General features: G+C 47.3%; 68 pseudogenes; all 68 read left to right on the top strand.

Moving 5' to 3' along the window:
• Positions 1–23,551: 23,551 nt before the first annotated feature.
• Positions 23,552–23,775, top strand: LOC138668237 (U2 spliceosomal RNA; annotated as a pseudogene).
• Positions 23,776–35,835: 12,060 nt separating this feature from the next.
• On the top strand, positions 35,836–36,067 carry LOC138668265 (U2 spliceosomal RNA; annotated as a pseudogene).
• Positions 36,068–37,254: 1,187 nt separating this feature from the next.
• LOC138668258 (U2 spliceosomal RNA) lies at positions 37,255–37,477 on the top strand (annotated as a pseudogene).
• A 1,187-nt stretch (positions 37,478–38,664) lies between these two features.
• LOC138668257 (U2 spliceosomal RNA) lies at positions 38,665–38,887 on the top strand (annotated as a pseudogene).
• Positions 38,888–40,074: 1,187 nt separating this feature from the next.
• Positions 40,075–40,297, top strand: LOC138668256 (U2 spliceosomal RNA; annotated as a pseudogene).
• Positions 40,298–41,527: 1,230 nt separating this feature from the next.
• Positions 41,528–41,707, top strand: LOC138668273 (U2 spliceosomal RNA; annotated as a pseudogene).
• A 1,187-nt stretch (positions 41,708–42,894) lies between these two features.
• Positions 42,895–43,117, top strand: LOC138668255 (U2 spliceosomal RNA; annotated as a pseudogene).
• A 1,187-nt stretch (positions 43,118–44,304) lies between these two features.
• LOC138668254 (U2 spliceosomal RNA) lies at positions 44,305–44,527 on the top strand (annotated as a pseudogene).
• Positions 44,528–45,714: 1,187 nt separating this feature from the next.
• LOC138668253 (U2 spliceosomal RNA) lies at positions 45,715–45,937 on the top strand (annotated as a pseudogene).
• A 1,187-nt stretch (positions 45,938–47,124) lies between these two features.
• LOC138668251 (U2 spliceosomal RNA) lies at positions 47,125–47,347 on the top strand (annotated as a pseudogene).
• A 1,227-nt stretch (positions 47,348–48,574) lies between these two features.
• Positions 48,575–48,754, top strand: LOC138668274 (U2 spliceosomal RNA; annotated as a pseudogene).
• Positions 48,755–49,941: 1,187 nt separating this feature from the next.
• LOC138668250 (U2 spliceosomal RNA) lies at positions 49,942–50,164 on the top strand (annotated as a pseudogene).
• Positions 50,165–51,351: 1,187 nt separating this feature from the next.
• LOC138668249 (U2 spliceosomal RNA) lies at positions 51,352–51,574 on the top strand (annotated as a pseudogene).
• Positions 51,575–52,761: 1,187 nt separating this feature from the next.
• On the top strand, positions 52,762–52,981 carry LOC138668262 (U2 spliceosomal RNA; annotated as a pseudogene).
• A 1,187-nt stretch (positions 52,982–54,168) lies between these two features.
• On the top strand, positions 54,169–54,391 carry LOC138668248 (U2 spliceosomal RNA; annotated as a pseudogene).
• A 1,187-nt stretch (positions 54,392–55,578) lies between these two features.
• On the top strand, positions 55,579–55,798 carry LOC138668246 (U2 spliceosomal RNA; annotated as a pseudogene).
• A 1,187-nt stretch (positions 55,799–56,985) lies between these two features.
• Positions 56,986–57,205, top strand: LOC138668245 (U2 spliceosomal RNA; annotated as a pseudogene).
• Positions 57,206–58,392: 1,187 nt separating this feature from the next.
• Positions 58,393–58,615, top strand: LOC138668247 (U2 spliceosomal RNA; annotated as a pseudogene).
• A 1,187-nt stretch (positions 58,616–59,802) lies between these two features.
• On the top strand, positions 59,803–60,028 carry LOC138668266 (U2 spliceosomal RNA; annotated as a pseudogene).
• A 1,187-nt stretch (positions 60,029–61,215) lies between these two features.
• LOC138668244 (U2 spliceosomal RNA) lies at positions 61,216–61,435 on the top strand (annotated as a pseudogene).
• A 1,187-nt stretch (positions 61,436–62,622) lies between these two features.
• On the top strand, positions 62,623–62,845 carry LOC138668270 (U2 spliceosomal RNA; annotated as a pseudogene).
• Positions 62,846–64,032: 1,187 nt separating this feature from the next.
• Positions 64,033–64,251, top strand: LOC138668213 (U2 spliceosomal RNA; annotated as a pseudogene).
• A 1,187-nt stretch (positions 64,252–65,438) lies between these two features.
• Positions 65,439–65,660, top strand: LOC138668263 (U2 spliceosomal RNA; annotated as a pseudogene).
• Positions 65,661–66,851: 1,191 nt separating this feature from the next.
• On the top strand, positions 66,852–67,074 carry LOC138668239 (U2 spliceosomal RNA; annotated as a pseudogene).
• A 1,187-nt stretch (positions 67,075–68,261) lies between these two features.
• Positions 68,262–68,481, top strand: LOC138668243 (U2 spliceosomal RNA; annotated as a pseudogene).
• A 1,187-nt stretch (positions 68,482–69,668) lies between these two features.
• LOC138668267 (U2 spliceosomal RNA) lies at positions 69,669–69,888 on the top strand (annotated as a pseudogene).
• Positions 69,889–71,075: 1,187 nt separating this feature from the next.
• Positions 71,076–71,294, top strand: LOC138668212 (U2 spliceosomal RNA; annotated as a pseudogene).
• Positions 71,295–72,481: 1,187 nt separating this feature from the next.
• Positions 72,482–72,703, top strand: LOC138668227 (U2 spliceosomal RNA; annotated as a pseudogene).
• Positions 72,704–73,894: 1,191 nt separating this feature from the next.
• Positions 73,895–74,117, top strand: LOC138668236 (U2 spliceosomal RNA; annotated as a pseudogene).
• Positions 74,118–75,304: 1,187 nt separating this feature from the next.
• On the top strand, positions 75,305–75,524 carry LOC138668242 (U2 spliceosomal RNA; annotated as a pseudogene).
• A 1,187-nt stretch (positions 75,525–76,711) lies between these two features.
• Positions 76,712–76,934, top strand: LOC138668269 (U2 spliceosomal RNA; annotated as a pseudogene).
• Positions 76,935–78,121: 1,187 nt separating this feature from the next.
• Positions 78,122–78,340, top strand: LOC138668211 (U2 spliceosomal RNA; annotated as a pseudogene).
• A 1,187-nt stretch (positions 78,341–79,527) lies between these two features.
• LOC138668204 (U2 spliceosomal RNA) lies at positions 79,528–79,743 on the top strand (annotated as a pseudogene).
• Positions 79,744–80,934: 1,191 nt separating this feature from the next.
• Positions 80,935–81,157, top strand: LOC138668235 (U2 spliceosomal RNA; annotated as a pseudogene).
• A 1,187-nt stretch (positions 81,158–82,344) lies between these two features.
• Positions 82,345–82,564, top strand: LOC138668241 (U2 spliceosomal RNA; annotated as a pseudogene).
• Positions 82,565–83,751: 1,187 nt separating this feature from the next.
• LOC138668268 (U2 spliceosomal RNA) lies at positions 83,752–83,974 on the top strand (annotated as a pseudogene).
• A 1,187-nt stretch (positions 83,975–85,161) lies between these two features.
• On the top strand, positions 85,162–85,380 carry LOC138668210 (U2 spliceosomal RNA; annotated as a pseudogene).
• A 1,191-nt stretch (positions 85,381–86,571) lies between these two features.
• Positions 86,572–86,794, top strand: LOC138668234 (U2 spliceosomal RNA; annotated as a pseudogene).
• Positions 86,795–87,981: 1,187 nt separating this feature from the next.
• Positions 87,982–88,203, top strand: LOC138668226 (U2 spliceosomal RNA; annotated as a pseudogene).
• Positions 88,204–89,394: 1,191 nt separating this feature from the next.
• On the top strand, positions 89,395–89,616 carry LOC138668225 (U2 spliceosomal RNA; annotated as a pseudogene).
• A 1,187-nt stretch (positions 89,617–90,803) lies between these two features.
• LOC138668224 (U2 spliceosomal RNA) lies at positions 90,804–91,025 on the top strand (annotated as a pseudogene).
• Positions 91,026–92,212: 1,187 nt separating this feature from the next.
• LOC138668228 (U2 spliceosomal RNA) lies at positions 92,213–92,437 on the top strand (annotated as a pseudogene).
• Positions 92,438–93,624: 1,187 nt separating this feature from the next.
• LOC138668229 (U2 spliceosomal RNA) lies at positions 93,625–93,849 on the top strand (annotated as a pseudogene).
• A 1,187-nt stretch (positions 93,850–95,036) lies between these two features.
• On the top strand, positions 95,037–95,258 carry LOC138668217 (U2 spliceosomal RNA; annotated as a pseudogene).
• A 1,187-nt stretch (positions 95,259–96,445) lies between these two features.
• Positions 96,446–96,667, top strand: LOC138668216 (U2 spliceosomal RNA; annotated as a pseudogene).
• Positions 96,668–97,854: 1,187 nt separating this feature from the next.
• On the top strand, positions 97,855–98,076 carry LOC138668215 (U2 spliceosomal RNA; annotated as a pseudogene).
• A 1,187-nt stretch (positions 98,077–99,263) lies between these two features.
• LOC138668214 (U2 spliceosomal RNA) lies at positions 99,264–99,485 on the top strand (annotated as a pseudogene).
• A 1,187-nt stretch (positions 99,486–100,672) lies between these two features.
• On the top strand, positions 100,673–100,891 carry LOC138668207 (U2 spliceosomal RNA; annotated as a pseudogene).
• Positions 100,892–102,078: 1,187 nt separating this feature from the next.
• Positions 102,079–102,294, top strand: LOC138668199 (U2 spliceosomal RNA; annotated as a pseudogene).
• Positions 102,295–103,481: 1,187 nt separating this feature from the next.
• Positions 103,482–103,697, top strand: LOC138668198 (U2 spliceosomal RNA; annotated as a pseudogene).
• Positions 103,698–104,884: 1,187 nt separating this feature from the next.
• LOC138668233 (U2 spliceosomal RNA) lies at positions 104,885–105,109 on the top strand (annotated as a pseudogene).
• Positions 105,110–106,296: 1,187 nt separating this feature from the next.
• Positions 106,297–106,518, top strand: LOC138668220 (U2 spliceosomal RNA; annotated as a pseudogene).
• Positions 106,519–107,705: 1,187 nt separating this feature from the next.
• LOC138668197 (U2 spliceosomal RNA) lies at positions 107,706–107,921 on the top strand (annotated as a pseudogene).
• A 1,187-nt stretch (positions 107,922–109,108) lies between these two features.
• Positions 109,109–109,330, top strand: LOC138668219 (U2 spliceosomal RNA; annotated as a pseudogene).
• A 1,187-nt stretch (positions 109,331–110,517) lies between these two features.
• On the top strand, positions 110,518–110,733 carry LOC138668196 (U2 spliceosomal RNA; annotated as a pseudogene).
• A 1,187-nt stretch (positions 110,734–111,920) lies between these two features.
• Positions 111,921–112,145, top strand: LOC138668232 (U2 spliceosomal RNA; annotated as a pseudogene).
• Positions 112,146–113,332: 1,187 nt separating this feature from the next.
• On the top strand, positions 113,333–113,554 carry LOC138668218 (U2 spliceosomal RNA; annotated as a pseudogene).
• A 1,187-nt stretch (positions 113,555–114,741) lies between these two features.
• Positions 114,742–114,960, top strand: LOC138668205 (U2 spliceosomal RNA; annotated as a pseudogene).
• A 1,187-nt stretch (positions 114,961–116,147) lies between these two features.
• LOC138668206 (U2 spliceosomal RNA) lies at positions 116,148–116,366 on the top strand (annotated as a pseudogene).
• A 1,270-nt stretch (positions 116,367–117,636) lies between these two features.
• Positions 117,637–117,862, top strand: LOC138668203 (U2 spliceosomal RNA; annotated as a pseudogene).
• A 1,270-nt stretch (positions 117,863–119,132) lies between these two features.
• Positions 119,133–119,358, top strand: LOC138668202 (U2 spliceosomal RNA; annotated as a pseudogene).
• Positions 119,359–120,628: 1,270 nt separating this feature from the next.
• LOC138668201 (U2 spliceosomal RNA) lies at positions 120,629–120,854 on the top strand (annotated as a pseudogene).
• A 1,186-nt stretch (positions 120,855–122,040) lies between these two features.
• On the top strand, positions 122,041–122,265 carry LOC138668230 (U2 spliceosomal RNA; annotated as a pseudogene).
• Positions 122,266–123,535: 1,270 nt separating this feature from the next.
• Positions 123,536–123,761, top strand: LOC138668200 (U2 spliceosomal RNA; annotated as a pseudogene).
• A 1,181-nt stretch (positions 123,762–124,942) lies between these two features.
• LOC138668223 (U2 spliceosomal RNA) lies at positions 124,943–125,164 on the top strand (annotated as a pseudogene).
• Positions 125,165–126,345: 1,181 nt separating this feature from the next.
• On the top strand, positions 126,346–126,565 carry LOC138668261 (U2 spliceosomal RNA; annotated as a pseudogene).
• Positions 126,566–127,753: 1,188 nt separating this feature from the next.
• LOC138668231 (U2 spliceosomal RNA) lies at positions 127,754–127,973 on the top strand (annotated as a pseudogene).
• An 8,105-nt stretch (positions 127,974–136,078) lies between these two features.
• On the top strand, positions 136,079–136,297 carry LOC138668209 (U2 spliceosomal RNA; annotated as a pseudogene).
• The last annotated feature ends 2,879 nt before the right edge of the window (positions 136,298–139,176 follow it).

Below are 139,176 nucleotides of genomic sequence, written 5' to 3'. Positions count from 1 at the left end.
GAGTCCAAGGAGAGGTTTCACATGTACCCATTCAGATGGAGACGTTTATTCTCAGAGAGGTAGGTCAAGCGTAGGGCCTCGTATAAGAGAGATGCCTTATCGTGGCTACGAGGTACACATAAAATTGGCCATTTTTATGCGCTAAAAGCTCTCATTTTTCATATTTTCAGTGCAGTAATGCAGTTCAAATTTTGTGTTTTCAAGTTTGCATGTTTTTGGCGCTGCAGTGTGCTGCCCTATTTACTTAAATATATACGAGTTGGCGACTCTGGGTTCAGCACCTGTTCACACTGTGTCTATGTTTGGATGTGCAGATCAGGTTTTTTGAAATGTATTCTCTAGCCTTCTGATCGTGCACTCCCCGCCTCCTAGCTTCAGGTGTTTTAATTATAATAGGTCCAATACCCCTCCACAGTGAGAGAGAATTTGAGTCCAAGGAGAGGTTTCACATGTACCCATTCAGATGGAGACGTTTATTCTCAGAGAGGTAGGTCAAGCGTAGGGCCTCGTATAAGAGAGATGCCTTATCGTGGCTACGAGGTACACATAAAATTGGCCATTTTTATGCGCTAAAAGCTCTCATTTTTCATATTTTCAGTGCAGTAATGCAGTTCAAATTTTGTGTTTTCAAGTTTGCATGTTTTTGGCGCTGCAGTGTGCTGCCCTATTTACTTAAATATATACGAGTTGGCGACTCTGGGTTCAGCACCTGTTCACACTGTGTCTATGTTTGGATGTGCAGATCAGGTTTTTTGAAATGTATTCTCTAGCCTTCTGATCGTGCACTCCCCGCCTCCTAGCTTCAGGTGTTTTAATTATAATAGGTCCAATACCCCTCCACAGTGAGAGAGAATTTGAGTCCAAGGAGAGGTTTCACATGTACCCATTCAGATGGAGACGTTTATTCTCAGAGAGGTAGGTCAAGCGTAGGGCCTCGTATAAGAGAGATGCCTTATCGTGGCTACGAGGTACACATAAAATTGGCCATTTTTATGCGCTAAAAGCTCTCATTTTTCATATTTTCAGTGCAGTAATGCAGTTCAAATTTTGTGTTTTCAAGTTTGCATGTTTTTGGCGCTGCAGTGTGCTGCCCTATTTACTTAACCCTAAATTTAGCCCTAACCCTAAACCTAAATTTAGCCCCAATCCTAACCATAAATTTAGCCCCAACCCTAACCCTAACCCTAATTTTAGCCCCAACTCCTCTAGCTGCCGGCCGGCAGATCATGGCGGGCGCACTGCGCATGCGCAAGCCATTTTACCACATGAAGAAGCCGGCGGGCAGGAGGGGACGCAGGAGGTTCCAGGGACACCGGTAAGTATAACAGGGTCCCCAGAGGACAGAGAAATAGGGGGTATTTCTCTGTCCTCTGATGTGCGATCACATCAGAGGACAGAGAATAACACACCGCCTTTTTTTGCGGTCGCCGGTAAACAGTTAATTATCGGTGATCGCAAAACAGGGGTCGGTAAAAAACGACCCCGATCATGTTCTTTGGGGTCTCAGGTACCCCTGGCAGCCGAGACCCCAAAGATCTTCCGGGTACCGGCCGGCGGGCGCACTGCGCATGCACCCGCCATTTTTTGTCCGGAACAAGATGGCAGCGCCCATCGGGAGCCACGAGGAGCACCGGGGGAGACAGGTGAGTATTGGGGGGCGATCGAGGACCCAATTTCTCTGTCCTCTGATGTGCGATCACATCGGAGGACAGAGAAATTAAATGGGAAATCGCTGTGGGTTTTTTTTGCGACCGCCGGTTAACGGTTAATTACCGGCGATCGCAACCCGGGGGTCGGGAAAAAACACTCAAATCATGTTCTCTGGGGTCTCGGCTACCCCCGGTAACCAAGACCCCAGAGAAAATCCGACTCTGGGGGCGCTATTCACTTTTTCCACAGCGCCGTTAATTAACGGCGCTGTGGTGTAAGTACCCTTAACTGCCGCCGTTAAAAGGCGTATCGGCGGTCGTTAAGGGGTTAAAGGCCTCTAGAAGATCTTCTCTTCCCTTTTGGGGATACAGGATTGTTAAATAGACATGAGTTAAGTTTATTTGTAAAAATTGTGAAAATTATGCAATTTTCAAACTTTGTTTTCATGCCTTTAATTCAGTCATGTCACACAAGTTGATAGATAACATTTCCCACATGTCTACTTTACTTGTTTACTTGACGATAGAAAAGTTAATAGTTCACTAGCATTTTCTCATTTTTACAACAAAATTTAGAAAACCATTTTTTCTAAAGACTAGGGTTGAGCGAAACTGATCGGACAAATTCAAAAATCGCCGACTTTCGGCAAAGTCGGGTTTCATGAAACCCAACCCGATCCTAGTGTGGGATCGGCCATGAGGTCGGCGATCTTCGCGCCAAAGTTGCATTTTGTATGATGTTTTCAGCGCCATTTTTCAGCCAATGAAGGAGGACGCAGAGTGTGGGCAGCGTGATGACATAGGTCTCGGTCCCCACCATCTTAGAGAAGGGCATGACAGTGATTGGCTTGCTTTCTGCGGCATCACAAGGGCTATAAAGGGGCGTGCACGCCGACCACCGTCTTACTTCTGCCGATTGTAGCATAGGGAGAGGTTGCCGCCGCTTCATCAGAAGAAGAGATATAGTTAGGGAGGGAAGATTAATCCCCGAAACTACTTGTGCTGTAGCGATTTCCATTGTCCAACACCACGATTTGTTTGAAGGGACAGTGGAGGCTATATTTTTGTGCATCAGCTCTGTAGCTTATTAGGCTGCCTTATAAGGCTCCCTGATAGCTTCATTGCTGTTTGCACGCCGCTGTGCAAACCAACTGCTTTTTTAAAAGCAAAAATCCTGTTGCTCCTTTCTGCACAGTTCTCTTGTTTATTTGTCCACACTTTTGTGTGCAGCAATCCTTTTTATTGCTGCCATACTTGTCCTGAGATCATTGTAGGGAGATTGAAATTGTACTACAGTCCTTGTATTTTTTTCATATATCTTCCAGCCACTTTCTGCCACTTACATTGTGTTGTTTTATGCACAGGGCCTGAGGTTTGGTTTAGTCTCCAAAAAAAAAAGTGAGATTCAAACGATCACAAAGTGGATATATTTCAGTCCTGTTAGTTTGTGGTATATCAGCCAGCCACTTTCAGCCACTTACAATGTTGTTTTTTGCAAAGGGCCTGATTTTTTGTTCAGTCTCCCAAAAAAAGGGAGATTTCACATCTCAACACGTTTATATACACCTTCTACCTTGTTTTATAGTACCATATAACGGTTGTTATTTTGGTTAGATTTTCCAAAAAATTAGGAAGTCAGGTGGAAGAGGCAGTGGGCGGTGGTTGCGAGCTGGTACTGATGGTGGTGGTGGTGCGTCTGGTGGTAGTGGCAAAAGCACAATAGCACCTAAGGCTGGAGGTGCTGAGCCAGCGTCATCATCTGGCTACACAAGGCCTCGAAGGCTCCCTTATTTGGGAGTAGGAAAACGGCTTTTAAAGCCGGAGCAGCAGGAAAAAGTTTTGGCTTTCCTTGCTGACTCAGCCTCTAGCTCTTTCGCCTCCTCTTCAGAAAGTTCCATAAAAGCAGCAAGTCATCAGTGGATGCTCTCGGTCAGGAACAAGACGTTTCCTTGTGTCCTTCACCCAAACCAAAAGTGAAGGATGCGTCAGGCGACACTACAGGTTACTCCATGGAGCTCTTTACACATACCGTGCCTCGGTTAGAACGGGAAATTGTTAACTGCCCATTACAAGATGAATCGGACATGGAGTGTACAGATGCACAGCCACAGCTAGATTATAATGCTGTTCCATTGACTCAGATCACTACATTGCCCTCGCAGTGTACTGAGCCAGAATCTGACCCTGATGAGACTATGGTGCCCCGTTACGAACGCTATAGCACCTTACACGGTGACAAAGAGGAAGGTGCACATGACATAGAAGAGGAGGTGATAGATGAGCCAGTTGTTGACCCCGATTGGCAGCCATTGGGGGAACAGGGTGCCGCCGGCAGTAGCTCTGAAGCAGAGGAGGAGCCACCGCAGGCATCAACATCGCAACAGCTTTCATCTGGCAGGCCCGTATCTGGCCAAAAACGTGTGTCAAAACCAAAAACAGTTGTAGGACAGCATGGCCATCCAGTTAAAGTAGCTCAGTGTGCAATGCCTGAAAAGGTATTCGATAGTAGGAAGAGTGCAGTCTGGCAATTTTTTACCCAAGATCCGAATGATCAGTCAAAAGTTATCTGTAAGAAATGCTCAAAGACCTTTAGCAGAGGGAAGAATCTTCAAAATTTAAATACAACGTGCATGCTTAGACATTTAACCAGCATGCACTTGCAAGCCTGGACTAACTACCAAACATCCCGTACCGTTGGTGCACCTGCTCAGAATGAAGGTAGTCAGCAACGCCACATTGCTTCCCTCACTGTAAGCCCACCGGTTAGGACACCACCAGCAGCAAATGTGGAGGTATCCGCACAAGGCCAAAGCAGTCAGGGAATCACAAGATTATTGGTAGGAAACACTGTATGTAGGCCAACTTCGAGAATACCATCACCAACCCTCTCTGTCCGCCATGTCCACCACCACCGCTAGTTCCACCATATGCACCTCTCCAGTCCAGCTCACCCTACAAGAGACTCTCGTTAGGAAAAGAAAGTACTCATCCTCTCATCCGCATACACAGGATTTGAACACCCACGTTGCTATACTAATCTCGTTAGAGATGATGCCCTACCGGTTGGTTGAAAACGAAGCTTTCAAAGCCCTGATGGCCTACGCAGTACCACTCTATGACCTACCCAGTCGACACTTCTTTGCGAGAAAAGCCATCCCAGCCCTCCACCAGCATGTCAAAGACCGCATTGTCCATTCACTGAGGCAATCAGTCAGTAGAAAGGTGCACCTCACAACAGATGCATGGACCTGTAGGCATGGCCAGGGATGTTACGTGTCCATCATGGAACACTGGGTTAATGTGGTGGATGCAGGGTCCACAGGGGACAGCCATAGTGGGACAGTTCTGCCTAGCCCACGGTCTAGGAAACAGTTGGCTGTAGGCGTTCGCCACCCCTCCTCCCCCTCCTCCTTCTCCAGAAGCGAAAGCTCATCCACAGAGCGCAGTCGCCCGACCACTCAATCCGCAGCTGCCAGTGTTGCACACGAGGTGTCCCATTATCGAATAGCTAGTGGTAAGCGTCAGCAGGCTGTGTTAGAAATGAAGTGTTTGGGCGACAACAGACACACCGCGGAAGTACTGGCCGAGTACTTGCAGCAAAAAACTCAGTCATGGCTGGGCAGTGTACATCTTGAGGCAGGCAAGGTAGTCGGTGATAGCGGAAGGAATTTTATAGCTGCCATAGCCCTTTCAGAACTTAAACACATACCTTGCCTGGCTCATACCTTGAACCTGGTGGTGCAGTGCTTCCTCAAAAATTATCCGGAGTTACCAGCCCTGCTCCTGAAGGTGCGAAGACTTTGCTAGCACATCCGCCGGTCGCCCGTACACTCCAGCCATATGCAGAACCATCAGCGATCTTTGAAGCTTCCCCAGCACCGCCCAATAATCGACGTTGCAACAAGGTGGAACTCCACACTGCACATGCTTCAGAGGCTGTGCGAACAGAGGCATGCTGTTATGTATTTGTGGGAGGATACACATACACGGGCAGGCAGTTGGATGGCAGGCATGGAGTTGTCAGGTGTGCAGTGGTCAAAGCTACAAGATCTGTGTCAAGTCCTTCAGTGTTTTGAGGAATGCACACGGCTGGTAACTGCAGACGACGCCATCATAAGCATGAGCATCCCACTAATGCGTCTGCTGATGCAAAGTTTGACACACATTAAGGAACAGGCGTCTGCAGCCGAGGAGGAGGGAAGCCTTGATGACAGTCAGCCATTGTCTGCTCAGGGAACTCTCCTGGATGAGGTGGTGGATGACGAAGAGGAGGAGGAGGAGGATGATGGGGCGGAATATTTATGGGAGGAGGATGCTCCACAGGAGGCAATAGAAACTGGTAGCGTTGCAAGGTCAGGTACAGGGTTTTTGCAGGACACAAGTGATGTTGATTTGCAAGAAAGTGCTCCTCAACCCAGCACAAGCAGTGAATTGACACCTGGAACATTGGCCCACATGACTGAGTATGCCTTGCGTATCCTAAAAAGGGACCCCCGCATTATCAAAATGATGACCGATGACGATTACTGGTTGGCCTGCCTCCTGGATCCACGATATAAAGGAAAATTACAAAATATCATGCCACATGAGAACCTTGAGCAAATATTGGCTACCAAACAAGCAACTCTTGTAGACCGTTTGGTTCAGGCATTCCCAGCACACAGCGGCGGTGATGGTTCTCACATGAGCCGTAGGGGGCAACATGGCAGAGGTGATAGAGGTGCACAAATCCGAAGTGGCGTTGGACAGAGGGGTTTTATGACCAGGTTGTGGAGTGATTTCGCAATGACCGCTGACACGACAGGTACTGCTGCATCGATTCAAAGTGACAGGAGACAGCATTTGTCCAGTATGGTTACAAACTACTTTTCCTCCCTTATCGATGTTCTCCCTCACAGGTCATTCCCCTTTGATTACTGGGCATCTAAAATAGACACCTGGCCTGAATTGGCAGAATAAGCATTACAGGAGCTCGCTTGCCCTGCTTCTAGTGTGCTCTCAGAAAGAGTCTTCAGTGCTGCTGGTGTTATTTAGAGAGTTAGGGAGCACCACAACTGGGCGACTACCATAGTTATGATGAACATATAAAGGGGTGCAGCTCAATGCATAGCAAAAACATCATGGAAAAACAACAAGAGAAAGAAAGCTATGCAAATAGGGCGCACGCCCAAAAAAATACAAACTGAATAGCAAAAAATACAAAAATAATTTATTAAAGAAAGAGACAAATGCACAAAAATAAAAACATATAAAATACAACAACCACACTACTGGTCCCAAGATATTGATATATAAACAGCCCAAATATAAATGATATTAAACGACAACAATAAAGACATGCCACAATTGGATTGTTATACCATAGAAGTATATGCATGAATATATATACATACCTTTCCCAAAACAATATATGGGAAAGGCCTATAATATGGGATAATAAGAACCCCCTGATACTTATATAGGTAAAATATGACTCAATATTTCAAATAGCCACAATATAACAATATCTATACAAATATAAACATATATGAGCATAAAGAGTCTGGGCGTCCCCAGACAACCTTGCAATAAATAAAGTGCCCTAATATAGAGAAAGAGACTAATACCATCAATGGGGCCCCAATAAGCGCATAAGAGGATAATATAAAAAAAAAAAAAAAAAAATGAGATATTAGCTAAGTAAAGAGATGCGACAAGCAAAGCAGCCAGGTGGGGAAATAAACCCACTCAGGTATAGAGAAGGCGTCCATAAAGATGGAAGTATGTGGCACAATGATGTAAAAAGATACAGGGGTTAAAGATAAATACCCAAAGTAGGTCATCCAGTATGTGGCATGGGTCGTCGGCAGTCAGTAGTCAAAGGTGGCAAAGGGCGAACCCGTGATACAGAGAGTGTGGGGGGAGCCCCACGCGTATCGCTGCTAAACGTATCTTTTTACATCATTGTGCCACATACTTCCATCTTTATGGACGCCTTCTCTATACCTGAGTGGGTTTATTTCCCCACCTGGCTGCTTTGCTTGTCGCATCTCTTTACTTAGCTAATATCTCATTTTTTTATTTTTTTTTATATTATCCTCTTATGCGCTTATTGGGGCCCCATTGATGGTATTAGTCTCTTTCTCTATATTAGGGCACTTTATTTATTGCAAGGTTGTCTGGGGACGCCCAGACTCTTTATGCTCATATATGTTTATATTTGTATAGATATTGTTATATTGTGGCTATTTGAAATATTGAGTCATATTTTACCTATATAAGTATCAGGGGGTTCTTATTTTCCCATATTATAGGCCTTTCCCATATATTGTTTTGGGAAAGGTATGTATATATATTCATGCATATACTTCTATGGTATAACAATCCAATTGTGGCATGTCTTTATTGTTGTCGTTTAATATCATTTATATTTGGGCTGTTTATATATGAATATCTTGGGACCAGTAGTGTGGTTGTTGTATTTTATATGTTTTTATTTTTGTGCATTTGTCTCTTTCTTTAATAAATTATTTTTGTATTTTTTGCTATTCAGTTTGTATTTTTTTGGGCGTGCGCCCTATTTGCATAGCTTTCTTTCTCTTGTTGTTTTTCCATGCTGCTGGTGTTATGACCTGGTTGTAAGGACAATAATGGACCTAGTGGGTAAGAGCACACGGAATGACCAAATAGTTACTAATAATATAGGACGAGCTCTGAGACGTGGGAACTCTGCTGACCGCAATCCCTAATCCTATCACACACACTAGAAATAGCCGTGGATTGCTCCTAACGCTCCCTATGCAACTCGACACAGCCTAAGAAACTAGCTAGCCCTAGAGATAGAAAAATAAAGCCTACATTGCCTCAGAGAAATTCCCCAAAGGAAAAGGCAGCCCCCCACATATAATGACTGTGAGTAAAGATGAAAATTACAAACACAGAGATGAAATAGATTTAGCACAGTCAGGCCCGACTTACTGAACAGACAGAGGATAGGAAAGGTAACTTTGCGGTCAGCACAAAAACCTACAAAAAGACCACGCAGAGGGCGCAAAAAGACCCTCCGCACCGACTCACGGTGCGGAGGTGCTCCCTCTGCGTCCCAGAGCTTCCAGCAAGCAAGACAAAAATCAAAATAGCAAGCTGGACAGAAAAATAGCAAACCAGAGAAAAACAAGCAGAAACTTAGCTTCAGCTGGGAAGACAGGACACAAGAACGATCCAGGAGAGAGCTAGACCAATACTGGAATATTGACAGGTGGCATGGAGCAATGATCTAAGTGGAGTTAAATAGAGCAGCCAGCTAACGAATTAACCTCGTCACCTGTAGAAGGAAACTCAGAAGCCGCAGCTCCACTCACAACCACCAGAGGAAGCCCATGGACAGAACCAGCCGAAGTACCATTCATGACCACAGGAGGGAGCTTGACAACAGAATTCACAACATGCTGGTTTAATACTGACGAAAAAAGGACACGTCTGGCTACCCAGAATGTTGATGATCTAACCTTCATTAAAATGAACCAATCATGGATTTCAAATTATTTTGCCCACCTTCTCCTGCTGACACGTAGCTTAATCAACATCCCCCATAACACATGGGAAATATAGAGGCAACAACCAAAAAAATAAATAGACCGTATAAAATATAATAATTTATTGAATATACATTAAAAAATAAACAAAGGGAAAATCACACAAACATCCGAGGGTAGTACAAAAAACACACATAGGTAACAGTGCACACATGTAATAATAAACACCCAGCTAACCTGATCTTAATATAAACACAATGCAAAGAATAGAAACTGCTCCATGCCAGAATTATATAAAGTGACAATGCATATGTGCAAACAGCAAGGTAATGTCTGCATCAATGTCACACCTTCACATAGATACTGCTCAATGTCAGGATCCTAATGATAAAGTGGCCATGCATGTGCAAAATAGATCCTACCAGTAAAGTGGCAATGCATGTGCAGATTAATCCTACCAGTAAAGTGGCAATGCATGTGCAAATTAATCCTCCTAGTAAAGTGTCAATGCATGTGCAAACTGAGCCTATGTAACCATAAGAATAAGGTAACTGATACACTGTAACGTAACTTACATGTGGCGTTAAACCTCGTATGTACTCCCTCGGGCACCCCGACAGCGCCGTTTCGCCTTAAAAATGTCTTGCTTTTGGCCTCCTCTTACTGACTTCTCCAATTCCGCCATTTGCAGCTGCTTAATGTCCACCATAGGCCATTTTTATACCTCCCTAAATGGGCTGACTCCCCCCACAGGGCCGTGGTCACCACCTGGCGCAAGCACCCGTACGAGTAACGTTTGCCTGGACAGGTAGGTGCGCCCACTCTTGGGCGACGGCACTGGCACAGGGTCCCTCATAGTACAATGAAGTGTCTCTGACGGTGGTGGTGCACAACCAACGTCAGACACACCGTTGTAATATGAGGGGCCCTGTGCCAGTACGGCCCCCCACGAGAGAGTGTTCCCCCCCCAGCTCGAACAGTGCTCTACCACTTGCAATACTTACCTCTCCCTGCTCCACCACTGTGTAGTCTATGCTGTTAAATCCTTCAATGGCACTGCCAATACAAATTTGTTGAAATGATAGATGATAGTAAAAATATACAGGGGCCCTGGCCTCCATTTAGACCAGTTAATACTTTGCGCCTACTACCACTGTCTGCTATTCAGCAGAGGAGCCCACCCCAGTACCTAGCTATGCCGCCTGTTTAGTCCTGTTACCAATTTTGAACTGCATTTAGCCTACTTTATTATTTGGGCCTACTAACTGTGTCTGCGCCACTAATTACAGTTGTCCTCCACTGAACAAAGCTATGCCGCCTGTTTAATCCTGTTACCAATTTATTTTGAACTGCATTTAGCCTACTTTTTTAGTTGGGCCTACTAATTGTGTCTGCGCCATTCATTACAGTTGTCCTCCACTGAACAAAGCAATGCTGCCTGTTTAGTTCTGTTACCAATTTTGAACTGCATTTAGCCTACTTTTGTATTTGGGCCTACTAACTGTATCTGCGCCACTCATTACAGTTGTCCTCCACTGAACAAAGCAATGCCGCCTGTTTAGTCCTGTTACCAATTTTGAACTGCATTTAGCCTACTTTATTATTTGGGCTCACTAACTCTGTCTGCGCCACTAATTACAGTTGTCCTCCACTGAACAAAGCTATGCCGCCTGTTTAATCCTGTTACCAATTTTGAACTGCATTTAGCCTACTTTTTTAGTTGGGCCTACTAATTGTGCCTGCGCCACTCATTACAGTTGTCCTCCACTGAACAAAGCAATGCCGCCTGTTTAGTCCTGTTACCAATTTTGAACTGCATTTAGACTACTTTTGTATTTGGGCCTACTAACTGTATCTGCGCCACTCATTACAGTTGTCCTCCACTGAACAAAGCTAGCCCGCTATTTAGTTCTGTTACCAATTTTGAACTGCATTTAGCCTACTTTATTATTTGGGCCTATATCTGTGTATCCTCCTCATCCTGCCCATTGGCCAGCCACTGCTACATGAGTCTGCTGGTACATTGACCCAGACCACTACATTCCCCTTGCACTCTACACAGCCAGAATCTGACCTTGCTGAAAGTCAGGTTCCCCTTCCCGCATACTATACCACGTTACATGGGGACAAAGAGGAAGGTGCAGATGAAAGTGCAGGTTCCTGAGGTGGGGGGGGCATACTCGTTGGCGACGTCACTGGCACAGGGCCCCTCATAGTATGCAAAAGTGTCTCTGGCAGTGGGAGGCGCCACCCGCCGTCAAACACACCGCCGTACTATGAGGGGCCCTGTGCCAGTGCCAAGTGCCAACGAGTGGGTCCCCCCTGCTTGCTCAGAATCACAGCACTTGCAAAGTTGAAATACTTACCTCTCCCTGCTCCACCGCCATGAGGTATTCCGCGTTTCTTAGGCCCATGAAAATCTTGAGCCAGCCCTACCCCCCCACAACTTTAGCCAAATGACCCCCTGTTTTCAATGCCTAACTATTATTATAAAGTAAATTAAGATTGACAAGCTTAACAAAAAAGAATTTTTGTTTTTGGCATTAAAATGGACACTGTAGGTGTTTTCCTGTCCTCTACTCACTGCCGACTTTGATTCCCCATTGACTTGCATAGGTTTTCGTGTTTCGGTCAGTCCCCGACTTTTCGCAATAATCAGACGATTTCACCCGACCCGACTTTTGACAAAGTCAGGTTTCGCGAAACCCTACTCGTTCCTAAAAAAGTAAGTCGCTCAACTCTACTAAAGACCACATCACATTTGAAGTGACTTTGACAGACCATGCCCAAAAGTGACACCTTTCTAAAAATTGCACCCCTCAAGGTGCTCCAAACCACATTCAAGAAGTTGATTAACCCTTCAGGTGCTTCACTGAAATTAATAGAATGTGGAAGGAAAAAATAAACATTTAACTTTTTTTTCACACAGTTTCCTTTTAGACTAAAATTTTCTTACTTTCACAAGGGTAATAGGAAAAAATGGACCATGCAATTTTTTTTGTGCAATTTTTCATGATTACACAGATACCCAAAATGTGGTGGAAAACTGTTTGGGCACACGGCAGGGCTAGAAAGGGAAGGAGTGCCATTTGACTTTTTGAATGTAAAATTTGCTGGTATAATTAGGGAACGCAATGTCGCGTTTGGATAGCCCCTGATGTGTCTAAACATTGGAAACCTCCCACAAGTGACACCATTTTGGAAACTAAAGCTCTCAGGGAATTTTTTCCCTTCTCCTATGATGGCACCACCTGAGAGTGGGTATCCGCCCTCCAGGACAAGAAACCTACTGAATAAAAAGGCGGTACCTCTACTCCGCATAATTTTGGTTTCCTGTCCTCATGAGAACCTGTAGAATGAAGCAGCACACTTACTCGGAAGGGTTTCCGGGAACGCAGGATGCCATCTGCGGGCGAGGTAACGCTGACCAGGATGTTGGTGCAGCGCTGTGCAGATGGAGACCTCTTGTGCAAATGTCTTCTAGCCAACACGGGTCCCGGGTCTGTGTGCGCTGGGTATGGCAGGAGCGCCCCAGCTATGTGCGCCGGGACACACTTCTGGGTCTGTGCACAGCCGAGGATGCTGGAGGAAGCCGGCGTGACCTAGAGCTGAGTGCGCCGAAAAGCGAGGCCGCCCAGGTCTGTGCATGCGCAGGACGCAGTGGGACATCCGACACGTCCCAGTGAAGTAGCGAGTCAGCAATGTCAGCGGCCATCCGGGCCTGCGCATGCGCAGGGTTAGGGGAAAGCCTGCGCACAGCGCACCAGATTTGAAACCTCAGGAGATGGAGGCAGGGCCACCCAATATTTAAAAGGAAGCGCCCAGGAAGATGGTGGCATTTCCTGCAGCATCCGGATCATGGATGAGCTACCTAGTGCCACCATCTTCTTCGCTGCAGTCGACACAAGAGCCTTTTCAGTGCCACCAGCAGCATCGGCAAGGGCGCAATGTCAGTTAAAAGCAGCAGGACCAGCCTGAAGAGCAAGACGGGTCACGAGCCCACTGCCAGGGGGAGACGTTCTTCAGAACCAGCTCAGCCTCCGTCTCAGGTACCGTAGATTTATCAGCTGAATTGTGAGTCATCTATGTGAAAGTGCAGTGTACTAAAACAGGCCCCCCTTTTTCTGTGTATTCCTTCACTAGGGAAGGTCCCTGAAGCGTAGTTCCAAGCAGAATGGGGAGTGCGCCCTGTGCAAAGGGGATCTACCCAACATTATAATAAGAGGCTCTGCCCTGGGTGTATACAGCAGACAATCTCAGAGGAAACCCACAGGTTTGCTATGGACTTAAAACCATCATTAGATCACAGGTGCAGGAGTCTTTAAAACACCTGATGGGGCAAAGAGAAGAGGGGAAGCCAGAACCACTGTCGTCAGTCTGTTTTGTTTTCAATGTTTTATTTATTTATAAGAATCAAAAGATAATTAAAATATTATAAAACTAATGAGATGATTCAGCTGAAATTATGACAGATCTTATCAACTTAGCATCATATAAAAACATAAGCAAGAAGCCGCTACATCACCCATAATATGAAATATGCTCAGTCATTTGCAACAATAATACTTAAACGAATGCTTATTGGTGCTATCTAAATTTCAAAGATTGGAACCATGTATCAATAATTTAAAATTTTAACATCTCCAAAATAACTAGAAACAATGGAAAGGAAAAAAACAAAAAAAAAATAGAACTGGAGAATCAGGGTTCAATACAAGAAGTGGGAGAAGGGGGATTGATTATAGGGTGGTGGGGAACTAGGTCTGTTAGAAGTTCAAATATACAGTTAAGTCCATATATATTTGGACAGAGACAAAATTTTTCTAATTTTGGTTATAGACATTACCACAATGAATTTTAAACAAAACAATTCAGATGCAGTTGAAGTTCAGACTTTCAGCTTTCATTTGAAGGTATCCACATTAAAATTGGATGAAGCGATTAGGAGTTTCATCTCCTTAACATGTGCCACCCTGTTTTTAAAGGGACCAAAAGTAATTGGATAATTGACTCCAGGGCTATTTCATGGACAGGTGTGGGTAATTCCTTCATTATATCATTCTCAATTAAGCAGATTAAAGGCCTGGAGTTGATTTGAGGTGTGGTGCTTGCATTTGGAAGGTTTTGCTGTGAAGTAAACATGCGGTCAAAGGAGCTCTCCATGCAGGTGAAACAAGCCATCCATAAGCTGCGAAAACAGAAAAAAGCCATCCGAGAAATTGCTACAATATTAGGAGTGGCAAAATCTACAGTTTGGTTCATCCTGAGAAAGAAAGAAAGCACTGGTCAACTCATCAATGCAAAAAGACCTGGCGCCCACGGAAGACAACAGTGGTGGATGATCGCAGAATAATCTCCATGGTGAAGAGAAACCCCTTCACAACAGCCAACCAAGTGACGAACACTCTCCAGGAGGTAGGCGTATCAATATCCAAATCTACCATAAAGAGAAGACTGCATAAAAAGTAAACACAGAGGGTTCACTGCATGGTGCAAGCCACTCATAAGCATCAAGAATAAAAAGGCTAGACTGGACTTTGCTTAAAAACATCTAAAAAAGCCAGCACAGTTCTGGAAGAACATTCTTTGGACAGATGAAACCAAGATCAACCTCTACCAGAATGATGGAAAGTGAAAAGTATGGCGAAGGCGTGGTACAGCTCATGATCCAAAGCATACCACATCATCTGTAAAACCCGGCGGAGGCAGTGTGATGGCTTGGGCATGCATGGCTGCCAGTGGCACTGGGCCACTAGAATTTATTGATGATGTGACACAGGACAGAAGCAGCTGAATTAATTCTCAGGTATTCAGAGCCATACTGTGTGCTCAGATCCAGCCAAATGCAGCCAAACTGATTGGTCGTCGTTTCATACTACAGATGGACAATGACCCAAAACATAAAGCCAAAGCAACCCAGGAGTTTATTAAAGCAAAGAAGTGGAATTTTCTTGAATGGCCAAGTCAGTCACCTGATCTCAACCCAAATGAGCATGCATTTCACTTGTTAAAGACTAAACTTCAGACAGAAAGGCCCACAAACAAACAGCAACTGAAAACCACCGCAGTGAAGGCCTGGCAGAGCATCAAAAAGGAGGAAACACAGCATCTGGTGATGTCCATGAGTTCAAGACTTCATGCAGTCATTGCCAAAAAAGAGTTTTCAACCAAGTACTAGAAATGAACATTTTATTTAAAATGATTTAATCTGTCCAATTACTTTTGGTCCCTTTAAAAACAGGGTGGCAAATGTTAAGGAGCTGAAACTCCTAAACCCTTCATCCAATTTTAATGTGGATACCCTCAAATGAAAGCTGAAAGTCTGAACATCAACTGCATCTGAATTGTTTTGTTTAAAATTCATTGTGGTAATGTCTATAACCAAAATTAGAAAAATGTTGTCTCTGTCCAAATATATATGGACTTAACTGTATCTCATATCTATAAGTGAGGACTTGAGTAGATACTGTCGTCAGAGTCTGAAGGATTGATGAAGTTCAGGGGTGAGAGTTCGGACCCTGTGGAATCATTCTCCTCTTCCTCCTCTGATGAGGACACTGGGGGTAGGCTCTGCTTCCCAGCGGAGGATACTGACAGGCTGGTTAGGGCTATAAGGTCCATTATGGGTGTATCTGATCCCAAGTCAACTAAGACAGTTCAGGACATTGTTTGGGGGTTTGGGTCCAAGGAAGAGGTGTTCCTTTCCTATAAATTAAAACATCCAGATGCTCATTAATAAGGAGTGGAAAAGGCTGGAAAGGAAAGGGCTGCTACCATCTTCTTTGAAAAGGAGATATCATTTTGATGATGAAGAGGCAGGCATATGGGAGAAGACCCCCAAAAATTGACAACGTAGTTGCTAAATCAGTTTTTTTAAAAAAAATCTACGTTGCCCTTTGAAGACCTAGGGACTCTAAGGCATCCTTTGGCCAAGAACAGTTAGCGGCAAGATCAGCAAACCTCTCTAATGCTGTCCGTAGAGCCCTATGGCTCAAAAGCTGGCCAAGTCTGGGCTATGCTCTATCCCTTGCAAACATTTTTGGTCAAGTTCTGGACGATATTCTCGATAAGGCAGCAGACAAGAAGAAAGGTTTCCCTAGTGTCCCTTTCACATTGTAAAAGTTCCTTTCATAGGAGAAAGTATAGCAGAAGTAGACCCTCCAAGGAACAGGGCACTTGGAGGGATAAGAAACCGAAGAGCAAGGGTTTCATGTTTGGGGGTTCCTCGTCGAGGGAGCTGAAAATCCTCTAAGTGGTGGTTGGTCCCAGGTAGGAAAAAGACTGTCCCACTTCCAAACTGCCTGGGAGAAAATCTCAACCTATGCCTGGGTGCTCATGGCCCATCCGGATGTGTAAGAATTCAAGAGAACTCATAAGATTATCACCAGATGGTATACCACTCCAATCTTGTCTCACCTTTAGTGCCCGAACTCTCCCTCAACCTGTTGGAGATGCTCTAGAGAAACTGGAACATTCTTGCACATGTGGTGGTCTTGTGACAAGATCCAATCGTTCTGCAAAGATGTGTTGAAAATTATAATTAAAAATTGCAAGCTCTCAAGCCCTCCTACTCCAACACTTATTTTCTTAAGTTGGTCAGGTAATAACTCGCATTCAAGACACAAATCTCTCTTCTTTTTTTTAATAGCTGCAGCCAAACTACTTATCTCCTCACACTGGCTTGCCCAGAGTTGCCCGAATCTAATAGACTAGACACATGGAGTCGACCAGATTTAACACATAGAGGAAAGGCCATTCACACGTTTTTCACAAGAGAAGTTCATGACAACCTGGGCCCCGTGGAAATCTTTCAGAGACGGCGCTGATTATCCAGCTTTACTAAGACGACAGAGTATCCCATAAATCACTTTATAGACTACATTGATGGTCATAGATATAGACTCACTGATAGATTCCATGTATAGATCATTACAACCCGCCGCTTCCTTATTTCCTCGTGGAAAGAACCCCCTCCTTTTTTCCTCCCCCCTCTCCCATTTTTTTCGTCTGTATTTCGTACTGTTAAAGGTGGTCAGCTGACCAATTACTGTTACAGCATTCTATCAACAATAGTTATGCAAAGACTTGTGGTTATTGGTAGAATACCATATCTTTGTTAGATAATTACGATTCATTATTGGTTTTTGATATTTGATGTACCTCTATAACAAATGTTACCAAATTTCTAAAGAATGTCTGCTCAACGCTCTTTAACTTCTTCTACACCACCATCTGTTATTTCTTTGTTCTCAGTATGTGTAAAATCAATAAAAAGATGTTTAAAACAAAATAATGCCTGGTGCTCAGTATAGTAAAATCAGGGCTGAGACTAGAGTTCACATCCATCCCAAGGCACAGGATCTCATCCCCCAGATCCTGGAAGGAACAGGACCTGGAAGCAGAAGTGTTGCTCCTACTTCAAAAGAGGGTGCTGGTGGAGGTGCCCGTTCAGCAGCAGGGGCAGGGTCGGACTGGCCCACCGGGATACCGGTGAAATGCCCGGTGGGCCCCGACCCAGGGAGGAGGAGAAGGAGGAGGTAGAAGAGAAAAAAAAAAAAAGACGCGGGCTCTTTAAATCTTCGGGCGGCGCCGACCGCTGCCACGACCAGGGACCCCCCCCCCCCTTGGTGCCAGCGCTGGCATCGGGCCCCCCTTCTAATACTCACCTCTCCTGGTTCCTGCTGCAGCTGCAGCGTCTTCAGCGCCCTCCGACTCTGCGACGTCTCAGGGCAGAGGGTGCGATGACGTCATCACTGCGCGCTCAGCCTCTCTGTCCCGAGCGTTGCAGAGTCGGAGAGACGCTGAGTGCACAGGACCTGCGCTGGGAATGGGAGAGGTGAGGATTTTTTTTCTTTGTCTGGCTGGGACCCATAATAAATTATGAAGCAGCGGGGGGGGGGGGGGGGGGGGGGCATGATGCTGTGTGGGGGCATAATATTGTGTGGAGGAGCTGGGGGGGGGAAATACTGTGTGGGGGCATAATACTGTGTGGAGGAGCTGGGGGGGATACTGTGCTGGGGCATAATACTGTGTGGAGGAGCTAGGGGGGAAAATACTGTGCGGGGCATAATACTGTGCAGGAGGGCAATAATACTGTGCAGGGGTGGGCATAATACTGTGCGGGGGGCATAATACTGTGTGGAGGAGCTTGGGGGGGAAATACTGTGCGGGGAGGCATAATACTGTGCGGGGGGGCATAATACTGTGTGGAAGAGCGGGGGTCCCATAATACTGTGTGGAGGAGCTGGGGGGCATAATACTGTGTGGAGAAGCACGGGGCCCACAATTCTGTATGTAGGAGCAGGGGGCCCATGATGTGCTGTATGGAGAAGCATTACATGAGGCCCATAATACTATATGGAGGACTATGAGGTGCCCATAATACTGTATGGAGGAGCATTATATGGGGCCAATAATACTTTATGGAGGAGGATATGGGGCCAACAATACTGTATGGAGGAGCATTATATGGGGCCAATAATACTTTATGGAGGACTATGTGGTTGCCCATAATACTGTATGGAGCACTATGTGTTAACCATAACACTGTATGGCGGACTATGAGGTGCCCATAATACTATATGGAGGACTATGTGGTTACCCATAATACTTTATGGAGGACTATGAGGTGCCCGTAATACTGTATGGAAGACTATGTGGTTGACCATAATACTGTATGGAGGACTATGAGGTGCCCATAATAGTGTATGGAGGACTATGTGGTTGACTATAATACTGTATGGAGGACTATGAGGTGCCCGTAATACTGTATGGCGCACTGTGTGGTGCCTATATTTTGCACTATATCTGTATTTTTTTATCTGTGCATCAGTAATCGTGGCATGTGTTAAAGGGGCCCATGAAAACCTGGAGCCGACCCTGGCGACAACGCACATCAAGATGAATACCGGCTGCTACTGTGACAGGGCGCTCTGCTCTGTGACAGGCCATGTGTTGAAGTCACATGGCAGTCTTGTTAAATGACTCCTGCAGCCTTTGATAGGCCGGCGGCCTTTCACTGTTACTATGTGACGTCAGCGCGCGGCCTGTCACAGAGCAGAGCACCCTGTCACAGCTGCAGTCGGCAGCCATTGTAATGACCATGCTGAATATGAAGCCAAGAGGATGCTGGGGAGCGCAAGAAGGTGAGAAGAATCCCCCCCCGTAGTTGGGCAAGGTAGTGGCCATAGGGACGGACATAGGGGCCCAGGGAGGGTACATTAAATAAAGGTGCCCAGGATGAGGACATTATTACTGGAAGGGGCCCAGGATAGGGACCTTATTAAGGTGGACATTGGGGTCCAAGATGGAGACATTAAATAAAGGGACCAATGATCTGGCACCTTATTAAATAAATGGGTGACATAATTACTGTATTGAGATAAGGATGAGGAACATACATTATTGGTTTATGGTGGCAAATGGGGACATAATTGCTGTAGGGGCCAATCATGGGACATTATTTCTGCTGTAATTTACTTTTGATCTTACTGTCTTCCATGGGGAGAACAAAAGGGTCCTGCTACTGAGCAGGGTGGCACTATGTCTTTTTTTTCTTCATCTGACATAGTATAGAAGTCGAGGAAAATAGTGGGGAATGCGCTCTGGAAGCGATCCGCTATAGCTAACTGTGTTATTTTTTTGCAGAGACGAGTTTTTGCTGGAAGAATTAATGGCGGTCTGCACTGGATGAAGAAAAAAGACCTCAACTACAGATGTCACCGATGAGTCAGTGTGTTGCTTGTACACTTACACTATATACTGTGTACAGAACTCCTTTGTATAATGTCACTGGAGATCACTGTATTATGTGTACACTGACACTATATACAGAGCTCCTGTGTGTAATGTCACTGGTGGTCACTGTATTACATGTACACTGACACTATATACAGAGCTCCTGTGTATAATGTTACTGGTGATCACTGTATTACCTGTACACTGACACTATATACAGAGGTACTGTGTACATTGTCACTGGTGGTAATAAGTGTTGTTAGTATTGTGGTTTGTATTCATAATATTGTAGTATTCGGGTACTATGTGTTGGTAATTTGTGGTCTGGTCACGGCGTGGCAGTATTTCTCCTTGTATGTGGTATCATGTGGTCCCTATATGCTGGTAATATTTATTTTTATTAATTTTTAGTCATTTATATAGCGCTATTAATTTCACAGCGCTTTACAGACATTATTGCGACTGTCCCCGATGGGGCTCACAATCTAGATTCCCTAGCAGTATGTCTTTGTAAATGAGGGAGGAAACCAGAGTACCCAGAGCAAACCCACGCAAACACGGGGAGAACATACAAACTCATTGCAGATGTTTTCCTTGGTGGGATTTGAACCCAGGACCCCAGCGCTGCAAGGCTGCAGTGCTAACCTCTGAACCGTGCTGCCCTAATATGTCATATTATACGGTCACTGTGTGGTGGTAATATGTTATCTGTTCATGGTGTGGCGGTATTTGTCCCTTGTATGTAGTATTATTCGGTCACAATGTGGTCTGGTCATGGTGTGGTGGTATTTCTTCCTGTGTGTGGTAATATTGGTCTTGGTATAGTGGATTGTGTTGTGTATGGTGGTCATTTGTTCTCTCTGATATTAATTAGGAGAAGATTCTTTATTTCCATTAGAGTTTTAATGCTTTGTACACAGCGGCGGAGATGCACTTACAGGGGGTTTCCTGTGGAAAAAAGTAATCACCTCTCCACAGGATAAGTGATAACGTATTGATTGGTGGGGGTCTGACTGCTTGGACCCATTCAGCAAAATGTGGAACTTTTTATCCCCATTAGACTGGAGTGGCATGTCTGACTAGATCACTGATCCATTCATTCCCTCAGTAGCTGCACTTGTTTTTTTCTGGAAGCCCCAAAGAGAATGAATGGAGCTGCGGTCAGACATCCCACCTGCCGCTGCATTTTAAAATAGTGATAAAAGTGTCCTGTCAGGGATAAAACTTCCCCATTCTTCCGATCGGTGCAGTTTCTAATGGTCAGACCTAAGCGATCACCTATCCTGTGAAGCCCATGGATCAGTGATAACTTGTTTTAACCAAGAACCCCATTAATGTAAACTACCGTAATTATACATCCCAGTTATTGGGGCACACGGTAGATGTGCAGCAGCCGCCGGTGTTTTACAGCCGATGCTCCACTATGACAGATATTTGCATATAGCTGTAGAGTGGGCCCCTAGAGTCCATTTCCCTGGTAGGCCCCAGACACCCCAGTCTGACCCTGAGCAGGGGAGGGGATTTTATTCTCCCCTGTTTCTGATGGGGAATCCCGACCAGTCGCTCAGGATTATCAGTCTGAAAGGCCTCAAAAAGTTCCTGGTCTACAGACCATACAAAATGGAGTCGATAAAGACAGCAATAAATATCTTGCTCCGGGGCTGTTATGAGAGTCTTGGATATAAAGGATGCATATCGCCATGTCCACATTCACCAGGAAGACCAGCAATTCCTAAGGGTAGCGGTATATGTAAGCAGCTCAGACATTTCCAGTACAGGGCGCTGCCCTTTGGTCTGTACATGGCCCCGAGAATCTTCATCAAGATTGTTCTAGAGGTAACGGCGCATTTACAGGAAAAGAACGTGTTTAGTGCCATATCTGGACGAATTTTTAGTGATCAGCACAACAGAACACGAATGCAGTTCTCAACTAAATCGCATCCGAGACACTATGTCCAAACTCTGTTGGATGATAAATATCAAAGTCAAGGCTGCAGCCCCTGAAGGTTCAATCCTTCATGGGGCTTATATTGGACTCAGACAAGCAGGTCTGTCTGATACCAGAGGGAAAGACAGACAGATTGTAGGCCTAGTGTCATCAACTTTGACCAACCCGATCATGTCACTGAGAAAAGCCATGTCCCTTCTAGGATCAATGACATCATGTATTCCAGCGGTGTAATGGAGGCCCAGTGTCATTCCAAGGCCTTTCAGCAGGATGTCCTAGAGGGGAAAGGAAGCTTGCTGGACATCTAGAAGGGGGGGGGGGGTGGATTATGCTCTCCCAGGAAGCAGTAGAGTCCATGGCCTGGTGGCTAGATCCAGGGAACCTATCGTGGGGCGTTCCATAGTCTCTCAAAATATTGAATGTGATAGTGATGAACAAAAGCGCAGAAAGATGGGGCATGCATCTCAAGGGCCATATATTTCTGGGAATTTGGTCAGAAGCAAGTGGTTCCTTAAACTACAGGGAACTGCTAGAAGTATAGAATGTGGTCATAGAGTTCCTTCCCCATTTGTAAGGGAGCCATGTTCGAATAATGTCTGACAATCAAACTTCTGTAGCCCTTATCAATCACCAGGGGGGCACAAGATCCCAGTCCATAATGCGGCTAGCCTGGGAAATTCTCCAAGTTATGGAGGAAAATGAGCTGCAAATATCAGCCCTACACATAAAGCGGAAAGAGAACAAGAAAGCAGATTTCCTCTGCCAGACGACCTTAAAACTGGAAAAATGGGAACTGGATCCATCTATCTTTCAGCAGATTGTGGGTCTTTGGGGGCAGCTAGAGATTGTTTTTCAGTAGGCAAATAAAACTAAGATCTTCTGTTCCCTGAACTCAAGAGGCCAAAGAGATCATGGTTCTCTTGGATGAGGACGATGTCCTTGGCAGATCCCCGGATTCTCCCGGATATTTCAGGTCTTCTCACGCAGGGCCCAGTGTCACATCCTCAGAGCGCAGGTCTACATTTGAGAGCCTGGATTTTGAGAGGGCACTGCTAACACACAGAGGGTTCACTTTGGCCTTGATGGCTACTCTGATGCAGAGGAAGAAGCCTAGAACAACTAGAATTTATGGCAGGATATGTGCTAAGTTTTTGGCTTTCTCAGGGCAGTCTGTTGGGGGTACGATCCCAATCAGTGTTATTTTAGAGTTTCTTCAGAGGGGTGGGGAGACTGTGGCAGTCCTCTTCAGTCTGCTGCTGGAACAGCGGCGGGCAGCATGGTGATAGGTAGGCAGCAGGGTCTATACCCGGCCGGCAGGCATCAGGAGAGCTAAGGGAAGACAGCTGCTCGTGCTCGCTTGTTTGTTTTTTGAATTTCCCTCTGGCACACCTCCTCCTGGCACTCGGTAGTAGTGCACATAAGAACAGAGAGGGGGGAGGGTTACAATAGGTGGGGTTATGCAGATTAAAAACGAGGGGCTCCCAGCTTGAACAAACAGCAGATCTGTAATTGTGAAGGCGTTTGCTTTGCTAAAATGTCCTCCTCAGGGCAATCTTTGGCTCCATCTCCCCAAAGGGTATCAGTGCTAGGCCTTGGTGCGGCACAAGTCACAAACGATTCCTGGTTAATGCTTCTCGGCCTTTTGGCTAGAACCAAGTGTCAGGGCTTGGTGTGGTGGTGAAAGTGCAAAACCATTTCTGGTTAACGCTGCTCGGCCCTTTTGGCTGAAATCGTCGTCGTCGTCGTCGCCGCTCAAGGTCAAGTGCAGTATCTGTTCTGATCAGTTTAATATTGGATACGTCTCCTATTTGGGGACCATACATTAAATGCATTTTTAGAACAGGGAGATGGGAAAACAGCTTGCTCTGTCCACTCCACGCATTGAGCCGTTATTGCGGTCTCTCCGGGAGGGAACGGTGCACTCCTTCTCTGATCCGGCTTCCAAATACTGATTGAATTGAAATCAGTGCACGTTGTGTTTTAACCCATTCTGTGAATTCTTTTCAGGGTCAAAGTTGCACATTTCAGATGCCAAATGCATTTTGCTTGAATTAATGTGACCAATTGCAACATTTTGCGTGCATTGCATTGTTTGCCCCTATGCAAGTCAAGCCTTGTATTGCGTTCAATATGAAATCTATCAATCAATCAGTCAGTCTCTCTTTACTGGTTGCAACCGGCGTGTGAAGATGTGGACACGTATTTGGCCTTTGTTACATTGTTGCAAATAGACCATCTACAAAGTGAGGCCCCTTCCTTGCTATCAGTACTTAATGCTTTAATTGAAGTAACCCATGAGTAGTTCTGCCATACAGACCACGTTTGTGACAGCATGATTTCTATTGTAAAACATTGTCTCCCTCTTGTGGACCGCTGACTTTTAAATTTGGTGTCTTTGCATTTAAAGAAAGGACCAATTGTGCCTGTGCTGATCTTGAATACGCTGCCTATCTCCACCTGGGTGAGTATTCTCATGCTTTCTAGCAACCAGGTGCGCTGCCTGCATTAGATAGAATCTGGGCGCGGAACCCTCGCGTGTCACAATGGGCCCTTGGCCATGGTCTGGAACCCTCACGTGTCACAATGGGCTGGAGGTAAAGAAGCTGCGGAGACACCATCACGTGTTTCTCGACGCAAGCAGTGAATAGCCAGGCCTTTCCCCGGGAAGGAACAACCACGGGAAGGACAGCATCCTATGAAGGAAAGCCACCTATGCCAAGCATGGTATCCATCCACAGACAGCTGTTTCGGGGTGTTTGCCCCTCATCAGTGTGGAGTAGGAATCTGGCTATTAGGAGCAGTGCCTAGTAAAAAGGCTATAAAGGCACAGATGATTGGCCTCGGGGAGACCAAAACATCCAACACTGCGGAGACACCATCACGTGTTTCTCAACGCAGTGATTCCAGAACACTGCCCCCATCCCTTATGGGAAATATGCAGATGCAGGTAAAGAAGCTGCGGAGACACCATCACGTGTTTCTCGACGCAAGCAGTGAATAGCCAGGCCTTTCCCCGGGAAGGAACAACCACGGGAAGGGCAGCATCCTATGAAGGAAAGCCACCTATGCCAAGCATGGTATCCATCCACAGACAGCTGTTTCTTTTTTTTTTTTTTTTTTTTTCCCTCAGATGGGAAAATCCACGGTCCAGAAATCCAAGACCAAAGAAAAATCCCAAACAGCTGCGTCAAATCCAAAACACAAAAGCTGTTCCCATCATCATCGGAAAATTTCAGTTTAACACAACATCAGAAAAAACAAATCAAGACATATTTACAAGGTATCTCCACTTCTTCACCTTCCAAATCCCTTCGGCATCCACCTCCCCCCTTCTTCTTTTATCCCATAGAAAACACACATACATCTTCCCCAAAATCACTTTTAGACTATTCTTTACTACAATTTCCTTTCTCTTAAAAACATACACATTCCTCACATCCCATAATACTTCCTTTATACATGCAACTATTAACCACAACACTCTCTCCTTCACTCCATCACACATTCCCAAGCCAAACATGAACAACTCGAATGATAACAAGCTCACACCACACAATTCTTTACACAACGGTCCCATTCTTCCAATCACCTCCCTAGCATAATGACAATTCCAAAACACATGTATTACACTTTCCCTTCCACCACACCCACCTCTCGGACACATATCACTTCTCCCCAACCCACGATTCTTCTGAAATTCTCTAACTGGTAACACTCCATGGAAAGACTGCCACACAATCTCACTCTGCCTATTCGTCATACCGTCCAACCGCACTTTCTTCCATACTTTTTCTATATCATTCCCTCTAACCATGTTTATTCCACACTCTGTCTCTCTACATTCAATCATCCTATACACAGCCTTCTTATTACTCAACAACCTAACATCCACATCACACAACTCATACTTCACCAAAAATTTATAAACCCACACATACCATCTAGGCACGTCAAAAGCAACCGGATACCTCAGGTCCCTCTCTCGCCACTTCAAACGAAATAAATACGCCCCAAACAAAAACCTACACAGACAAGAAAACTTGCCATCCATCCTAATCATCCTCAACACAAAAACCACAATATTTACACCAAAAAACACCTCAAGGTTTGGAAAACCCAACCCACCTTTTTTTAAACGTTTCACCAAAACCTCCCTCCTAGCCCTCTCCATTCTAGAATTCCACAAAAACACAAACAGAATCCTATTTAACCCTCTCATACACATATACCCCGGCGGAAAGACCACTGCAATATGTAAGAAAATAGGCAAAATCACACTTTTAATAACTAAGATTTTTCCAAAAAACGAAAGACTTCTCATCTTCCAAAAACATAACTTCCGCTCAACCTTTCCTTTTGCATCATCCCAACTTTCTTTCCCATCCAAACTCTCTGAAAATTTCACCCCCAAAACCTTAATAGACCCAGTCACCTCATTCACTCCTACATCCTTACTTAAAACCCCTCCCCCAAAAACCTTACACTCACTCTTCTCCCAATTCACCTTAAATGCTGACGCACCACAAAAAATAGACGCTAATAACTTCACCCGCCTCACAGAATACTCTGAATCACACAACACACACACGTCATCCATATAAGCACTAACCTTCCATTCCCTCCCTCCACCTCCTGGCACTTGTACTCCTCTAATCACTTTATCTTTCCTCAACATACAAAGCAACGGTTCAATCGCACAAATAAAAACCACAGGAGACAAAGGACAACCTTGTCGCACACCTGAAAAAACATTCACTCTTCTACCCACAGAACCATTCATCAAAACACAACTATAAATGTCTTTATATAAGCTCCTCACCCTCCAAACAAAATCAGGCGGAAACCCCATTCTCAATAATACCCGGAACAAAAAACTATGTGATAACCGATCATACGCCTTTTCAAAGTCCAAACTCAAAACAAATACACTCTTCTTCCGACTCATACAGTCCCACAAACAATCTCTCAACATACACACACACTCATGTATACGTCTCCCAGGCACCGCACAACACTGTTCATCCCCAATCACACTCTCTATCACATCACGCATCCTATTCGCCATTACTTTCGCATAGATCTTATAATCGCAATTCAACAACGTTATCGGTCTCCAATTTTTTAAACTCTTCAAATCTCCTTTTTTAGGTATTAACACAACCATCCCTGCACGCATACTCTCAGCCACCTCCATACTAGACCACATATACTTACACATATCCACAAAATCCTTACCAATCACATGCCACATCACCCTATAAAACTCTATAGGAAGTCCATCCTCTCCTGGAGTCTTATTTAACGCCATGCTATTCATTACCTTCCATACCTCATCACCTGTCACCTCACCCATCACTCTCTCTCTCTCCATCTCACTCAATTTATTTTCTAATACACTTAGTACATCCTCCTCCAAAGCCTCATCCCTCCACTTCACTGCATACAGCTCCTCATAAAACTTAGCCACATGTTCACACATATCCTCCCCACTTACCTCTCTTCCATCCTCTGCATTCAAAACACCCATACTCTGCTTTTTCCCAAAAACCTTTTTAAAGAAAAACCTCGAACACCTTTCATCTTGCTCCATTCTATCAATTTTTGCCCTAAAAATAATACTCTTCCCTTTCTCTTCCAAAAACTCTTTAATTTCTTTTTTAACCTTTTTTATCCCCTCCTCCACCTCCATTCCTCCTTCCCTCAATTTATACAATAAACATAAACGGGCATTCAACTTAACAAACTTTTCCCTCTTAATTGCCGCAAATTCATACCCCACACTTTTAAAAAACTTTTTTGTCTGCCTCTTAACCCAATCCCACCACTCACAAACATTCCCAAAACTTTCCTTACTTTTACACCACTGTTCATACTTTCTCACATACTCCTTCCTCACAGCTTCATTTTCCAACAATTTCACATTTAATTTCCACAAACCCTTTCCAAACACACCACTAACATTAATATCTAACTCGCATAACACACAAACATGGTCCGAAAAAACGACCCTATCCTGCTTATATCCAACAGGAATAATATTTTTAGAAATAAAACAATAATCCAACCTGGACTGTGCTCTTCCACTATCAGAAAAAAAGGTATCTAACAAAGGGTTAACCTTACACACACGCTGCATATCACTCAAATCAAAGTCAGTAACTAACTCCAGCAAAACTTTTCCAGACACATCCACATTCACTCCCCCCACATCACAATTCATATCACCCACAATCACCACAGGCACTCTTCCTGGAACAAAAAGCTTCACTTTTTCAAATAATAACTTACGCTCATTTTTTTCTACTGGCGCATAAATATTGATAACACAAAACTTAGCATTTTTATATTCAAAATTTGCTAAGATACACCTCCCCACCTCCACCACCAAATAATTATTCAAAACCACCTCCTGCCCCTTAACTAAAATACCCACACCATCATTTCTATTATTTGCACTACCAGACCACACAGACGCACCATAAGACCACTCATCCCCTTTCACACCATCCACAATCCCACATTCTTGCAAACAAAAAATAGATGCACTCTGCATAGCTAAAAAATCCAAAATTGCTGCTCTCCTCCTCGCTTTCTTAAAAACTCTCACATTTTGAGAAACTATAGAAAAACCCATACTATAAAAACAAAAAAACAATGCAAAAATTACCACAAAACTACACACATTACACAAAAAGCCCTTGACAAAGGTCAAGACTCACAGAAAGGAGAGAAAAAAAAAACAACAGATCCACTGAGCTTTCATTTTACCCAGTATCACCATTGTCCTCCTCTGCCATTCGGACTGAACAGCAAGTCTCTGAACCACTAGCCCCTTCGTGCTCACTCCATTTTTTTTTAGCTGGACCAATTTTCCTCTTAGGCATACTACTGCATGCCTCATCACTTTCCCCATCCTCCTCCCTCTGACACTTATTCGCACCCCTGTCCTGATCTGAAGAAAGCCCTCTAATATTCTGAGGATCTGAGGGGTGCACAGGGCTCTCAGCTTCAGAAATACGCACGTCTTCCTCCGTTGCATCCATTGCTTCCTCAAGAGAAAACATTTCAGGCACAGTAGAGTCATCATCTTCTTCCTCATCTTCTTCCTGATCTTCTTCCTTCTTCTTAAACCCCTTCTCTACTTTTTTTGCCGCCAACCAAAACTCCTTATCTTCCTTCTGTGCATCACTCATAGTACCAAGAAGAGGTGCGAAACCGGCTAAATAAGATTAAAATAGATAAATCTCCGGGTCCGGATGGCATACACCCACGAGTACTAAGAGAACTAAGTAATGTAATAGATAAACCATTATTTCTTATTTTTAGTGACTCTATAGCGACAGGGTCTGTTCCGCAGGACTGGCGCATAGCAAATGTGGTGCCAATATTCAAAAAGGGCTCTAAAAGTGAACCTGGAAATTATAGGCCAGTAAGTCTAACCTCTATTGTTGGTAAAATATTTGAAGGGTTTCTGAGGGATGTTATTCTGGATTATCTCAATGAGAATAACTGTTTAACTCCATATCAGCATGGGTTTATGAGAAATCGCTCCTGTCAAACCAATCTAATCATTTTTTATGAAGAGGTAAGCTATAGGCTGGACCACGGTGAGTCATTGGACGTGGTATATCTCGATTTTTCCAAAGCGTTTGATACCGTGCCGCACAAGAGGTTGGTACACAAAATGAGAATGCTTGGTCTGGGGGAAAATGTGTGTAAATGGGTTAGTAACTGGCTTAGTGATAGAAAGCAGAGGGTGGTTATAAATGGTATAGTCTCTAACTGGGTCACTGTGACCAGTGGGGTACCGCAGGGGTCGGTATTGGGACCTGTTCTCTTCAACATATTCATTAATGATCTGGTAGAAGGTTTACACAGTAAAATATCGATATTTGCAGATGATACAAAACTATGTAAAGCAGTTAATACAAGAGAAGATAGTATTCTGCTACAGATGGATCTGGATAAGTTGGAAACTTGGGCTGAAAGGTGGCAGATGAGGTTTAACAATGATAAATGTAAGGTTATACACATGGGAAGAGGGAATCAATATCACCATTACACACTGAACGGGAAACCACTGGGTAAATCTGACAGGGAGAAGGACTTGGGGATCCTAGTTAATGATAAACTTACCTGGAGCAGCCAGTGCCAGGCAGCAGCTGCCAAGGCAAACAGGATCATGGGGTGCATTAAAAGAGGTCTGGATACACATGATGAGAGCATTATACTGCCTCTGTACAAATCCCTAGTTAGACCGCACATGGAGTACTGTGTCCAGTTTTGGGCACCGGTGCTCAGGAAGGATATAATGGAACTAGAGAGAGTACAAAGGAGGGCAACAAAATTAATAAAGGGGATGGGAGAACTACAATACCCAGATAGATTAGCGAAATTAGGATTATTTAGTCTAGAAAAAAGACGACTGAGGGGCGATCTAATAACCATGTATAAGTATATAAGGGGACAATACAAATATCTCGCTGAGGATCTGTTTATACCAAGGAAGGTGACGGGCACAAGGGGGCATTCTTTGCGTCTGGAGGAGAGAAGGTTTTTCCACCAACATAGAAGAGGATTCTTTACTGTTAGGGCAGTGAGAATCTGGAATTGCTTGCCTGAGGAGGTGGTGATGGCGAACTCAGTCGAGGGGTTCAAGAGAGGCCTGGATGTCTTCCTGGAGCAGAACAATATTGTATCATACAATTATTAGGTTCTGTAGAAGGACGTAGATCTGGGTATTTATTATGATAGAATATAGGCTGAACTGGATGGACAAATGTCTTTTTTCGGCCTTACTAACTATGTTACTATGTTACTATGTTACCACGGGGTGTTAGCACAATGTCATCTGGAGTCACAGAGCGTCTTTCCCTCTCCCTCTCCCTCCTTTCCTCTCTCTCCATTCTTTCAGTTTCCTTCCTGATAGTCGCCAACCTCCTCCTTCTCTCCTCCTCCTCTCTCCATTCACTCTCTGAGCGTCTAGGCGCCCTCCACGGACAATCCTTATACATGTGGTCACTACTACCACACACGTCACAGGTCTTAGCCATCGGGCAATCACCAGCCATATGCCCCTCCTTCTTGCAGTTTCGGCAACACTGCCCCTTCTGGCAGTCTGCCTGGACATGTCCAAAAGAGAAACATCTCCTGCAAAACAGAGGCTGCCCAGGGTACGTGAGGAAACCCCTATGCCCTGCCACAGAGAAGTTCGCCGGAGGGTGTCTGAACCCACCCACACTGCCAGGATCTCTTCTGAACTTTACACGATATTTATATCGACAATTGAAGATTCCTAAACAGTTCACTTGCTTCTCTCCCTTTGAAACAAAGTCACAATACTGTGAGAGGAAGCTCTCCAACAATGCAGGTTCAGTAAAGGGGTTATAGACAGTGATAGTCACCTGCCTTTCCTGAAGACCAAACAGTGGTTCACATTTCACTCCCTTCAAACAGGGATCTCCGGCATGATTCCGAAACCACTCATAGACATTCAGGCAATAATGCTCCGACATAAAAGTAACATCGTAGTTACCTTGATTAGGGAACTCATTGATGCTATAGATGTTCTCCCGCTTTCCTCCAGCCTTTTCCTCAATAAGGTCACGTACAATAAAGACCACGCTGCTCCTTGCCCGGATAGATGGCTCCAACGTCACTCGGATGGTGTTCTTCACATAACTCATCTTCAAAGCTGTCGGTACAAACGACCACAGAAAAAAACAGAATTCTCTGCAAAAGGGTCTGGATTGCTCCAGAAAACCTCACTCCAGACAGCTGTTTCGGGGTGTTTGCCCCTCATCAGTGTGGAGTAGGAATCTGGCTATTAGGAGCAGTGCCTAGTAAAAAGGCTACAAAGGCACAGATGATTGGCCTCGGGGAGACCAAAACATCCAACACTGCGGAGACACCATCACGTGTTTCTCAACGCAGTGATTCCAGAACACTGCCCCCATCCCTTATGGGAAATATGCAGATGCAGGTAAAGAAGCTGCGGAGACACCATCACGTGTTTCTCGACGCAAGCAGTGAATAGCCAGGCCTTTCCCCGGGAAGGAACAACCACGGAAAGGGCAGCATCCTATGAAGGAAAGCCACCTATGCCAAGCATGGTATCCATCCACAGACAGCTGTTTCGGGGTGTTTGCCCCTCATCAGTGTGGAGTAGGAATCTGGCTATTAGGAGCAGTGCCTAGTAAAAAGGCTATAAAGGCACAGATGATTGGCCTCGGGGAGACCAAAACATCCAACACTGCGGAGACACCATCACGTGTTTCTCAACGCAGTGATTCCAGAACACTGCCCCCATCCCTTATGGGAAATATGCAGATGCAGGTAAAGAAGCTGCGAAGACACCATCACGTGTTTCTCGACGCAAGCAGTGAATAGCCAGGCCTTTCCCCGGGAAGGAACAACCACGGGAAGGGCAGCATCCTATGAAGGAAAGCCACCTATGCCAAGCATGGTATCCATCCACAGACAGCTGTTTCGGGGTGTTTGCCCCTCATCAGTGTGGAGTAGGAATCTGGCTATTAGGAGCAGTGCCTAGTAAAAAGGCTATAAAGGCACAGATGATTGGCCTCGGGGAGACCAAAACATCCAACACTGCGGAGACACCATCACGTGTTTCTCAACGCAGTGATTCCAGAACACTGCCCCCATCCCTTATGGGAAATATGCAGATGCAGGTAAAGAAGCTGCGGAGACACCATCACGTGTTTCTCGACGCAAGCAGTGAATAGCCAGGCCTTTCCCCGGGAAGGAACAACCACGGGAAGGGCAGCATCCTATGAAGGAAAGCCACCTATGCCAAGCATGGTATCCATCCACAGACAGCTGTTTCGGGGTGTTTGCCCCTCATCAGTGTGGAGTAGGAATCTGGCTATTAGGAGCAGTGCCTAGTAAAAAGGCTATAAAGGCACAGATGATTGGCCTCGGGGAGACCAAAACATCCAACACTGCGGAGACACCATCACGTGTTTCTCAGCGCAGTGATTCCAGAACACTGCCCCCATCCCTTATGGGAAATATGCAGATGCAGGTAAAGAAGCTGCTCCTAATAGCCAGATTCCTACTCCACACTGATGAGGGGCAAACACCCCGAAACAGCTGTCTGTGGATGGATACCATGCTTGGCATAGGTGGCTTTCCTTCATAGGATGCTGCCCTTCCCGTGGTTGTTCCTTCCCGGGGAAAGGCCTGGCTATTCACTGCTTGCGTCGAGAAACACGTGATGGTGTCTCCGCAGCTTCTTTACCTGCATCTGCATATTTCCCATAAGGGATGGGGGCAGTGTTCTGGAATCACTGCGTTGAGAAACATGTGATGGTGTCTCCGCAGTATTGGATGTTTTGGTCTCCCCGAGGCCAATCATCTGTGCCTTTATAGCCTTTTTACTAGGCACTGCTCCTAATAGCCAGATTCCTACTCCACACTAATGAGGGGCAAACACCCCGAAACAGCTGTCTGTGGATGGATACCATGCTTGGCATAGGTGGCTTTCCTTCATAGGATGCTGCCCTTCCCGTGGTTGTTCCTTCCCGGGGAAAGGCCTGGCTATTCACTGCTTGCGTCGAGAAACACGTGATGGTGTCTCCGCAGCTTCTTTACCTGCATCTGCATATTTCCCATAAGGGATGGGGGCAGTGTTCTGGAATCACTGCGTTGAGAAACACGTGATGGTGTCTCCACAGTGTTGGATGTTTTGGTCTCCCCGAGGCCAATCATCTGTGCCTTTATAGCCTTTTTACTAGGCACTGCTCCTAATAGCCAGATTCCTACTCCACACTGATGAGGGGCAAACACCCCGAAACAGCTGTCTGTGGATGGATACCATGCTTGGCATAGGTGGCTTTCCTTCATAGGATGCTGCCCTTCCCGTGGTTGTTCCTTCCCGGGGAAAGGCCTGGCTATTCACTGCTTGCGTCGAGAAACACGTGATGGTGTCTCCGCAGCTTCTTTACCTGCATCTGCATATTTCCCATAAGGGATGGGGGCAGTGTTCTGGAATCACTGCGTTGAGAAACACGTGATGGTGTCTCCGCAGTGTTGGATGTTTTCGTCTCCCCGAGGCCAATCATCTGTACCTTTATAGCCTTTTTACTAGGCACTGCTCCTAATAGCCAGATTCCTACTCCACACTGATGAGGGGCAAACACCCCGAAACAGCTGTCTGTGGATGGATACCATGCTTGGCATAGGTGGCTTTCCTTCATAGGATGCTGCCCTTCCCGTGGTTGTTCCTTCCCGGGGAAAGGCCTGGCTATTCACTGCTTGCGTCGAGAAACACGTGATGGTGTCTCCGCAGCTTCTTTACCTGCATCTGCATATTTCCCATAAGGGATGGGGGCAGTGTTTTGGAATCACTGCGTTGAGAAACACGTGATGGTGTCTCCGCAGTGTTGGATGTTTTGGTCTCCCCGAGGCCAATCATCTGTGCCTTTATAGCCTTTTTACTAGGCACTGCTCCTAATAGCCAGATTCCTACTCCACACTGATGAGGGGCAAACACCCCGAAACAGCTGTCTGTGGATGGATACCATGCTTGGCATAGGTGGCTTTCCTTCATAGGATGCTGCCCTTCCCGTGGTTGTTCCTTCCCGGGGAAAGGCCTGGCTATTCACTGCTTGCGTCGAGAAACACGTGATGGTGTCTCCGCAGCTTCTTTACCTGCATCTGCATATTTCCCATAAGGGATGGGGGCAGTGTTCTGGAATCACTGCGTTGAGAAACACGTGATGGTGTCTCCGCAGTGTTGGATGTTTTGGTCTCCCCGAGGCCAATCATCTGTGCCTTTATAGCCTTTTTACTAGGTACTGCTCCTAATAGCCAGATTCCTACTCCACACTGATGAGGGGCAAACACCCCGAAACAGCTGTCTGTGGATGGATACCATGCTTGGCATAGGTGGCTTTCCTTCATAGGATGCTGCCCTTCCCGTGGTTGTTCCTTCCCGGGGAAAGGCCTGGCTATTCACTGCTTGCGTCGAGAAACACGTGATGGTGTCTCCGCAGCTTCTTTACCTGCATCTGCATATTTCCCATAAGCGATGGGGGCAGTGTTCTGGAATCACTGCGTTGAGAAACACGTGATGGTGTCTCCGCAGTGTTGGCTGTTTTGGTCTCCCCGAGGCCAATCATCTGTGCCTTTATAGCCTTTTTACTAGGCACTGCTCCTAATAGCCAGATTCCTACTCCACACTGATGAGGGGCAAACACCCCGAAACAGCTGTCTGTGGATGGATACCATGCTTGGCATAGGTGGCTTTCCTTCATAGGATGCTGCCCTTCCCGTGGTTGTTCCTTCTAGGGGAAAGGCCTGGCTATTCACTGCTTGCGTCGAGAAACACGTGATGGTGTCTCCGCAGCTTCTTTACCTGCATCTGCATATTTCCCATAAGGGATGGGGGCAGTGTTCTGGAATCACTGCGTTGAGAAACACGTGATGGTGTCTCCACAATGGGCTGGAACCCTCACGTGTCACAATGGGCCCTTGGCCTATAAAAAGCAGTGCGGTGGCAGTCCTCTTCAGTCTGCTGCTGGAACAGCGGCGGGCAGCATGGTGATAGGTAGGCAGCAGGGTCTATACCCGGCCGGCCGGCAGGCATCAGGAGAGCTAAGGGATGACAGCTGCTGCTTGTTTGTTTTTTGAATTTCCCTCTCCCACACCTCCTCCTGGCACTCCGTAGTAGTGCACATGGGAACAAAGAGAGGGGAGGGTTACAATAGGTGGGGTTATGCAGATTAAAAACGAGGGGCTCCCAGCTTGAACAAACAGCAGATCTGTAATTGTGAAGGCGTTTGCTTTGCTAAAATGTCCTCCTCAGGGCAATCTTTGGCTCCATCTCCCCAAAGGGTATCAGTGTTGGACCTTGGTGCGGCACAAGTCACAAACGATTTCTTGTTAATGCTTCTCGGCCTTTTGGCTAGAACCAAGTGTCAGTGTCAGGGCTTGGTGTGGTGGTGAAAGTGCAAAACCATATCTGGTTAACGCTGCTCGGCCCTTTGGCTGAAATCGTCGTCGTCGTCGTCGTCGTCGCCGCCGCTCAAGGTCAAGTGCAGTATCTGTTCTGATCAGTTTAATATTGGATACGTCTCCTATTTGGGGACCATACATTAAATGCATTTTTAGAACAGGGAGATGGGAAAACAGCTTGCTCTGTCCACTCCACGCATTGAGCCGTTATTGCGGTCTCTCCGGGAGGGAAGGGTGCACTCATTCTCGGATCCGGCTTCCAAATACTGATTGAATTGAAATCAGTGCACGTTGTGTTTTAACCCATTCTGTGAATTCTTTTCAGGGTCAAAGTTGCACATTTCAGATGCCAAATGCATTTTGCTTGAATTAATGTGACCAATTGCAACATTTTGCGTGCATTGCATTGTTTGCCCCTATGCAAGTCAAGCCTTGTATTGCGTTCAATATGAAATCTATCAATCAATGAGTCAGTCTCTCTTTACTGGTTGCAACCGGCGTGTGAAGATGTGGACACGTATTTGGCCTTTGTTACATTGTTGCAAATAGACCATCTACAAAGTGAGGCCCCTTCCTTGCTATCAGTACTTAATGCTTTAATTGAAGTAACCCATGAGTAGTTCTGCCATACAGACCACGTTTGTGACAGCATGATTTCTATTGTAAAACATTGTCTCCCTCTTGTGGACCGCTGACTTTTAAATTTGGTGTCTTTGCATTTAAAGAAAGGACCAATTGTGCCTGTGCTGATCTTGAATACGCTGCCTATCTCCACCTGGGTGAGTATTCTCATGCTTTCTAGCAACCAGGTGCGCTGCCTGCATTAGATAGAATCTGGGCGCGGAACCCTCGCGTGTCACAATGGGCCCTTGGCCATGGTCTGGAACCCTCACGTGTCACAATGGGCTGGAACCCTCACGTGTCACAATGGGCCCTTGGCCTATAAAAAGCAGTGCGGTGGCAGTCCTCTTCAGTCTGCTGCTGGAACAGCGGCGGGCAGCATGGTGATAGGTAGGCAGCAGGGTCTATACCCGGCCGGCCGGCAGGCATCAGGAGAGCTAAGGGATGACAGCTGCTCGCTTGTTTGTTTTTTGAATTTCCCTCTCCCACACCTCCTCCTGGCACTCCGTAGTAGTGCACATGGGAACAAAGAGAGGGGAGGGTTACAATAGGTGGGGTTATGCAGATTAAAAACGAGGGGCTCCCAGCTTGAACAAACAGCAGATCTGTAGTTGTGAAGGCGTTTGCTTTGCTAAAATGTCCTCCTCAGGGCAATCTTTGGCTCCATCTCCCCAAAGGGTATCAGTGTTGGACCTTGGTGCGGCACAAGTCACAAACGATTTCTTGTTAATGCTTCTCGGCCTTTTGGCTAGAACCAAGTGTCAGTGTCAGGGCTTGGTGTGGTGGTGAAAGTGCAAAACCATATCTGGTTAACGCTGCTCGGCCCTTTGGCTGAAATCGTCGTCGTCGTCGCCGCCGCTCAAGGTCAAGTGCAGTATCTGTTCTGATCAGTTTAATATTGGATACATCTCCTATTTGGGGACCATACATTAAATGCATTTTTAGAACAGGGAGATGGGAAAACAGCTTGCTCTGTCCACTCCACGCATTGAGCCGTTATTGCGGTCTCTCCGGGAGGGAACGGTGCACTCCTTCTCGGATCCGGCTTCCAAATACTGATTGAATTGAAATCAGTGCACGTTGTGTTTTAACCCATTCTGTGAATTCTTTTCAGGGTCAAAGTTGCACATTTCAGATGCCAAATGCATTTTGCTTGAATTAATGTGACCAATTGCAACATTTTGCGTGCATTGCATTGTTTGCCCCTATGCAAGTCAAGCCTTGTATTGCGTTCAATATGAAATCTATCAATCAATGAGTCAGTCTCTCTTTACTGGTTGCAACCGGCGTGTGAAGATGTGGACACGTATTTGGCCTTTGTTACATTGTTGCAAATAGACCATCTACAAAGTGAGGCCCCTTCCTTGCTATCAGTACTTAATGCTTTAATTGAAGTAACCCATGAGTAGTTCTGCCATACAGGCCACGTTTGTGACAGCATGATTTCTATTGTAAAACATTGTCTCCCTCTTGTGGACCGCTGACTTTTAAATTTGGTGTCTTTGCATTTAAAGAAAGGACCAATTGTGCCTGTGCTGATCTTGAATACGCTGCCTATCTCCACCTGGGTGAGTATTCTCATGCTTTCTAGCAACCAGGTGCGCTGCCTGCATTAGATAGAATCTGGGCGCGGAACCCTCGCGTGTCACAATGGGCCCTTGGCCATGGTCTGGAACCCTCACGTGTCACAATGGGCTGGAACCCTCACGTGTCACAATGGGCCCTTGGCCTATAAAAAGCAGTGCGGTGGCAGTCCTCTTCAGTCTGCTGCTGGAACAGCGGCGGGCAGCATGGTGATAGGTAGGCAGCAGGGTCTATACCCGGCCGGCCGGCAGGCATCAGGAGAGCTAAGGGATGACAGCTGCTCGCTTGTTTGTTTTTTGAATTTCCCTCTCCCACACCTCCTCCTGGCACTCCGTAGTAGTGCACATGGGAACAAAGAGAGGGGAGGGTTACAATAGGTGGGGTTATGCAGATTAAAAACGAGGGGCTCCCAGCTTGAACAAACAGCAGATCTGTAGTTGTGAAGGCGTTTGCTTTGCTAAAATGTCCTCCTCAGGGCAATCTTTGGCTCCATCTCCCCAAAGGGTATCAGTGTTGGACCTTGGTGCGGCACAAGTCACAAACGATTTCTTGTTAATGCTTCTCGGCCTTTTGGCTAGAACCAAGTGTCAGTGTCAGGGCTTGGTGTGGTGGTGAAAGTGCAAAACCATATCTGGTTAACGCTGCTCGGCCCTTTGGCTGAAATCGTCGTCGTCGTCGCCGCCGCTCAAGGTCAAGTGCAGTATCTGTTCTGATCAGTTTAATATTGGATACATCTCCTATTTGGGGACCATACATTAAATGCATTTTTAGAACAGGGAGATGGGAAAACAGCTTGCTCTGTCCACTCCACGCATTGAGCCGTTATTGCGGTCTCTCCGGGAGGGAACGGTGCACTCCTTCTCGGATCCGGCTTCCAAATACTGATTGAATTGAAATCAGTGCACGTTGTGTTTTAACCCATTCTGTGAATTCTTTTCAGGGTCAAAGTTGCACATTTCAGATGCCAAATGCATTTTGCTTGAATTAATGTGACCAATTGCAACATTTTGCGTGCATTGCATTGTTTGCCCCTATGCAAGTCAAGCCTTGTATTGCGTTCAATATGAAATCTATCAATCAATCAGTCAGTCTCTCTTTACTGGTTGCAACCGGCGTGTGAAGATGTGGACACGTATTTGGCCTTTGTTACATTGTTGCAAATAGACCATCTACAAAGTGAGGCCCCTTCCTTGCTATCAGTACTTAATGCTTTAATTGAAGTAACCCATGAGTAGTTCTGCCATACAGACCACGTTTGTGACAGCATGATTTCTATTGTAAAACATTGTCTCCCTCTTGTGGACCGCTGACTTTTAAATTTGGTGTCTTTGCATTTAAAGAAAGGACCAATTGTGCCTGTGCTGATCTTGAATACACTGCCTATCTCCACCTGGGTGAGTATTCTCATGCTTTCTAGCAACCAGGTGCGCTGCCTGCATTAGATAGAATCTGGGCGCGGAACCCTCGCGTGTCACAATGGGCCCTTGGCCATGGTCTGGAACCCTCACGTGTCACAATGGGCTGGAACCCTCACGTGTCACAATGGGCCCTTGGCCTATAAAAAGCAGTGCGGTGGCAGTCCTCTTCAGTCTGCTGCTGGAACAGCGGCGGGCAGCATGGTGATAGGTAGGCAGCAGGGTCTATACCCGGCCGGCCGGCAGGCATCAGGAGAGCTAAGGGATGACAGCTGCTCGCTTGTTTGTTTTTTGAATTTCCCTCTCCCACACCTCCTCCTGGCACTCCGTAGTAGTGCACATGGGAACAAAGAGGGGGGAGGGTTACAATAGGTGGGGTTATGCAGATTAAAAACGAGGGGCTCCCAGCTTGAACAAACAGCAGATCTGCAATTGTGAAGGTGTTTGCTTTGCTAAAATGTCCTCCTCAGGGCAATCTTTGGCTCCATCTCCCCAAAGGGTATCAGTGTTGGACCTTGGTGCGGCACAAGTCACAAACGATTTCTTGTTAATGCTTCTCGGCCTTTTGGCTAGAACCAAGTGTCAGTGTCAGGGCTTGGTGTGGTGGTGAAAGTGCAAAACCATATCTGGTTAACGCTGCTCGGCCCTTTGGCTGAAATCGTCGTCGTCGTCGCCGCCGCTCAAGGTCAAGTGCAGTATCTGTTCTGATCAGTTTAATATTGGATACATCTCCTATTTGGGGACCATACATTAAATGCATTTTTAGAACAGGGAGATGGGAAAACAGCTTGCTCTGTCCACTCCACGCATTGAGCCGTTATTGCGGTCTCTCCGGGAGGGAACGGTGCACTCCTTCTCGGATCCGGCTTCCAAATACTGATTGAATTGAAATCAGTGCACGTTGTGTTTTAACCCATTCTGTGAATTCTTTTCAGGGTCAAAGTTGCACATTTCAGATGCCAAATGCATTTTGCTTGAATTAATGTGACCAATTGCAACATTTTGCGTGCATTGCATTGTTTGCCCCTATGCAAGTCAAGCCTTGTATTGCGTTCAATATGAAATCTATCAATCAATCAGTCAGTCTCTCTTTACTGGTTGCAACCGGCGTGTGAAGATGTGGACACGTATTTGGCCTTTCTTACATTGTTGCAAATAGACCATCTACAAAGTGAGGCCCCTTCCTTGCTATCAGTACTTAATGCTTTAATTGAAGTAACCCATGAGTAGTTCTGCCATACAGACCACGTTTGTGACAGCATGATTTCTATTGTAAAACATTGTCTCCCTCTTGTGGACCGCTGACTTTTAAATTTGGTGTCTTTGCATTTAAAGAAAGGACCAATTGTGCCTGTGCTGATCTTGAATACGCTGCCTATCTCCACCTGGGTGAGTATTCTCATGCTTTCTAGCAACCAGGTGCGCTGCCTGCATTAGATAGAATCTGGGCGCGGAACCCTCGCGTGTCACAATGGGCCCTTGGCCATGGTCTGGAACCCTCACGTGTCACAATGGGCTGGAACCCTCACGTGTCACAATGGGCCCTTGGCCTATAAAAAGCAGTCCGGTGGCAGTCCTCTTCAGTCTGCTGCTGGAACAGCGGCGGGCAGCATGGTGATAGGTAGGCAGCAGGGTCTATACCCGGCCGGCCGGCAGGCATCAGGAGAGCTAAGGGATGACAGCTGCTCGCTTGTTTGTTTTTTGAATTTCCCTCTCCCACACCTCCTCCTGGCACTCCGTAGTAGTGCACATGGGAACAAAGAGGGGGGAGGGTTACAATAGGTGGGGTTATGCAGATTAAAAACGAGGGGCTCCCAGCTTGAACAAACAGCAGATCTGCAATTGTGAAGGTGTTTGCTTTGCTAAAATGTCCTCCTCAGGGCAATCTTTGGCTCCATCTCCCCAAAGGGTATCAGTGTTGGACCTTGGTGCGGCACAAGTCACAAACGATTTCTGGTTAATGCTTCTCTGCCTTTTGGCTAGAACCAAGTGTCAGTGTCAGGGCTTGGTGTGGTGGTGAAAGTGCAAAACCATATCTGGTTAACGCTGCTCGGCCCTTTGGCTGAAATCGTCGTCGTCGCCGCCGCCGCTCAATGTCAAGTGCAGTATCTGTTCTGATCAGTTTAATATTGGATACGTCTCCTATTTGGGGACCATACATTAAATGCATTTTTAGAACAGGGAGATGGGAAAACAGCTTGCTCTGTCCACTCCACGCATTGAGCCGTTATTGCGGTCTCTCCGGGAGGGAAGGGTGCACTCATTCTCGGATCCGGCTTCCAAATACTGATTGAATTGAAATCAGTGCACGTTGTGTTTTAACCCATTCTGTGAATTCTTTTCAGGGTCAAAGTTGCACATTTCAGATGCCAAATGCATTTTGCTTGAATTAATGTGACCAATTGCAACATTTTGCGTGCATTGCATTGTTTGCCCCTATGCAAGTCAAGCCTTGTATTGCGTTCAATATGAAATCTATCAATCAATGAGTCAGTCTCTCTTTACTGGTTGCAACCGGCGTGTGAAGATGTGGACACGTATTTGGCCTTTGTTACATTGTTGCAAATAGACCATCTACAAAGTGAGGCCCCTTCCTTGCTATCAGTACTTAATGCTTTAATTGAAGTAACCCATGAGTAGTTCTGCCATACAGACCACGTTTGTGACAGCATGATTTCTATTGTAAAACATTGTCTCCCTCTTGTGGACCGCTGACTTTTAAATTTGGTGTCTTTGCATTTAAAGAAAGGACCAATTGTGCCTGTGCTGATCTTGAATACGCTGCCTATCTCCACCTGGGTGAGTATTCTCATGCTTTCTAGCAACCAGGTGCGCTGCCTGCATTAGATAGAATCTGGGCGCGGAACCCTCGCGTGTCACAATGGGCCCTTGGCCATGGTCTGGAACCCTCACGTGTCACAATGGGCTGGAACCCTCACGTGTCACAATGGGCCCTTGGCCTATAAAAAGCAGTGCGGTGGCAGTCCTCTTCAGTCTGCTGCTGGAACAGCGGCGGGCAGCATGGTGATAGGTAGGCAGCAGGGTCTATACCCGGCCGGCCGGCAGGCATCAGGAGAGCTAAGGGATGACAGCTGCTCGCTTGTTTGTTTTTTGAATTTCCCTCTCCCACACCTCCTCCTGGCACTCCGTAGTAGTGCACATGGGAACAAAGAGAGGGGAGGGTTACAATAGGTGGGGTTATGCAGATTAAAAACGAGGGGCTCCCAGCTTGAACAAACAGCAGATCTGTAGTTGTGAAGGCGTTTGCTTTGCTAAAATGTCCTCCTCAGGGCAATCTTTGGCTCCATCTCCCCAAAGGGTATCAGTGTTGGACCTTGGTGCGGCACAAGTCACAAACGATTTCTGGTTAATGCTTCTCGGCCTTTTGGCTAGAACCAAGTGTCAGTGTCAGGGCTTGGTGTGGTGGTGAAAGTGCAAAACCATATCTGGTTAACGCTGCTCGGCCCTTTGGCTGAAATCGTCGTCGTCGTCGCCGCCGCTCAAGGTCAAGTGCAGTATCTGTTCTGATCAGTTTAATATTGGATACATCTCCTATTTGGGGACCATACATTAAATGCATTTTTAGAACAGGGAGATGGGAAAACAGCTTGCTCTGTCCACTCCACGCATTGAGCCGTTATTGCGGTCTCTCCGGGAGGGAACGGTGCACTCCTTCTCGGATCCGGCTTCCAAATACTGATTGAATTGAAATCAGTGCACGTTGTGTTTTAACCCATTCTGTGAATTCTTTTCAGGGTCAAAGTTGCACATTTCAGATGCCAAATGCATTTTGCTTGAATTAATGTGACCAATTGCAACATTTTGCGTGCATTGCATTGTTTGCCCCTATGCAAGTCAAGCCTTGTATTGCGTTCAATATGAAATCTATCAATCAATCAGTCAGTCTCTCTTTACTGGTTGCAACCGGCGTGTGAAGATGTGGACACGTATTTGGCCTTTGTTACATTGTTGCAAATAGACCATCTACAAAGTGAGGCTCCTTCCTTGCTATCAGTACTTAATGCTTTAATTGAAGTAACCCATGAGTAGTTCTGCCATACAGACCACGTTTGTGACAGCATGATTTCTATTGTAAAACATTGTCTCCCTCTTGTGGACCGCTGACTTTTAAATTTGGTGTCTTTGCATTTAAAGAAAGGACCAATTGTGCCTGTGCTGATCTTGAATACGCTGCCTATCTCCACCTGGGTGAGTATTCTCATGCTTTCTAGCAACCAGGTGCGCTGCCTGCATTAGATAGAATCTGGGCGCGGAACCCTCGCGTGTCACAATGGGCCCTTGGCCATGGTCTGGAACCCTCACGTGTCACAATGGGCTGGAACCCTCACGTGTCACAATGGGCCCTTGGCCTATAAAAAGCAGTGCGGTGGCAGTCCTCTTCAGTCTGCTGCTGGAACAGCGGCGGGCAGCATGGTGATAGGTAGGCAGCAGGGTCTATACCCGGCCGGCCGGCAGGCATCAGGAGAGCTAAGGGATGACAGCTGCTCGCTTGTTTGTTTTTTGAATTTCCCTCTCCCACACCTCCTCCTGGCACTCCGTAGTAGTGCACATGGGAACAAAGAGAGGGGAGGGTTACAATAGGTGGGGTTATGCAGATTAAAAACGAGGGGCTCCCAGCTTGAACAAACAGCAGATCTGTAGTTGTGAAGGCGTTTGCTTTGCTAAAATGTCCTCCTCAGGGCAATCTTTGGCTCCATCTCCCCAAAGGGTATCAGTGTTGGACCTTGGTGCGGCACAAGTCACAAACGATTTCTGGTTAATGCTTCTCGGCCTTTTGGCTAGAACCAAGTGTCAGTGTCAGGGCTTGGTGTGGTGGTGAAAGTGCAAAACCATATCTGGTTAACGCTGCTCGGCCCTTTGGCTGAAATCGTCGTCGTCGTCGCCGCCGCTCAAGGTCAAGTGCAGTATCTGTTCTGATCAGTTTAATATTGGATACATCTCCTATTTGGGGACCATACATTAAATGCATTTTTAGAACAGGGAGATGGGAAAACAGCTTGCTCTGTCCACTCCACGCATTGAGCCGTTATTGCGGTCTCTCCGGGAGGGAACGGTGCACTCCTTCTCGGATCCGGCTTCCAAATACTGATTGAATTGAAATCAGTGCACGTTGTGTTTTAACCCATTCTGTGAATTCTTTTCAGGGTCAAAGTTGCACATTTCAGATGCCAAATGCATTTTGCTTGAATTAATGTGACCAATTGCAACATTTTGCGTGCATTGCATTGTTTGCCCCTATGCAAGTCAAGCCTTGTATTGCGTTCAATATGAAATCTATCAATCAATCAGTCAGTCTCTCTTTACTGGTTGCAACCGGCGTGTGAAGATGTGGACACGTATTTGGCCTTTGTTACATTGTTGCAAATAGACCATCTACAAAGTGAGGCTCCTTCCTTGCTATCAGTACTTAATGCTTTAATTGAAGTAACCCATGAGTAGTTCTGCCATACAGACCACGTTTGTGACAGCATGATTTCTATTGTAAAACATTGTCTCCCTCTTGTGGACCGCTGACTTTTAAATTTGGTGTCTTTGCATTTAAAGAAAGGACCAATTGTGCCTGTGCTGATCTTGAATACGCTGCCTATCTCCACCTGGGTGAGTATTCTCATGCTTTCTAGCAACCAGGTGCGCTGCCTGCATTAGATAGAATCTGGGCGCGGAACCCTCGCGTGTCACAATGGGCCCTTGGCCATGGTCTGGAACCCTCACGTGTCACAATGGGCTGGAACCCTCACGTGTCACAATGGGCCCTTGGCCTATAAAAAGCAGTGCGGTGGCAGTCCTCTTCAGTCTGCTGCTGGAACAGCGGCGGGCAGCATGGTGATAGGTAGGCAGCAGGGTCTATACCCGGCCGGCCGGCAGGCATCAGGAGAGCTAAGGGATGACAGCTGCTCGCTTGTTTGTTTTTTGAATTTCCCTCTCCCACACCTCCTCCTGGCACTCCGTAGTAGTGCACATGGGAACAAAGAGAGGGGAGGGTTACAATAGGTGGGGTTATGCAGATTAAAAACGAGGGGCTCCCAGCTTGAACAAACAGCAGATCTGTAGTTGTGAAGGCGTTTGCTTTGCTAAAATGTCCTCCTCAGGGCAATCTTTGGCTCCATCTCCCCAAAGGGTATCAGTGTTGGACCTTGGTGCGGCACAAGTCACAAACGATTTCTGGTTAATGCTTCTCGGCCTTTTGGCTAGAACCAAGTGTCAGTGTCAGGGCTTGGTGTGGTGGTGAAAGTGCAAAACCATATCTGGTTAACGCTGCTCGGCCCTTTGGCTGAAATCGTCGTCGTCGTCGCCGCCGCTCAAGGTCAAGTGCAGTATCTGTTCTGATCAGTTTAATATTGGATACATCTCCTATTTGGGGACCATACATTAAATGCATTTTTAGAACAGGGAGATGGGAAAACAGCTTGCTCTGTCCACTCCACGCATTGAGCCGTTATTGCGGTCTCTCCGGGAGGGAACGGTGCACTCCTTCTCGGATCCGGCTTCCAAATACTGATTGAATTGAAATCAGTGCACGTTGTGTTTTAACCCATTCTGTGAATTCTTTTCAGGGTCAAAGTTGCACATTTCAGATGCCAAATGCATTTTGCTTGAATTAATGTGACCAATTGCAACATTTTGCGTGCATTGCATTGTTTGCCCCTATGCAAGTCAAGCCTTGTATTGCGTTCAATATGAAATCTATCAATCAATCAGTCAGTCTCTCTTTACTGGTTGCAACCGGCGTGTGAAGATGTGGACACGTATTTGGCCTTTGTTACATTGTTGCAAATAGACCATCTACAAAGTGAGGCTCCTTCCTTGCTATCAGTACTTAATGCTTTAATTGAAGTAACCCATGAGTAGTTCTGCCATACAGACCACGTTTGTGACAGCATGATTTCTATTGTAAAACATTGTCTCCCTCTTGTGGACCGCTGACTTTTAAATTTGGTGTCTTTGCATTTAAAGAAAGGACCAATTGTGCCTGTGCTGATCTTGAATACGCTGCCTATCTCCACCTGGGTGAGTATTCTCATGCTTTCTAGCAACCAGGTGCGCTGCCTGCATTAGATAGAATCTGGGCGCGGAACCCTCGCGTGTCACAATGGGCCCTTGGCCATGGTCTGGAACCCTCACGTGTCACAATGGGCTGGAACCCTCACGTGTCACAATGGGCCCTTGGCCTATAAAAAGCAGTGCGGTGGCAGTCCTCTTCAGTCTGCTGCTGGAACAGCGGCGGGCAGCATGGTGATAGGTAGGCAGCAGGGTCTATACCCGGCCGGCCGGCAGGCATCAGGAGAGCTAAGGGATGACAGCTGCTCGCTTGTTTGTTTTTTGAATTTCCCTCTCCCACACCTCCTCCTGGCACTCCGTAGTAGTGCACATGGGAACAAAGAGAGGGGAGGGTTACAATAGGTGGGGTTATGCAGATTAAAAACGAGGGGCTCCCAGCTTGAACAAACAGCAGATCTGTAGTTGTGAAGGCGTTTGCTTTGCTAAAATGTCCTCCTCAGGGCAATCTTTGGCTCCATCTCCCCAAAGGGTATCAGTGTTGGACCTTGGTGCGGCACAAGTCACAAACGATTTCTGGTTAATGCTTCTCGGCCTTTTGGCTAGAACCAAGTGTCAGTGTCAGGGCTTGGTGTGGTGGTGAAAGTGCAAAACCATATCTGGTTAACGCTGCTCGGCCCTTTGGCTGAAATCGTCGTCGTCGTCGCCGCCGCTCAAGGTCAAGTGCAGTATCTGTTCTGATCAGTTTAATATTGGATACATCTCCTATTTGGGGACCATACATTAAATGCATTTTTAGAACAGGGAGATGGGAAAACAGCTTGCTCTGTCCACTCCACGCATTGAGCCGTTATTGCGGTCTCTCCGGGAGGGAACGGTGCACTCCTTCTCGGATCCGGCTTCCAAATACTGATTGAATTGAAATCAGTGCACGTTGTGTTTTAACCCATTCTGTGAATTCTTTTCAGGGTCAAAGTTGCACATTTCAGATGCCAAATGCATTTTGCTTGAATTAATGTGACCAATTGCAACATTTTGCGTGCATTGCATTGTTTGCCCCTATGCAAGTCAAGCCTTGTATTGCGTTCAATATGAAATCTATCAATCAATGAGTCAGTCTCTCTTTACTGGTTGCAACCGGCGTGTGAAGATGTGGACACGTATTTGGCCTTTGTTACATTGTTGCAAATAGACCATCTACAAAGTGAGGCCCCTTCCTTGCTATCAGTACTTAATGCTTTAATTGAAGTAACCCATGAGTAGTTCTGCCATACAGACCACGTTTGTGACAGCATGATTTCTATTGTAAAACATTGTCTCCCTCTTGTGGACCGCTGACTTTTAAATTTGGTGTCTTTGCATTTAAAGAAAGGACCAATTGTGCCTGTGCTGATCTTGAATACGCTGCCTATCTCCACCTGGGTGAGTATTCTCATGCTTTCTAGCAACCAGGTGCGCTGCCTGCATTAGATAGAATCTGGGCGCGGAACCCTCGCGTGTCACAATGGGCCCTTGGCCATGGTCTGGAACCCTCACGTGTCACAATGGGCTGGAACCCTCACGTGTCACAATGGGCCCTTGGCCTATAAAAAGCAGTCCGGTGGCAGTCCTCTTCAGTCTGCTGCTGGAACAGCGGCGGGCAGCATGGTGATAGGTAGGCAGCAGGGTCTATACCCGGCCGGCCGGCAGGCATCAGGAGAGCTAAGGGATGACAGCTGCTCGCTTGTTTGTTTTTTGAATTTCCCTCTCCCACACCTCCTCCTGGCACTCCGTAGTAGTGCACATGGGAACAAAGAGGGGGGAGGGTTACAATAGGTGGGGTTATGCAGATTAAAAACGAGGGGCTCCCAGCTTGAACAAACAGCAGATCTGCAATTGTGAAGGTGTTTGCTTTGCTAAAATGTCCTCCTCAGGGCAATCTTTGGCTCCATCTCCCCAAAGGGTATCAGTGTTGGACCTTGGTGCGGCACAAGTCACAAACGATTTCTGGTTAATGCTTCTCTGCCTTTTGGCTAGAACCAAGTGTCAGTGTCAGGGCTTGGTGTGGTGGTGAAAGTGCAAAACCATATCTGGTTAACGCTGCTCGGCCCTTTGGCTGAAATCGTCGTCGTCGCCGCCGCTCAATGTCAAGTGCAGTATCTGTTCTGATCAGTTTAATATTGGATACGTCTCCTATTTGGGGACCATACATTAAATGCATTTTTAGAACAGGGAGATGGGAAAACAGCTTGCTCTGTCCACTCCACGCATTGAGCCGTTATTGCGGTCTCTCCGGGAGGGAAGGGTGCACTCATTCTCGGATCCGGCTTCCAAATACTGATTGAATTGAAATCAGTGCACGTTGTGTTTTAACCCATTCTGTGAATTCTTTTCAGGGTCAAAGTTGCACATTTCAGATGCCAAATGCATTTTGCTTGAATTAATGTGACCAATTGCAACATTTTGCGTGCATTGCATTGTTTGCCCCTATGCAAGTCAAGCCTTGTATTGCGTTCAATATGAAATCTATCAATCAATGAGTCAGTCTCTCTTTACTGGTTGCAACCGGCGTGTGAAGATGTGGACACGTATTTGGCCTTTGTTACATTGTTGCAAATAGACCATCTACAAAGTGAGGCCCCTTCCTTGCTATCAGTACTTAATGCTTTAATTGAAGTAACCCATGAGTAGTTCTGCCATACAGACCACGTTTGTGACAGCATGATTTCTATTGTAAAACATTGTCTCCCTCTTGTGGACCGCTGACTTTTAAATTTGGTGTCTTTGCATTTAAAGAAAGGACCAATTGTGCCTGTGCTGATCTTGAATACGCTGCCTATCTCCACCTGGGTGAGTATTCTCATGCTTTCTAGCAACCAGGTGCGCTGCCTGCATTAGATAGAATCTGGGCGCGGAACCCTCGCGTGTCACAATGGGCCCTTGGCCATGGTCTGGAACCCTCACGTGTCACAATGGGCTGGAACCCTCACGTGTCACAATGGGCCCTTGGCCTATAAAAAGCAGTGCGGTGGCAGTCCTCTTCAGTCTGCTGCTGGAACAGCGGCGGGCAGCATGGTGATAGGTAGGCAGCAGGGTCTATACCCGGCCGGCCGGCAGGCATCAGGAGAGCTAAGGGATGACAGCTGCTCGCTTGTTTGTTTTTTGAATTTCCCTCTCCCACACCTCCTCCTGGCACTCCGTAGTAGTGCACATGGGAACAAAGAGAGGGGAGGGTTACAATAGGTGGGGTTATGCAGATTAAAAACGAGGGGCTCCCAGCTTGAACAAACAGCAGATCTGTAGTTGTGAAGGCGTTTGCTTTGCTAAAATGTCCTCCTCAGGGCAATCTTTGGCTCCATCTCCCCAAAGGGTATCAGTGTTGGACCTTGGTGCGGCACAAGTCACAAACGATTTCTGGTTAATGCTTCTCGGCCTTTTGGCTAGAACCAAGTGTCAGTGTCAGGGCTTGGTGTGGTGGTGAAAGTGCAAAACCATATCTGGTTAACGCTGCTCGGCCCTTTGGCTGAAATCGTCGTCGTCGTCGCCGCCGCTCAAGGTCAAGTGCAGTATCTGTTCTGATCAGTTTAATATTGGATACATCTCCTATTTGGGGACCATACATTAAATGCATTTTTAGAACAGGGAGATGGGAAAACAGCTTGCTCTGTCCACTCCACGCATTGAGCCGTTATTGCGGTCTCTCCGGGAGGGAACGGTGCACTCCTTCTCGGATCCGGCTTCCAAATACTGATTGAATTGAAATCAGTGCACGTTGTGTTTTAACCCATTCTGTGAATTCTTTTCAGGGTCAAAGTTGCACATTTCAGATGCCAAATGCATTTTGCTTGAATTAATGTGACCAATTGCAACATTTTGCGTGCATTGCATTGTTTGCCCCTATGCAAGTCAAGCCTTGTATTGCGTTCAATATGAAATCTATCAATCAATCAGTCAGTCTCTCTTTACTGGTTGCAACCGGCGTGTGAAGATGTGGACACGTATTTGGCCTTTGTTACATTGTTGCAAATAGACCATCTACAAAGTGAGGCCCCTTCCTTGCTATCAGTACTTAATGCTTTAATTGAAGTAACCCATGAGTAGTTCTGCCATACAGACCACGTTTGTGACAGCATGATTTCTATTGTAAAACATTGTCTCCCTCTTGTGGACCGCTGACTTTTAAATTTGGTGTCTTTGCATTTAAAGAAAGGACCAATTGTGCCTGTGCTGATCTTGAATACGCTGCCTATCTCCACCTGGGTGAGTATTCTCATGCTTTCTAGCAACCAGGTGCGCTGCCTGCATTAGATAGAATCTGGGCGCGGAACCCTCGCGTGTCACAATGGGCCCTTGGCCATGGTCTGGAACCCTCACGTGTCACAATGGGCTGGAACCCTCACGTGTCACAATGGGCCCTTGGCCTATAAAAAGCAGTCCGGTGGCAGTCCTCTTCAGTCTGCTGCTGGAACAGCGGCGGGCAGCATGGTGATAGGTAGGCAGCAGGGTCTATACCCGGCCGGCCGGCAGGCATCAGGAGAGCTAAGGGATGACAGCTGCTCGCTTGTTTGTTTTTTGAATTTCCCTCTCCCACACCTCCTCCTGGCACTCCGTAGTAGTGCACATGGGAACAAAGAGAGGGGAGGGTTACAATAGGTGGGGTTATGCAGATTAAAAACGAGGGGCTCCCAGCTTGAACAAACAGCAGATCTGTAGTTGTGAAGGCGTTTGCTTTGCTAAAATGTCCTCCTCAGGGCAATCTTTGGCTCCATCTCCCCAAAGGGTATCAGTGTTGGACCTTGGTGCGGCACAAGTCACAAACGATTTCTGGTTAATGCTTCTCGGCCTTTTGGCTAGAACCAAGTGTCAGTGTCAGGGCTTGGTGTGGTGGTGAAAGTGCAAAACCATATCTGGTTAACGCTGCTCGGCCCTTTGGCTGAAATCGTCGTCGTCGTCGCCGCCGCTCAAGGTCAAGTGCAGTATCTGTTCTGATCAGTTTAATATTGGATACATCTCCTATTTGGGGACCATACATTAAATGCATTTTTAGAACAGGGAGATGGGAAAACAGCTTGCTCTGTCCACTCCACGCATTGAGCCGTTATTGCGGTCTCTCCGGGAGGGAACGGTGCACTCCTTCTCGGATCCGGCTTCCAAATACTGATTGAATTGAAATCAGTGCACGTTGTGTTTTAACCCATTCTGTGAATTCTTTTCAGGGTCAAAGTTGCACATTTCAGATGCCAAATGCATTTTGCTTGAATTAATGTGACCAATTGCAACATTTTGCGTGCATTGCATTGTTTGCCCCTATGCAAGTCAAGCCTTGTATTGCGTTCAATATGAAATCTATCAATCAATCAGTCAGTCTCTCTTTACTGGTTGCAACCGGCGTGTGAAGATGTGGACACGTATTTGGCCTTTGTTACATTGTTGCAAATAGACCATCTACAAAGTGAGGCCCCTTCCTTGCTATCAGTACTTAATGCTTTAATTGAAGTAACCCATGAGTAGTTCTGCCATACAGACCACGTTTGTGACAGCATGATTTCTATTGTAAAACATTGTCTCCCTCTTGTGGACCGCTGACTTTTAAATTTGGTGTCTTTGCATTTAAAGAAAGGACCAATTGTGCCTGTGCTGATCTTGAATACGCTGCCTATCTCCACCTGGGTGAGTATTCTCATGCTTTCTAGCAACCAGGTGCGCTGCCTGCATTAGATAGAATCTGGGCGCGGAACCCTCGCGTGTCACAATGGGCCCTTGGCCATGGTCTGGAACCCTCACGTGTCACAATGGGCTGGAACCCTCACGTGTCACAATGGGCCCTTGGCCTATAAAAAGCAGTCCGGTGGCAGTCCTCTTCAGTCTGCTGCTGGAACAGCGGCGGGCAGCATGGTGATAGGTAGGCAGCAGGGTCTATACCCGGCCGGCCGGCAGGCATCAGGAGAGCTAAGGGATGACAGCTGCTCGCTTGTTTGTTTTTTGAATTTCCCTCTCCCACACCTCCTCCTGGCACTCCGTAGTAGTGCACATGGGAACAAAGAGGGGGGAGGGTTACAATAGGTGGGGTTATGCAGATTAAAAACGAGGGGCTCCCAGCTTGAACAAACAGCAGATCTGCAATTGTGAAGGTGTTTGCTTTGCTAAAATGTCCTCCTCAGGGCAATCTTTGGCTCCATCTCCCCAAAGGGTATCAGTGTTGGACCTTGGTGCGGCACAAGTCACAAACGATTTCTGGTTAATGCTTCTCTGCCTTTTGGCTAGAACCAAGTGTCAGTGTCAGGGCTTGGTGTGGTGGTGAAAGTGCAAAACCATATCTGGTTAACGCTGCTCGGCCCTTTGGCTGAAATCGTCGTCGTCGTCGCCGCTCAAGGTCAAGTGCAGTATCTGTTCTGATCAGTTTAATATTGGATACATCTCCTATTTGGGGACCATACATTAAATGCTTTTTTAGAACAGGGAGATGGGAAAACAGCTTGCTCTGTCCACTCCACGCATTGAGCCGTTATTGCGGTCTCTCCGGGAGGGAACGGTGCACTCCTTCTCGGATCCGGCTTCCAAATACTGATTGAATTGAAATCAGTGCACGTTGTGTTTTAACCCATTCTGTGAATTCTTTTCAGGGTCAAAGTTGCACATTTCAGATGCCAAATGCATTTTGCTTGAATTAATGTGACCAATTGCAACATTTTGCGTGCATTGCATTGTTTGCCCCTATGCAAGTCAAGCCTTGTATTGCGTTCAATATGAAATCTATCAATCAATGAGTCAGTCTCTCTTTACTGGTTGCAACCGGCGTGTGAAGATGTGGACACGTATTTGGCCTTTGTTACATTGTTGCAAATAGACCATCTACAAAGTGAGGCCCCTTCCTTGCTATCAGTACTTAATGCTTTAATTGAAGTAACCCATGAGTAGTTCTGCCATACAGACCACGTTTGTGACAGCATGATTTCTATTGTAAAACATTGTCTCCCTCTTGTGGACCGCTGACTTTTAAATTTGGTGTCTTTGCATTTAAAGAAAGGACCAATTGTGCCTGTGCTGATCTTGAATACGCTGCCTATCTCCACCTGGGTGAGTATTCTCATGCTTTCTAGCAACCAGGTGCGCTGCCTGCATTAGATAGAATCTGGGCGCGGAACCCTCGCGTGTCACAATGGGCCCTTGGCCATGGTCTGGAACCCTCACGTGTCACAATGGGCTGGAACCCTCACGTGTCACAATGGGCCCTTGGCCTATAAAAAGCAGTGCGGTGGCAGTCCTCTTCAGTCTGCTGCTGGAACAGCGGCGGGCAGCATGGTGATAGGTAGGCAGCAGGGTCTATACCCGGCCGGCCGGCAGGCATCAGGAGAGCTAAGGGATGACAGCTGCTCGCTTGTTTGTTTTTTGAATTTCCCTCTCCCACACCTCCTCCTGGCACTCCGTAGTAGTGCACATGGGAACAAAGAGGGGGGAGGGTTACAATAGGTGGGGTTATGCAGATTAAAAACGAGGGGCTCCCAGCTTGAACAAACAGCAGATCTGTAGTTGTGAAGGCGTTTGCTTTGCTAAAATGTCCTCCTCAGGGCAATCTTTGGCTCCATCTCCCCAAAGGGTATCAGTGTTGGACCTTGGTGCGGCACAAGTCACAAACGATTTCTGGTTAATGCTTCTCGGCCTTTTGGCTAGAACCAAGTGTCAGTGTCAGGGCTTGGTGTGGTGGTGAAAGTGCAAAACCATATCTGGTTAACGCTGCTCGGCCCTTTGGCTGAAATCGTCGTCGTCGTCGCCGCCGCTCAAGGTCAAGTGCAGTATCTGTTCTGATCAGTTTAATATTGGATACATCTCCTATTTGGGGACCATACATTAAATGCATTTTTAGAACAGGGAGATGGGAAAACAGCTTGCTCTGTCCACTCCACGCATTGAGCCGTTATTGCGGTCTCTCCGGGAGGGAACGGTGCACTCCTTCTCGGATCCGGCTTCCAAATACTGATTGAATTGAAATCAGTGCACGTTGTGTTTTAACCCATTCTGTGAATTCTTTTCAGGGTCAAAGTTGCACATTTCAGATGCCAAATGCATTTTGCTTGAATTAATGTGACCAATTGCAACATTTTGCGTGCATTGCATTGTTTGCCCCTATGCAAGTCAAGCCTTGTATTGCGTTCAATATGAAATCTATCAATCAATCAGTCAGTCTCTCTTTACTGGTTGCAACCGGCGTGTGAAGATGTGGACACGTATTTGGCCTTTGTTACATTGTTGCAAATAGACCATCTACAAAGTGAGGCCCCTTCCTTGCTATCAGTACTTAATGCTTTAATTGAAGTAACCCATGAGTAGTTCTGCCATACAGACCACGTTTGTGACAGCATGATTTCTATTGTAAAACATTGTCTCCCTCTTGTGGACCGCTGACTTTTAAATTTGGTGTCTTTGCATTTAAAGAAAGGACCAATTGTGCCTGTGCTGATCTTGAATGCGCTGCCTATCTCCACCTGGGTGAGTATTCTCATGCTTTCTAGCAACCAGGTGCGCTGCCTGCATTAGATAGAATCTGGGCGCGGAACCCTCGCGTGTCACAATGGGCCCTTGGCCATGGTCTGGAACCCTCACGTGTCACAATGGGCTGGAACCCTCACGTGTCACAATGGGCCCTTGGCCTATAAAAAGCAGTCCGGTGGCAGTCCTCTTCAGTCTGCTGCTGGAACAGCGGCGGGCAGCATGGTGATAGGTAGGCAGCAGGGTCTATACCCGGCCGGCCGGCAGGCATCAGGAGAGCTAAGGGATGACAGCTGCTCGCTTGTTTGTTTTTTGAATTTCCCTCTCCCACACCTCCTCCTGGCACTCCGTAGTAGTGCACATGGGAACAAAGAGGGGGGAGGGTTACAATAGGTGGGGTTATGCAGATTAAAAACGAGGGGCTCCCAGCTTGAACAAACAGCAGATCTGCAATTGTGAAGGTGTTTGCTTTGCTAAAATGTCCTCCTCAGGGCAATCTTTGGCTCCATCTCCCCAAAGGGTATCAGTGTTGGACCTTGGTGCGGCACAAGTCACAAACGATTTCTGGTTAATGCTTCTCTGCCTTTTGGCTAGAACCAAGTGTCAGTGTCAGGGCTTGGTGTGGTGGTGAAAGTGCAAAACCATATCTGGTTAACGCTGCTCGGCCCTTTGGCTGAAATCGTCGTCGTCGTCGCCGCTCAAGGTCAAGTGCAGTATCTGTTCTGATCAGTTTAATATTGGATACATCTCCTATTTGGGGACCATACATTAAATGCATTTTTAGAACAGGGAGATGGGAAAACAGCTTGCTCTGTCCACTCCACGCATTGAGCCGTTATTGCGGTCTCTCCGGGAGGGAACGGTGCACTCCTTCTCGGATCCGGCTTCCAAATACTGATTGAATTGAAATCAGTGCACGTTGTGTTTTAACCCATTCTGTGAATTCTTTTCAGGGTCAAAGTTGCACATTTCAGATGCCAAATGCATTTTGCTTGAATTAATGTGACCAATTGCAACATTTTGCGTGCATTGCATTGTTTGCCCCTATGCAAGTCAAGCCTTGTATTGCGTTCAATATGAAATCTATCAATCAATCAGTCAGTCTCTCTTTACTGGTTGCAACCGGCGTGTGAAGATGTGGACACGTATTTGGCCTTTGTTACATTGTTGCAAATAGACCATCTACAAAGTGAGGCCCCTTCCTTGCTATCAGTACTTAATGCTTTAATTGAAGTAACCCATGAGTAGTTCTGCCATACAGACCACGTTTGTGACAGCATGATTTCTATTGTAAAACATTGTCTCCCTCTTGTGGACCGCTGACTTTTAAATTTGGTGTCTTTGCATTTAAAGAAAGGACCAATTGTGCCTGTGCTGATCTTGAATACGCTGCCTATCTCCACCTGGGTGAGTATTCTCATGCTTTCTAGCAACCAGGTGCGCTGCCTGCATTAGATAGAATCTGGGCGCGGAACCCTCGCGTGTCACAATGGGCCCTTGGCCATGGTCTGGAACCCTCACGTGTCACAATGGGCTGGAACCCTCACGTGTCACAATGGGCCCTTGGCCTATAAAAAGCAGTCCGGTGGCAGTCCTCTTCAGTCTGCTGCTGGAACAGCGGCGGGCAGCATGGTGATAGGTAGGCAGCAGGGTCTATACCCGGCCGGCCGGCAGGCATCAGGAGAGCTAAGGGATGACAGCTGCTCGCTTGTTTGTTTTTTGAATTTCCCTCTCCCACACCTCCTCCTGGCACTCCGTAGTAGTGCACATGGGAACAAAGAGGGGGGAGGGTTACAATAGGTGGGGTTATGCAGATTAAAAACGAGGGGCTCCCAGCTTGAACAAACAGCAGATCTGCAATTGTGAAGGTGTTTGCTTTGCTAAAATGTCCTCCTCAGGGCAATCTTTGGCTCCATCTCCCCAAAGGGTATCGGTGTTGGACCTTGGTGCGGCACAAGTCACAAACGATTTCTGGTTAATGCTTCTCTGCCTTTTGGCTAGAACCAAGTGTCAGTGTCAGGGCTTGGTGTGGTGGTGAAAGTGCAAAACCATATCTGGTTAACGCTGCTCGGCCCTTTGGCTGAAATCGTCGTCGTCGTCGCCGCTCAAGGTCAAGTGCAGTATCTGTTCTGATCAGTTTAATATTGGATACATCTCCTATTTGGGGACCATACATTAAATGCATTTTTAGAACAGGGAGATGGGAAAACAGCTTGCTCTGTCCACTCCACGCATTGAGCCGTTATTGCGGTCTCTCCGGGAGGGAACGGTGCACTCCTTCTCGGATCCGGCTTCCAAATACTGATTGAATTGAAATCAGTGCACGTTGTGTTTTAACCCATTCTGTGAATTCTTTTCAGGGTCAAAGTTGCACATTTCAGATGCCAAATGCATTTTGCTTGAATTAATGTGACCAATTGCAACATTTTGCGTGCATTGCATTGTTTGCCCCTATGCAAGTCAAGCCTTGTATTGCGTTCAATATGAAATCTATCAATCAATCAGTCAGTCTCTCTTTACTGGTTGCATCCGGCGTGTGAAGATGTGGACACGTATTTGGCCTTTGTTACATTGTTGCAAATAGACCATCTACAAAGTGAGGCCCCTTCCTTGCTATCAGTACTTAATGCTTTAATTGAAGTAACCCATGAGTAGTTCTGCCATACAGACCACGTTTGTGACAGCATGATTTCTATTGTAAAACATTGTCTCCCTCTTGTGGACCGCTGACTTTTAAATTTGGTGTCTTTGCATTTAAAGAAAGGACCAATTGTGCCTGTGCTGATCTTGAATACGCTGCCTATCTCCACCTGGGTGAGTATTCTCATGCTTTCTAGCAACCAGGTGCGCTGCCTGCATTAGATAGAATCTGGGCGCGGAACCCTCGCGTGTCACAATGGGCCCTTGGCCATGGTCTGGAACCCTCACGTGTCACAATGGGCTGGAACCCTCACGTGTCACAATGGGCCCTTGGCCTATAAAAAGCAGTGCGGTGGCAGTCCTCTTCAGTCTGCTGCTGGAACAGCGGCGGGCAGCATGGTGATAGGTAGGCAGCAGGGTCTATACCCGGCCGGCCGGCAGGCATCAGGAGAGCTAAGGGATGACAGCTGCTCGCTTGTTTGTTTTTTGAATTTCCCTCTCCCACACCTCCTCCTGGCACTCAGTAGTAGTGCACATGGGAACAAAGAGGGGGGAGGGTTACAATAGGTGGGGTTATGCAGATTAAAAACGAGGGGCTCCCAGCTTGAACAAACAGCAGATCTGTAGTTGTGAAGGCGTTTGCTTTGCTAAAATGTCCTCCTCAGGGCAATCTTTGGCTCCATCTCCCCAAAGGGTATCGGTGTTGGACCTTGGTGCGGCACAAGTCACAAACGATTTCTGGTTAATGCTTCTCGGCCTTTTGGCTAGAACCAAGTGTCAGTGTCAGGGCTTGGTGTGGTGGTGAAAGTGCAAAACCATATCTGGTTAACGCTGCTCGGCCCTTTGGCTGAAATCGTCGTCGTCGTCGCCGCCGCTCAAGGTCAAGTGCAGTATCTGTTCTGATCAGTTTAATATTGGATACATCTCCTATTTGGGGACCATACATTAAATGCATTTTTAGAACAGGGAGATGGGAAAACAGCTTGCTCTGTCCACTCCACGCATTGAGCCGTTATTGCGGTCTCTCCGGGAGGGAACGGTGCACTCCTTCTCGGATCCGGCTTCCAAATACTGATTGAATTGAAATCAGTGCACGTTGTGTTTTAACCCATTCTGTGAATTCTTTTCAGGGTCAAAGTTGCACATTTCAGATGCCAAATGCATTTTGCTTGAATTAATGTGACCAATTGCAACATTTTGCGTGCATTGCATTGTTTGCCCCTATGCAAGTCAAGCCTTGTATTGCGTTCAATATGAAATCTATCAATCAATCAGTCAGTCTCTCTTTACTGGTTGCAACCGGCGTGTGAAGATGTGGACACGTATTTGGCCTTTGTTACATTGTTGCAAATAGACCATCTACAAAGTGAGGCCCCTTCCTTGCTATCAGTACTTAATGCTTTAATTGAAGTAACCCATGAGTAGTTCTGCCATACAGACCACGTTTGTGACAGCATGATTTCTATTGTAAAACATTGTCTCCCTCTTGTGGACCGCTGACTTTTAAATTTGGTGTCTTTGCATTTAAAGAAAGGACCAATTGTGCCTGTGCTGATCTTGAATACGCTGCCTATCTCCACCTGGGTGAGTATTCTCATGCTTTCTAGCAACCAGGTGCGCTGCCTGCATTAGATAGAATCTGGGCGCGGAACCCTCGCGTGTCACAATGGGCCCTTGGCCATGGTCTGGAACCCTCACGTGTCACAATGGGCTGGAACCCTCACGTGTCACAATGGGCCCTTGGCCTATAAAAAGCAGTGCGGTGGCAGTCCTCTTCAGTCTGCTGCTGGAACAGCGGCGGGCAGCATGGTGATAGGTAGGCAGCAGGGTGTATACCCGGCCGGCCGGCAGGCATCAGGAGAGCTAAGGGAAGACAGCTGCTGGCTTGTTTGTTTTTTGAATTTCCCTCTCCCACACCTCCTCCTGGCACTCGGTAGTAGTGCACATGGGAACAAAGAGGGGGGAGGGTTACAATAGGTGGGGTTATGCAGATTAAAAACGAGGGGCTCCCAGCTTGAACAAACAGCAGATCTGTAATTGTGAAGGCGTTTGCTTTGCTAAAATGTCCTCCTCAGGGCAATCTTTGGCTCCATCTCCCCAAAGGGTATCAGTGTTGGACCTTGGTGCGGCACAAGTCACAAACGATTTCTGGTTAATGCTTCTCGGCCTTTTGGCTAGAACCAAGTGTCAGTGTCAGGGCTTGGTGTGGTGGTGAAAGTGCAAAACCATATCTGGTTAACGCTGCTCGGCCCTTTGGCTGAAATCGTCGTCGTCGTCGTCGCCGCCGCTCAAGGTCAAGTGCAGTATCTGTTCTGATCAGTTTAATATTGGATACATCTCCTATTTGGGGACCATACATTAAATGCATTTTTAGAACAGGGAGATGGGAAAACAGCTTGCTCTGTCCACTCCCCGCATTGAGCCGTTATTGCGGTCTCTCCGGGAGGGAACGGTGCACTCCTTCTCGGATCCGGCTTCCAAATACTGATTGAATTGAAATCAGTGCACGTTGTGTTTTAACCCATTCTGTGAATTCTTTTCAGGGTCAAAGTTGCACATTTCAGATGCCAAATGCATTTTGCTTGAATTAATGTGACCAATTGCAACATTTTGCGTGCATTGCATTGTTTGCCCCTATGCAAGTCAAGCCTTGTATTGCGTTCAATATGAAATCTATCAATCAATCAGTCAGTCTCTCTTTACTGGTTGCAACCGGCGTGTGAAGATGTGGACACGTATTTGGCCTTTGTTACATTGTTGCAAATAGACCATCTACAAAGTGAGGCCCCTTCCTTGCTATCAGTACTTAATGCTTTAATTGAAGTAACCCATGAGTAGTTCTGCCATACAGACCACGTTTGTGACAGCATGATTTCTATTGTAAAACATTGTCTCCCTCTTGTGGACCGCTGACTTTTAAATTTGGTGTCTTTGCATTTAAAGAAAGGACCAATTGTGCCTGTGCTGATCTTGAATACGCTGCCTATCTCCACCTGGGTGAGTATTCTCATGCTTTCTAGCAACCAGGTGCGCTGCCTGCATTAGATAGAATCTGGGCGCGGAACCCTCGCGTGTCACAATGGGCCCTTGGCCATGGTCTGGAACCCTCACGTGTCACAATGGGCTGGAACCCTCACGTGTCACAATGGGCCCTTGGCCTATAAAAAGCAGTCCGGTGGCAGTCCTCTTCAGTCTGCTGCTGGAACAGCGGCGGGCAGCATGGTGATAGGTAGGCAGCAGGGTCTATACCCGGCCGGCCGGCAGGCATCAGGAGAGCTAAGGGATGACAGCTGCTCGTTTGTTTGTTTTTTGAATTTCCCTCTCCCACACCTCCTCCTGGCACTCCGTAGTAGTGCACATGGGAACAAAGAGGGGGGAGGGTTACAATAGGTGGGGTTATGCAGATTAAAAACGAGGGGCTCCCAGCTTGAACAAACAGCAGATCTGCAATTGTGAAGGTGTTTGCTTTGCTAAAATGTCCTCCTCAGGGCAATCTTTGGCTCCATCTCCCCAAAGGGTATCAGTGTTGGACCTTGGTGCGGCACAAGTCACAAACGATTTCTGGTTAATGCTTCTCTGCCTTTTGGCTAGAACCAAGTGTCAGTGTCAGGGCTTGGTGTGGTGGTGAAAGTGCAAAACCATATCTGGTTAACGCTGCTCGGCCCTTTGGCTGAAATCGTCGTCGTCGTCGCCGCTCAAGGTCAAGTGCAGTATCTGTTCTGATCAGTTTAATATTGGATACATCTCCTATTTGGGGACCATACATTAAATGCATTTTTAGAACAGGGAGATGGGAAAACAGCTTGCTCTGTCCACTCCACGCATTGAGCCGTTATTGCGGTCTCTCCGGGAGGGAACGGTGCACTCCTTCTCGGATCCGGCTTCCAAATACTGATTGAATTGAAATCAGTGCACGTTGTGTTTTAACCCATTCTGTGAATTCTTTTCAGGGTCAAAGTTGCACATTTCAGATGCCAAATGCATTTTGCTTGAATTAATGTGACCAATTGCAACATTTTGCGTGCATTGCATTGTTTGCCCCTATGCAAGTCAAGCCTTGTATTGCGTTCAATATGAAATCTATCAATCAATCAGTCAGTCTCTCTTTACTGGTTGCATCCGGCGTGTGAAGATGTGGACACGTATTTGGCCTTTGTTACATTGTTGCAAATAGACCATCTACAAAGTGAGGCCCCTTCCTTGCTATCAGTACTTAATGCTTTAATTGAAGTAACCCATGAGTAGTTCTGCCATACAGACCACGTTTGTGACAGCATGATTTCTATTGTAAAACATTGTCTCCCTCTTGTGGACCGCTGACTTTTAAATTTGGTGTCTTTGCATTTAAAGAAAGGACCAATTGTGCCTGTGCTGATCTTGAATACGCTGCCTATCTCCACCTGGGTGAGTATTCTCATGCTTTCTAGCAACCAGGTGCGCTGCCTGCATTAGATAGAATCTGGGCGCGGAACCCTCGCGTGTCACAATGGGCCCTTGGCCATGGTCTGGAACCCTCACGTGTCACAATGGGCTGGAACCCTCACGTGTCACAATGGGCCCTTGGCCTATAAAAAGCAGTGCGGTGGCAGTCCTCTTCAGTCTGCTGCTGGAACAGCGGCGGGCAGCATGGTGATAGGTAGGCAGCAGGGTCTATACCCGGCCGGCCGGCAGGCATCAGGAGAGCTAAGGGATGACAGCTGCTCGCTTGTTTGTTTTTTGAATTTCCCTCTCCCACACCTCCTCCTGGCACTCCGTAGTAGTGCACATGGGAACAAAGAGGGGGGAGGGTTACAATAGGTGGGGTTATGCAGATTAAAAACGAGGGGCTCCCAGCTTGAACAAACAGCAGATCTGTAGTTGTGAAGGCGTTTGCTTTGCTAAAATGTCCTCCTCAGGGCAATCTTTGGCTCCATCTCCCCAAAGGGTATCGGTGTTGGACCTTGGTGCGGCACAAGTCACAAACGATTTCTGGTTAATGCTTCTCGGCCTTTTGGCTAGAACCAAGTGTCAGTGTCAGGGCTTGGTGTGGTGGTGAAAGTGCAAAACCATATCTGGTTAATGCTGCTCGGCCCTTTGGCTGAAATCGTCGTCGTCGTCGCCGCCGCTCAAGGTCAAGTGCAGTATCTGTTCTGATCAGTTTAATATTGGATACATCTCCTATTTGGGGACCATACATTAAATGCATTTTTAGAACAGGGAGATGGGAAAACAGCTTGCTCTGTCCACTCCCCGCATTGAGCCGTTATTGCGGTCTCTCCGGGAGGGAACGGTGCACTCCTTCTCGGATCCGGCTTCCAAATACTGATTGAATTGAAATCAGTGCACGTTGTGTTTTAACCCATTCTGTGAATTCTTTTCAGGGTCAAAGTTGCACATTTCAGATGCCAAATGCATTTTGCTTGAATTAATGTGACCAATTGCAACATTTTGCGTGCATTGCATTGTTTGCCCCTATGCAAGTCAAGCCTTGTATTGCGTTCAATATGAAATCTATCAATCAATCAGTCAGTCTCTCTTTACTGGTTGCAACCGGCGTGTGAAGATGTGGACACGTATTTGGCCTTTGTTACATTGTTGCAAATAGACCATCTACAAAGTGAGGCCCCTTCCTTGCTATCAGTACTTAATGCTTTAATTGAAGTAACCCATGAGTAGTTCTGCCATACAGGCCACGTTTGTGACAGCATGATTTCTATTGTAAAACATTGTCTCCCTCTTGTGGACCGCTGACTTTTAAATTTGGTGTCTTTGCATTTAAAGAAAGGACCAATTGTGCCTGTGCTGATCTTGAATACGCTGCCTATCTCCACCTGGGTGAGTATTCTCATGCTTTCTAGCAACCAGGTGCGCTGCCTGCATTAGATAGAATCTGGGCGCGGAACCCTCGCGTGTCACAATGGGCCCTTGGCCATGGTCTGGAACCCTCACGTGTCACAATGGGCTGGAACCCTCACGTGTCACAATGGGCCCTTGGCCTATAAAAAGCAGTCCGGTGGCAGTCCTCTTCAGTCTGCTGCTGGAACAGCGGCGGGCAGCATGGTGATAGGTAGGCAGCAGGGTCTATACCCGGCCGGCCGGCAGGCATCAGGAGAGCTAAGGGATGACAGCTGCTCGCTTGTTTGTTTTTTGAATTTCCCTCTCCCACACCTCCTCCTGGCACTCCGTAGTAGTGCACATGGGAACAAAGAGGGGGGAGGGTTACAATAGGTGGGGTTATGCAGATTAAAAACGAGGGGCTCCCAGCTTGAACAAACAGCAGATCTGCAATTGTGAAGGTGTTTGCTTTGCTAAAATGTCCTCCTCAGGGCAATCTTTGGCTCCATCTCCCCAAAGGGTATCAGTGTTGGACCTTGGTGCGGCACAAGTCACAAACGATTTCTGGTTAATGCTTCTCTGCCTTTTGGCTAGAACCAAGTGTCAGTGTCAGGGCTTGGTGTGGTGGTGAAAGTGCAAAACCATATCTGGTTAACGCTGCTCGGCCCTTTGGCTGAAATCGTCGTCGTCGTCGCCGCTCAAGGTCAAGTGCAGTATCTGTTCTGATCAGTTTAATATTGGATACGTCTCCTATTTGGGGACCATACATTAAATGCATTTTTAGAACAGGGAGATGGGAAAGAGCTTGCTCTGTCCACTCCACGCATTGAGCCGTTATTGCGGTCTCTCCGGGAGGGAACGGTGCACTCCTTCTCTGATCTGGCTTCCAAATACTGATTGAATTGAAATCAGTGCACGTTGTGTTTTTACCCATTCTGTGAATTCTTTTCAGGGTCAAAGTTGCACATTTCAGATGCCAAATGCATTTTGCTTGAATTAATGTGACCAATTGCAACATTTTGCGTGCATTGCATTGTTTGCCCCTATGCAAGTCAAGCCTTGTATTGCGTTCAATATGAAATCTATCAATCAGTCAGTCAGTCTCTCTTTACTGGTTGCAACCGGCGTGTGAAGATGTGGACACGTATTTGGCCTTTGTTACATTGTTGCAAATAGACCATCTACAAAGTGAGGCCCCTTCCTTGCTATCAGTACTTAATGCTTTCATTGAAGTAACCCATGAGTAGTTCTGCCATACAGGCCACGTTTGTGACAGCATGATTTCTATTGTAAAACATTGTCTCCCTCTTGTGGACCGCTGACTTTTAAATTTGGTGTCTATGCATTTAAAGAAAGGACCAATTGTGCCTGTGCTGATCTTGAATACGCTGCCTATCTCCACCTGGGTGAGTATTCTCATGCTTTCTAGCAACCAGGTGCGCTGCCTGCATTAGATAGAATCTGGGCGCGGAACCCTCGCGTGTCACAATGGGCCCTTGGCCATGGTCTGGAACCCTCACGTGTCACAATGGGCTGGAACCCTCACGTGTCACAATGGGCCCTTGGCCTATAAAAAGCAGTGCGGTGGCAGTCCTCTTCAGTCTGCTGCTGGAACAGCGGCGGGCAGCATGGTGATAGGTAGGCAGCAGGGTGTATACCCGGCCGGCCGGCAGGCATCAGGAGAGCTAAGGGAAGACAGCTGCTGGCTTGTTTGTTTTTTGAATTTCCCTCTCCCACACCTCCTCCTGGCACTCGGTAGTAGTGCACATGGGAACAAAGAGGGGGGAGGGTTACAATAGGTGGGGTTATGCAGATTAAAAACGAGGGGCTCCCAGCTTGAACAAACAGCAGATCTGTAATTGTGAAGGCGTTTGCTTTGCTAAAATGTCCTCCTCAGGGCAATCTTTGGCTCCATCTCCCCAAAGGGTATCAGTGTTGGACCTTGGTGCGGCACAAGTCACAAACGATTTCTGGTTAATGCTTCTCGGCCTTTTGGCTAGAACCAAGTGTCAGTGTCAGGGCTTGGTGTGGTGGTGAAAGTGCAAAACCATATCTGGTTAACGCTGCTCGGCCCTTTGGCTGAAATCGTCGTCGTCGCCGCCGCCGCTCAAGGTCAAGTGCAGTTTCTGTTCTGATCAGTTTAATATTGGATACGTCTCCTATTTGGGGACCATACATTAAATGCATTTTTAGAACAGGGAGATGGGAAAGAGCTTGCTCTGTCCACTCCACGCATTGAGCCGTTATTGCGGTCTCTCCGGGAGGGAACGGTGCACTCCTTCTCTGATCTGGCTTCCAAATACTGATTGAATTGAAATCAGTGCACGTTGTGTTTTAACCCATTCTGTGAATTCTTTTCAGGGTCAAAGTTGCACATTTCAGATGCCAAATGCATTTTGCTTGAATTAATGTGACCAATTGCAACATTTTGCGTGCATTGCATTGTTTGCCCCTATGCAAGTCAAGCCTTGTATTGCGTTCAATATGAAATCTATCAATCAATCAGTCAGTCTCTCTTTACTGGTTGCAACCGGCGTGTGAAGATGTGGACACGTATTTGGCCTTTGTTACATTGTTGCAAATAGACCATCTACAAAGTGAGGCCCCTTCCTTGCTATCAGTACTTAATGCTTTAATTGAAGTAACCCATGAGTAGTTCTGCCATACAGACCACGTTTGTGACAGCATGATTTCTATTGTAAAACATTGTCTCCCTCTTGTGGACCGCTGACTTTTAAATTTGGTGTCTATGCATTTAAAGAAAGGACCAATTGTGCCTGTGCTGATCTTGAATACGCTGCCTATCTCCACCTGGGTGAGTATTCTCATGCTTTCTAGCAACCAGGTGCGCTGCCTGCATTAGATAGAATCTGGGCGCGGAACCCTCGCGTGTCACAATGGGCCCTTGGCCATGGTCTGGAACCCTCACGTGTCACAATGGGCTGGAACCCTCACGTGTCACAATGGGCCCTTGGCCTATAAAAAGCAGTGCGGTGGCAGTCCTCTTCAGTCTGCTGCTGGAACAGCGGCGGGCAGCATGGTGATAGGTAGGCAGCAGGGTCTATACCCGGCCGGCCGGCCGGCAGGCATCAGGAGAGCTAAGGGAAGACAGCTGCTCGCTTGTTTGTTTTTTGAATTTCCCTCTCCCACACCTCCTCCTGGCACTCGGTAGTAGTGCACATGGGAACAAAGAGGGGGGAGGGTTACAATAGGTGGGGTTATGCAGATTAAAAACGAGGGGCTCCCAGCTTGAACAAACAGCAGATCTGTAATTGTGAAGGCGTTTGCTTTGCTAAAATGTCCTCCTCAGGGCAATCTTTGGCTCCATCTCCCCAAAGGGTATCAGTGTTGGACCTTGGTGCGGCACAAGTCACAAACGATTTCTGGTTAATGCTTCTCGGCCTTTTGGCTAGAACCAAGTGTCAGTGTCAGGGCTTGGTGTGGTGGTGAAAGTGCAAAACCATATCTGGTTAACGCTGCTCGGCCCTTTGGCTGAAATCGTCGTCGTCGCCGCCGCCGCTCAAGGTCAAGTGCAGTATCTGTTCTGATCAGTTTAATATTGGATACGTCTCCTATTTGGGGACCATACATTAAATGCATTTTTAGAACAGGGAGATGGGAAAACAGCTTGCTCTGTCCACTCCCCGCATTGAGCCGTTATTGCGGTCTCTCCGGGAGGGAACGGTGCACTCCTTCTCGGATCCGGCTTCCAAATACTGATTGAATTGAAATCAGTGCACGTTGTGTTTTAACCCATTCTGTGAATTCTTTTCAGGGTCAAAGTTGCACATTTCAGATGCCAAATGCATTTTGCTTGAATTAATGTGACCAATTGCAACATTTTGCGTGCATTGCATTGTTTGCCCCTATGCAAGTCAAGCCTTGTATTGCGTTCAATATGAAATCTATCAATCAATCAGTCAGTCTCTCTTTACTGGTTGCAACCGGCGTGTGAAGATGTGGACACGTATTTGGCCTTTGTTACATTGTTGCAAATAGACCATCTACAAAGTGAGGCCCCTTCCTTGCTATCAGTACTTAATGCTTTAATTGAAGTAACCCATGAGTAGTTCTGCCATACAGACCACGTTTGTGACAGCATGATTTCTATTGTAAAACATTGTCTCCCTCTTGTGGACCGCTGACTTTTAAATTTGGTGTCTTTGCATTTAAAGAAAGGACCAATTGTGCCTGTGCTGATCTTGAATACGCTGCCTATCTCCACCTGGGTGAGTATTCTCATGCTTTCTAGCAACCAGGTGCGCTGCCTGCATTAGATAGAATCTGGGCGCGGAACCCTCGCGTGTCACAATGGGCCCTTGGCCATGGTCTGGAACCCTCACGTGTCACAATGGGCTGGAACCCTCACGTGTCACAATGGGCCCTTGGCCTATAAAAAGCAGTCCGGTGGCAGTCCTCTTCAGTCTGCTGCTGGAACAGCGGCGGGCAGCATGGTGATAGGTAGGCAGCAGGGTCTATACCCGGCCGGCCGGCAGGCATCAGGAGAGCTAAGGGATGACAGCTGCTCGTTTGTTTGTTTTTTGAATTTCCCTCTCCCACACCTCCTCCTGGCACTCCGTAGTAGTGCACATGGGAACAAAGAGGGGGGAGGGTTACAATAGGTGGGGTTATGCAGATTAAAAACGAGGGGCTCCCAGCTTGAACAAACAGCAGATCTGCAATTGTGAAGGTGTTTGCTTTGCTAAAATGTCCTCCTCAGGGCAATCTTTGGCTCCATCTCCCCAAAGGGTATCAGTGTTGGACCTTGGTGCGGCACAAGTCACAAACGATTTCTGGTTAATGCTTCTCTGCCTTTTGGCTAGAACCAAGTGTCAGTGTCAGGGCTTGGTGTGGTGGTGAAAGTGCAAAACCATATCTGGTTAACGCTGCTCGGCCCTTTGGCTGAAATCGTCGTCGTCGTCGCCGCTCAAGGTCAAGTGCAGTATCTGTTCTGATCAGTTTAATATTGGATACATCTCCTATTTGGGGACCATACATTAAATGCATTTTTAGAACAGGGAGATGGGAAAACAGCTTGCTCTGTCCACTCCACGCATTGAGCCGTTATTGCGGTCTCTCCGGGAGGGAACGGTGCACTCCTTCTCGGATCCGGCTTCCAAATACTGATTGAATTGAAATCAGTGCACGTTGTGTTTTAACCCATTCTGTGAATTCTTTTCAGGGTCAAAGTTGCACATTTCAGATGCCAAATGCATTTTGCTTGAATTAATGTGACCAATTGCAACATTTTGCGTGCATTGCATTGTTTGCCCCTATGCAAGTCAAGCCTTGTATTGCGTTCAATATGAAATCTATCAATCAATCAGTCAGTCTCTCTTTACTGGTTGCATCCGGCGTGTGAAGATGTGGACACGTATTTGGCCTTTGTTACATTGTTGCAAATAGACCATCTACAAAGTGAGGCCCCTTCCTTGCTATCAGTACTTAATGCTTTAATTGAAGTAACCCATGAGTAGTTCTGCCATACAGACCACGTTTGTGACAGCATGATTTCTATTGTAAAACATTGTCTCCCTCTTGTGGACCGCTGACTTTTAAATTTGGTGTCTTTGCATTTAAAGAAAGGACCAATTGTGCCTGTGCTGATCTTGAATACGCTGCCTATCTCCACCTGGGTGAGTATTCTCATGCTTTCTAGCAACCAGGTGCGCTGCCTGCATTAGATAGAATCTGGGCGCGGAACCCTCGCGTGTCACAATGGGCCCTTGGCCATGGTCTGGAACCCTCACGTGTCACAATGGGCTGGAACCCTCACGTGTCACAATGGGCCCTTGGCCTATAAAAAGCAGTGCGGTGGCAGTCCTCTTCAGTCTGCTGCTGGAACAGCGGCGGGCAGCATGGTGATAGGTAGGCAGCAGGGTCTATACCCGGCCGGCCGGCAGGCATCAGGAGAGCTAAGGGATGACAGCTGCTCGCTTGTTTGTTTTTTGAATTTCCCTCTCCCACACCTCCTCCTGGCACTCCGTAGTAGTGCACATGGGAACAAAGAGGGGGGAGGGTTACAATAGGTGGGGTTATGCAGATTAAAAACGAGGGGCTCCCAGCTTGAACAAACAGCAGATCTGTAGTTGTGAAGGCGTTTGCTTTGCTAAAATGTCCTCCTCAGGGCAATCTTTGGCTCCATCTCCCCAAAGGGTATCAGTGTTGGACCTTGGTGCGGCACAAGTCACAAACGATTTCTGGTTAATGCTTCTCGGCCTTTTGGCTAGAACCAAGTGTCAGTGTCAGGGCTTGGTGTGGTGGTGAAAGTGCAAAACCATATCTGGTTAATGCTGCTCGGCCCTTTGGCTGAAATCGTCGTCGTCGCCGCCGCTCAAGGTCAAGTGCAGTATCTGTTCTGATCAGTTTAATATTGGATACATCTCCTATTTGGGGACCATACATTAAATGCATTTTTAGAACAGGGAGATGGGAAAACAGCTTGCTCTGTCCACTCCCCGCATTGAGCCGTTATTGCGGTCTCTCCGGGAGGGAACGGTGCACTCCTTCTCGGATCCGGCTTCCAAATACTGATTGAATTGAAATCAGTGCACGTTGTGTTTTAACCCATTCTGTGAATTCTTTTCAGGGTCAAAGTTGCACATTTCAGATGCCAAATGCATTTTGCTTGAATTAATGTGACCAATTGCAACATTTTGCGTGCATTGCATTGTTTGCCCCTATGCAAGTCAAGCCTTGTATTGCGTTCAATATGAAATCTATCAATCAATCAGTCAGTCTCTCTTTACTGGTTGCAACCGGCGTGTGAAGATGTGGACACGTATTTGGCCTTTGTTACATTGTTGCAAATAGACCATCTACAAAGTGAGGCCCCTTCCTTGCTATCAGTACTTAATGCTTTAATTGAAGTAACCCATGAGTAGTTCTGCCATACAGGCCACGTTTGTGACAGCATGATTTCTATTGTAAAACATTGTCTCCCTCTTGTGGACCGCTGACTTTTAAATTTGGTGTCTATGCATTTAAAGAAAGGACCAATTGTGCCTGTGCTGATCTTGAATACGCTGCCTATCTCCACCTGGGTGAGTATTCTCATGCTTTCTAGCAACCAGGTGCGCTGCCTGCATTAGATAGAATCTGGGCGCGGAACCCTCGCGTGTCACAATGGGCCCTTGGCCATGGTCTGGAACCCTCACGTGTCACAATGGGCTGGAACCCTCACGTGTCACAATGGGCCCTTGGCCTATAAAAAGCAGTCCGGTGGCAGTCCTCTTCAGTCTGCTGCTGGAACAGCGGCGGGCAGCATGGTGATAGGTAGGCAGCAGGGTCTATACCCGGCCGGCCGGCAGGCATCAGGAGAGCTAAGGGATGACAGCTGCTCGCTTGTTTGTTTTTTGAATTTCCCTCTCCCACACCTCCTCCTGGCACTCCGTAGTAGTGCACATGGGAACAAAGAGGGGGGAGGGTTACAATAGGTGGGGTTATGCAGATTAAAAACGAGGGGCTCCCAGCTTGAACAAACAGCAGATCTGCAATTGTGAAGGTGTTTGCTTTGCTAAAATGTCCTCCTCAGGGCAATCTTTGGCTCCATCTCCCCAAAGGGTATCAGTGTTGGACCTTGGTGCGGCACAAGTCACAAACGATTTCTGGTTAATGCTTCTCTGCCTTTTGGCTAGAACCAAGTGTCAGTGTCAGGGCTTGGTGTGGTGGTGAAAGTGCAAAACCATATCTGGTTAACGCTGCTCGGCCCTTTGGCTGAAATCGTCGTCGTCGTCGCCGCTCAAGGTCAAGTGCAGTATCTGTTCTGATCAGTTTAATATTGGATACGTCTCCTATTTGGGGACCATACATTAAATGCATTTTTAGAACAGGGAGATGGGAAAGAGCTTGCTCTGTCCACTCCACGCATTGAGCCGTTATTGCGGTCTCTCCGGGAGGGAACGGTGCACTCCTTCTCTGATCTGGCTTCCAAATACTGATTGAATTGAAATCAGTGCACGTTGTGTTTTTACCCATTCTGTGAATTCTTTTCAGGGTCAAAGTTGCACATTTCAGATGCCAAATGCATTTTGCTTGAATTAATGTGACCAATTGCAACATTTTGCGTGCATTGCATTGTTTGCCCCTATGCAAGTCAAGCCTTGTATTGCGTTCAATATGAAATCTATCAATCAGTCAGTCAGTCTCTCTTTACTGGTTGCAACCGGCGTGTGAAGATGTGGACACGTATTTGGCCTTTGTTACATTGTTGCAAATAGACCATCTACAAAGTGAGGCCCCTTCCTTGCTATCAGTACTTAATGCTTTCATTGAAGTAACCCATGAGTAGTTCTGCCATACAGGCCACGTTTGTGACAGCATGATTTCTATTGTAAAACATTGTCTCCCTCTTGTGGACCGCTGACTTTTAAATTTGGTGTCTATGCATTTAAAGAAAGGACCAATTGTGCCTGTGCTGATCTTGAATACGCTGCCTATCTCCACCTGGGTGAGTATTCTCATGCTTTCTAGCAACCAGGTGCGCTGCCTGCATTAGATAGAATCTGGGCGCGGAACCCTCGCGTGTCACAATGGGCCCTTGGCCATGGTCTGGAACCCTCACGTGTCACAATGGGCTGGAACCCTCACGTGTCACAATGGGCCCTTGGCCTATAAAAAGCAGTGCGGTGGCAGTCCTCTTCAGTCTGCTGCTGGAACAGCGGCGGGCAGCATGGTGATAGGTAGGCAGCAGGGTGTATACCCGGCCGGCCGGCAGGCATCAGGAGAGCTAAGGGAAGACAGCTGCTGGCTTGTTTGTTTTTTGAATTTCCCTCTCCCACACCTCCTCCTGGCACTCGGTAGTAGTGCACATGGGAACAAAGAGGGGGGAGGGTTACAATAGGTGGGGTTATGCAGATTAAAAACGAGGGGCTCCCAGCTTGAACAAACAGCAGATCTGTAATTGTGAAGGCGTTTGCTTTGCTAAAATGTCCTCCTCAGGGCAATCTTTGGCTCCATCTCCCCAAAGGGTATCAGTGTTGGACCTTGGTGCGGCACAAGTCACAAACGATTTCTGGTTAATGCTTCTCGGCCTTTTGGCTAGAACCAAGTGTCAGTGTCAGGGCTTGGTGTGGTGGTGAAAGTGCAAAACCATATCTGGTTAACGCTGCTCGGCCCTTTGGCTGAAATCGTCGTCGTCGCCGCCGCCGCTCAAGGTCAAGTGCAGTATCTGTTCTGATCAGTTTAATATTGGATACGTCTCCTATTTGGGGACCATACATTAAATGCATTTTTAGAACAGGGAGATGGGAAAGAGCTTGCTCTGTCCACTCCACGCATTGAGCCGTTATTGCGGTCTCTCCGGGAGGGAACGGTGCACTCCTTCTCTGATCTGGCTTCCAAATACTGATTGAATTGAAATCAGTGCACGTTGTGTTTTAACCCATTCTGTGAATTCTTTTCAGGGTCAAAGTTGCACATTTCAGATGCCAAATGCATTTTGCTTGAATTAATGTGACCAATTGCAACATTTTGCGTGCATTGCATTGTTTGCCCCTATGCAAGTCAAGCCTTGTATTGCGTTCAATATGAAATCTATCAATCAATCAGTCAGTCTCTCTTTACTGGTTGCAACCGGCGTGTGAAGATGTGGACACGTATTTGGCCTTTGTTACATTGTTGCAAATAGACCATCTACAAAGTGAGGCCCCTTCCTTGCTATCAGTACTTAATGCTTTAATTGAAGTAACCCATGAGTAGTTCTGCCATACAGACCACGTTTGTGACAGCATGATTTCTATTGTAAAACATTGTCTCCCTCTTGTGGACCGCTGACTTTTAAATTTGGTGTCTATGCATTTAAAGAAAGGACCAATTGTGCCTGTGCTGATCTTGAATACGCTGCCTATCTCCACCTGGGTGAGTATTCTCATGCTTTCTAGCAACCAGGTGCGCTGCCTGCATTAGATAGAATCTGGGCGCGGAACCCTCGCGTGTCACAATGGGCCCTTGGCCATGGTCTGGAACCCTCACGTGTCACAATGGGCTGGAACCCTCACGTGTCACAATGGGCCCTTGGCCTATAAAAAGCAGTGCGGTGGCAGTCCTCTTCAGTCTGCTGCTGGAACAGCGGCGGGCAGCATGGTGATAGGTAGGCAGCAGGGTCTATACCCGGCCGGCCGGCCGGCAGGCATCAGGAGAGCTAAGGGAAGACAGCTGCTCGCTTGTTTGTTTTTTGAATTTCCCTCTCCCACACCTCCTCCTGGCACTCGGTAGTAGTGCACATGGGAACAAAGAGGGGGGAGGGTTACAATAGGTGGGGTTATGCAGATTAAAAACGAGGGGCTCCCAGCTTGAACAAACAGCAGATCTGTAATTGTGAAGGCGTTTGCTTTGCTAAAATGTCCTCCTCAGGGCAATCTTTGGCTCCATCTCCCCAAAGGGTATCAGTGTTGGACCTTGGTGCGGCACAAGTCACAAACGATTTCTGGTTAATGCTTCTCGGCCTTTTGGCTAGAACCAAGTGTCAGTGTCAGGGCTTGGTGTGGTGGTGAAAGTGCAAAACCATATCTGGTTAACGCTGCTCGGCCCTTTGGCTGAAATCGTCGTCGTCGCCGCCGCCGCTCAAGGTCAAGTGCAGTATCTGTTCTGATCAGTTTAATATTGGATACGTCTCCTATTTGGGGACCATACATTAAATGCATTTTTAGAACAGGGAGATGGGAAAACAGCTTGCTCTGTCCACTCCACGCATTGAGCCGTTATTGCGGTCTCTCCGGGAGGGAACGGTGCACTCCTTCTCGGATCCGGCTTCCAAATACTGATTGAATTGAAATCAGTGCACGTTGTGTTTTAACCCATTCTGTGAATTCTTTTCAGGGTCAAAGTTGCACATTTCAGATGCCAAATGCATTTTGCTTGAATTAATGTGACCAATTGCAACATTTTGCGTGCATTGCATTGTTTGCCCCTATGCAAGTCAAGCCTTGTATTGCGTTCAATATGAAATCTATCAATCAATCAGTCAGTCTCTCTTTACTGGTTGCAACCGGCGTGTGAAGATGTGGACACGTATTTGGCCTTTGTTACATTGTTGCAAATAGACCATCTACAAAGTGAGGCCCCTTCCTTGCTATCAGTACTTAATGCTTTAATTGAAGTAACCCATGAGTAGTTCTGCCATACAGACCACGTTTGTGACAGCATGATTTCTATTGTAAAACATTGTCTCCCTCTTGTGGACCGCTGACTTTTAAATTTGGTGTCTTTGCATTTAAAGAAAGGACCAATTGTGCCTGTGCTGATCTTGAATACGCTGCCTATCTCCACCTGGGTGAGTATTCTCATGCTTTCTAGCAACCAGGTGCGCTGCCTGCATTAGATAGAATCTGGGCGCGGAACCCTCGCGTGTCACAATGGGCCCTTGGCCATGGTCTGGAACCCTCACGTGTCACAATGGGCTGGAACCCTCACGTGTCACAATGGGCCCTTGGCCTATAAAAAGCAGTCCGGTGGCAGTCCTCTTCAGTCTGCTGCTGGAACAGCGGCGGGCAGCATGGTGATAGGTAGGCAGCAGGGTCTATACCCGGCCGGCCGGCAGGCATCAGGAGAGCTAAGGGATGACAGCTGCTCGTTTGTTTGTTTTTTGAATTTCCCTCTCCCACACCTCCTCCTGGCACTCCGTAGTAGTGCACATGGGAACAAAGAGGGGGGAGGGTTACAATAGGTGGGGTTATGCAGATTAAAAACGAGGGGCTCCCAGCTTGAACAAACAGCAGATCTGCAATTGTGAAGGTGTTTGCTTTGCTAAAATGTCCTCCTCAGGGCAATCTTTGGCTCCATCTCCCCAAAGGGTATCAGTGTTGGACCTTGGTGCGGCACAAGTCACAAACGATTTCTGGTTAATGCTTCTCTGCCTTTTGGCTAGAACCAAGTGTCAGTGTCAGGGCTTGGTGTGGTGGTGAAAGTGCAAAACCATATCTGGTTAACGCTGCTCGGCCCTTTGGCTGAAATCGTCGTCGTCGTCGCCGCTCAAGGTCAAGTGCAGTATCTGTTCTGATCAGTTTAATATTGGATACATCTCCTATTTGGGGACCATACATTAAATGCATTTTTAGAACAGGGAGATGGGAAAACAGCTTGCTCTGTCCACTCCACGCATTGAGCCGTTATTGCGGTCTCTCCGGGAGGGAACGGTGCACTCCTTCTCGGATCCGGCTTCCAAATACTGATTGAATTGAAATCAGTGCACGTTGTGTTTTAACCCATTCTGTGAATTCTTTTCAGGGTCAAAGTTGCACATTTCAGATGCCAAATGCATTTTGCTTGAATTAATGTGACCAATTGCAACATTTTGCGTGCATTGCATTGTTTGCCCCTATGCAAGTCAAGCCTTGTATTGCGTTCAATATGAAATCTATCAATCAATCAGTCAGTCTCTCTTTACTGGTTGCATCCGGCGTGTGAAGATGTGGACACGTATTTGGCCTTTGTTACATTGTTGCAAATAGACCATCTACAAAGTGAGGCCCCTTCCTTGCTATCAGTACTTAATGCTTTAATTGAAGTAACCCATGAGTAGTTCTGCCATACAGACCACGTTTGTGACAGCATGATTTCTATTGTAAAACATTGTCTCCCTCTTGTGGACCGCTGACTTTTAAATTTGGTGTCTTTGCATTTAAAGAAAGGACCAATTGTGCCTGTGCTGATCTTGAATACGCTGCCTATCTCCACCTGGGTGAGTATTCTCATGCTTTCTAGCAACCAGGTGCGCTGCCTGCATTAGATAGAATCTGGGCGCGGAACCCTCGCGTGTCACAATGGGCCCTTGGCCATGGTCTGGAACCCTCACGTGTCACAATGGGCTGGAACCCTCACGTGTCACAATGGGCCCTTGGCCTATAAAAAGCAGTGCGGTGGCAGTCCTCTTCAGTCTGCTGCTGGAACAGCGGCGGGCAGCATGGTGATAGGTAGGCAGCAGGGTCTATACCCGGCCGGCCGGCAGGCATCAGGAGAGCTAAGGGATGACAGCTGCTCGCTTGTTTGTTTTTTGAATTTCCCTCTCCCACACCTCCTCCTGGCACTCCGTAGTAGTGCACATGGGAACAAAGAGGGGGGAGGGTTACAATAGGTGGGGTTATGCAGATTAAAAACGAGGGGCTCCCAGCTTGAACAAACAGCAGATCTGTAGTTGTGAAGGCGTTTGCTTTGCTAAAATGTCCTCCTCAGGGCAATCTTTGGCTCCATCTCCCCAAAGGGTATCGGTGTTGGACCTTGGTGCGGCACAAGTCACAAACGATTTCTGGTTAATGCTTCTCGGCCTTTTGGCTAGAACCAAGTGTCAGTGTCAGGGCTTGGTGTGGTGGTGAAAGTGCAAAACCATATCTGGTTAATGCTGCTCGGCCCTTTGGCTGAAATCGTCGTCGTCGTCGCCGCCGCTCAAGGTCAAGTGCAGTATCTGTTCTGATCAGTTTAATATTGGATACATCTCCTATTTGGGGACCATACATTAAATGCATTTTTAGAACAGGGAGATGGGAAAACAGCTTGCTCTGTCCACTCCCCGCATTGAGCCGTTATTGCGGTCTCTCCGGGAGGGAACGGTGCACTCCTTCTCGGATCCGGCTTCCAAATACTGATTGAATTGAAATCAGTGCACGTTGTGTTTTAACCCATTCTGTGAATTCTTTTCAGGGTCAAAGTTGCACATTTCAGATGCCAAATGCATTTTGCTTGAATTAATGTGACCAATTGCAACATTTTGCGTGCATTGCATTGTTTGCCCCTATGCAAGTCAAGCCTTGTATTGCGTTCAATATGAAATCTATCAATCAATCAGTCAGTCTCTCTTTACTGGTTGCAACCGGCGTGTGAAGATGTGGACACGTATTTGGCCTTTGTTACATTGTTGCAAATAGACCATCTACAAAGTGAGGCCCCTTCCTTGCTATCAGTACTTAATGCTTTAATTGAAGTAACCCATGAGTAGTTCTGCCATACAGGCCACGTTTGTGACAGCATGATTTCTATTGTAAAACATTGTCTCCCTCTTGTGGACCGCTGACTTTTAAATTTGGTGTCTATGCATTTAAAGAAAGGACCAATTGTGCCTGTGCTGATCTTGAATACGCTGCCTATCTCCACCTGGGTGAGTATTCTCATGCTTTCTAGCAACCAGGTGCGCTGCCTGCATTAGATAGAATCTGGGCGCGGAACCCTCGCGTGTCACAATGGGCCCTTGGCCATGGTCTGGAACCCTCACGTGTCACAATGGGCTGGAACCCTCACGTGTCACAATGGGCCCTTGGCCTATAAAAAGCAGTCCGGTGGCAGTCCTCTTCAGTCTGCTGCTGGAACAGCGGCGGGCAGCATGGTGATAGGTAGGCAGCAGGGTCTATACCCGGCCGGCCGGCAGGCATCAGGAGAGCTAAGGGATGACAGCTGCTCGCTTGTTTGTTTTTTGAATTTCCCTCTCCCACACCTCCTCCTGGCACTCCGTAGTAGTGCACATGGGAACAAAGAGGGGGGAGGGTTACAATAGGTGGGGTTATGCAGATTAAAAACGAGGGGCTCCCAGCTTGAACAAACAGCAGATCTGCAATTGTGAAGGTGTTTGCTTTGCTAAAATGTCCTCCTCAGGGCAATCTTTGGCTCCATCTCCCCAAAGGGTATCAGTGTTGGACCTTGGTGCGGCACAAGTCACAAACGATTTCTGGTTAATGCTTCTCTGCCTTTTGGCTAGAACCAAGTGTCAGTGTCAGGGCTTGGTGTGGTGGTGAAAGTGCAAAACCATATCTGGTTAACGCTGCTCGGCCCTTTGGCTGAAATCGTCGTCGTCGTCGCCGCTCAAGGTCAAGTGCAGTATCTGTTCTGATCAGTTTAATATTGGATACGTCTCCTATTTGGGGACCATACATTAAATGCATTTTTAGAACAGGGAGATGGGAAAGAGCTTGCTCTGTCCACTCCACGCATTGAGCCGTTATTGCGGTCTCTCCGGGAGGGAACGGTGCACTCCTTCTCTGATCTGGCTTCCAAATACTGATTGAATTGAAATCAGTGCACGTTGTGTTTTTACCCATTCTGTGAATTCTTTTCAGGGTCAAAGTTGCACATTTCAGATGCCAAATGCATTTTGCTTGAATTAATGTGACCAATTGCAACATTTTGCGTGCATTGCATTGTTTGCCCCTATGCAAGTCAAGCCTTGTATTGCGTTCAATATGAAATCTATCAATCAGTCAGTCAGTCTCTCTTTACTGGTTGCAACCGGCGTGTGAAGATGTGGACACGTATTTGGCCTTTGTTACATTGTTGCAAATAGACCATCTACAAAGTGAGGCCCCTTCCTTGCTATCAGTACTTAATGCTTTCATTGAAGTAACCCATGAGTAGTTCTGCCATACAGGCCACGTTTGTGACAGCATGATTTCTATTGTAAAACATTGTCTCCCTCTTGTGGACCGCTGACTTTTAAATTTGGTGTCTATGCATTTAAAGAAAGGACCAATTGTGCCTGTGCTGATCTTGAATACGCTGCCTATCTCCACCTGGGTGAGTATTCTCATGCTTTCTAGCAACCAGGTGCGCTGCCTGCATTAGATAGAATCTGGGCGCGGAACCCTCGCGTGTCACAATGGGCCCTTGGCCATGGTCTGGAACCCTCACGTGTCACAATGGGCTGGAACCCTCACGTGTCACAATGGGCCCTTGGCCTATAAAAAGCAGTGCGGTGGCAGTCCTCTTCAGTCTGCTGCTGGAACAGCGGCGGGCAGCATGGTGATAGGTAGGCAGCAGGGTGTATACCCGGCCGGCCGGCAGGCATCAGGAGAGCTAAGGGAAGACAGCTGCTGGCTTGTTTGTTTTTTGAATTTCCCTCTCCCACACCTCCTCCTGGCACTCGGTAGTAGTGCACATGGGAACAAAGAGGGGGGAGGGTTACAATAGGTGGGGTTATGCAGATTAAAAACGAGGGGCTCCCAGCTTGAACAAACAGCAGATCTGTAATTGTGAAGGCGTTTGCTTTGCTAAAATGTCCTCCTCAGGGCAATCTTTGGCTCCATCTCCCCAAAGGGTATCAGTGTTGGACCTTGGTGCGGCACAAGTCACAAACGATTTCTGGTTAATGCTTCTCGGCCTTTTGGCTAGAACCAAGTGTCAGTGTCAGGGCTTGGTGTGGTGGTGAAAGTGCAAAACCATATCTGGTTAACGCTGCTCGGCCCTTTGGCTGAAATCGTCGTCGTCGCCGCTCAAGGTCAAGTGCAGTATCTGTTCTGATCAGTTTAATATTGGATACGTCTCCTATTTGGGGACCATACATTAAATGCATTTTTAGAACAGGGAGATGGGAAAGAGCTTGCTCTGTCCACTCCACGCATTGAGCCGTTATTGCGGTCTCTCCGGGAGGGAACGGTGCACTCCTTCTCTGATCTGGCTTCCAAATACTGATTGAATTGAAATCAGTGCACGTTGTGTTTTAACCCATTCTGTGAATTCTTTTCAGGGTCAAAGTTGCACATTTCAGATGCCAAATGCATTTTGCTTGAATTAATGTGACCAATTGCAACATTTTGCGTGCATTGCATTGTTTGCCCCTATGCAAGTCAAGCCTTGTATTGCGTTCAATATGAAATCTATCAATCAATCAGTCAGTCTCTCTTTACTGGTTGCAACCGGCGTGTGAAGATGTGGACACGTATTTGGCCTTTGTTACATTGTTGCAAATAGACCATCTACAAAGTGAGGCCCCTTCCTTGCTATCAGTACTTAATGCTTTAATTGAAGTAACCCATGAGTAGTTCTGCCATACAGACCACGTTTGTGACAGCATGATTTCTATTGTAAAACATTGTCTCCCTCTTGTGGACCGCTGACTTTTAAATTTGGTGTCTATGCATTTAAAGAAAGGACCAATTGTGCCTGTGCTGATCTTGAATACGCTGCCTATCTCCACCTGGGTGAGTATTCTCATGCTTTCTAGCAACCAGGTGCGCTGCCTGCATTAGATAGAATCTGGGCGCGGAACCCTCGCGTGTCACAATGGGCCCTTGGCCATGGTCTGGAACCCTCACGTGTCACAATGGGCTGGAACCCTCACGTGTCACAATGGGCCCTTGGCCTATAAAAAGCAGTGCGGTGGCAGTCCTCTTCAGTCTGCTGCTGGAACAGCGGCGGGCAGCATGGTGATAGGTAGGCAGCAGGGTCTATACCCGGCCGGCCGGCCGGCAGGCATCAGGAGAGCTAAGGGAAGACAGCTGCTCGCTTGTTTGTTTTTTGAATTTCCCTCTCCCACACCTCCTCCTGGCACTCGGTAGTAGTGCACATGGGAACAAAGAGGGGGGAGGGTTACAATAGGTGGGGTTATGCAGATTAAAAACGAGGGGCTCCCAGCTTGAACAAACAGCAGATCTGTAATTGTGAAGGCGTTTGCTTTGCTAAAATGTCCTCCTCAGGGCAATCTTTGGCTCCATCTCCCCAAAGGGTATCAGTGTTGGACCTTGGTGCGGCACAAGTCACAAACGATTTCTGGTTAATGCTTCTCGGCCTTTTGGCTAGAACCAAGTGTCAGTGTCAGGGCTTGGTGTGGTGGTGAAAGTGCAAAACCATATCTGGTTAACGCTGCTCGGCCCTTTGGCTGAAATCGTCGTCGTCGCCGCCGCCGCTCAAGGTCAAGTGCAGTATCTGTTCTGATCAGTTTAATATTGGATACGTCTCCTATTTGGGGACCATACATTAAATGCATTTTTAGAACAGGGAGATGGGAAAACAGCTTGCTCTGTCCACTCCACGCATTGAGCCGTTATTGCGGTCTCTCCGGGAGGGAACGGTGCACTCCTTCTCGGATCCGGCTTCCAAATACTGATTGAATTGAAATCAGTGCACGTTGTGTTTTAACCCATTCTGTGAATTCTTTTCAGGGTCAAAGTTGCACATTTCAGATGCCAAATGCATTTTGCTTGAATTAATGTGACCAATTGCAACATTTTGCGTGCATTGCATTGTTTGCCCCTATGCAAGTCAAGCCTTGTATTGCGTTCAATATGAAATCTATCAATCAATCAGTCAGTCTCTCTTTACTGGTTGCAACCGGCGTGTGAAGATGTGGACACGTATTTGGCCTTTGTTACATTGTTGCAAATAGACCATCTACAAAGTGAGGCCCCTTCCTTGCTATCAGTACTTAATGCTTTAATTGAAGTAACCCATGAGTAGTTCTGCCATACAGACCACGTTTGTGACAGCATGATTTCTATTGTAAAACATTGTCTCCCTCTTGTGGACCGCTGACTTTTAAATTTGGTGTCTTTGCATTTAAAGAAAGGACCAATTGTGCCTGTGCTGATCTTGAATACGCTGCCTATCTCCACCTGGGTGAGTATTCTCATGCTTTCTAGCAACCAGGTGCGCTGCCTGCATTAGATAGAATCTGGGCGCGGAACCCTCGCGTGTCACAATGGGCCCTTGGCCATGGTCTGGAACCCTCACGTGTCACAATGGGCTGGAACCCTCACGTGTCACAATGGGCCCTTGGCCTATAAAAAGCAGTCCGGTGGCAGTCCTCTTCAGTCTGCTGCTGGAACAGCGGCGGGCAGCATGGTGATAGGTAGGCAGCAGGGTCTATACCCGGCCGGCCGGCAGGCATCAGGAGAGCTAAGGGATGACAGCTGCTCGTTTGTTTGTTTTTTGAATTTCCCTCTCCCACACCTCCTCCTGGCACTCCGTAGTAGTGCACATGGGAACAAAGAGGGGGGAGGGTTACAATAGGTGGGGTTATGCAGATTAAAAACGAGGGGCTCCCAGCTTGAACAAACAGCAGATCTGCAATTGTGAAGGTGTTTGCTTTGCTAAAATGTCCTCCTCAGGGCAATCTTTGGCTCCATCTCCCCAAAGGGTATCAGTGTTGGACCTTGGTGCGGCACAAGTCACAAACGATTTCTGGTTAATGCTTCTCTGCCTTTTGGCTAGAACCAAGTGTCAGTGTCAGGGCTTGGTGTGGTGGTGAAAGTGCAAAACCATATCTGGTTAACGCTGCTCGGCCCTTTGGCTGAAATCGTCGTCGTCGTCGCCGCTCAAGGTCAAGTGCAGTATCTGTTCTGATCAGTTTAATATTGGATACATCTCCTATTTGGGGACCATACATTAAATGCATTTTTAGAACAGGGAGATGGGAAAACAGCTTGCTCTGTCCACTCCACGCATTGAGCCGTTATTGCGGTCTCTCCGGGAGGGAACGGTGCACTCCTTCTCGGATCCGGCTTCCAAATACTGATTGAATTGAAATCAGTGCACGTTGTGTTTTAACCCATTCTGTGAATTCTTTTCAGGGTCAAAGTTGCACATTTCAGATGCCAAATGCATTTTGCTTGAATTAATGTGACCAATTGCAACATTTTGCGTGCATTGCATTGTTTGCCCCTATGCAAGTCAAGCCTTGTATTGCGTTCAATATGAAATCTATCAATCAATCAGTCAGTCTCTCTTTACTGGTTGCATCCGGCGTGTGAAGATGTGGACACGTATTTGGCCTTTGTTACATTGTTGCAAATAGACCATCTACAAAGTGAGGCCCCTTCCTTGCTATCAGTACTTAATGCTTTAATTGAAGTAACCCATGAGTAGTTCTGCCATACAGACCACGTTTGTGACAGCATGATTTCTATTGTAAAACATTGTCTCCCTCTTGTGGACCGCTGACTTTTAAATTTGGTGTCTTTGCATTTAAAGAAAGGACCAATTGTGCCTGTGCTGATCTTGAATACGCTGCCTATCTCCACCTGGGTGAGTATTCTCATGCTTTCTAGCAACCAGGTGCGCTGCCTGCATTAGATAGAATCTGGGCGCGGAACCCTCGCGTGTCACAATGGGCCCTTGGCCATGGTCTGGAACCCTCACGTGTCACAATGGGCTGGAACCCTCACGTGTCACAATGGGCCCTTGGCCTATAAAAAGCAGTGCGGTGGCAGTCCTCTTCAGTCTGCTGCTGGAACAGCGGCGGGCAGCATGGTGATAGGTAGGCAGCAGGGTCTATACCCGGCCGGCCGGCAGGCATCAGGAGAGCTAAGGGATGACAGCTGCTCGCTTGTTTGTTTTTTGAATTTCCCTCTCCCACACCTCCTCCTGGCACTCCGTAGTAGTGCACATGGGAACAAAGAGGGGGGAGGGTTACAATAGGTGGGGTTATGCAGATTAAAAACGAGGGGCTCCCAGCTTGAACAAACAGCAGATCTGTAGTTGTGAAGGCGTTTGCTTTGCTAAAATGTCCTCCTCAGGGCAATCTTTGGCTCCATCTCCCCAAAGGGTATCGGTGTTGGACCTTGGTGCGGCACAAGTCACAAACGATTTCTGGTTAATGCTTCTCGGCCTTTTGGCTAGAACCAAGTGTCAGTGTCAGGGCTTGGTGTGGTGGTGAAAGTGCAAAACCATATCTGGTTAATGCTGCTCGGCCCTTTGGCTGAAATCGTCGTCGTCGTCGCCGCCGCTCAAGGTCAAGTGCAGTATCTGTTCTGATCAGTTTAATATTGGATACATCTCCTATTTGGGGACCATACATTAAATGCATTTTTAGAACAGGGAGATGGGAAAACAGCTTGCTCTGTCCACTCCCCGCATTGAGCCGTTATTGCGGTCTCTCCGGGAGGGAACGGTGCACTCCTTCTCGGATCCGGCTTCCAAATACTGATTGAATTGAAATCAGTGCACGTTGTGTTTTAACCCATTCTGTGAATTCTTTTCAGGGTCAAAGTTGCACATTTCAGATGCCAAATGCATTTTGCTTGAATTAATGTGACCAATTGCAACATTTTGCGTGCATTGCATTGTTTGCCCCTATGCAAGTCAAGCCTTGTATTGCGTTCAATATGAAATCTATCAATCAATCAGTCAGTCTCTCTTTACTGGTTGCAACCGGCGTGTGAAGATGTGGACACGTATTTGGCCTTTGTTACATTGTTGCAAATAGACCATCTACAAAGTGAGGCCCCTTCCTTGCTATCAGTACTTAATGCTTTAATTGAAGTAACCCATGAGTAGTTCTGCCATACAGGCCACGTTTGTGACAGCATGATTTCTATTGTAAAACATTGTCTCCCTCTTGTGGACCGCTGACTTTTAAATTTGGTGTCTATGCATTTAAAGAAAGGACCAATTGTGCCTGTGCTGATCTTGAATACGCTGCCTATCTCCACCTGGGTGAGTATTCTCATGCTTTCTAGCAACCAGGTGCGCTGCCTGCATTAGATAGAATCTGGGCGCGGAACCCTCGCGTGTCACAATGGGCCCTTGGCCATGGTCTGGAACCCTCACGTGTCACAATGGGCTGGAACCCTCACGTGTCACAATGGGCCCTTGGCCTATAAAAAGCAGTCCGGTGGCAGTCCTCTTCAGTCTGCTGCTGGAACAGCGGCGGGCAGCATGGTGATAGGTAGGCAGCAGGGTCTATACCCGGCCGGCCGGCAGGCATCAGGAGAGCTAAGGGATGACAGCTGCTGGCTTGTTTGTTTTTTGAATTTCCCTCTCCCACACCTCCTCCTGGCACTCCGTAGTAGTGCACATGGGAACAAAGAGGGGGGAGGGTTACAATAGGTGGGGTTATGCAGATTAAAAACGAGGGGCTCCCAGCTTGAACAAACAGCAGATCTGCAATTGTGAAGGTGTTTGCTTTGCTAAAATGTCCTCCTCAGGGCAATCTTTGGCTCCATCTCCCCAAAGGGTATCAGTGTTGGACCTTGGTGCGGCACAAGTCACAAACGATTTCTGGTTAATGCTTCTCTGCCTTTTGGCTAGAACCAAGTGTCAGTGTCAGGGCTTGGTGTGGTGGTGAAAGTGCAAAACCATATCTGGTTAACGCTGCTCGGCCCTTTGGCTGAAATCGTCGTCGTCGTCGCCGCTCAAGGTCAAGTGCAGTATCTGTTCTGATCAGTTTAATATTGGATACGTCTCCTATTTGGGGACCATACATTAAATGCATTTTTAGAACAGGGAGATGGGAAAGAGCTTGCTCTGTCCACTCCACGCATTGAGCCGTTATTGCGGTCTCTCCGGGAGGGAACGGTGCACTCCTTCTCTGATCTGGCTTCCAAATACTGATTGAATTGAAATCAGTGCACGTTGTGTTTTTACCCATTCTGTGAATTCTTTTCAGGGTCAAAGTTGCACATTTCAGATGCCAAATGCATTTTGCTTGAATTAATGTGACCAATTGCAACATTTTGCGTGCATTGCATTGTTTGCCCCTATGCAAGTCAAGCCTTGTATTGCGTTCAATATGAAATCTATCAATCAGTCAGTCAGTCTCTCTTTACTGGTTGCAACCGGCGTGTGAAGATGTGGACACGTATTTGGCCTTTGTTACATTGTTGCAAATAGACCATCTACAAAGTGAGGCCCCTTCCTTGCTATCAGTACTTAATGCTTTCATTGAAGTAACCCATGAGTAGTTCTGCCATACAGGCCACGTTTGTGACAGCATGATTTCTATTGTAAAACATTGTCTCCCTCTTGTGGACCGCTGACTTTTAAATTTGGTGTCTATGCATTTAAAGAAAGGACCAATTGTGCCTGTGCTGATCTTGAATACGCTGCCTATCTCCACCTGGGTGAGTATTCTCATGCTTTCTAGCAACCAGGTGCGCTGCCTGCATTAGATAGAATCTGGGCGCGGAACCCTCGCGTGTCACAATGGGCCCTTGGCCATGGTCTGGAACCCTCACGTGTCACAATGGGCTGGAACCCTCACGTGTCACAATGGGCCCTTGGCCTATAAAAAGCAGTGCGGTGGCAGTCCTCTTCAGTCTGCTGCTGGAACAGCGGCGGGCAGCATGGTGATAGGTAGGCAGCAGGGTCTATACCCGGCCGGCCGGCCGGCAGGCATCAGGAGAGCTAAGGGAAGACAGCTGCTCGCTTGTTTGTTTTTTGAATTTCCCTCTCCCACACCTCCTCCTGGCACTCGGTAGTAGTGCACATGGGAACAAAGAGGGGGGAGGGTTACAATAGGTGGGGTTATGCAGATTAAAAACGAGGGGCTCCCAGCTTGAACAAACAGCAGATCTGTAATTGTGAAGGCGTTTGCTTTGCTAAAATGTCCTCCTCAGGGCAATCTTTGGCTCCATCTCCCCAAAGGGTATCAGTGTTGGACCTTGGTGCGGCACAAGTCACAAACGATTTCTGGTTAATGCTTCTCGGCCTTTTGGCTAGAACCAAGTGTCAGTGTCAGGGCTTGGTGTGGTGGTGAAAGTGCAAAACCATATCTGGTTAACGCTGCTCGGCCCTTTGGCTGAAATCGTCGTCGTCGCCGCCGCCGCTCAAGGTCAAGTGCAGTATCTGTTCTGATCAGTTTAATATTGGATACGTCTCCTATTTGGGGACCATACATTAAATGCATTTTTAGAACAGGGAGATGGGAAAACAGCTTGCTCTGTCCACTCCACGCATTGAGCCGTTATTGCGGTCTCTCCGGGAGGGAACGGTGCACTCCTTCTCTGATCTGGCTTCCAAATACTGATTGAATTGAAATCAGTGCACGTTGTGTTTTAACCCATTCTGTGAATTCTTTTCAGGGTCAAAGTTGCACATTTCAGATGCCAAATGCATTTTGCTTGAATTAATGTGACCAATTGCAACATTTTGCGTGCATTGCATTGTTTGCCCCTATGCAAGTCAAGCCTTGTATTGCGTTCAATATGAAATCTATCAATCAATCAGTCAGTCTCTCTTTACTGGTTGCAACCGGCGTGTGAAGATGTGGACACGTATTTGGCCTTTGTTACATTGTTGCAAATAGACCATCTACAAAGTGAGGCCCCTTCCTTGCTATCAGTACTTAATGCTTTAATTGAAGTAACCCATGAGTAGTTCTGCCATACAGGCCACGTTTGTGACAGCATGATTTCTATTGTAAAACATTGTCTCCCTCTTGTGGACCGCTGACTTTTAAATTTGGTGTCTATGCATTTAAAGAAAGGACCAATTGTGCCTGTGCTGATCTTGAATACGCTGCCTATCTCCACCTGGGTGAGTATTCTCATGCTTTCTAGCAACCAGGTGCGCTGCCTGCATTAGATAGAATCTGGGCGCGGAAGCCTCGCGTGTCACAATGGGCCCTTGGCCATGGTCTGGAACCCTCACGTGTCACAATGGGCTGGAACCCTCACGTGTCACAATGGGCCCTTGGCCTATAAAAAGCAGTGCGGTGGCAGTCCTCTTCAGTCTGCTGCTGGAACAGCGGCGGGCAGCATGGTGATAGGTAGGCAGCAGGGTGTATACCCGGCCGGCCGGCAGGCATCAGGAGAGCTAAAAGAAGACAGCTGCTCGCTTGTTTGTTTTTTGAATTTCCCTCTCCCACACCTCCTCCTGGCACTCGGTAGTAGTGCACATGGGAACAAAGAGGGGGGAGGGTTACAATAGGTGGGGTTATGCAGATTAAAAACGAGGGGCTCCCAGCTTGAACAAACAGCAGATCTGTAATTGTGAAGGCGTTTGCTTTGCTAAAATGTCCTCCTCAGGGCAATCTTTGGCTCCATCTCCCCAAAGGGTATCAGTGTTGGACCTTGGTGCGGCACAAGTCACAAACGATTTCTGGTTAATGCTTCTCGGCCTTTTGGCTAGAACCAAGTGTCAGTGTCAGGGCTTGGTGTGGTGGTGAAAGTGCAAAACCATATCTGGTTAACGCTGCTCGGCCCTTTGGCTGAAATCGTCGTCGTCGCCGCCGCCGCTCAAGGTCAAGTGCAGTATCTGTTCTGATCAGTTTAATATTGGATACGTCTCCTATTTGGGGACCATACATTAAATGCATTTTTAGAACAGGGAGATGGGAAAGAGCTTGCTCTGTCCACTCCACGCATTGAGCCGTTATTGCGGTCTCTCCGGGAGGGAACGGTGCACTCCTTCTCTGATCTGGCTTCCAAATACTGATTGAATTGAAATCAGTGCACGTTGTGTTTTAACCCATTCTGTGAATTCTTTTCAGGGTCAAAGTTGCACATTTCAGATGCCAAATGCATTTTGCTTGAATTAATGTGACCAATTGCAACATTTTGCGTGCATTGCATTGTTTGCCCCTATGCAAGTCAAGCCTTGTATTGCGTTCAATATGAAATCTATCAATCAATCAGTCAGTCTCTCTTTACTGGTTGCAACCGGCGTGTGAAGATGTGGACACGTATTTGGCCTTTGTTACATTGTTGCAAATAGACCATCTATAAAGTGAGGCTCCTTCCTTGCTATCAGTACTTAATGCTTTAATTGAAGTAACCCATGAGTAGTTCTGCCATACAGGCCACGTTTGTGACAGCATGATTTCTATTGTAAAACATTGTCTCCCTCTTGTGGACCGCTGACTTTTAAATTTGGTGTCTATGCATTTAAAGAAAGGACCAATTGTGCCTGTGCTGATCTTGAATACGCTGCCTATCTCCACCTGGGTGAGTATTCTCATGCTTTCTAGCAACCAGGTGCGCTGCCTGCATTAGATAGAATCTGGGCGCGGAAGCCTCGCGTGTCACAATGGGCCCTTGGCCATGGTCTGGAACCCTCACGTGTCACAATGGGCTGGAACCCTCACGTGTCACAATGGGCCCTTGGCCTATAAAAAGCAGTGCGGTGGCAGTCCTCTTCAGTCTGCTGCTGGAACAGCGGCGGGCAGCATGGTGATAGGTAGGCAGCAGGGTCTATACCCGGCCGGCCGGCCGGCAGGCATCAGGAGAGCTAAGGGAAGACAGCTGCTCGCTTGTTTGTTTTTTGAATTTCCCTCTCCCACACCTCCTCCTGGCACTCCGTAGTAGTGCACATGGGAACAAAGAGGGGGGAGGGTTACAATAGGTGGGGTTATGCAGATTAAAAACGAGGGGCTCCCAGCTTGAACAAACAGCAGATCTGTAATTGTGAAGGCGTTTGCTTTGCTAAAATGTCCTCCTCAGGGCAATCTTTGGCTCCATCTCCCCAAAGGGTATCAGTGTTGGACCTTGGTGCGGCACAAGTCACAAACGATTTCTGGTTAATGCTTCTCGGCCTTTTGACTAGAACCAAGTGTCAGTGTCAGGGCTTGGTGTGGTGGTGAAAGTGCAAAACCATATCTGGTTAACGCTGCTCGGCCCTTTGGCTGAAATCGTCGTCGTCGCCGCCGCCGCTCAAGGTCAAGTGCAGTATCTGTTCTGATCAGTTTAATATTGGATACGTCTCCTATTTGGGGACCATACATTAAATGCATTTTTAGAACAGGGAGATGGGAAAGAGCTTGCTCTGTCCACTCCACGCATTGAGCCGTTATTGCGGTCTCTCCGGGAGGGAACGGTGCACTCCTTCTCTGATCTGGCTTCCAAATACTGATTGAATTGAAATCAGTGCACGTTGTGTTTTAACCCATTCTGTGAATTCTTTTCAGGGTCAAAGTTGCACATTTCAGATGCCAAATGCATTTTGCTTGAATTAATGTGACCAATTGCAACATTTTGCGTGCATTGCATTGTTTGCCCCTATGCAAGTCAAGCCTTGTATTGCGTTCAATATGAAATCTATCAATCAATCAGTCAGTCTCTCTTTACTGGTTGCAACCGGCGTGTGAAGATGTGGACACGTATTTGGCCTTTGTTACATTGTTGCAAATAGACCATCTACAAAGTGAGGCCCCTTCCTTGCTATCAGTACTTAATGCTTTAATTGAAGTAACCCATGAGTAGTTCTGCCATACAGGCCACGTTTGTGACAGCATGATTTCTATTGTAAAACATTGTCTCCCTCTTGTGGACCGCTGACTTTTAAATTTGGTGTCTATGCATTTAAAGAAAGGACCAATTGTGCCTGTGCTGATCTTGAATACGCTGCCTATCTCCACCTGGGTGAGTATTCTCATGCTTTCTAGCAACCAGGTGCGCTGCCTGCATTAGATAGAATCTGGGCGCGGAAGCCTCGCGTGTCACAATGGGCCCTTGGCCATGGTCTGGAACCCTCACGTGTCACAATGGGCTGGAACCCTCACGTGTCACAATGGGCCCTTGGCCTATAAAAAGCAGTGCGGTGGCAGTCCTCTTCAGTCTGCTGCTGGAACAGCGGCGGGCAGCATGGTGATAGGTAGGCAGCAGGGTGTATACCCGGCCGGCCGGCAGGCATCAGGAGAGCTAAGGGAAGACAGCTGCTCGCTTGTTTGTTTTTTGAATTTCCCTCTCCCACACCTCCTCCTGGCACTCGGTAGTAGTGCACATGGGAACAAAGAGGGGGGAGGGTTACAATAGGTGGGGTTATGCAGATTAAAAACGAGGGGCTCCCAGCTTGAACAAACAGCAGATCTGTAATTGTGAAGGCGTTTGCTTTGCTAAAATGTCCTCCTCAGGGCAATCTTTGGCTCCATCTCCCCAAAGGGTATCAGTGTTGGACCTTGGTGCGGCACAAGTCACAAACGATTTCTGGTTAATGCTTCTCGGCCTTTTGGCTAGAACCAAGTGTCAGTGTCAGGGCTTGGTGTGGTGGTGAAAGTGCAAAACCATATCTGGTTAACGCTGCTCGGCCCTTTGGCTGAAATCGTCGTCGTCGCCGCCGCCGCTCAAGGTCAAGTGCAGTATCTGTTCTGATCAGTTTAATATTGGATACGTCTCCTATTTGGGGACCATACATTAAATGCATTTTTAGAACAGGGAGATGGGAAAGAGCTTGCTCTGTCCACTCCACGCATTGAGCCGTTATTGCGGTCTCTCCGGGAGGGAACGGTGCACTCCTTCTCGGATCTGGCTTCCAAATACTGATTGAATTGAAATCAGTGCACGTTGTGTTTTAACCCATTCTGTGAATTCTTTTCAGGGTCAAAGTTGCACATTTCAGATGCCAAATGCATTTTGCTTGAATTAATGTGACCAATTGCAACATTTTGCGTGCATTGCATTGTTTGCCCCTATGCAAGTCAAGCCTTGTATTGCGTTCAATATGAAATCTATCAATCAGTCAGTCAGTCTTTCTTTACTGGTTGCAACCGGCGTGTGAAGATGTGGACACGTATTTGGCCTTTGTTACATTGTTGCAAATAGACCATCTACAAAGTGAGGCCCCTTCCTTGCTATCAGTACTTAATGCTTTAATTGAAGTAACCCATGAGTAGTTCTGCCATACAGACCACGTTTGTGACAGCATGATTTCTATTGTAAAACATTGTCTCCCTCTTGTGGACCGCTGACTTTTAAATTTGGTGTCTTTGCATTTAAAGAAAGGACCAATTGTGCCTGTGCTGATCTTGAATACGCTGCCTATCTCCACCTGGGTGAGTATTCTCATGCTTTCTAGCAACCAGGTGCGCTGCCTGCATTAGATAGAATCTGGGCGCGGAACCCTCGCGTGTCACAATGGGCCCTTGGCCATGGTCTGGAACCCTCACGTGTCACAATGGGCTGGAACCCTCACGTGTCACAATGGGCCCTTGGCCTATAAAAAGCAGTGCGGTGGCAGTCCTCTTCAGTCTGCTGCTGGAACAGCGGCGGGCAGCATGGTGATAGGTAGGCAGCAGGGTCTATACCCGGCCGGCCAGCAGGCATCAGGAGAGCTAAGGGAAGACAGCTGCTGGCTTGTTTGTTTTTTGAATTTCCCTCTCCCACACCTCCTCCTGGCACTCGGTAGTAGTGCACATGGGAACAAAGAGGGGGGAGGGTTACAATAGGTGGGGTTATGCAGATTAAAAACGAGGGGCTCCCAGCTTGAACAAACAGCAGATCTGTTATTGTGAAGGCGTCCGCTTTGCTAAAATGTCCTCCTCAGGGCAATCTTTGGCTCCATCTCCCCAAAGGGTATCGGTGTTGGACCTTGGTGCGGCACAAGTCACAAACGATTTCTGGTTAATGCTTCTCGGCCTTTTGGCTAGAACCAAGTGTCAGTGTCAGGGCTTGGTGTGGTGGTGAAAGTACAAAACCATATCTGGTTAACGCTGCTCGGCCTTTTGGCTGAAATCGTCGTCGTCGCCGCCGCCGCCGCTCAAGGTCAAGTGCAGTATCTGTTCTGATCAGTTTAATATTGGATACGTCTCCTATTTGGGGACCATACATTATATGCATTTTTAGAACAGGGAGATGGGAAAGAGCTTGCTCTGTCCACTCCACGCATTGAGCCGTTATTGCGGTCTCTCCGGGAGGGAACGGTGCACTCCTTCTCGGATCTGGCTTCCAAATACTGATTGAATTGAAATCAGTGCACGTTGTGTTTTAACCCATTCTGTGAATTCTTTTCAGGGTCAAAGTTGCACATTTCAGATGCCAAATGCATTTTGCTTGAATTAATGTGACCAATTGCAACATTTTGCGTGCATTGCATTGTTTGCCCCTATGCAAGTCAAGCCTTGTATTGCGTTCAATATGAAATCTATCAATCAGTCAGTCAGTCTTTCTTTACTGGTTGCAACCGGCGTGTGAAGATGTGGACACGTATTTGGCCTTTGTTACATTGTTGCAAATAGACCATCTACAAAGTGAGGCCCCTTCCTTGCTATCAGTACTTAATGCTTTAATTGAAGTAACCCATGAGTAGTTCTGCCATACAGACCACGTTTGTGACAGCATGATTTCTATTGTAAAACATTGTCTCCCTCTTGTGGACCGCTGACTTTTAAATTTGGTGTCTTTGCATTTAAAGAAAGGACCAATTGTGCCTGTGCTGATCTTGAATACGCTGCCTATCTCCACCTGGGTGAGTATTCTCATGCTTTCTAGCAACCAGGTGCGCTGCCTGCATTAGATAGAATCTGGGCGCGGAACCCTCGCGTGTCACAATGGGCCCTTGGCCATGGTCTGGAACCCTCACGTGTCACAATGGGCTGGAACCCTCACGTGTCACAATGGGCCCTTGGCCTATAAAAAGCAGTGCGGTGGCAGTCCTCTTCAGTCTGCTGCTGGAACAGCGGCGGGCAGCATGGTGATAGGTAGGCAGCAGGGTCTATACCCGGCCGGCCAGCAGGCATCAGGAGAGCTAAGGGAAGACAGCTGCTGGCTTGTTTGTTTTTTGAATTTCCCTCTCCCACACCTCCTCCTGGCACTCGGTAGTAGTGCACATGGGAACAAAGAGGGGGGAGGGTTACAATAGGTGGGGTTATGCAGATTAAAAACGAGGGGCTCCCAGCTTGAACAAACAGCAGATCTGTTATTGTGAAGGCGTCCGCTTTGCTAAAATGTCCTCCTCAGGGCAATCTTTGGCTCCATCTCCCCAAAGGGTATCGGTGTTGGACCTTGGTGCGGCACAAGTCACAAACGATTTCTGGTTAATGCTTCTCGGCCTTTTGGCTAGAACCAAGTGTCAGTGTCAGGGCTTGGTGTGGTGGTGAAAGTACAAAACCATATCTGGTTAACGCTGCTCGGCCTTTTGGCTGAAATCGTCGTCGTCGTCGCCGCCGCCGCTCAAGGTCAAGTGCAGTATCTGTTCTGATCAGTTTAATATTGGATACGTCTCCTATTTGGGGACCATACATTATATGCATTTTTAGAACAGGGAGATGGGAAAGAGCTTGCTCTGTCCACTCCACGCATTGAGCCGTTATTGCGGTCTCTCCGGGAGGGAACGGTGCACTCCTTCTCGGATCTGGCTTCCAAATACTGATTGAATTGAAATCAGTGCACGTTGTGTTTTAACCCATTCTGTGAATTCTTTTCAGGGTCAAAGTTGCACATTTCAGATGCCAAATGCATTTTGCTTGAATTAATGTGACCAATTGCAACATTTTGCGTGCATTGCATTGTTTGCCCCTATGCAAGTCAAGCCTTGTATTGCGTTCAATATGAAATCTATCAATCAGTCAGTCAGTCTTTCTTTACTGGTTGCAACCGGCGTGTGAAGATGTGGACACGTATTTGGCCTTTGTTACATTGTTGCAAATAGACCATCTACAAAGTGAGGCCCCTTCCTTGCTATCAGTACTTAATGCTTTAATTGAAGTAACCCATGAGTAGTTCTGCCATACAGACCACGTTTGTGACAGCATGATTTCTATTGTAAAACATTGTCTCCCTCTTGTGGACCGCTGACTTTTAAATTTGGTGTCTTTGCATTTAAAGAAAGGACCAATTGTGCCTGTGCTGATCTTGAATACGCTGCCTATCTCCACCTGGGTGAGTATTCTCATGCTTTCTAGCAACCAGGTGCGCTGCCTGCATTAGATAGAATCTGGGCGCGGAACCCTCGCGTGTCACAATGGGCCCTTGGCCATGGTCTGGAACCCTCACGTGTCACAATGGGCTGGAACCCTCACGTGTCACAATGGGCCCTTGGCCTATAAAAAGCAGTGCGGTGGCAGTCCTCTTCAGTCTGCTGCTGGAACAGCGGCGGGCAGCATGGTGATAGGTAGGCAGCAGGGTCTATACCCGGCCGGCCAGCAGGCATCAGGAGAGCTAAGGGAAGACAGCTGCTGGCTTGTTTGTTTTTTGAATTTCCCTCTCCCACACCTCCTCCTGGCACTCGGTAGTAGTGCACATGGGAACAAAGAGGGGGGAGGGTTACAATAGGTGGGGTTATGCAGATTAAAAACGAGGGGCTCCCAGCTTGAACAAACAGCAGATCTGTTATTGTGAAGGCGTCCGCTTTGCTAAAATGTCCTCCTCAGGGCAATCTTTGGCTCCATCTCCCCAAAGGGTATCGGTGTTGGACCTTGGTGCGGCACAAGTCACAAACGATTTCTGGTTAATGCTTCTCGGCCTTTTGGCTAGAACCAAGTGTCAGTGTCAGGGCTTGGTGTGTTGGTGAAAGTACAAAACCATATCTGGTTAACGCTGCTCGGCCTTTTGGCTGAAATCGTCGTCGTCGCCGCCGCCGCTCAAGGTCAAGTGCAGTATCTGTTCTGATCAGTTTAATATTGGATACGTCTCCTATTTGGGGACCATACATTATATGCATTTTTAGAACAGGGAGATGGGAAAGAGCTTGCTCTGTCCACTCCACGCATTGAGCCGTTATTGCGGTCTCTCCGGGAGGGAACGGTGCACTCCTTCTCGGATCTGGCTTCCAAATACTGATTGAATTGAAATCAGTGCACGTTGTGTTTTAACCCATTCTGTGAATTCTTTTCAGGGTCAAAGTTGCACATTTCAGATGCCAAATGCATTTTGCTTGAATTAATGTGACCAATTGCAACATTTTGCGTGCATTGCATTGTTTGCCCCTATGCAAGTCAAGCCTTGTATTGCGTTCAATATGAAATCTATCAATCAGTCAGTCAGTCTTTCTTTACTGGTTGCAACCGGCGTGTGAAGATGTGGACACGTATTTGGCCTTTGTTACATTGTTGCAAATAGACCATCTACAAAGTGAGGCCCCTTCCTTGCTATCAGTACTTAATGCTTTAATTGAAGTAACCCATGAGTAGTTCTGCCATACAGACCACGTTTGTGACAGCATGATTTCTATTGTAAAACATTGTCTCCCTCTTGTGGACCGCTGACTTTTAAATTTGGTGTCTTTGCATTTAAAGAAAGGACCAATTGTGCCTGTGCTGATCTTGAATACGCTGCCTATCTCCACCTGGGTGAGTATTCTCATGCTTTCTAGCAACCAGGTGCGCTGCCTGCATTAGATAGAATCTGGGCGCGGAACCCTCGCGTGTCACAATGGGCCCTTGGCCATGGTCTGGAACCCTCACGTGTCACAATGGGCTGGAACCCTCACGTGTCACAATGGGCCCTTGGCCTATAAAAAGCAGTGCGGTGGCAGTCCTCTTCAGTCTGCTGCTGGAACAGCGGCGGGCAGCATGGTGATAGGTAGGCAGCAGGGTCTATACCCGGCCGGCCAGCAGGCATCAGGAGAGCTAAGGGAAGACAGCTGCTGGCTTGTTTGTTTTTTGAATTTCCCTCTCCCACACCTCCTCCTGGCACTCGGTAGTAGTGCACATGGGAACAAAGAGGGGGGAGGGTTACAATAGGTGGGGTTATGCAGATTAAAAACGAGGGGCTCCCAGCTTGAACAAACAGCAGATCTGTTATTGTGAAGGCGTCCGCTTTGCTAAAATGTCCTCCTCAGGGCAATCTTTGGCTCCATCTCCCCAAAGGGTATCGGTGTTGGACCTTGGTGCGGCACAAGTCACAAACGATTTCTGGTTAATGCTTCTCGGCCTTTTGGCTAGAACCAAGTGTCAGTGTCAGGGCTTGGTGTGTTGGTGAAAGTACAAAACCATATCTGGTTAACGCTGCTCGGCCTTTTGGCTGAAATCGTCGTCGTCGCCGCCGCCGCTCAAGGTCAAGTGCAGTATCTGTTCTGATCAGTTTAATATTGGATACGTCTCCTATTTGGGGACCATACATTATATGCATTTTTAGAACAGGGAGATGGGAAAGAGCTTGCTCTGTCCACTCCACGCATTGAGCCGTTATTGCGGTCTCTCCGGGAGGGAACGGTGCACTCCTTCTCGGATCTGGCTTCCAAATACTGATTGAATTGAAATCAGTGCACGTTGTGTTTTAACCCATTCTGTGAATTCTTTTCAGGGTCAAAGTTGCACATTTCAGATGCCAAATGCATTTTGCTTGAATTAATGTGACCAATTGCAACATTTTGCGTGCATTGCATTGTTTGCCCCTATGCAAGTCAAGCCTTGTATTGCGTTCAATATGAAATCTATCAATCAGTCAGTCAGTCTTTCTTTACTGGTTGCAACCGGCGTGTGAAGATGTGGACACGTATTTGGCCTTTGTTACATTGTTGCAAATAGACCATCTACAAAGTGAGGCCCCTTCCTTGCTATCAGTACTTAATGCTTTAATTGAAGTAACCCATGAGTAGTTCTGCCATACAGACCACGTTTGTGACAGCATGATTTCTATTGTAAAACATTGTCTCCCTCTTGTGGACCGCTGACTTTTAAATTTGGTGTCTTTGCATTTAAAGAAAGGACCAATTGTGCCTGTGCTGATCTTGAATACGCTGCCTATCTCCACCTGGGTGAGTATTCTCATGCTTTCTAGCAACCAGGTGCGCTGCCTGCATTAGATAGAATCTGGGCGCGGAACCCTCGCGTGTCACAATGGGCCCTTGGCCATGGTCTGGAACCCTCACGTGTCACAATGGGCTGGAACCCTCACGTGTCACAATGGGCCCTTGGCCTATAAAAAGCAGTGCGGTGGCAGTCCTCTTCAGTCTGCTGCTGGAACAGCGGCGGGCAGCATGGTGATAGGTAGGCAGCAGGGTCTATACCCGGCCGGCCAGCAGGCATCAGGAGAGCTAAGGGAAGACAGCTGCTGGCTTGTTTGTTTTTTGAATTTCCCTCTCCCACACCTCCTCCTGGCACTCGGTAGTAGTGCACATGGGAACAAAGAGGGGGGAGGGTTACAATAGGTGGGGTTATGCAGATTAAAAACGAGGGGCTCCCAGCTTGAACAAACAGCAGATCTGTTATTGTGAAGGCGTCCGCTTTGCTAAAATGTCCTCCTCAGGGCAATCTTTGGCTCCATCTCCCCAAAGGGTATCGGTGTTGGACCTTGGTGCGGCACAAGTCACAAACGATTTCTGGTTAATGCTTCTCGGCCTTTTGGCTAGAACCAAGTGTCAGTGTCAGGGCTTGGTGTGTTGGTGAAAGTACAAAACCATATCTGGTTAACGCTGCTCGGCCTTTTGGCTGAAATCGTCGTCGTCGCCGCCGCCGCTCAAGGTCAAGTGCAGTATCTGTTCTGATCAGTTTAATATTGGATACGTCTCCTATTTGGGGACCATACATTATATGCATTTTTAGAACAGGGAGATGGGAAAGAGCTTGCTCTGTCCACTCCACGCATTGAGCCGTTATTGCGGTCTCTCCGGGAGGGAACGGTGCACTCCTTCTCGGATCTGGCTTCCAAATACTGATTGAATTGAAATCAGTGCACGTTGTGTTTTAACCCATTCTGTGAATTCTTTTCAGGGTCAAAGTTGCACATTTCAGATGCCAAATGCATTTTGCTTGAATTAATGTGACCAATTGCAACATTTTGCGTGCATTGCATTGTTTGCCCCTATGCAAGTCAAGCCTTGTATTGCGTTCAATATGAAATCTATCAATCAGTCAGTCAGTCTTTCTTTACTGGTTGCAACCGGCGTGTGAAGATGTGGACACGTATTTGGCCTTTGTTACATTGTTGCAAATAGACCATCTACAAAGTGAGGCCCCTTCCTTGCTATCAGTACTTAATGCTTTAATTGAAGTAACCCATGAGTAGTTCTGCCATACAGACCACGTTTGTGACAGCATGATTTCTATTGTAAAACATTGTCTCCCTCTTGTGGACCGCTGACTTTTAAATTTGGTGTCTTTGCATTTAAAGAAAGGACCAATTGTGCCTGTGCTGATCTTGAATACGCTGCCTATCTCCACCTGGGTGAGTATTCTCATGCTTTCTAGCAACCAGGTGCGCTGCCTGCATTAGATAGAATCTGGGCGCGGAACCCTCGCGTGTCACAATGGGCCCTTGGCCATGGTCTGGAACCCTCACGTGTCACAATGGGCTGGAACCCTCACGTGTCACAATGGGCCCTTGGCCTATAAAAAGCAGTGCGGTGGCAGTCCTCTTCAGTCTGCTGCTGGAACAGCGGCGGGCAGCATGGTGATAGGTAGGCAGCAGGGTCTATACCCGGCCGGCCAGCAGGCATCAGGAGAGCTAAGGGAAGACAGCTGCTGGCTTGTTTGTTTTTTGAATTTCCCTCTCCCACACCTCCTCCTGGCACTCGGTAGTAGTGCACATGGGAACAAAGAGGGGGGAGGGTTACAATAGGTGGGGTTATGCAGATTAAAAACGAGGGGCTCCCAGCTTGAACAAACAGCAGATCTGTTATTGTGAAGGCGTCCGCTTTGCTAAAATGTCCTCCTCAGGGCAATCTTTGGCTCCATCTCCCCAAAGGGTATCGGTGTTGGACCTTGGTGCGGCACAAGTCACAAACGATTTCTGGTTAATGCTTCTCGGCCTTTTGGCTAGAACCAAGTGTCAGTGTCAGGGCTTGGTGTGTTGGTGAAAGTACAAAACCATATCTGGTTAACGCTGCTCGGCCTTTTGGCTGAAATCGTCGTCGTCGCCGCCGCCGCTCAAGGTCAAGTGCAGTATCTGTTCTGATCAGTTTAATATTGGATACGTCTCCTATTTGGGGACCATACATTATATGCATTTTTAGAACAGGGAGATGGGAAAGAGCTTGCTCTGTCCACTCCACGCATTGAGCCGTTATTGCGGTCTCTCCGGGAGGGAACGGTGCACTCCTTCTCGGATCTGGCTTCCAAATACTGATTGAATTGAAATCAGTGCACGTTGTGTTTTAACCCATTCTGTGAATTCTTTTCAGGGTCAAAGTTGCACATTTCAGATGCCAAATGCATTTTGCTTGAATTAATGTGACCAATTGCAACATTTTGCGTGCATTGCATTGTTTGCCCCTATGCAAGTCAAGCCTTGTATTGCGTTCAATATGAAATCTATCAATCAGTCAGTCAGTCTTTCTTTACTGGTTGCAACCGGCGTGTGAAGATGTGGACACGTATTTGGCCTTTGTTACATTGTTGCAAATAGACCATCTACAAAGTGAGGCCCCTTCCTTGCTATCAGTACTTAATGCTTTAATTGAAGTAACCCATGAGTAGTTCTGCCATACAGACCACGTTTGTGACAGCATGATTTCTATTGTAAAACATTGTCTCCCTCTTGTGGACCGCTGACTTTTAAATTTGGTGTCTTTGCATTTAAAGAAAGGACCAATTGTGCCTGTGCTGATCTTGAATACGCTGCCTATCTCCACCTGGGTGAGTATTCTCATGCTTTCTAGCAACCAGGTGCGCTGCCTGCATTAGATAGAATCTGGGCGCGGAACCCTCGCGTGTCACAATGGGCCCTTGGCCATGGTCTGGAACCCTCACGTGTCACAATGGGCTGGAACCCTCACGTGTCACAATGGGCCCTTGGCCTATAAAAAGCAGTGCGGTGGCAGTCCTCTTCAGTCTGCTGCTGGAACAGCGGCGGGCAGCATGGTGATAGGTAGGCAGCAGGGTCTATACCCGGCCGGCCAGCAGGCATCAGGAGAGCTAAGGGAAGACAGCTGCTGGCTTGTTTGTTTTTTGAATTTCCCTCTCCCACACCTCCTCCTGGCACTCGGTAGTAGTGCACATGGGAACAAAGAGGGGGGAGGGTTACAATAGGTGGGGTTATGCAGATTAAAAACGAGGGGCTCCCAGCTTGAACAAACAGCAGATCTGTTATTGTGAAGGCGTCCGCTTTGCTAAAATGTCCTCCTCAGGGCAATCTTTGGCTCCATCTCCCCAAAGGGTATCGGTGTTGGACCTTGGTGCGGCACAAGTCACAAACGATTTCTGGTTAATGCTTCTCGGCCTTTTGGCTAGAACCAAGTGTCAGTGTCAGGGCTTGGTGTGGTGGTGAAAGTACAAAACCATATCTGGTTAACGCTGCTCGGCCTTTTGGCTGAAATCGTCGTCGTCGTCGCCGCTCAAGGTCAAGTGCAGTATCTGTTCTGATCAGTTTAATATTGGATACGTCTCCTATTTGGGGACCATACATTATATGCATTTTTAGAACAGGGAGATGGGAAAGAGCTTGCTCTGTCCACTCCACGCATTGAGCCGTTATTGCGGTCTCTCCGGGAGGGAACGGTGCACTCCTTCTCGGATCTGGCTTCCAAATACTGATTGAATTGAAATCAGTGCACGTTGTGTTTTAACCCATTCTGTGAATTCTTTTCAGGGTCAAAGTTGCACATTTCAGATGCCAAATGCATTTTGCTTGAATTAATGTGACCAATTGCAACATTTTGCGTGCATTGCATTGTTTGCCCCTATGCAAGTCAAGCCTTGTATTGCGTTCAATATGAAATCTATCAATCAGTCAGTCAGTCTTTCTTTACTGGTTGCAACCGGCGTGTGAAGATGTGGACACGTATTTGGCCTTTGTTACATTGTTGCAAATAGACCATCTACAAAGTGAGGCCCCTTCCTTGCTATCAGTACTTAATGCTTTAATTGAAGTAACCCATGAGTAGTTCTGCCATACAGACCACGTTTGTGACAGCATGATTTCTATTGTAAAACATTGTCTCCCTCTTGTGGACCGCTGACTTTTAAATTTGGTGTCTTTGCATTTAAAGAAAGGACCAATTGTGCCTGTGCTGATCTTGAATACGCTGCCTATCTCCACCTGGGTGAGTATTCTCATGCTTTCTAGCAACCAGGTGCGCTGCCTGCATTAGATAGAATCTGGGCGCGGAACCCTCGCGTGTCACAATGGGCCCTTGGCCATGGTCTGGAACCCTCACGTGTCACAATGGGCTGGAACCCTCACGTGTCACAATGGGCCCTTGGCCTATAAAAAGCAGTGCGGTGGCAGTCCTCTTCAGTCTGCTGCTGGAACAGCGGCGGGCAGCATGGTGATAGGTAGGCAGCAGGGTCTATACCCGGCCGGCCAGCAGGCATCAGGAGAGCTAAGGGAAGACAGCTGCTGGCTTGTTTGTTTTTTGAATTTCCCTCTCCCACACCTCCTCCTGGCACTCCATAGTAGTGCACATGGGAACAAAGAGGGGGGAGGGTTACAATAGGTGGGGTTATGCAGATTAAAAACGAGGGGCTCCCAGCTTGAACAAACAGCAGATCTGTTATTGTGAAGGCGTCCGCTTTGCTAAAATGTCCTCCTCAGGGCAATCTTTGGCTCCATCTCCCCAAAGGGTATCGGTGTTGGACCTTGGTGCGGCACAAGTCACAAACGATTTCTGGTTAATGCTTCTCGGCCTTTTGGCTAGAACCAAGTGTCAGTGTCAGGGCTTGGTGTGGTGGTGAAAGTACAAAACCATATCTGGTTAACGCTGCTCGGCCTTTTGGCTGAAATCGTCGTCGTCGCCGCTCAAGGTCAAGTGCAGTATCTGTTCTGATCAGTTTAATATTGGATACGTCTCCTATTTGGGGACCATACATTATATGCATTTTTAGAACAGGGAGATGGGAAAGAGCTTGCTCTGTCCACTCCACGCATTGAGCCGTTATTGCGGTCTCTCCGGGAGGGAACGGTGCACTCCTTCTCGGATCTGGCTTCCAAATACTGATTGAATTGAAATCAGTGCACGTTGTGTTTTAACCCATTCTGTGAATTCTTTTCAGGGTCAAAGTTGCACATTTCAGATGCCAAATGCATTTTGCTTGAATTGATGTGACCAATTGCAACATTTTGCGTGCATTGCATTGTTTGCCCCTATGCAAGTCAAGCCTTGTATTGCGTTCAATATGAAATCTATCAATCAGTCAGTCAGTCTTTCTTTACTGGTTGCAACCGGCGTGTGAAGATGTGGACACGTATTTGGCCTTTGTTACATTGTTGCAAATAGACCATCTACAAAGTGAGGCCCCTTCCTTGCTATCAGTACTTAATGCTTTAATTGAAGTAACCCATGAGTAGTTCTGCCATACAGACCACGTTTGTGACAGCATGATTTCTATTGTAAAACATTGTCTCCCTCTTGTGGACCGCTGACTTTTAAATTTGGTGTCTTTGCATTTAAAGAAAGGACCAATTGTGCCTGTGCTGATCTTGAATACGCTGCCTATCTCCACCTGGGTGAGTATTCTCATGCTTTCTAGCAACCAGGTGCGCTGCCTGCATTAGATAGAATCTGGGCGCGGAACCCTCGCGTGTCACAATGGGCCCTTGGCCATGGTCTGGAACCCTCACGTGTCACAATGGGCTGGAACCCTCACGTGTCACAATGGGCCCTTGGCCTATAAAAAGCAGTGCGGTGGCAGTCCTCTTCAGTCTGCTGCTGGAACAGCGGCGGGCAGCATGGTGATAGGTAGGCAGCAGGGTCTATACCCGGCCGGCCGGCAGGCATCAGGAGAGCTAAGGGATGACAGCTGCTGGCTTGTTTGTTTTTTGAATTTCCCTCTCCCACACCTCCTCCTGGCACTCGGTAGTAGTGCACATGGGAACAAAGAGGGGGGAGGGTTACAATAGGTGGGGTTATGCAGATTAAAAACGAGGGGCTCCCAGCTTGAACAAACAGCAGATCTGTTATTGTGAAGGCGTCCGCTTTGCTAAAATGTCCTCCTCAGGGCAATCTTTGGCTCCATCTCCCCAAAGGGTATCGGTGTTGGACCTTGGTGCGGCACAAGTCACAAACGATTTCTGGTTAATGCTTCTCGGCCTTTTGGCTAGAACCAAGTGTCAGTGTCAGGGCTTGGTGTGGTGGTGAAAGTACAAAACCATATCTGGTTAACGCTGCTCGGCCTTTTGGCTGAAATCGTCGTCGTCGCCGCTCAAGGTCAAGTGCAGTATCTGTTCTGATCAGTTTAATATTGGATACGTCTCCTATTTGGGGACCATACATTATATGCATTTTTAGAACAGGGAGATGGGAAAGAGCTTGCTCTGTCCACTCCACGCATTGAGCCGTTATTGCGGTCTCTCCGGGAGGGAACGGTGCACTCCTTCTCGGATCTGGCTTCCAAATACTGATTGAATTGAAATCAGTGCACGTTGTGTTTTAACCCATTCTGTGAATTCTTTTCAGGGTCAAAGTTGCACATTTCAGATGCCAAATGCATTTTGCTTGAATTGATGTGACCAATTGCAACATTTTGCGTGCATTGCATTGTTTGCCCCTATGCAAGTCAAGCCTTGTATTGCGTTCAATATGAAATCTATCAATCAGTCAGTCAGTCTTTCTTTACTGGTTGCAACCGGCGTGTGAAGATGTGGACACGTATTTGGCCTTTGTTACATTGTTGCAAATAGACCATCTACAAAGTGAGGCCCCTTCCTTGCTATCAGTACTTAATGCTTTAATTGAAGTAACCCATGAGTAGTTCTGCCATACAGACCACGTTTGTGACAGCATGATTTCTATTGTAAAACATTGTCTCCCTCTTGTGGACCGCTGACTTTTAAATTTGGTGTCTTTGCATTTAAAGAAAGGACCAATTGTGCCTGTGCTGATCTTGAATACGCTGCCTATCTCCACCTGGGTGAGTATTCTCATGCTTTCTAGCAACCAGGTGCGCTGCCTGCATTAGATAGAATCTGGGCGCGGAACCCTCGCGTGTCACAATGGGCCCTTGGCCATGGTCTGGAACCCTCACGTGTCACAATGGGCTGGAACCCTCACGTGTCACAATGGGCCCTTGGCCTATAAAAAGCAGTGCGGTGGCAGTCCTCTTCAGTCTGCTGCTGGAACAGCGGCGGGCAGCATGGTGATAGGTAGGCAGCAGGGTCTATACCCGGCCGGCCAGCAGGCATCAGGAGAGCTAAGGGAAGACAGCTGCTGGCTTGTTTGTTTTTTGAATTTCCCTCTCCCACACCTCCTCCTGGCACTCGGTAGTAGTGCACATGGGAACAAAGAGGGGGGAGGGTTACAATAGGTGGGGTTATGCAGATTAAAAACGAGGGGCTCCCAGCTTGAACAAACAGCAGATCTGTTATTGTGAAGGCGTTTGCTTTGCTAAAATGTCCTCCTCAGGGCAATCTTTGGCTCCATCTCCCCAAAGGGTATCGGTGTTGGACCTTGGTGCGGCACAAGTCACAAACGATTTCTGGTTAATGCTTCTCGGCCTTTTGGCTAGAACCAAGTGTCAGTGTCAGGGCTTGGTGTGGTGGTGAAAGTACAAAACCATATCTGGTTAACGCTGCTCGGCCTTTTGGCTGAAATCGTCGTCGTCGTCGTCGTCGCCGCTCAAGGTCAAGTGCAGTATCTGTTCTGATCAGTTTAATATTGGATACGTCTCCTATTTGGGGACCATACATTATATGCATTTTTAGAACAGGGAGATGGGAAAGAGCTTGCTCTGTCCACTCCATGCATTGAGCCGTTATTGCGGTCTCTCCGGGAGGGAACGGTGCACTCCTTCTCGGATCTGGCTTCCAAATACTGATTGAATTGAAATCAGTGCACGTTGTGTTTTAACCCATTCTGTGAATTCTTTTCAGGGTCAAAGTTGCACATTTCAGATGCCAAATGCATTTTGCTTGAATTAATGTGACCAATTGCAACATTTTGCGTGCATTGCATTGTTTGCCCCTATGCAAGTCAAGCCTTGTATTGCGTTCAATATGAAATCTATCAATCAGTCAGTCAGTCTTTCTTTACTGGTTGCAACCGGCGTGTGAAGATGTGGACACGTATTTGGCCTTTGTTACATTGTTGCAAATAGACCATCTACAAAGTGAGGCCCCTTCCTTGCTATCAGTACTTAATGCTTTAATTGAAGTAACCCATGAGTAGTTCTGCCATACAGACCACGTTTGTGACAGCATGATTTCTATTGTAAAACATTGTCTCCCTCTTGTGGACCGCTGACTTTTAAATTTGGTGTCTTTGCATTTAAAGAAAGGACCAATTGTGCCTGTGCTGATCTTGAATACGCTGCCTATCTCCACCTGGGTGAGTATTCTCATGCTTTCTAGCAACCAGGTGCGCTGCCTGCATTAGATAGAATCTGGGCGCGGAACCCTCGCGTGTCACAATGGGCCCTTGGCCATGGTCTGGAACCCTCACGTGTCACAATGGGCTGGAACCCTCACGTGTCACAATGGGCCCTTGGCCTATAAAAAGCAGTGCGGTGGCAGTCCTCTTCAGTCTGCTGCTGGAACAGCGGCGGGCAGCATGGTGATAGGTAGGCAGCAGGGTCTATACCCGGCCGGCCAGCAGGCATCAGGAGAGCTAAGGGAAGACAGCTGCTGGCTTGTTTGTTTTTTGAATTTCCCTCTCCCACACCTCCTCCTGGCACTCGGTAGTAGTGCACATGGGAACAAAGAGGGGGGAGGGTTACAATAGGTGGGGTTATGCAGATTAAAAACGAGGGGCTCCCAGCTTGAACAAACAGCAGATCTGTTATTGTGAAGGCGTTTGCTTTGCTAAAATGTCCTCCTCAGGGCAATCTTTGGCTCCATCTCCCCAAAGGGTATCGGTGTTGGACCTTGGTGCGGCACAAGTCACAAACGATTTCTGGTTAATGCTTCTCGGCCTTTTGGCTAGAACCAAGTGTCAGTGTCAGGGCTTGGTGTGGTGGTGAAAGTACAAAACCATATCTGGTTAACGCTGCTCGGCCTTTTGGCTGAAATCGTCGTCGTCGTCGTCGCCGCTCAAGGTCAAGTGCAGTATCTGTTCTGATCAGTTTAATATTGGATACGTCTCCTATTTGGGGACCATACATTATATGCATTTTTAGAACAGGGAGATGGGAAAGAGCTTGCTCTGTCCACTCCACGCATTGAGCCGTTATTGCGGTCTCTCCGGGAGGGAACGGTGCACTCCTTCTCGGATCTGGCTTCCAAATACTGATTGAATTGAAATCAGTGCACGTTGTGTTTTAACCCATTCTGTGAATTCTTTTCAGGGTCAAAGTTGCACATTTCAGATGCCAAATGCATTTTGCTTGAATTAATGTGACCAATTGCAACATTTTGCGTGCATTGCATTGTTTGCCCCTATGCAAGTCAAGCCTTGTATTGCGTTCAATATGAAATCTATCAATCAGTCAGTCAGTCTTTCTTTACTGGTTGCAACCGGCGTGTGAAGATGTGGACACGTATTTGGCCTTTGTTACATTGTTGCAAATAGACCATCTACAAAGTGAGGCCCCTTCCTTGCTATCAGTACTTAATGCTTTAATTGAAGTAACCCATGAGTAGTTCTGCCATACAGACCACGTTTGTGACAGCATGATTTCTATTGTAAAACATTGTCTCCCTCTTGTGGACCGCTGACTTTTAAATTTGGTGTCTTTGCATTTAAAGAAAGGACCAATTGTGCCTGTGCTGATCTTGAATACGCTGCCTATCTCCACCTGGGTGAGTATTCTCATGCTTTCTAGCAACCAGGTGCGCTGCCTGCATTAGATAGAATCTGGGCGCGGAACCCTCGCGTGTCACAATGGGCCCTTGGCCATGGTCTGGAACCCTCACGTGTCACAATGGGCTGGAACCCTCACGTGTCACAATGGGCCCTTGGCCTATAAAAAGCAGTGCGGTGGCAGTCCTCTTCAGTCTGCTGCTGGAACAGCGGCGGGCAGCATGGTGATAGGTAGGCAGCAGGGTCTATACCCGGCCGGCCAGCAGGCATCAGGAGAGCTAAGGGAAGACAGCTGCTGGCTTGTTTGTTTTTTGAATTTCCCTCTCCCACACCTCCTCCTGGCACTCGGTAGTAGTGCACATGGGAACAAAGAGGGGGGAGGGTTACAATAGGTGGGGTTATGCAGATTAAAAACGAGGGGCTCCCAGCTTGAACAAACAGCAGATCTGTTATTGTGAAGGCGTCCGCTTTGCTAAAATGTCCTCCTCAGGGCAATCTTTGGCTCCATCTCCCCAAAGGGTATCAGTGTTGGACCTTGGTGCGGCACAAGTCACAAACGATTTCTGGTTAATGCTTCTCGGCCTTTTGGCTAGAACCAAGTGTCAGTGTCAGGGCTTGGTGTGGTGGTGAAAGTACAAAACCATATCTGGTTAACGCTGCTCGGCCTTTTGGCTGAAATCGTCGTCGTCGCCGCTCAAGGTCAAGTGCAGTATCTGTTCTGATCAGTTTAATATTGGATACGTCTCCTATTTGGGGACCATACATTATATGCATTTTTAGAACAGGGAGATGGGAAAGAGCTTGCTCTGTCCACTCCACGCATTGAGCCGTTATTGCGGTCTCTCCGGGAGGGAACGGTGCACTCCTTCTCGGATCTGGCTTCCAAATACTGATTGAATTGAAATCAGTGCACGTTGTGTTTTAACCCATTCTGTGAATTCTTTTCAGGGTCAAAGTTGCACATTTCAGATGCCAAATGCATTTTGCTTGAATTGATGTGACCAATTGCAACATTTTGCGTGCATTGCATTGTTTGCCCCTATGCAAGTCAAGCCTTGTATTGCGTTCAATATGAAATCTATCAATCAGTCAGTCAGTCTTTCTTTACTGGTTGCAACCGGCGTGTGAAGATGTGGACACGTATTTGGCCTTTGTTACATTGTTGCAAATAGACCATCTACAAAGTGAGGCCCCTTCCTTGCTATCAGTACTTAATGCTTTAATTGAAGTAACCCATGAGTAGTTCTGCCATACAGACCACGTTTGTGACAGCATGATTTCTATTGTAAAACATTGTCTCCCTCTTGTGGACCGCTGACTTTTAAATTTGGTGTCTTTGCATTTAAAGAAAGGACCAATTGTGCCTGTGCTGATCTTGAATACGCTGCCTATCTCCACCTGGGTGAGTATTCTCATGCTTTCTAGCAACCAGGTGCGCTGCCTGCATTAGATAGAATCTGGGCGCGGAACCCTCGCGTGTCACAATGGGCCCTTGGCCATGGTCTGGAACCCTCACGTGTCACAATGGGCTGGAACCCTCACGTGTCACAATGGGCCCTTGGCCTATAAAAAGCAGTGCGGTGGCAGTCCTCTTCAGTCTGCTGCTGGAACAGCGGCGGGCAGCATGGTGATAGGTAGGCAGCAGGGTCTATACCCGGCCGGCCAGCAGGCATCAGGAGAGCTAAGGGAAGACAGCTGCTGGCTTGTTTGTTTTTTGAATTTCCCTCTCCCACACCTCCTCCTGGCACTCGGTAGTAGTGCACATGGGAACAAAGAGGGGGGAGGGTTACAATAGGTGGGGTTATGCAGATTAAAAACGAGGGGCTCCCAGCTTGAACAAACAGCAGATCTGTTATTGTGAAGGCGTTTGCTTTGCTAAAATGTCCTCCTCAGGGCAATCTTTGGCTCCATCTCCCCAAAGGGTATCGGTGTTGGACCTTGGTGCGGCACAAGTCACAAACGATTTCTGGTTAATGCTTCTCGGCCTTTTGGCTAGAACCAAGTGTCAGTGTCAGGGCTTGGTGTGGTGGTGAAAGTACAAAACCATATCTGGTTAACGCTGCTCGGCCTTTTGGCTGAAATCGTCGTCGTCGTCGTCGCCGCTCAAGGTCAAGTGCAGTATCTGTTCTGATCAGTTTAATATTGGATACGTCTCCTATTTGGGGACCATACATTATATGCATTTTTAGAACAGGGAGATGGGAAAGAGCTTGCTCTGTCCACTCCACGCATTGAGCCGTTATTGCGGTCTCTCCGGGAGGGAACGGTGCACTCCTTCTCGGATCTGGCTTCCAAATACTGATTGAATTGAAATCAGTGCACGTTGTGTTTTAACCCATTCTGTGAATTCTTTTCAGGGTCAAAGTTGCACATTTCAGATGCCAAATGCATTTTGCTTGAATTAATGTGACCAATTGCAACATTTTGCGTGCATTGCATTGTTTGCCCCTATGCAAGTCAAGCCTTGTATTGCGTTCAATATGAAATCTATCAATCAGTCAGTCAGTCTTTCTTTACTGGTTGCAACCGGCGTGTGAAGATGTGGACACGTATTTGGCCTTTGTTACATTGTTGCAAATAGACCATCTACAAAGTGAGGCCCCTTCCTTGCTATCAGTACTTAATGCTTTAATTGAAGTAACCCATGAGTAGTTCTGCCATACAGACCACGTTTGTGACAGCATGATTTCTATTGTAAAACATTGTCTCCCTCTTGTGGACCGCTGACTTTTAAATTTGGTGTCTTTGCATTTAAAGAAAGGACCAATTGTGCCTGTGCTGATCTTGAATACGCTGCCTATCTCCACCTGGGTGAGTATTCTCATGCTTTCTAGCAACCAGGTGCGCTGCCTGCATTAGATAGAATCTGGGCGCGGAACCCTCGCGTGTCACAATGGGCCCTTGGCCATGGTCTGGAACCCTCACGTGTCACAATGGGCTGGAACCCTCACGTGTCACAATGGGCCCTTGGCCTATAAAAAGCAGTGCGGTGGCAGTCCTCTTCAGTCTGCTGCTGGAACAGCGGCGGGCAGCATGGTGATAGGTAGGCAGCAGGGTCTATACCCGGCCGGCCAGCAGGCATCAGGAGAGCTAAGGGAAGACAGCTGCTGGCTTGTTTGTTTTTTGAATTTCCCTCTCCCACACCTCCTCCTGGCACTCGGTAGTAGTGCACATGGGAACAAAGAGGGGGGAGGGTTACAATAGGTGGGGTTATGCAGATTAAAAACGAGGGGCTCCCAGCTTGAACAAACAGCAGATCTGTTATTGTGAAGGCGTCCGCTTTGCTAAAATGTCCTCCTCAGGGCAATCTTTGGCTCCATCTCCCCAAAGGGTATCGGTGTTGGACCTTGGTGCGGCACAAGTCACAAACGATTTCTGGTTAATGCTTCTCGGCCTTTTGGCTAGAACCAAGTGTCAGTGTCAGGGCTTGGTGTGGTGGTGAAAGTACAAAACCATATCTGGTTAACGCTGCTCGGCCTTTTGGCTGAAATCGTCGTCGTCGCCGCTCAAGGTCAAGTGCAGTATCTGTTCTGATCAGTTTAATATTGGATACGTCTCCTATTTGGGGACCATACATTATATGCATTTTTAGAACAGGGAGATGGGAAAGAGCTTGCTCTGTCCACTCCACGCATTGAGCCGTTATTGCGGTCTCTCCGGGAGGGAACGGTGCACTCCTTCTCGGATCTGGCTTCCAAATACTGATTGAATTGAAATCAGTGCACGTTGTGTTTTAACCCATTCTGTGAATTCTTTTCAGGGTCAAAGTTGCACATTTCAGATGCCAAATGCATTTTGCTTGAATTGATGTGACCAATTGCAACATTTTGCGTGCATTGCATTGTTTGCCCCTATGCAAGTCAAGCCTTGTATTGCGTTCAATATGAAATCTATCAATCAGTCAGTCAGTCTTTCTTTACTGGTTGCAACCGGCGTGTGAAGATGTGGACACGTATTTGGCCTTTGTTACATTGTTGCAAATAGACCATCTACAAAGTGAGGCCCCTTCCTTGCTATCAGTACTTAATGCTTTAATTGAAGTAACCCATGAGTAGTTCTGCCATACAGACCACGTTTGTGACAGCATGATTTCTATTGTAAAACATTGTCTCCCTCTTGTGGACCGCTGACTTTTAAATTTGGTGTCTTTGCATTTAAAGAAAGGACCAATTGTGCCTGTGCTGATCTTGAATACGCTGCCTATCTCCACCTGGGTGAGTATTCTCATGCTTTCTAGCAACCAGGTGCGCTGCCTGCATTAGATAGAATCTGGGCGCGGAACCCTCGCGTGTCACAATGGGCCCTTGGCCATGGTCTGGAACCCTCACGTGTCACAATGGGCTGGAACCCTCACGTGTCACAATGGGCCCTTGGCCTATAAAAAGCAGTGCGGTGGCAGTCCTCTTCAGTCTGCTGCTGGAACAGCGGCGGGCAGCATGGTGATAGGTAGGCAGCAGGGTCTATACCCGGCCGGCCAGCAGGCATCAGGAGAGCTAAGGGAAGACAGCTGCTGGCTTGTTTGTTTTTTGAATTTCCCTCTCCCACACCTCCTCCTGGCACTCGGTAGTAGTGCACATGGGAACAAAGAGGGGGGAGGGTTACAATAGGTGGGGTTATGCAGATTAAAAACGAGGGGCTCCCAGCTTGAACAAACAGCAGATCTGTTATTGTGAAGGCGTTTGCTTTGCTAAAATGTCCTCCTCAGGGCAATCTTTGGCTCCATCTCCCCAAAGGGTATCGGTGTTGGACCTTGGTGCGGCACAAGTCACAAACGATTTCTGGTTAATGCTTCTCGGCCTTTTGGCTAGAACCAAGTGTCAGTGTCAGGGCTTGGTGTGGTGGTGAAAGTACAAAACCATATCTGGTTAACGCTGCTCGGCCTTTTGGCTGAAATCGTCGTCGTCGTCGTCGTCGCCGCTCAAGGTCAAGTGCAGTATCTGTTCTGATCAGTTTAATATTGGATACGTCTCCTATTTGGGGACCATACATTATATGCATTTTTAGAACAGGGAGATGGGAAAGAGCTTGCTCTGTCCACTCCATGCATTGAGCCGTTATTGCGGTCTCTCCGGGAGGGAACGGTGCACTCCTTCTCGGATCTGGCTTCCAAATACTGATTGAATTGAAATCAGTGCACGTTGTGTTTTAACCCATTCTGTGAATTCTTTTCAGGGTCAAAGTTGCACATTTCAGATGCCAAATGCATTTTGCTTGAATTAATGTGACCAATTGCAACATTTTGCGTGCATTGCATTGTTTGCCCCTATGCAAGTCAAGCCTTGTATTGCGTTCAATATGAAATCTATCAATCAGTCAGTCAGTCTTTCTTTACTGGTTGCAACCGGCGTGTGAAGATGTGGACACGTATTTGGCCTTTGTTACATTGTTGCAAATAGACCATCTACAAAGTGAGGCCCCTTCCTTGCTATCAGTACTTAATGCTTTAATTGAAGTAACCCATGAGTAGTTCTGCCATACAGACCACGTTTGTGACAGCATGATTTCTATTGTAAAACATTGTCTCCCTCTTGTGGACCGCTGACTTTTAAATTTGGTGTCTTTGCATTTAAAGAAAGGACCAATTGTGCCTGTGCTGATCTTGAATACGCTGCCTATCTCCACCTGGGTGAGTATTCTCATGCTTTCTAGCAACCAGGTGCGCTGCCTGCATTAGATAGAATCTGGGCGCGGAACCCTCGCGTGTCACAATGGGCCCTTGGCCATGGTCTGGAACCCTCACGTGTCACAATGGGCTGGAACCCTCACGTGTCACAATGGGCCCTTGGCCTATAAAAAGCAGTGCGGTGGCAGTCCTCTTCAGTCTGCTGCTGGAACAGCGGCGGGCAGCATGGTGATAGGTAGGCAGCAGGGTCTATACCCGGCCGGCCAGCAGGCATCAGGAGAGCTAAGGGAAGACAGCTGCTGGCTTGTTTGTTTTTTGAATTTCCCTCTCCCACACCTCCTCCTGGCACTCGGTAGTAGTGCACATGGGAACAAAGAGGGGGGAGGGTTACAATAGGTGGGGTTATGCAGATTAAAAACGAGGGGCTCCCAGCTTGAACAAACAGCAGATCTGTTATTGTGAAGGCGTTTGCTTTGCTAAAATGTCCTCCTCAGGGCAATCTTTGGCTCCATCTCCCCAAAGGGTATCGGTGTTGGACCTTGGTGCGGCACAAGTCACAAACGATTTCTGGTTAATGCTTCTCGGACTTTTGGCTAGAACCAAGTGTCAGTGTCAGGGCTTGGTGTGGTGGTGAAAGTACAAAACCATATCTGGTTAACGCTGCTCGGCCTTTTGGCTGAAATCGTCGTCGTCGTCGTCGCCGCTCAAGGTCAAGTGCAGTATCTGTTCTGATCAGTTTAATATTGGATACGTCTCCTATTTGGGGACCATACATTATATGCATTTTTAGAACAGGGAGATGGGAAAGAGCTTGCTCTGTCCACTCCACGCATTGAGCCGTTATTGCGGTCTCTCCGGGAGGGAACGGTGCACTCCTTCTCGGATCTGGCTTCCAAATACTGATTGAATTGAAATCAGTGCACGTTGTGTTTTAACCCATTCTGTGAATTCTTTTCAGGGTCAAAGTTGCACATTTCAGATGCCAAATGCATTTTGCTTGAATTAATGTGACCAATTGCAACATTTTGCGTGCATTGCATTGTTTGCCCCTATGCAAGTCAAGCCTTGTATTGCGTTCAATATGAAATCTATCAATCAGTCAGTCAGTCTTTCTTTACTGGTTGCAACCGGCGTGTGAAGATGTGGACACGTATTTGGCCTTTGTTACATTGTTGCAAATAGACCATCTACAAAGTGAGGCCCCTTCCTTGCTATCAGTACTTAATGCTTTAATTGAAGTAACCCATGAGTAGTTCTGCCATACAGACCACGTTTGTGACAGCATGATTTCTATTGTAAAACATTGTCTCCCTCTTGTGGACCGCTGACTTTTAAATTTGGTGTCTTTGCATTTAAAGAAAGGACCAATTGTGCCTGTGCTGATCTTGAATACGCTGCCTATCTCCACCTGGGTGAGTATTCTCATGCTTTCTAGCAACCAGGTGCGCTGCCTGCATTAGATAGAATCTGGGCGCGGAACCCTCGCGTGTCACAATGGGCCCTTGGCCATGGTCTGGAACCCTCACGTGTCACAATGGGCTGGAACCCTCACGTGTCACAATGGGCCCTTGGCCTATAAAAAGCAGTGCGGTGGCAGTCCTCTTCAGTCTGCTGCTGGAACAGCGGCGGGCAGCATGGTGATAGGTAGGCAGCAGGGTCTATACCCGGCCGGCCAGCAGGCATCAGGAGAGCTAAGGGAAGACAGCTGCTGGCTTGTTTGTTTTTTGAATTTCCCTCTCCCACACCTCCTCCTGGCACTCGGTAGTAGTGCACATGGGAACAAAGAGGGGGGAGGGTTACAATAGGTGGGGTTATGCAGATTAAAAACGAGGGGCTCCCAGCTTGAACAAACAGCAGATCTGTTATTGTGAAGGCGTCCGCTTTGCTAAAATGTCCTCCTCAGGGCAATCTTTGGCTCCATCTCCCCAAAGGGTATCGGTGTTGGACCTTGGTGCGGCACAAGTCACAAACGATTTCTGGTTAATGCTTCTCGGCCTTTTGGCTAGAACCAAGTGTCAGTGTCAGGGCTTGGTGTGGTGGTGAAAGTACAAAACCATATCTGGTTAACGCTGCTCGGCCTTTTGGCTGAAATCGTCGTCGTCGCCGCCGCTCAAGGTCAAGTGCAGTATCTGTTCTGATCAGTTTAATATTGGATACGTCTCCTATTTGGGGACCATACATTATATGCATTTTTAGAACAGGGAGATGGGAAAGAGCTTGCTCTGTCCACTCCACGCATTGAGCCGTTATTGCGGTCTCTCCGGGAGGGAACGGTGCACTCCTTCTCGGATCTGGCTTCCAAATACTGATTGAATTGAAATCAGTGCACGTTGTGTTTTAACCCATTCTGTGAATTCTTTTCAGGGTCAAAGTTGCACATTTCAGATGCCAAATGCATTTTGCTTGAATTAATGTGACCAATTGCAACATTTTGCGTGCATTGCATTGTTTGCCCCTATGCAAGTCAAGCCTTGTATTGCGTTCAATATGAAATCTATCAATCAGTCAGTCAGTCTTTCTTTACTGGTTGCAACCGGCGTGTGAAGATGTGGACACGTATTTGGCCTTTGTTACATTGTTGCAAATAGACCATCTACAAAGTGAGGCCCCTTCCTTGCTATCAGTACTTAATGCTTTAATTGAAGTAACCCATGAGTAGTTCTGCCATACAGACCACGTTTGTGACAGCATGATTTCTATTGTAAAACATTGTCTCCCTCTTGTGGACCGCTGACTTTTAAATTTGGTGTCTTTGCATTTAAAGAAAGGACCAATTGTGCCTGTGCTGATCTTGAATACGCTGCCTATCTCCACCTGGGTGAGTATTCTCATGCTTTCTAGCAACCAGGTGCGCTGCCTGCATTAGATAGAATCTGGGCGCGGAACCCTCGCGTGTCACAATGGGCCCTTGGCCATGGTCTGGAACCCTCACGTGTCACAATGGGCTGGAACCCTCACGTGTCACAATGGGCCCTTGGCCTATAAAAAGCAGTGCGGTGGCAGTCCTCTTCAGTCTGCTGCTGGAACAGCGGCGGGCAGCATGGTGATAGGTAGGCAGCAGGGTCTATACCCGGCCGGCCAGCAGGCATCAGGAGAGCTAAGGGAAGACAGCTGCTGGCTTGTTTGTTTTTTGAATTTCCCTCTCCCACACCTCCTCCTGGCACTCGGTAGTAGTGCACATGGGAACAAAGAGGGGGGAGGGTTACAATAGGTGGGGTTATGCAGATTAAAAACGAGGGGCTCCCAGCTTGAACAAACAGCAGATCTGTTATTGTGAAGGCGTCCGCTTTGCTAAAATGTCCTCCTCAGGGCAATCTTTGGCTCCATCTCCCCAAAGGGTATCGGTGTTGGACCTTGGTGCGGCACAAGTCACAAACGATTTCTGGTTAATGCTTCTCGGCCTTTTGGCTAGAACCAAGTGTCAGTGTCAGGGCTTGGTGTGGTGGTGAAAGTACAAAACCATATCTGGTTAACGCTGCTCGGCCTTTTGGCTGAAATCGTCGTCGTCGTCGCCGCTCAAGGTCAAGTGCAGTATCTGTTCTGATCAGTTTAATATTGGATACGTCTCCTATTTGGGGACCATACATTATATGCATTTTTAGAACAGGGAGATGGGAAAGAGCTTGCTCTGTCCACTCCACGCATTGAGCCGTTATTGCGGTCTCTCCGGGAGGGAACGGTGCACTCCTTCTCGGATCTGGCTTCCAAATACTGATTGAATTGAAATCAGTGCACGTTGTGTTTTAACCCATTCTGTGAATTCTTTTCAGGGTCAAAGTTGCACATTTCAGATGCCAAATGCATTTTGCTTGAATTAATGTGACCAATTGCAACATTTTGCGTGCATTGCATTGTTTGCCCCTATGCAAGTCAAGCCTTGTATTGCGTTCAATATGAAATCTATCAATCAGTCAGTCAGTCTTTCTTTACTGGTTGCAACCGGCATGTGAAGATGTGGACACGTATTTGGCCTTTGTTACATTGTTGCAAATAGACCATCTACAAAGTGAGGCCCCTTCCTTGCTATCAGTACTTAATGCTTTAATTGAAGTAACCCATGAGTAGTTCTGCCATACAGACCACGTTTGTGACAGCATGATTTCTATTGTAAAACATTGTCTCCCTCTTGTGGACCGCTGACTTTTAAATTTGGTGTCTTTGCATTTAAAGAAAGGACCAATTGTGCCTGTGCTGATCTTGAATACGCTGCCTATCTCCACCTGGGTGAGTATTCTCATGCTTTCTAGCAACCAGGTGCGCTGCCTGCATTAGATAGAATCTGGGCGCGGAACCCTCGCGTGTCACAATGGGCCCTTGGCCATGGTCTGGAACCCTCACGTGTCACAATGGGCTGAAACCCTCACGTGTCACAATGGGCCCTTGGCCTATAAAAAGCAATGCGGTGGCAGTCCTCTTCAGTCTGCTGCTGGAACAGCGGCGGGCAGCATGGTGATAGGTAGGCAGCAGGGTCTATACCCGGCCGGCCAGCAGGCATCAGGAGAGCTAAGGGAAGACAGCTGCTGGCTTGTTTGTTTTTTGAATTTCCCTCTCCCACACCTCCTCCTGGCACTCGGTAGTAGTGCACATGGGAACAAAGAGGGGGGAGGGTTACAATAGGTGGGGTTATGCAGATTAAAAACGAGGGGCTCCCAGCTTGAACAAACAGCAGATCTGTTATTGTGAAGGCGTCCGCTTTGCTAAAATGTCCTCCTCAGGGCAATCTTTGGCTCCATCTCCCCAAAGGGTATCGGTGTTGGACCTTGGTGCGGCACAAGTCACAAACGATTTCTGGTTAATGCTTCTCGGCCTTTTGGCTAGAACCAAGTGTCAGTGTCAGGGCTTGGTGTGGTGGTGAAAGTGCAAAACCATATCTGGTTAACGCTGCTCGGCCTTTTGGCTAGAACCAAGTGTCAGTGTCAGGGCTTGGTGTGGTGGTGAAAGTGCAAAACCATATCTGGTTAACGCTGCTCGGCCTTTTGGCTGAAATCGTCGTCGTCGTTGCCGCCGCTGCTCAAGGTCAAGTGCAGTATCTGTTCTGATCAGTTTAATATTGGATACGTCTCCTATTTGGGGACCATACATTAAATGCATTTTTAGAACAGGGAGATGGGAAAACAGCTTGCTCTGTCCACTCCACGCATTGAGCCGTTATTGCGGTCTCTCCGGGAGGGAACGGTGCACTCCTTCTCGGATCTGGCTTCCAAATACTGATTGAATTGAAATCAGTGCACGTTGTGTTTTAACCCATTCTGTGAATTCTTTTCAGGGTCAAAGTTGCACATTTCAGATGCCAAATGCATTTTGCTTGAATTAATGTGACCAATTGCAACATTTTGCGTGCATTGCATTGTTTGCCCCTATGCAAGTCAAGCCTTGTATTGCGTTCAATATGAAATCTATCAATCAGTCAGTCAGTCTTTCTTTACTGGTTGCAACCGGCATGTGAAGATGTGGACACGTATTTGGCCTTTGTTACATTGTTGCAAATAGACCATCTACAAAGTGAGGCCCCTTCCTTGCTATCAGTACTTAATGCTTTAATTGAAGTAACCCATGAGTAGTTCTGCCATACAGACCACGTTTGTGACAGCATGATTTCTATTGTAAAACATTGTCTCCCTCTTGTGGACCGCTGACTTTTAAATTTGGTGTCTTTGCATTTAAAGAAAGGACCAATTGTGCCTGTGCTGATCTTGAATACGCTGCCTATCTCCACCTGGGTGAGTATTCTCATGCTTTCTAGCAACCAGGTGCGCTGCCTGCATTAGATAGAATCTGGGCGCGGAACCCTCGCGTGTCACAATGGGCCCTTGGCCATGGTCTGGAACCCTCACGTGTCACAATGGGCTGAAACCCTCACGTGTCACAATGGGCCCTTGGCCTATAAAAAGCAATGCGGTGGCAGTCCTCTTCAGTCTGCTGCTGGAACAGCGGCGGGCAGCATGGTGATAGGTAGGCAGCAGGGTCTATACCCGGCCGGCCAGCAGGCATCAGGAGAGCTAAGGGAAGACAGCTGCTGGCTTGTTTGTTTTTTGAATTTCCCTCTCCCACACCTCCTCCTGGCACTCGGTAGTAGTGCACATGGGAACAAAGAGGGGGGAGGGTTACAATAGGTGGGGTTATGCAGATTAAAAACGAGGGGCTCCCAGCTTGAACAATCAGCAGATCTGTTATTGTGAAGGCGTCCGCTTTGCTAAAATGTCCTCCTCAGGGCAATCTTTGGCTCCATCTCCCCAAAGGGTATCGGTGTTGGACCTTGGTGCGGCACAAGTCACAAACGATTTCTGGTTAATGCTTCTCGGCCTTTTGGCTAGAACCAAGTGTCAGTGTCAGGGCTTGGTGTGGTGGTGAAAGTGCAAAACCATATCTGGTTAACGCTGCTCGGCCTTTTGGCTAGAACCAAGTGTCAGTGTCAGGGCTTGGTGTGGTGGTGAAAGTGCAAAACCATATCTGGTTAACGCTGCTCGGCCTTTTGGCTGAAATCGTCGTCGTCGTTGCCGCCGCTGCTCAAGGTCAAGTGCAGTATCTGTTCTGATCAGTTTAATATTGGATACGTCTCCTATTTGGGGACCATACATTAAATGCATTTTTAGAACAGGGAGATGGGAAAACAGCTTGCTCTGTCCACTCCACGCATTGAGCCGTTATTGCGGTCTCTCCGGGAGGGAACGGTGCACTCCTTCTCTGATCTGGCTTCCAAATACTGATTGAATTGAAATCAGTGCACGTTGTGTTTTAACCCATTCTGTGAATTCTTTTCAGGGTCAAAGTTGCACATTTCAGATGCCAAATGCATTTTGCTTGAATTAATGTGACCAATTGCAACATTTTGCGTGCATTGCATTGTTTGCCCCTATGCAAGTCAAGCCTTGTATTGCGTTCAATATGAAATCTATCAATCAGTCAGTCAGTCTTTCTTTACTGGTTGCAACCGGCATGTGAAGATGTGGACACGTATTTGGCCTTTGTTACATTGTTGCAAATAGACCATCTACAAAGTGAGGCCCCTTCCTTGCTATCAGTACTTAATGCTTTAATTGAAGTAACCCATGAGTAGTTCTGCCATACAGACCACGTTTGTGACAGCATGATTTCTATTGTAAAACATTGTCTCCCTCTTGTGGACCGCTGACTTTTAAATTTGGTGTCTTTGCATTTAAAGAAAGGACCAATTGTGCCTGTGCTGATCTTGAATACGCTGCCTATCTCCACCTGGGTGAGTATTCTCATGCTTTCTAGCAACCAGGTGCGCTGCCTGCATTAGATAGAATCTGGGCGCGGAACCCTCGCGTGTCACAATGGGCCCTTGGCCATGGTCTGGAACCCTCACGTGTCACAATGGGCTGGAACCCTCACGTGTCACAATGGGCCCTTGGCCTATAAAAAGCAATGCGGTGGCAGTCCTCTTCAGTCTGCTGCTGGAACAGCGGCGGGCAGCATGGTGATAGGTAGGCAGCAGGGTCTATACCCGGCCGGCCAGCAGGCATCAGGAGAGCTAAGGGAAGACAGCTGCTGGCTTGTTTGTTTTTTGAATTTCCCTCTCCCACACCTCCTCCTGGCACTCGGTAGTAGTGCACATGGGAACAAAGAGGGGGGAGGGTTACAATAGGTGGGGTTATGCAGATTAAAAACGAGGGGCTCCCAGCTTGAACAAACAGCAGATCTGTTATTGTGAAGGCGTCCGCTTTGCTAAAATGTCCTCCTCAGGGCAATCTTTGGCTCCATCTCCCCAAAGGGTATCGGTGTTGGACCTTGGTGCGGCACAAGTCACAAACGATTTCTGGTTAATGCTTCTCGGCCTTTTGGCTAGAACCAAGTGTCAGTGTCAGGGCTTGGTGTGGTGGTGAAAGTGCAAAACCATATCTGGTTAACGCTGCTCGGCCTTTTGGCTAGAACCAAGTGTCAGTGTCAGGGCTTGGTGTGGTGGTGAAAGTGCAAAACCATATCTGGTTAACGCTGCTCGGCCTTTTGGCTGAAATCGTCGTCGTCGTTGCCGCCGCTGCTCAAGGTCAAGTGCAGTATCTGTTCTGATCAGTTTAATATTGGATACGTCTCCTATTTGGGGACCATACATTAAATGCATTTTTAGAACAGGGAGATGGGAAAACAGCTTGCTCTGTCCACTCCACGCATTGAGCCGTTATTGCGGTCTCTCCGGGAGGGAACGGTGCACTCCTTCTCTGATCTGGCTTCCAAATACTGATTGAATTGAAATCAGTGCACGTTGTGTTTTAACCCATTCTGTGAATTCTTTTCAGGGTCAAAGTTGCACATTTCAGATGCCAAATGCATTTTGCTTGAATTAATGTGACCAATTGCAACATTTTGCGTGCATTGCATTGTTTGCCCCTATGCAAGTCAAGCCTTGTATTGCGTTCAATATGAAATCTATCAATCAATCAGTCAGTCTCTCTTTACTGGTTGCAACCGGCGTGTGAAGATGTGGACACGTATTTGGCCTTTGTTACATTGTTGCAAATAGACCATCTACAAAGTGAGGCTCCTTCCTTGCTATCAGTACTTAATGCTTTAATTTAAGTAACCCATGAGTAGTTCTGCCATACAGGCCACGTTTGTGACAGCATGATTTCTATTGTAAAACATTGTCTCCCTCTTGTGGACCGCTGACTTTTAAATTTGGTGTCTATGCATTTAAAGAAAGGACCAATTGTGCCTGTGCTGATCTTGAATACGCTGCCTATCTCCACCTGGGTGAGTATTCTCATGCTTTCTAGCAACCAGGTGCGCTGCCTGCATTAGATAGAATCTGGGCGCGGAACCCTCGCGTGTCACAATGGGCCCTTGGCCATGGTCTGGAACCCTCACGTGTCACAATGGGCTGGAACCCTCACGTGTCACAATGGGCCCTTGGCCTATAAAAAGCAGTGCGGTGGCAGTCCTCTTCAGTCTGCTGCTGGAACAGCGGCGGGCAGCATGGTGATAGGTAGGCAGCAGGGTGTATACCCGGCCGGCCGGCAGGCATCAGGAGAGCTAAGGGAAGACAGCTGCTCGCTTGTTTGTTTTTTGAATTTCCCTCTCCCACACCTCCTCCTGGCACTCGGTAGTAGTGCACATGGGAACAAAGAGGGGGAGGGTTACAATAGGTGGGGTTATGCAGATTAAAAACGAGGGGCTCCCAGCTTGAACAAACAGCAGATCTGTTATTGTGAAGGCGTCCGCTTTGCTAAAATGTCCTCCTCAGGGCAATCTTTGGCTCCATCTCCCCAAAGGGTATCGGTGTTGGACCTTGGTGCGGCACAAGTCACAAACGATTTCTGGTTAATGCTTCTCGGCCTTTTGGCTAGAACCAAGTGTCAGTGTCAGGGCTTGGTGTGGTGGTGAAAGTACAAAACCATATCTGGTTAACGCTGCTCGGCCTTTTGGCTGAAATCGTCGTCGTCGTCGCCGCCGCCGCTCAAGGTCAAGTGCAGTATCTGTTCTGATCAGTTTAATATTGGATACGTCTCCTATTTGGGGACCATACATTATATGCATTTTTAGATCAGGGAGATGGGAAAGAGCTTGCTCTGTCCACTCCACGCATTGAGCCGTTATTGCGGTCTCTCCGGGAGGGAACGGTGCACTCCTTCTCGGATCTGGCTTCCAAATACTGATTGAATTGAAATCAGTGCACGTTGTGTTTTAACCCATTCTGTGAATTCTTTTCAGGGTCAAAGTTGCACATTTCAGATGCCAAATGCATTTTGCTTGAATTAATGTGACCAATTGCAACATTTTGCGTGCATTGCATTGTTTGCCCCTATGCAAGTCAAGCCTTGTATTGCGTTCAATATGAAATCTATCAATCAGTCAGTCAGTCTTTCTTTACTGGTTGCAACCGGCATGTGAAGATGTGGACACGTATTTGGCCTTTGTTACATTGTTGCAAATAGACCATCTACAAAGTGAGGCCCCTTCCTTGCTATCAGTACTTAATGCTTTAATTGAAGTAACCCATGAGTAGTTCTGCCATACAGACCACGTTTGTGACAGCATGATTTCTATTGTAAAACATTGTCTCCCTCTTGTGGACCGCTGACTTTTAAATTTGGTGTCTTTGCATTTAAAGAAAGGACCAATTGTGCCTGTGCTGATCTTGAATACGCTGCCTATCTCCACCTGGGTGAGTATTCTCATGCTTTCTAGCAACCAGGTGCGCTGCCTGCATTAGATAGAATCTGGGCGCGGAACCCTCGCGTGTCACAATGGGCCCTTGGCCATGGTCTGGAACCCTCACGTGTCACAATGGGCTGAAACCCTCACGTGTCACAATGGGCCCTTGGCCTATAAAAAGCAATGCGGTGGCAGTCCTCTTCAGTCTGCTGCTGGAACAGCGGCGGGCAGCATGGTGATAGGTAGGCAGCAGGGTCTATACCCGGCCGGCCAGCAGGCATCAGGAGAGCTAAGGGAAGACAGCTGCTGGCTTGTTTGTTTTTTGAATTTCCCTCTCCCACACCTCCTCCTGGCACTCGGTAGTAGTGCACATGGGAACAAAGAGGGGGGAGGGTTACAATAGGTGGGGTTATGCAGATTAAAAACGAGGGGCTCCCAGCTTGAACAAACAGCAGATCTGTTATTGTGAAGGCGTCCGCTTTGCTAAAATGTCCTCCGCAGGGCAATCTTTGGCTCCATCTCCCCAAAGGGTATCGGTGTTGGACCTTGGTGCGGCACAAGTCACAAACGATTTCTGGTTAATGCTTCTCGGCCTTTTGGCTAGAACCAAGTGTCAGTGTCAGGGCTTGGTGTGGTGGTGAAAGTGCAAAACCATATCTGGTTAACGCTGCTCGGCCTTTTGGCTAGAACCAAGTGTCAGTGTCAGGGCTTGGTGTGGTGGTGAAAGTGCAAAACCATATCTGGTTAACGCTGCTCGGCCTTTTGGCTGAAATCGTCGTCGTCGTTGCCGCCGCTGCTCAAGGTCAAGTGCAGTATCTGTTCTGATCAGTTTAATATTGGATACGTCTCCTATTTGGGGACCATACATTAAATGCATTTTTAGAACAGGGAGATGGGAAAACAGCTTGCTCTGTCCACTCCACGCATTGAGCCGTTATTGCGGTCTCTCCGGGAGGGAACGGTGCACTCCTTCTCTGATCTGGCTTCCAAATACTGATTGAATTGAAATCAGTGCACGTTGTGTTTTAACCCATTCTGTGAATTCTTTTCAGGGTCAAAGTTGCACATTTCAGATGCCAAATGCATTTTGCTTGAATTAATGTGACCAATTGCAACATTTTGCGTGCATTGCATTGTTTGCCCCTATGCAAGTCAAGCCTTGTATTGCGTTCAATATGAAATCTATCAATCAGTCAGTCAGTCTTTCTTTACTGGTTGCAACCGGCATGTGAAGATGTGGACACGTATTTGGCCTTTGTTACATTGTTGCAAATAGACCATCTACAAAGTGAGGCCCCTTCCTTGCTATCAGTACTTAATGCTTTAATTGAAGTAACCCATGAGTAGTTCTGCCATACAGACCACGTTTGTGACAGCATGATTTCTATTGTAAAACATTGTCTCCCTCTTGTGGACCGCTGACTTTTAAATTTGGTGTCTTTGCATTTAAAGAAAGGACCAATTGTGCCTGTGCTGATCTTGAATACGCTGCCTATCTCCACCTGGGTGAGTATTCTCATGCTTTCTAGCAACCAGGTGCGCTGCCTGCATTAGATAGAATCTGGGCGCGGAACCCTCGCGTGTCACAATGGGCCCTTGGCCATGGTCTGGAACCCTCACGTGTCACAATGGGCTGGAACCCTCACGTGTCACAATGGGCCCTTGGCCTATAAAAAGCAATGCGGTTGCAGTCCTCTTCAGTCTGCTGCTGGAACAGCGGCGGGCAGCATGGTGATAGGTAGGCAGCAGGGTCTATACCCGGCCGGCCAGCAGGCATCAGGAGAGCTAAGGGAAGACAGCTGCTGGCTTGTTTGTTTTTTGAATTTCCCTCTCCCACACCTCCTCCTGGCACTCGGTAGTAGTGCACATGGGAACAAAGAGGGGGGAGGGTTACAATAGGTGGGGTTATGCAGATTAAAAACGAGGGGCTCCCAGCTTGAACAAACAGCAGATCTGTTATTGTGAAGGCGTCCGCTTTGCTAAAATGTCCTCCTCAGGGCAATCTTTGGCTCCATCTCCCCAAAGGGTATCGGTGTTGGACCTTGGTGCGGCACAAGTCACAAACGATTTCTGGTTAATGCTTCTCGGCCTTTTGGCTAGAACCAAGTGTCAGGGCTTGGTGTGGTGGTGAAAGTGCAAAACCATATCTGGTTAACGCTGCTCGGCCTTTTGGCTGAAATCGTCGTCGTCGCCGCCGCCGCTCAAGGTCAAGTGCAGTATCTGTTCTGATCAGTTTAATATTGGATACGTCTCCTATTTGGGGACCATACATTAAATGCATTTTTAGAACACGGAGATGGGAAAGAGCTTGCTCTGTCCACTCCATGCATTGAGCCGTTATTGCGGTCTCTCCGGGAGGGAACGGTGCACTCCTTCTCTGATCCGGCTTCCAAATACTGATTGATTTGAAATCAGTGCACGTTGTGTTTTAACCCATTCTGTGAATTCTTTTCAGGGTCAAAGTTGCACATTTCAGATGCCAAATGCATTTTGCTTGAATTAATGTGACCAATTGCAACATTTTGCGTGCATTGCATTGTTTGCCCCTATGCAAGTCAAGCCTTGTATTGCGTTCAATATGAAATCTATCAATCAATCAGTCAGTCTCTCTTTACTGGTTGCAACCGGCGTGTGAAGATGTGGACACGTATTTGGCCTTTGTTACATTGTTGCAAATAGACCATCTACAAAGTGAGGCCCCTTCCTTGCTATCAGTACTTAATGCTTTAATTGAAGTAACCCATGAGTAGTTCTGCCATACAGACCACGTTTGTGACAGCATGATTTCTATTGTAAAACATTGTCTCCCTCTTGTGGACCGCTGACTTTTAAATTTGGTGTCTATGCATTTAAAGAAAGGACCAATTGTGCCTGTGCTGATCTTGAATACGCTGCCTATCTCCACCTGGGTGAGTATTCTCATGCTTTCTAGCAACCAGGTGCGCTGCCTGCATTAGATAGAATCTGGGCGCGGAACCCTCGCGTGTCACAATGGGCCCTTGGCCATGGTCTGGAACCCTCACGTGTCACAATGGGCTGGAACCCTCACGTGTCACAATGGGCCCTTGGCCTATAAAAAGCAGTGCGGTGGCAGTCCTCTTCAGTCTGCTGCTGGAACAGCGGCGGGCAGCATGGTGATAGGTAGGCAGCAGGGTCTATACCCGGCCGGCCGGCAGGCATCAGGAGAGCTAAGGGATGACAGCTGCTCGCTTGTTTGTTTTTTGAATTTCCCTCTCCCACACCTCCTCCTGGCACTCGGTATTAGTGCACATGGGAACAAAGAGGGGGGAGGGTTACAATAGGTGGGGTTATGCAGATTAAAAACGAGGGGCTCCCAGCTTGAACAAACAGCAGATCTGTAATTGTGAAGGCGTTTGCTTTGCTAAAATGTCCTCCTCAGGGCAATCTTTGGCTCCATCTCCCCAAAGGGTATCAGTGTTGGACCTTGGTGCGGCACAAGTCACAAACGATTTCTGGTTAATGCTTCTCGGCCTTTTGGCTAGAACCAAGTGTCAGGGCTTGGTGTGGTGGTGAAAGTGCAAAACCATATCTGGTTAACGCTGCTCGGCCCTTTGGCTGAATTCGTCGTCGTCGCCGCCGCTCAAGGTCAAGTGCAGTATCTGTTCTGATCAGTTTAATATTGGATACGTCTCCTATTTGGGGACCATACATTAAATGCATTTTTAGAACAGGGATATGGGAAAACAGCTTGCTCTGTCCACTCCACGCATTGAGCCGTTATTGCGGTCTCTCCGGGAGGGAACGGTGCACTCCTTCTCGGATCCGGCTTCCAAATACTGATTGAATTGAAATCAGTGCACGTTGTGTTTTAACCCATTCTGTGAATTCTTTTCAGGGTCAAAGTTGCACATTTCAGATGCCAAATGCATTTTGCTTGAATTAATGTGACCAATTGCAACATTTTGCGTGCATTGCATTGTTTGCCCCTATGCAAGTCAAGCCTTGTATTGCGTTCAATATGAAATCTATCAATCAATCAGTCAGTCTCTCTTTACTGGTTGCAACCGGCGTGTGAAGATGTGGACACGTATTTGGCCTTTGTTACATTGTTGCAAATAGACCATCTACAAAGTGAGGCCCCTTCCTTGCTATCAGTACTTAATGCTTTAATTGAAGTAACCCATGAGTAGTTCTGCCATACAGACCACGTTTGTGACAGCATGATTTCTATTGTAAAACATTGTCTCCCTCTTGTGGACCGCTGACTTTTAAATTTGGTGTCTTTGCATTTAAAGAAAGGACCAATTGTGCCTGTGCTGATCTTGAATACGCTGCCTATCTCCACCTGGGTGAGTATTCTCGTGCTTTCTAGCAACCAGGTGCGCTGCCTGCATTAGATAGAATGTGGGCGCGGAACCCTCGCGTGTCACAATGGGCTCTTGGCCATGGTCTGGAACCCTCACGTGTCACAATGGGCTGGAACCCTCACGTGTCACAATGGGCCCTTGGCCTATAAAAAGCAGTGCGGTGGCAGTCCTCTTCAGTCTGCTGCTGGAACAGCGGCGGGCAGCATGGTGATAGGTAGGCAGCAGGGTCCATACCCGGCCGGCCGGCAGGCATCAGGAGAGCTAAGGGATGACAGCTGCTCGCTTGTTTGTTTTTTGAATTTCCCTCTCCCACACCTCCTCCTGGCACTCGGTAGTAGTGCACATGGGAACAAAGAGGGGGGAGGGTTTACAATAGGTGGGGTTATGCAGATTAAAAACGAGGGGCTCCCAGCTTGAACAAACAGCAGATCTGTAATTGTGAAGGCGTTTGCTTTGCTAAAATGTCCTCCTCAGGGCAATCTTTGGCTCCATCTCCCCAAAGGGGTTCAGTGTTGGACCTTGGTGTGGCACAAGTCACAAACGATTTCTGGTTAATGCTTCTCGGCCTTTTGGCTAGAACCAAGTGTCAGTGTCAGGGCTTGGTGTGGTGGTGAAAGTGCAAAACCATATCTGGTTAACGCTGCTCGGCCCTTTGGCTGAATTCGTCGTCGTCGTCGCCGCTCAAGGTCAAGTGCAGTATCTGTTCTGATCAGTTTAATATTGGATACGTCTCCTATTTGGGGACCATACATTAAATGCATTTTTAGAACAGGGAGATGGGAAAACAGCTTGCTCTGTCCACTCCACGCATTGAGCCGTTATTGCGGTCTCTCCGGGAGGGAACGGTGCACTCCTTCTCGGATCCGGCTTCCAAATACTGATTGAATTGAAATCAGTGCACGTTGTGTTTTAACCCATTCTGTGAATTCTTTTCAGGGTCAAAGTTGCACATTTCAGATGCCAAATGCATTTTGCTTGAATTAATGTGACCAATTGCAACATTTTGCGTGCATTGCATTGTTTGCCCCTATGCAAGTCAAGCCTTGTATTGCGTTCAATATGAAATCTATCAATCAATCAGTCAGTCTCTCTTTACTGGTTGCAACCGGCGTGTGAAGATGTGGACACGTATTTGGCCTTTGTTACATTGTTGCAAATAGACCATCTACAAAGTGAGGCCCCTTCCTTGCTATCAGTACTTAATGCTTTAATTTAAGTAACCCATGAGTAGTTCTGCCATACAGACCACGTTTGTGACAGCATGATTTCTATTGTAAAACATTGTCTCCCTCTTGTGGACCGCTGACTTTTAAATTTGGTGTCTATGCATTTAAAGAAAGGACCAATTGTGCCTGTGCTGATCTTGAATACGCTGCCTATCTCCACCTGGGTGAGTATTCTCGTGCTTTCTAGCAACCAGGTGCGCTGCCTGCATTAGATAGAATCTGGGCGCGGAAGCCTCGCGTGTCACAATGGGCCCTTGGCCATGGTCTGGAACCCTCACGTGTCACAATGGGCTGGAACCCTCACGTGTCACAATGGGCCCTTGGCCTATAAAAAGCAGTGCGGTGGCAGTCCTCTTCAGTCTGCTGCTGGAACAGCGGCGGGCAGCATGGTGATAGGTAGGCAGCAGGGTCTATACCCGGCCGGCCGGCCGGCAGGCATCAGGAGAGCTAAGGGAAGACAGCTGCTCGCTTGTTTGTTTTTTGAATTTCCCTCTCCCACACCTCCTCCTGGCACTCGGTAGTAGTGCACATGGGAACAAAGAGGGGGGAGGGTTTACAATAGGTGGGGTTATGCAGATTAAAAACGAGGGGCTCCCAGCTTGAACAAACAGCAGATCTGTTATTGTGAAGGCGTCCGCTTTGCTAAAATGTCCTCCTTAGGGCAATATTTTGCCACCGATATACGTGGATGAGATGTGTCTGAGGGATGTGATCACAATTCGCTATATAAACAATGGCAGGTAGCGTTACTCACTAACTGTGCCACCAGTCTCTATCAGCCGCGCGTGGTGATCCGGAAGGATGATGCAGTGATACATTCAACAGGTTTATTTACAGTACCTTGGTGAGAGTGAGGACTGTAGATTAGAGCTGTTACAGAATCACCAGATAGAGATAATAGAAGCTTCAGGTTAGAGGTAACAAGAGAATCCTTTCTCCAGCTCTGCAGCACATGTGGGATCCAAGATGGCACGGAGTACAAAAACAGGAAGAGAAGGAAAAAGATAGGAGGAGCTAAAGACAGAAAGGTGTTGTGGGAAAATTCCATAACAAATATTACAGTGATATAGCAAACGGCCAGTAGATGGCAGCAAAGTTTAACAAATGATAGAACCAGGCTTATTAGCACTACATAATGTCCATGTGTGGCTGAAAGTCTATCATAATAAACTGAGCAGCACACTCCCCGTCTGAAATCCTTGGATTTCACTATACCATAAGTCTCGAATTGGGAGTGTTCACCAGAAGTGCATGGAGGGATACCTCAACCTGTAAGATAAAAACAACGCATGCAATGCAACAATAACATATTGAATAACAAGTCTAGAACGATTTCTTGAAGTAATCCAAAGGATAACCCATCTTCGGATTGGAGAAGCCGCGCTAGGCCAAACTGTCTCCAACCCATTTGTAATCCAAAGGTTGAAGTTCCTTGAAAGAGTTCCTACTGATTGGATGGATAATCAATCCTCAACCGGTATGAGTAAAATAATCTCTGATATAGGCCTAATGAAAGTTTTGGGGTCACCTTGCTTAGTAACTGTCACTTCTACCTTGCGTACCTTGCCATCGTCACTTGGAAAGGTTTTAGAGATAAGTCCCATAGGCCATGTGCTTCTTTCCTCCTTCTGGTCTTTCATGAGGATAATATCTCCTACTTGTAAATTTGGCTTTACGTGTTGCCATTTTCTTCGTTTTTGGAGAAGTGTCAGGTACTCCTTCTTCCATCTATTCCAGAAACAATTAGCCAGATGTTGCACATATTTCCACCGTCTCTGATATTTGTTACCGGACACAGAGTCTTCAGGCGGGTTAGGAACAGTTCCAAGTTTCTGGGTGAGGAGAGTTGCCGGAGTGACAATTGTAGGAGATTCTGGATCCATAGATATGGGTACAAGTGGTCTTGAGTTTACTATAGCAGAGACTTCTGCTAAGAAAGTGATCAAGGTCTTGTGAGTGAGTCTTGAAAGATTTGAGTCCATCAGCATAGATTCCAGTTCCTTGTGAAAAACATTCTGCTGCACATTGCGTATCACAATGAGTTCACTCAGAGCAATGTCTTCTGCAGAGAGAGGCTTATGGCAGATATGCCAACCATGACAATCAGTGTTACTGTCCTTATTGCGATAGCATTGTACAATGTGTACTAACCTTGCAATGGCACGAACCAGCCTCGTCCATCTTGAGAAGCGATCAAAACGCCGACAGTCCAAGCCAACCTCCTCCTTGAGTTTGGTGATGAAGGTGCTGACATCAGGACGGATCTCTGGGTCGACATCTGGATCCCGAAGGCTGAAGCTGTCTTCAACGGCAGTCTCTTTGCACTGTTCATGAAGGAACTCCGGTCCTGTCAACCAAGAAGAGCTTGCGAAGGCACCAATAGACACTGGTCTAGTAGCAAGGTCCGCAGGGTTAAGATGGGATGGGACGTGCTGCCATTGCTGGGGTTTGGAGGATTTCCTGATCCTTTCCACTCGGTTACTGACATAGACGTAGAAGCGTTTCGTCTGGTTGTATATGTAGCCCAGAACTACCTTACTGTCTGTGTAGAATTTTGTGTCATCCACGTGAATAGCTAGTTCGCTCTGTATGAAGTCTGCAATCTCTATGGCTAGTACAGCCCCACAGAGCTCGAGTCTGGGTATGGTGTGCTCGGGTTTAGGAGCCAGTTTAGCCTTTCCAAACAGAAATCCAACATGGGCTTCATTGTTAGAGTCTACAACCTTCAAGTAAGTGACAGCGGCAATAGCTTCAGTGGAGGCATCAGCGAATACATGAATCTCCTTCCTTTGACTTGTAGTTAGGGATGCTGGAGTGTAACAACGTGGTATGTGGATCTTATCCAAGTCGCAAAGAGATTCTCTCCATGACTTCCACTTTAGTTGTTTGTCTGCGGGGAGTGGTATATCCCAGTCCTTAATGTACTCTGAGAGTTGTCTCAGCAGGAGCTTGCCTTGTATAGTCAGGGGTGCGACAAACCCAAGTGGATCATATAGACTGTTCACCACTGACAGAACCCCACGCTTAGTAAATGGTTTTTCTGCACCACTAACCTGAAAGCTGAAGGAGTCATTTAGCAAGTTCCACCTCAGGCCTAGACTTCTCTGTACTGGTGGATTGTCTGAGCCTAGGTTCAAGTCCCTAAATTCTGCGGCATGATCATTAGGGTGAAAGGCCTTCATGACAACAGCACTATTGGAGGCAATTTTATGCAATCTTAAATGAGCTTTAGAAAGCATACCTTGTGTCCGTTGGAGCAGATCTATGGCTTCCTCCACTGTAGGAAGGGATTTAAGACCGTCGTCCACGTAGAAGTCCTTTTCAACGAACTGTTGAGCATCCTTCCCGAACTCTGCTGCACCATCGGAGGCGGTCCTACGTAGGCCGTAGGTGGCGACTGCAGGAGAAGGACTGTTTCCGAAAACGTGCACCTTCATGCGGTATTCGATCATTTCCTTGTTGGTGTCGTTGTCTCGGTGCCATAGAAAACGGAGATAATTTCTGTGATCTTGTTGCACGATGAAACAATGGAACATTTGTTCGATGTCGGCGGTAATGGCGACCGGTTCCTTTCTGAATCTCATGAGCACTCCCACCAGGTTATTAGTCAGGTTCGGACCAGTGAGGAGAACGTCATTCAGAGATACGCCGTCATGTTTGGCGCTTGAATCAAACACCACCCTGATTTGTTTCGGCTTTCTTGGATGATACACTCCAAAGGAAGGTAGATACCAGCATTCTTCATCAGCTTGCAATGGTGGAGCTGGCTCTGCGTGATCATTGCGAAATATCTTGTCCATAAAAGCTATGAAATGTTCCTTCATTTCAGGCTTGTTCCTTAATGTTCTCTGCAGTGAGATGAATCTAGATAAGGCCTGTTCTCTGTTGTTAGGAAGCCTGGTCCTTGAAGCCTTGAAGGGTAAGGGAGCAACCCAGCGGTCAGATTCATTTTTGAAGAATCCACTGTCCATGATTTTAAGAAACTCCTTGTCTTCTATGGATAAGGCAACTTTGTTGTCATCTTTTGTTGTGTGAAACACTGTTCTCCCTAAGTCATCACCGTAGGGAGTGGGAATGATGTCAGGCTCCTGGATGGAATCAGAGAAACCTCTCTTTCACTTCGTAGTGATGAAGGCATGGCTTAAAGTGAGTTGCGCGACCATTTTGGAGCACATACGTTTTACAGGCGTTGACTTCGGATGCCTTGTGACTCCTATCCAGACATACATCGCCCACGATTACCCAGCCTAGGTCGAGTCTTTGGGCGTATGGAGCATCATCTGGGCCGTTGCATTGTTGGCGTACCTTGTGGACCTTCAGAATGTCCCTTCCGAGTAGGATTAGAATATCAGCATTCATGTCCAGAGGAGGAATTTCATTAGTCAGGTGCCTCAAGTGGCGATGATAAAGTGCGGCTTCCGGAGTGGGAATCTCCTCCCTGTTATCAGGTATCTGGTCACATTCAATTAGGGTTGGCAAAGGTATATGCACATTTCCCTTGATTGAAGAGACTATGTACCCAGAGGCTCTCCTGCCAGAAGTCTCAATACGACCAGAGCAGGTGTTGAGGGTGTATGGAGTCATTTGTCCCTTTATGTTGAAGATCTCAAAGAATTTGGGCCTTGCTAGAGATCGGTTACTTTGCTCATCTATTATGGCATACATTTTGGAGGCCTTGTCGGGTTGTCCTTCTGGATAGACCTTAATCAGACATACCTTGGCACAGCATTTAGGATCAGTCCCTTCTCCACATACCTCAGTACATGAGGAGGAAACAGCGGTTGCAGTTGGGTCAGGGACCTGTGGCTCCCCGCCATGCTTTTGAGCAGGGTTAGATGCTGCAGAAGGTTGTGAGTTGTATGGAGCTGGCGTGGGATGCATGGCTGTGACGTGTTTATCACTGCTGCATTCAGTGCACTTAATGGCGGCCTTACACTCCTTAGCGAGGTGGTCTGAGGAGGTGCAACACTTATAACATATCCCAAGCTCCTTGAGGGTATCTTTACGCTCCTGCAAAGTCCTTGCTCTGAATCCACGGCATTCTTTAAGTGGGTGAGGCCTTTTGTGGATAGGGCACATACGGTTACTGTCCATGACTTTAGGAGCAACATTATTTGTCTTAGTGAAGGCAGGTGTAGTAAGTGGAACGTCAGTCTTTCTCACAGATACTGTGTTCCTTGAATCTCTATGTTTGGCAATGTTATCATACCTTGTAGATGATGATGATGCTGGTGGAGTAGGCTCACTGAAGTTGAAGCTGGGATCATTCTTCTTCCGAGCTTGGTCACTGATGAACCTGGAAAAATATGAAAAGGGGGGAAAGGACACATTATACTGCCTTTTATACCGTGAGCCGTGGTCTGCCCATTTATCCTGCATGCCGTGTGGCAACTTGGACACTATTGGATTAACGCCATGAGCAGTATCTAGGTAGGTAGCTCAGTCCTGAGAGACGTGGGTCTAATTTTGCCAATTCTATTTCCTTTAGCAGGTCGCTCAGATCTTGAAGTTTTCTATTGTCCTTGTTAGTTATCTTTGGGAAGGTTTGCAGTCTTTTAAATAAGGCACATTCTATAGCTTCTGAGCTGCCATAGGTTTGTTCCAGTCTCTCCCAGGCTGCAATAAGACCTGCATCTGAATAGTCCACATGAACTGCCCTTATTGTCTTTATGCACTCTGCTGATTCAGGGCCTAACCAGTTAACAAGCAAATCCAGTTGTTCCTTGCCGGTGAGATTAAGGTCTTGGATCACTGCTTGAAAGGTGGATTTCCAGGCTCTATAATTCTCAGCACGATCATCAAACTTTGAGAGACTAATGTTTATTAACTCCCGGCGAATCATGTATCTGGCGAAGTCAGACATATCCGATCTCCCGGTCATTGTTGCAGGATGAACTTGTGGTATCCGTAGGGAATGTAAGTTCTCTGGCTTATATGACTGCGACAAATCAGGAAGAAATGATGCGGCATAAGGGTTAAACTGCAGTTTAGTCTCTATAGGTTCTGCTGGCTGTGGCCTAAATTGTGAGTCAGTGCTGAAAGTTACCTTGTCCGCAGTAGGTGGCGACATTTCTTGACTTGCGGGCGCATCCGTGTTAGAAACTGGAGGTGGTGCTGGTGCAGATGTTGCAAGTCTTAGCACGTAGTCTGAAGTTCGATCAGCTGCGTCTTCCATTTCTTCTGGAATAAGACAGTCCGGATTATCATCTTGTCCCAGTGCTTGTTCAAGGACCTTCAGTTTAGCAAGGGCTGTTGCTTCTTCCTTTTCTGCTTGGAGTATTTTTAATTTCCTTTGAGCTTCCATCTCATTTCTTTGAGCTTCCACTTTGTTTCTTTGAGCTTCCACTTCCACTTCAGCCTCCCTTTTAGCAAAGGAGCTTTTTACCCTAGCTTCCTCTGCAGCTGCACGGATCTCCAGTAGCTTGTCAGACAATGTTGATTTCCTGGAGTGAGATGATCTGGAAGACCGAGCTGTGATTTTGGTCGATGTTGTGCGATGTGACCTAACCTCTTGGAGGTGAGCGATGCGGAGTTCTGCTTTATCCTGGGCATCTCGTACTAATGAGGTCTTTTCTTGGAGAAGAGTTTCCCTTTCAGTTACTTCTGCATGGGCATCTTCCATGTCACAGTTACTCAGGAATGTGATGAACTTTGCAGACAGTCTCTGGTAGCGATCATAGGCGGCCGATAAACTCTTCAATGTGGCGGTTAAACCTGCAGCGTCACTGTGATAGCGTGGAAGAGCTGCTAAATAGTGATCAACTCTGCCCCATAAATGTTCTAGGTTATCATGGAACTCGTCTCTAGTAGTCTCAAAGTTCTCTCTGGCCTTTTGTGTCGGCTTGGTTACACGTTTGGGTCGTACGTCCTGCTCTGCAGTAAGTGTGGACTCTGCTCCTGCAGCATCTATGGTGTCGGGAACATGATGTGCTTCACTTGCAGATGGGTCCATGGTGCCCTTTGTGGACATGTTTTAGATAAGATGGCGGACGGTTAAGACTTGCTAGCAGACAATGCATATGCACACAGACACTGTAGACTTAGGTCTCTTGTTACTATTCTGCCACCGATATACGTGGATGAGATGTGTCTGAGGGATGTGATCACAATTCGCTATATAAACAATGGCAGGTAGCGTTACTCACTAACTGTGCCACCAGTCTCTATCAGCCGCGCGTGGTGATCCGGAAGGATGATGCAGTGATACAGTCAACAGGTTTATTTACAGTACCTTGGTGAGAGTGAGGACTGTAGGTTAGAGCTGTTACAGAATCACCAGATAGAGATAATAGAAGCTTCAGGTTAGAGGTAACAAGAGAATCCTTTCTCCAGCTCTGCAGCACATGTGGGATCCAAGATGGCACGGAGTACAAAAACAGGAAGAGAAGGAAAAAGATAGGAGGAGCTAAAGACAGAAAGGTGTTGTGGGAAAATTCCATAACAAATATTACAGTGATATAGCAAACGGCCAGTAGATGGCAGCAAAGTATAACAAATGATAGAACCAGGCTTATTAGCACTACATAATGTCCATGTATGGCTGAAAGTCTATCATAATAAACTGAGCAGCACAGGCAATCTTTGGCTCCATCTCCCCAAAGGGTATCAGTGTTGGACCTTGGTGCGGCACAAGTCACAAACGATTTCTGGTTAATGCTTCTCGGCCTTTTGGCTAGAACCAAGTGTCAGTGTCAGGGCTTGGTGTGGTGGTGAAAGTGCAAAACCATATCTGGTTAACGCTGCTCGGCCCTTTGGCTGAAATCGTCGTCGTCGCCGCCGCTCAAGGTCAAGTGCAGTATCTGTTCTGATCAGTTTAATATTGGATACGTCTCCTATTTGGGGACCATACATTAAATGCATTTTTAGAACAGGGAGATGGGAAAGAGCTTGCTCTGTCCACTCCACGCATTGAGCCGTTATTGCGGTCTCTCCGGGAGGGAACGGTGCACTCCTTCTCGGATCCGGCTTCCAAATACTGATTGAATTGAAATCAGTGCACGTTGTGTTTTAACCCATTCTGTGAATTCTTTTCAGGGTCAAAGTTGCACATTTCAGATGCCAAATGCATTTTGCTTGAATTAATGTGACCAATTGCAACATTTTGCGTGCATTGCATTGTTTGCCCCTATGCAAGTCAAGCCTTGTATTGCGTTCAATATGAAATCTATCAATCAGTCAGTCAGTCTCTCTTTACTGGTTGCAACCGGCGTGTGAAGATGTGGACACGTATTTTGCCTTTGTTACATTGTTGCAAATAGACCATCTACAAAGTGAGGCCCCTTCCTTGCTATCAGTACTTAATGCTTTAATTGAAGTAACCCATGAGTAGTTCTGCCATACAGGCCACGTTTGTGACAGCATGATTTCTATTGTAAAACATTGTCTCCCTCTTGTGGACCGCTGACTTTTAAATTTGGTGTCTATGCATTTAAAGAAAGGACCAATTGTGCCTGTGCTGATCTTGAATACGCTGCCTATCTCCACCTGGGTGAGTATTCTCATGCTTTCTAGCAACCAGGTGCGCTGCCTGCATTAGATAGAATCTGGGCGCGGAACCCTCGCGTGTCACAATGGGCCCTTGGCCATGGTCTGGAACCCTCACGTGTCACAATGGGCTGGAACCCTCACGTGTCACAATGGGCCCTTGGCCTATAAAAAGCAGTGCGGTGGCAGTCCTCTTCAGTCTGCTGCTGGAACAGCGGCGGGCAGCATGGTGATAGGTAGGCAGCAGGGTCTATACCCGGCCGGCCAGCAGGCATCAGGAGAGCTAAGGGAAGACAGCTGCTCGCTTGTTTGTTTTTTGAATTTCCCTCTCCCACACCTCCTCCTGGCACTCCATAGTAGTGCACATGGGAACAAAGAGGGGGGATGGTTACAATAGGTGGGGTTATGCAGATTAAAAACGAGGGGCTCCCAGCTTGAACAAACAGCAGATCTGTTATTGTGAAGGCGTCCGCTTTGCTAAAATGTCCTCCTCAGGGCAATCTTTGGCTCCATCTCCCCAAGGGGTATTAGTGTTGGACCTTGGTGCGGCACAAGCCGGGGCTTGGAAGTGAAGTAGTGACGTTTTGAAATGCAGACTTTGATGGAATGCTCTGCGGGCGTCACGTTGCGTTTGCAGAGCCCCTGATGTGGCTAAACAGTAGAAACCCCCCACAAGTGACCCCATTTTGGAAACTAGACCTCCCAAGGAACTTATCTAGATATGTGGTGAACACTTGAACCCCCAAGTGCTTCACAGACGTTTACAACGCAGAGCCGTGAAAATAAAAAATCATTTTTCTTTCCTCAAAAATGATGTTTTAGCAAGCAATTTTTTATTTTCACAAGGGTAACAGGAGAAATTGGACCCCAATAATTGTTGCGCAGTTTATCCTGAGTATGCTGGTACCCCATATGTGGGGGTAAACCACTGTTTGGGCACACGTCGGGGCTCGGAATTGAGGGAGCACCATTTGACTTTTTGAATACAAGATTGGCTGGAATCAATGGTGGCGCCATGTTGCGTTTGGAGACCCCTGATGTGCCTAAACAGTGGAAACCCCTCAATTCTACCTCCAACACTAACCCCAACACACCCCTAACCCTAATCCCAACTGTAGCCATAACCCTAATCACAACCCTAACCACAACCCTAATTCCAACCCTAACTCTAAGGCTATGTGCTCACGTTGGAGATTCGTGTGAGATTTTTCAGCACCATATTTGATAAATCCGTGGGTAAAAGGCACTGCATTTTACCTGTGGATTTACCGCGGATTTCCAGTGTTTTTTGTGCGGATTTCACCTGTGGATTCCTATTGAGGAACAGGTGTAAAACGCTGTGGAATCCGCACAAAGAATTGACATGCTGCGGAAAATACAACGCAGCGATTCCGCGCTGTATTTTCCGCACCATGGGCACAGCGGATTTGGTTTTCCATAGGTTTACTTGGTACTGTAAACCTGATGGAACACTGCTGCGAATCCGCAGCGGCCAATCCGCTGCGGATCCGCAGCCAAATCAGCACCGTGTGCACATAGCCTAATTCTAAAGGTATGTGCACACACTGCGGAAAACGCTGCGGATCCGCAGCAGTTTCCCATGAGTTTACAGTTCAGTGTAAACCTATGGGAAACAAAAATCGCTGTACACATGCTGCGGAAAAACTGCACGGAAACGCAGGGGTTTACATTCCGCAGCATGTCACTTCTTTCTGCGGATTCCGCAGTGGTTTTACAACTGCTCCAATAGTAAACCGCAGTTGTAAAACCGCAGTGAAATGCGCAAAAAAAAGTGGTAAATCCGCAGCGGTTTAGCACTGTGGATTTATCAAATCCGCTGCGGAAAAATCCGCAGAGGACCAGAATACGTGTGCACATACCGAAACCCTAACCCTAGTTCTAATCCCAACCTTAGTGTAAGAAAAAAAAATGTCTTTATTTTATTATTGTCCCAACCTATGGGGGTGACAAAGGGGGGGGGGTCATTTAGTATTTTTTTTATTTTGATCACTGTGATATGTTTTATCACAGTGATCAAAATGCACTTGAAATGAATCTGCCGGCCAGCAGATTCGGCGGGCGCACTGCGCATGCGCCTGCCATTTTGGAAGATGGCGGCGCCCAGGAAAGAAGACGGACGAACCCCGGGAGGCTCGGTAAGTATGGGGGGGTGGATCGGAGCATGTGGGGGTGGATCGGAGCGCGGGGGGGTGGATCGGAGTGCAGGGGGGTTGGATTGGAGCACGGGGGTGGGATTGGAGCACGGGAGGGAGCGGACAAGAGCACGGGGGGAGCGAACAGGAGGACGGAGGGGAGCGGAGCTGTATACAGGACTGATCGGAGGACTGG

Source organism: Ranitomeya imitator, chromosome 2 (assembly GCF_032444005.1).
Source record: "Ranitomeya imitator isolate aRanImi1 chromosome 2, aRanImi1.pri, whole genome shotgun sequence".
Lineage (NCBI taxonomy): Eukaryota > Metazoa > Chordata > Amphibia > Anura > Dendrobatidae > Ranitomeya > Ranitomeya imitator.
Note: the sequence above shows the minus strand (reverse complement) of the source record. Positions and strands in the feature narration are given on the sequence as shown.